Here is a 144,179-nt window from a genome sequence, read left to right as displayed (position 1 = left end):
TTGAAAGTTGTCAAACCAAAGATATGCAGTGAACTAGAACACTGGCTCCTCTTGTACCAATGGCTTCTTATGCAAAGATATGGACACCAGTTGGTAGAACAATTTACTGTTTCACAAACACTTGGAACAGGCTGTTTCATACTTAATGAAAAATGACACCCCTGTACTGAAATGAAAATGAACACTGAAAGCTTTCCAGTGGACATGCAATCAAACAGCAGGTAGCAGAGAAAAAGAAATGCTGTCCTTGCAAAGTAAATTCAATTCAGATGAAAATAGCATTTCCTCCAGAATTCAAAATATTTAAAGGTGTAAAAGTTTCTTTGCAGGCTTGAAACCTGATACTTGCCTTTACTGACATTCACAGTACTGTATTATGTCTTTTTTCTCCTGATGGTTAGCCTTTTACCTAAAAGCAGAACATACATATATATATATATATATTTCTCTGAATTTTAGTCCAAGGGAACTTATGCTTCAAACAAGGGATCTATTGCAGCTGGAAGAGGAAATCCTACTCTATTATTTTCAGTCCCCTGAAGTACTAGAAATCTGACCCCAACATGGAGCAGACCTTCCTAGGCTCTGCATGGGGAGTGAAGCTGGAAGGGAGTTCCCTTGAGTGTTAAACTTCCTTCAGTGTCCAGTTGAATAAAGAGCAAAAGAAACTACATGTACAATTATTTTCTAACTAATGTTGATATTGTTATCTCTACACATACTGGCAGGAATAACACCTATATTCCAACACACAAGCTTTGCTCTAGTTATAGTGGCAATTAGTGACCTTCTAGCATGTTGTATACCTCAGCATGGACCAGGCATACCTGCAATAGTATGGATTCAGCTAGTTAGACTGAAGCCTGAAAGGAGGCTGTAAAATTAGTTCTGCTATAGCAAACAAGGTGTTATAAAATATAAACTTACATGTACAACACTCTGTGCTTCCCATATCTCACTCTGAAAATGAAACTTGGATGTTGCTGGCATATCTGTCAAATAGAGAAGCTCCAACTAAATGAGCTTTACTTCCCCTTCCCACTTGGAGTGATATAGTGATGCAAGCAGCCAGAGGTGTGACCTGGTTAAAAGGGGGAAATTACCAAACAGCAGACACCTGCTGGATTGCCAACAGAGAAAATGCCTGCCAGCCTAGGAGCTCAGAGCCTGGGAATTGGACCCATGAACCAGTAGAATCCTTGAGTATCGAGGGTGGCATATTTGAAGTGCATCTCGGTATCTAGAAACTGATTATATCCTCAGATACCATCAATAAGTGAGAAAACAACAAACTATCATTGCAACTTATCACCCAAAAGATGAAAAATAGTCTGGAAAAAAGGGAAAACACCCTAAGAATGTAAGATTTCATAACTGCCATGGGCAGCTATAACTGCAAGGAGAGAGAAAAAGCCTGGAAAATAAAAATTTCTTGAGGAAATAAAATAAATAATAAATAAAATAAAATAAAATAAAATAAAATAAAATAAAAAGTTCTTGAGGAATGGAAAGAATCATTCTTTGACTCTTGTGAAAAGTAAAAATCAACAGCACCTACTGGCTAATCAAAATGGTGGTGTCCTACATTCTCTCGTATTTCTATCACATATAAATGATTTGATTTTTATTAAAAATGGAGCTTCTCTCATTCAGAACTTCCTACAGTGCATGTACATTCCCAAACTCTCCACAGGAACTTCCTGTGATATCTTGGTTCCTCACCAGGGACAGTTCTGGCTGACCCTAGACTTCATGCCAGGGATCATCTTTGAAATGAGGCTCTGTTACTCTGTTGGAGCCCCCGGGCCCAGTTCTGGCATCATCCCAGTCTGTCCTCCCATTTCTGGGATCAGTTTGATCTCCTCTCTAGGATAGTCTGGCCCTTTTTGAAGTCTGTCTAATGCACTTGAAACCAATATTATTATGAACTTATATATATATGCATACACATAATTTATCATAAATACTTCAGTGATTATATTATCATTTTTGGCTTCACTCATCATCAGATGCCTCTTAGGGTATGACATAAGCTTTGTTTCACAGACCATGAAATGCTAATTCATGGTATCACTATTACAACAAAGAATAGAATGTTAATTACAAAATATGAAATTTTATACTACAATTAATAAGTTTAAGAGGAGAACTGAAGATGAAATGGTGCTATTTTCCTAATAGTTACTCAAGTCACTTTTCTAATATTTAGTCAAGACTAGTGACTATTTCAATTCAGTGAGTCTTAAAACCAGCAGAGAGAATATTATCTGTAAGTATTGGCTAAACCCTCTGAAAAAAATGCCACCATGCAATACATAATGTTTAATTTTTTGTATCTGTGAGATCCCGTAATCTAATTTTTTGCTAACTCCTAGCAGACCACATGAGGAAAAGCATGAGATCAACTGAGATTTCTGGTAGGGGAATTTTTATTTTTTTGAATTTATTTTATTCAGAATATTCAAACAATTTCTTTCCCAAAAGGTGAGAATTTTAAGGCTATTTTTGTATCTTAACTACCTAATTAAACAGGATTTAGATAGCTAAGTATTTTCTGCAGTCTGGTTATTCCCTTCAATTGCAATGTTAACTTATTTTTTCTACTTTTAATGTTCTCTTTCATACAAACACTAGTTAATTATTATTTTGGAGAGACAGGAAGTCAAGATCGGGAAAATTATGGCTAAACAATAAGTTATTCTGGTCACTTGATAACAATTTTAATGTAATAGAATGTTTATTCTCTCATTCAGAGCAGATTGCACAACATCATGTATAATGAATAGCTATAAATTGCCTTTGAATCTAAGAAAAGTTGGAGAGTATCATTGTTTTCCAGTTGGTAATAAAACATTAATTTTGGTTCATTTACAGTTGTTCCAAGGAAGAAAAATTACTACAATCTTATGGCCACATTCTTCATTTTCCCCACACTTGGCACAAATTTTGCTGACATTTTAGCAATAATGAGTGCTTGGCAACATATCTTCAGAAGGATCAAACAATATCTTACAACCAGAGAAGCTCTCGTGACAGATGTCCAACTGAAAGCTTTGTCCTGGCTGACAACATAAGCATTTATTGTCCAGTTAAATCTAGGCTAATCTACTTAAATCTAAATATTTAAATTGAGAATTTTTGGAGGTCAGTCAGGATTTTAAATATTGAATGCTTCTCTGCAGTGCTATGTTTTACAAGAAATCTCTCCCCAGGTCTTCATATTGTTTCTGTTGCTAGAAGGAAAGATTTATTTTGGAAATGGAGGGCAGTTTCCTAAATCTTCATGTCTGTTTTGGCTCCTCATCTGAATGAACAGATAGATATTGCTGTACAACTTAGTATGTCATCAGTTATGCAAATCACATTGTTGTAAATATTCATAGAATATGTACCACATAGGTTAAGGGTGCAATATATCTTTCCCTCAAATAGTGTCCTAGTAGCATTTGTGCTAGGGAAAAAATGCCATAATGAGGGGTTTCCTGAAGTTCTTACTTACAGAAGTAATTAAAACCCCCACAGACCTCTACTTTCTGAATTGGAATGGATGTTGTTAATTTTAAATATTCTAAAAAGAAGAACATAGGAAAAACCTCATAGGAATTTGTTTGAAGACATCTGGTGTCCCTGGAGCCATGTTGCAGGAACCAAATTCTATGCTAGGGACACTGAAAGCCCTGAGATATCCTTTTCTGGCCTTTTAGCACTATGCATGAGGTCCAGTGGTCCCAGCAGGTCCCAGTAACTAACCTGAAAGGAATTCTGGCAGAGAACAGATGCAGATGAAGTATTTAGATATTTACACAGAAACTAATCACCATTCTCCTTGTCCCAGTGAATATTTAAACATTTTCTGTGAAGTAGAAGATGTAGAAGATAAGTAAGAAAATCAGGGCTTATCCGAGAATACTTCCATTTTATTGAATCATATAGTCCTTGTATATTTTCAACTGGACACAGTATCCTAGATCCAAATACTAATAGCCTAATTCTAGATAGCACTTAATGATCCCTATCAACAGACTTGTGGAGAGAAGGAAAAGGAAAGGCAGAGGCGTACATCTGCTGTATTAGTTTGGGCCTTTTCCACAAAGCACTGTTTGGCTGAATGTATTCAGAAAACTCCATTCAAATTTATGGATATTTTTGAGTTGCTTAAATCCACATTTTTTAGTGAACAAAATATAACATAAATAAGTTCCAGCTCACTCTTTAGCCTGTCACTAGAAGTATCTGACTCTTCAATATTTCCCTAAATAGATACAAGGAGTAAGTATCCAGCAGGGAGGACAGAAACAAAGAAGGGAATTGGTGAGAAATCAGAAAGAAGATCAAAGTTGGTTTTAGATCTTGTTTTTTTTGTACAAAAGCTGTCCCATGAATAGGAAATTGAAACCAAGTGATTCAATAGCACTCATTTCAGAGGTTGTTGTGTACACTTATCTAAAAACTTCAGCATTGTGGAGTCATTCTGGGCAACACCACTTCCACTGTTTTCCAGGATTTCATTATAACTGTAGGCATTTGTATAGTGGATTCAAGGATAATACACTAGGAGATCAAGGAGAAAGATAAACTTAAAGAAATACACTTTTGAGGCATTTGTAATACACAAAGGGATTAAGTATCTTAGTGCTGGTCAAAGTCTGGATAGCATTTTCTCATAACCTGTTTGAAACTCTGTTCTGTTGTTTTGCTGGAGTCACAGACTTACCACATTGCTCAGTATTTCTGTTTATATCAAAGAATCTTTCTGGATCACAAACTCAGACCTGGTGGCACCCAGTGGTTAAAAGGAACAGGAATATATATCTTGCCTTACAAGAAAAAAAAATTATAGAAGCAGGTGCTGGTATTAAAATGCTTGATATGGTCTGAGTAGAGCTCCCTGCAATGAGAAATGCCACAACTAAACCAGCACTGCCACACATATTCAGTCAAGTTCCACATCTGGGAAGAAATTAAGTAAATCTCAAGTTCAGTTTTTCTTGATCAGGGCTCTTTAATAAGCAGAAAAATTTAAATATCAAGGAAAAAATATTTTTCATATGTGAACTTTGCTTTTGCATCTCTGTATAATATTTCCAGATTTTTCTGTTAAAAAATGAAAGGAGTCAATAACAACAAAAGTAATTTACTGATTGTTTCATTTAAACTGGGTATATTTCTGGAAAGAAATAAAGATTACAACCTAGGTAAAATATCAGGTTTTAATAATCAAGAAGGAAAAAAATGAATAGGCAAAACTCAGAGCATATAATATGAGTACCAGAAGCCAGTGCTATGAGAAGTATTGGAAGGCAGCTGAACATCATATGCTGATGAATAAGGGTAAAGATCTAAATCAATTTCAAACTTATGTGAAAGATGCCACAAAGGTTAATTTACTACAGAGATGTTGCAAGAACATCTGTTCTACCAGTGAGTCAGGAGCATGGAAAGAAATACAGCAGCAGCCAAAGGAGCATAACTATTCTCCAGTGCAAAGAAGAGATGGGGGAAAACTAGGAAAAGGAGGAGGAACGGGAGGTAGAAATTATTAGCAGCTCAACAGCTCTTATAGCTCTCGACTTGAACTCCCTTATACAAAGAATAACACAAGTTCTTAGGTCTTGAAGAAGGGTACATTGCCATTTCACTTTCATTCATGCCATTTAATCTGCCTACAGACATTTTTACATTCAAATCACTTCATTCATCCTGCTACAAATAGTGCTTGTTTGGCAGTTTATTTATTCTACAACATTACCTTGAAAAAAAAAAGTTTTTTAGGGCATGCTGTCTTAGGTAAACTCCTCTATAAGGGAGAATTACAGACAATTCCTGACTGTAATGAATTACATGCTTGTGCAAAAGAGAGCTCATTCTTGGAGTATCCAGTAGACTTTCAAAATGTTTTGCACCTCATTTGCTCCAAGGGATAGTAAACATTTTGCCATGCTGCTCTACAAAAATTCAGAATTGTGATATATAGTAGCTTATCCTGATTAAGGTGATCCATGTTTGTCAGTAAGTAGAAGAGAGCAATATCAGCAGCTGAAGGATTCTTTGGCCAGGGTAAGGGACAAAGCTAATTTTGAAAGCAGGCACAACACAGAGAATAAGTTTTGGAGAGGAGAGATTATGGTGTCTAATTGTTTGGATATGAATATGATCTGAGTATCTGATCTTAGATATTGTCAATGGTGATCTACAGCTCAGTAGAGTTGCCCTTTAGTTTCAACTTCATAAAGAAATATCAAGGGTTTTCAGAAACCTGGGGCACTTTAGGCTACCATCTCACCTCCTGACAATATGAACTTGCCTAAGAATCAGGCTGCCTGAATGTTCTCAGTGAGTTAATGTACTCTACAATAGGCTTCTCAGAGTAGAGAAGACTTCATTAAGGACAGAACAATCTCAGAATTTCCTGAATACATTTGGAGTCTGATGAATAGATGGTGTAGAAGTAATATGTAACTGAATTGCAGACCTATGCTTTGATTTTTCTTTCATGTAAAATATTGCCTTAAGTGAATTAATTGTTTAAAACAGAGTTTAAATTGTGTCAAAACAGAGAATTTAAAATTATGGACATTGCCCAACATGAAAATAATATTTCTTTATTATGCTATTACTTTCAAAAGAAGACACTTCCACATAACATAAGAAATAGCTGGAAGAGAGACCAGAGGACAGTCACTTCCCACAACATATATCTCAGCCAAACCTGAGCAATACTTATTGCTTATTAACTTACTGTGATCTATATTTAGTTGAAAACAAACGTTAAAAGGCAGAGGAGAGAGTTATGCCAGCCCTGAGATATTATCAAAACCTCATAATGGACTAATTTGCTATTAAAAACAAATGTGGTTATAGATTTCACCTGCATTAATAAATGTAACTCCTATTTTTTGTATAAAATAATAAACATGAAGCCTTAATATAGTCTGTGTATTCAGTAAGAAGCCGTGAGTTATGTCTCAGAGACACAATTCTCATACAACAATTTTATATTTTGGTTATATATTTTGACAGATGTTTGTAATTTCTAAGCTGTATGCCTTGGAGAGCTGTCCAAATCATTGTATTTTTCATGGTTCTTTTCCGAGAGCCTAAAACACCAATTTGCATCTTTCCATCCAGTACTGTGGAACTGGCAGCATGCTTGTCTGTCATTCCCTGATGGAGAAGAACAGAGAAAATGCAACAAAATTGTGTCATTCTGTGTCAAGGCAATGTCTGCACCTCCCTATGAACACACAGCCCTAGACAGAGGTGCTTGGAAACAGCGCTGACCTAAAGATTTGCAGTCCTGAAAATCCCAGCTCAGCTTCCCACTAACCCTTAAAGCACAGCAGCCTGCAGGGACTGCTGGCCTTGGCTTTATGTTGTTCACCACTCAGCAGTTCTTCAGGCTTTGTAGCCCTGAGCTGGGATGACATCTCTCTCCAGCTTTCAAGTACGGACACCATTTGACAGGACTGCCATCCAAAGTACACTCTTCTATCCATAGCCAGGCTATTCCTGGACAGAACAGTGTGCCAGTGGATGAGTCTTTTCAAAGAATATGTGGGAAGGAGGGCACCCTGTTTCCGTGCTGCCAGGTTCAGGCTGCAGCCCAAGGCCCCGCTATCCTTCCCAGCTCCTAGAGCACAGGCTGTCCCTGCTCCAGCGCTGCTGAGCCTGGCTGGACAACCCAGGCTCACACCGCTGGGAAAGCCCTGGGACAGGAAGAGAGGGGAGCTCCCCTGGGGCAACTTCACAGCTCCCATTTTCTTGGGAACTGCACCTGTGACCAGATCCTCAGCCTAGGTCTTTGCCTGAGGTACACCACAGTCTGTGACCAGCCTTGTATCTGCTGTCCATCACCTACTGCCCCGCTGGACTTCACGCCTGACTGTCTCATCACTGTGGTCTTGTCAGGCATTTGCAGGGCTCTGGGCTGGGCATGGTCACAGTCTCTGCTTTGAAGATCACTGGAGCACTTGGTGTTAAGCAGTTAATGGACAAGGAGATAGACCTGGATACCTCCCAAGAAGGGACTTCTGCCCAGGGTGAAGTTTTCCAGGCTCCTCTGCGGACTGTGTACAGTGTGGTAGTGGAGAGACGGTGTAAGTACCTCCTAAGGTCAAGGAAGACCTTATATCTGTTCTGTTATACTGAAAAAACTTCTAGAATTAGTTGGTTATGAAAGAGAGAAGACCTATGAGCCCCAGAGAAGACCAGAGCTGAAGGAATCTTTGCCTAAGGATTTCCTCCTCACCAGAGGCAGGTGAGAGTGCTGCTTTTGGGTAAATCTCCCTACAGCATTCAAATTGTTTCAAAACACAGTGTGAGACAACCCTTTCTACATGTATTTGTCCTGTACAGAGCTTGTGTATCTGGTAACATGATTTTCTCTTCCTACTTAGGATCTAGATATTGCAATACCTTCTGCTGCAGTCAGTACCTAAGTCTCGTTTTGGTTTCATACCCTTATTTCTGTGTTAATAACATAGCATTTGAATGAGAACATGGCCACAAACCCTAAATGTGATATCTTTATCCTCTCTTACTCACACAGATGAGGATTCTAAGATGAGAATTTGGAGTTCTTACTGCAGCAATGAATGACATAAGGCTGTTTCTATTTCCCTGCTCAGGGAGGTGCCTGCTGCCTGGGGCTGTGGCTCGCTGGTGCCCCAGGCTGCAGTTCCTGGCTGAGGGTGGGATGGCCCTGAGTGCCAGACTCTGCCCTGCTGTCCTGGGGGCTCCCACAGCACTCAGGGACTTCCCAGCCCCTTTGGGGCCCTGGCAGCCATTGGCTAATGTGATGTCAAACATCTGCAATAGTTTCTTCCCCCACTGGAAAAATATATTTTTTAAAAAAAAAAAAAATTATACTAGAATCAAGGTTATAATTAATTCTGTTCAAACCTGAAACAGACAGACCCCTTGGAATTCTATACAGAAACTATACCCTGCATGTAGAAACAATTGAGAAATTTCTTGGGTGTCTGAAATTTTGCTGCACTAGATTTCTGCTCTTTTTAGAACTGCAGATGGTTATTTGAGTCGATTGCACTTTAGAGCTCAAAATTAGGAGAACCAAAATAAACGTGTGCATTAGGCCATTACATCCCTCTCTTCTCAGTTCCCAGGCTGTGATGGCCCAAGTATAAGGAAATTAATCAAATTTTCAATACTGCAGACAATGTCAATGCAAAGCATAAGCAGGGAAATGAGCTGTGCGATTACCTAGTCTGCCTCCCTGCCACTGCAACATCATTAATGTGAACATGTTTTATTCATACTGCCTCCAGACTCAGACAATATCCTATATCCTGATTTCCTAGTATTTTAAACAATGGGAGTTTTGCCCCTCTGGGGAATAATTGAGCTTAAGTGGCCTTCATTACAATTTTTTAACTATTAAATTAAATTTTATTTTACTTGCACTACTATTAAATTGAAAAAGGGCATTTTGCATGAAAAATTATATCTTAAATGAACAATAGAGTTGCTTGGATTTTACTTCTGCAAATTTGGGGAAAATCTCTGAAGAGAAAAAACTGAAGAATTCAACATGAATAAGAGCTTAGGCTGGATTTTATAATAAATCTGGTTCATCAGAAATTCAATATGTGACCACAGTGTACCATTTTTCAGATATGTTTTTTGAACCTTTTTAATAAACTTTTAATTCAATGTTCAGAAACTGCAGCATGTTTTGGCGTTCTGAGAAGTAAAATGTGTACTTTTGCAAAGGTATCTGTGAGATAAAGCTGAGTATGGATAAACTCTACTCTTGAAATATATTAGAAGAAAAGAAAAATTGATTTTAAATGTTTACATGGAGTTTACTAACATGTCTATTAGAAAAAGAAAATGGTTTTTACTTGTAAGCTGAGCAAATGTATTATAGTATCACTGAAATGCAATAAAAAACCACAATGCATTTTATAGTCACATTTTAGAGCAGAACCACATGTTAAGTATTTACATGAGAGTCTGCCACAGTTCCTGGGCTGGGAGTGTTTATTAGGTACCACTGGCTTGATTCTGCTTTCCTTGCATCTTGTGTAGTCATTTACACCTGTGCAGTGATGCATTCCACTTCACATTATGGGATCTTTATGAGGTTTTGTCAGCACCAAGGGGTCATAAAGTCAGTTAATATAATCAATGAAGAATACTTTCAGACTCTGTATGGTGTGCAATCAACTTAAAGGTCTTTTATCGCTCCTCTTCATAAGCTTGTAAATACAAACCATAATGCTATAATTATAGAAAAGGGTGGTTGACTACAATATTGAAATATGTGAGGCAAGTGAAAACTAGACCCACTGAAGGAACAAGTCTAGTCCTGATCTTCTGATTGCATTTTCCTGCTGCTTCCATGTCCTGAAAGATTCCAAGTTTCTGTTTGGTTTGGGGAAGATAAAGTGGTAGGAGAGGCTGCACATAGTCTTTACTCCTAAACGCTAGCTGAGCCAGATCATTCCCAAATGGAAGAATTTAATACATAGCCTCCATATTAATCCAGTAACGTCTTATCCCTTTAAAGACTCTGGCTCAGTTTTCCTTCAAACTCATTCCAGAGTTTTTGTCTGTTTGCCTCTCTTGCCAACTTTAGAAATTCTATGTATTATTTCCAATGGTGTCTTAAAGTAATTTGCAATCCCAGAGTAATAAAAGATAAATATTTTTTATATCTTGTCTTCAAAACTTTTTATGCCATCAAAATTTCCTGAGAAAATTTTGTTTTAATGTTCATATTTATATAGAAGAGACCATCAAAGGTACCTGGTAGCCAATGACAGAGACAACAGAGACAAGAAGGGTGAATTTGTCTGCAAGGAACAGATGATTGGTCTGGCTTTCATGACTGCACCTTGCTTCTGAACTGCCTAATGCTTCACTAATGACTGATTTAAATTCAAGAACTTCTATTATAGCTGGACTGAGCATCTCATTTGACTTTGCTAAATTAAACTAACATTAAAACATACCAAGGGAGTATACTTGGACTCAAGTGAATGAGACAGCCATTTTTAGGCCCCTATTCCTTCTATAAGCCAGCTGTGGCTGGAAAGGACTTCACACAGCTGCTCCTGAATGTTTTTCCTTTTGCATATAGACCAGAAGACTCAACAGTGGAAAGAAGGAACAAACCCAAGATTTTTGCAGCAGTAAGTTCTGCAAGCAGGAGTTACTAATTTGAACTAGATGGTAAAACATTTTCTTTTGTGGTGAAAGCTTTGAGGAGTTGAAAATATCCCCATTGTTGACATTTCAATGAGCCCAAGGATCTGTGAGATTTTTGCATGAAAACCCTTTGAAGTCCTTCTCAGAACAGCAAATAGCTCAGGGAAAGAGACAAACATCTGAGGTGCAGGAGGTCCATTCTGTCATTCTTGAATTTGAAGCAGAGACAGAAGCATCAGTTATATGTATGTCACATGGTATCTTGACCACCACATTTTAGTTATTTGGGTTCCTTACCTCCTCACCAGAGGCCAGAATATCATTCTCTCAGTAGGAAGATTGAGCATTTTAAGAAATATTGAGAAGCATTATAAGAAAAAGAATATGGAAATTGTGTCAAAAAAACAACATATGGGAGGTCCATACTGATCTAATTTCTGCTTTATAACCAAAGCAAATGGAAAAGGAATATTAATATGAGAAATGAGTGAAAGCTGTTGGTATAATGTCAAATTTCTAAGAAATGTAAACAAAAGTTAGGCTGTGGTCACAGAAGAATGTCAAACACCAATACATCATAGAAATCCATCCTGATAGCTCTCAGACCTGTCTGTGCAGCTCTCCCATCAATGCTGTAAAAAAAATGAGACAAATCAGGGTCCTATGTAAGGGCTTTGAGACAAGGAAAAGGAGCTCTGGCTTCAGAAGAAGACAAAGGAGTAGATCCTCGCCAGTTCTGATATCTAATATGCAATCTGCTCTAGAGACTCACATGATGGCCAGCCCTGGTTCTGGAAGGATTTTGGCAATGCTGCCCTCAGAGTAACACCTCAAGGGTGGCCAATCTCTACTGCTCTCATGAGATCCACTCTTTTGACAAGCAGTAGATTAAGGAGAGCATCTTTCCGAGTCTGTTCCCTTACATCTGTTCTGTAAAATTGTCATCGAGATTTTGGGGAATCTTCTGGCCTGGGTTGTGTTGGTATATCTTTGCAGAGACTAAATCCTCTCAGCTGTTTTATTTAAACTTAAAACTAACAAGTTTTCTTGTGTGGATCACCTCCTTACTGCTTAAGCACAATTTCATTACATTTTTTGGCCTTTTAGAGTCCGTGAGATTTTTGAATCAAAGTAATTGCAACCCCTTCAGCTGTAGAATCACTCTTGAAGATGTAGAGTCCCAGGTGCTCCTGAAAACCAGTCAAACATTTGCATTTTTTGCAACAGGATACAGGCCAATTAGGGTGCAAAACAGTCCCTGATGATATCCAGAGGTTTGTTCTTTATACTGCTTTCCCAGTCCGTGTGGGTTTCCACAGCACTTTCTGGTTTCAGTGTTTTTCACTGCTCTCTGTTGAAGTAACTTTTGTCATTTGTATATGCAGCTAATAAATAGAAACCCAAATTGTACTTTCCCTATCATGTTAACTACTGAGGTGATTAGGGTTTTATTTCATTTTATTTCATTCTAGGTGCTTTGTAACAGATAAGTAATATAACATCAGCATGGACCATGTTTTGTTTCCTTTTTATTTTATCTAGATGAAACAGCATGGTTTATCAATAATTAAATTTTACTTCTTTTCGCTTCAAAGCACACTGATGATCCCTTTGATTTTAAGTGCTCGTAGTCTGGCTCACATACAACCTGTTTTTCTGTGCAGACAGAAGTTTAATCCAGAAATTTTCTTAACACCTTAAGTATTTATTTAATGTAGCTAAACAGGACCAACTAATGGACTGTCAAATTCAAAGAATAAACAATAATAAGAAAAAAGAACTATGCATTGACACAGCCAGATACTGATCATCATACAAGATTTACTGCCATAGAGAAAATTACATCAAAAAATTTACATTCAGACTCTTATAAATACTTCAGAAGTGTGCCTGTTTTTGATGTCTTTTCAGAGAAAGAAAGCCTCATTATTTTTAAAATATATTTGCAGGCTAGTTTGCCAAATAATAAGCTTTCTTACAACAAAAGAAAATGGAACAATGTATAAAATACTATAAAATTACCTAGATCTTTTTTATTTTAAATTTTCTTATAGTTTCCCAGAGTCATTTTGGGAGGGTTTGTATCATGCTGTGGCACAATACTCTGTATGAAAAATTCCTGTTTCAAGTAGAAAACAATTTTTCTTGACTGATCACAGCCACCTACCTGCATACTCATAGCATTTGTGCACGCTGTGTTCCACAGTTTCTAAATGTCATAGTGTGTCTTTCTTACAGAACTTGATGCAAATTTTTTTAATTTTTTCTGAATAATGAAAATATAAATAATGTATTGTGATTAATAAGGATGAGTATTTATCAGAAAAGAACGTGCATATTTTATGTTAGGGAACAAGTTGTCAAATTAATTGTGACTAATTGTTGAAAATCATCTTAGGTAAAAGGTGAGACTTTGACATAACTATTTGTTATCCTGTAAGATTTATCCACCTGAAACTTGACCACATTTACAGAAACAATCATTGCTTCACAGAGAGCTAGCAAGAAGCCTAGTCATTCAGCAAGGGATGACCGAAACAAAAGGAACTGTTTCATGATGCATGAAATATCCTGTCTGTGTTAACTTCAAGAAAAATAAAAAACCTGCATTGTAAATTATTTTTCTGCTATTTTCTGATGAAGCTGACTTATATCATTATCAGGTCTACAAAGAGACATGTCTTGAGTATTTTCTGCTGGCTGTGGAAAACAAACACTAGAAATTAAAAGGGACTTTGAAGCTACTAATAGCATTTCATTTTGCAGTTGCACAACACATGTTTTTCGTTCGTGTTGTACATGCTCAATGACTGCTGACAGGTTATTCACTGCTTCACCTTCTGTTGCATTTTGATGACGTGAGAGGTCCTGCAGTCTTTGGAGCTTACATACATAGAAGAAATATTGTCAACCAAACTCTTAATGCCCTCAGAATAGATGGAAATCCCCTATTTTTACAGAAATGAGACAGGATGTTGTAGGCATCCTAGCTAGCATAAGAAATCAGCATGCTGAAAAGGAAACAAAGACTTATTAAATCTGCATGGATTGCAAGTTCTCTGAGTGGAATTATTTTCACTATTCAAATAAAGATCCCTCTAAATACTTTCTGAAACTAATGAAATTTACTTGAGAAAAGGCAAAAGTGTTTAATTTTGCCACTGGGAATTCAGACATAAAGAAAAATATTTGCCACATTTTAAATAGGTTCCTATAAACTAACCGTGAACTGTCATCTTAGACACAAAAGATTTCATTCTTCTGTGTGTGAAGTCTCATAGTAACAGATTTGCTTACAAAATGTATTCAAAACTTAGTACAATAGAGATTTGAATAGAAAGAATGTGAATGGTTTAGGAGCTGACTGAAAGACATCATGGGTAGCAACATTTTCAAGTTATGTCTCTGCAGACATGATAGGCACCAGTTTGTGAAGGTGTGACAGCAGAAAACAATGAAATATGTAGGAAGTTTCTTCTCCTTGTGCATGTAGGCATGCATGAATCATATCCCTACTGTCCCTACTCCTCCCATAATACTGAGCTTTGAAGGAAAATTCAAGATATACAGAGATGGTGAAGAGAAAGGTCTTGATATGCTTTCTAATTACTGACAGTCCTCCTGGTATGAGGTACTTTTAAAATCTCCCCACACACTGACAATCTTGAGAGTCAAGGAAGAAAACTTCATTTGAACCTAATATGTCTTACAAAGAAAGCAAATACTTGTAAAGGAAGCTGGGAAATGTGGGCAATGTTTTTTTTCATGCAGAAGAAACCTCATGGGACATTTATGTTTCTTACCAGATTGTTTTGCTTCTGTGCTATTGTTGCTTGTGATGAGCTTGGTATGGTTCTGGAAATGAGAACTCCAAGCAGATTGTTATTGCTGTGTTATCTATGCAGATCATAGTAATATGAGTGACTATAGATTTCTAATGATGCTGATTGTCTTACACACTGTTAACCAGAGGTTAGGAACAGTAGTGAACTCTGGAATTCATCTACCAAGGCTTTGGCTTCAATAGGAGATCATATTTGTGTCTGTAATTCACTGCAGTTGTAGCCTTTGAGCATAAGTCAGAAGTTCAAGAATGGTTTTAACATGCATGTATAAATCAGCATCAAATAAAAAGAAAAGGAAAAATTTGAATGTTTCTGAAAGAGTAACTTAGGAGGCAAATATTGAAAGTGAAGATGGAGGAAATGCAGAAAATGGATTATTTAATATAAATCAGGTAGAGGAATAAAATCACATTTTGATGAAATCTAATCATTAAGACAAGAGTTGTGATAGGAGTAAATTTAGCTCAAAAAGACATATGGGAAAGTAATATATTTTCCACAAATAGGTAATAAGCACAATTGATTTGTTTGATGTCTCGGCTGGTAAAAGTACACTGTGCAAAAGTATTATTTGCAGTACAAAAGTACAGAAGTACTGCATCATTTTAAAAATGAAGTAGCAACTTGGTGTAATCCCATTTTGGAATATCATAAAAAAGTTAAAAGAATTTGACATTTAGTTATTTGCTCTGGAATTTCAAATTTAAAAACTAACCATCACAACAACAGCAACAACTTTCTGTTATAAAACTGGGTTTATTTGACTTAATGAATTATTTTGGAAAATGATGGTGAATAATTATCAAGTAATACAAGCTGTGGTTTTAATGAAGTTATTCTGTCCACAAGCCTCACAGTGAATACAAACTAGCTGCCCAGTGCGTGCCACAGAAATAAATTGCAACTGGCACAGGGAAAATGGAATCATCTCCTGATGCTTTCAGTGTTTATGGTGGTACATAGTTCAGTGCTAATCTCACCCAAAACACAGGTTGAGTGCTGGAGCAGAAGCTCATGAAATCTCCTGGAGTGCCAACAGTGCTCACACCAGATACTTGAGACACCTTATGTGACAATAAGTCTCTATTTGTGCTTAAATCTGACCCACCAACAAAATGCTCAAAAAGCCTATTAGCTTTTCTTGCTTTCTCTCAGATATGACTAATGCCCAGCAGAATAATCATTATTTAGAGAATTCTGTTAGCAAAATTTTAAAATCTGAAAAAGTTAGAAATGTGCAACGCATCAGTGTCTGTCAGCCTTGGTGCACTCATAAAGGTTCGTGTAACCATAACAAGGCTGATATCAAATATATGACTACAGCTGCAGAAACTAGAGCAATGTTTCAGCTGTGTTTTATGATATGTGTGTACTGCCCCAATTTTATTTTTTTTTTTAATCCTGAATTTATTATCATGGAAACACACCCATATTTACAGAAATTTAGTTCTAATATTTTTAAATTTTGTGGATTGTGCATACATATTATATAAAGGATGCTTCAAGTATATAAGATCAGAGGAGTGAAGTTCACTACAAACTTTTCTAATTTTTATCTCCCTAAACCAGATGTTCACTATTTGAACTTTTGGAGAAAAAATAATGTCTTTATGTTCCAATGTTTTGGATTCTTTCTTTCCAAAGTTCATGTCTGTATGTGTTTAGGAAAGAAGCCACCTTTTATATGATTTACCTAAATTACTCTGCAGACAAAATTTTAATAAAAGGTGCATTTTGAAATACACAAACCACTTTTTGAAGAAAATGTTTAGAATAGACTCCTATTTTGTAAATTCAACATAGTGTTTTCAATAATTCAGTCAAAACAGAATTCTGAACAACACAGTTTTCAAGCAAGCTTTAAGGGTGTTTCTGAAAGTGTCTTAAGAAGAAATACTGGCAATTCAAAAGCATGTCATTGAGCTTTAAAACATGGTATCCCTAGACTGAGTTAGTTGTTGTGTTGCTGAAAAAATTAAATTTTGTTGAAATAACATTCTCAATCAAAAAGTTATTTAGAGAAAAATTTAGAGAAAAAAGTTGAATTATGTGTATAGATATATGCTTTAGGGAAATCAATACTTAATATATTTGATTTTAGGGAGAAGTGTGAAAAATGCAGTGTGAAGATTAAGTGCTGTGCATTTTAAATATTAATGTAAAAAAGGCATTCAAACAAAAATGCTCCTTCATAGATGAAAAATTCAATAAAATAAAACTGTCTCTCAGGTACACTCTTTTGCTACCCCTTCAAGCCTAATATTTGTGGTGTAAAATACATACAGACATACTGTACTGTAATGCTGCAGCTGAGACCTATCAAGAAGCTCTGAGATGATTTTATCTAGACTATCCTGCTTTATTCTCCTATTGCATGTCTAGTAAACTCTCACTGATTTCTTTTGAAATCCACACTCTTTCAAATGCATTCACCATAAAAATGGAGTTACCTTATATAATTCTTGGCCTAGCCTCTAATGTACTGAAAACAAAATACATCATCTTTTCTTGGCAGAATTAGTGGTTATCTAGGCACAGACCCAATACTGCTCTTTTCTAGGCTTGGTTTTTCCTGTTTCCATTTTTAAACAATGTAAATTCAGTAGCTAGAATTATTTGGATTACTTACAGATGAACATAGAAATAATTTTTTTCTAATAATAGTAATAACAGTAATAATAACAATTAATCTTATGTTAGAAAACTTAGGGCATCATAGTTTTCTAACATAATAGGTATGGTAGAAGAAACTATATAGAATAAGAGAAGATTTTTGACAATGAGGGTGGTGAAGCGCTGACATGGGTTGCCTGGAGAGATGGATGTCCCATTCCTGGAAACATTGAAGGTTGGGGTGGATGGTGCTCTGAGCAACCTGATCCAGTTGAAGATGTCCCTGCTCATTGTAGAGGGCTTGGATTTAATGTTCCCTATCAATCCGAGCTACCCAATCATCCTAAGTCTACAAAACCAGCTAATTGACAAATCAACAAAAGTACATTAGTTCACTCAAAAACTGAATATTAAAGATTATCTATTTCATATATTGCACATTAAAAGCAGACAAAAAAAATCAGATTTTCAGAGCAATATGTAAAGAGATATGCTTTTTAACTAAATAGAATTATTATTGTTTATCATCCTGTCGTGCCGGCTTGCTTTTGGCTAATGCAACCAATAACATTAATAATGGAAATTAGAAAGGATTATCTTTGAATTATATTTGGTGAATAATTACAAATAATTAATAATTAATATGAAAATGAAGGAAACTCCACACATTTCATCAACAGAAAGAACTAAATGCACTTATATTTTTTAATGTATCCTTTACCTTCTAGCTACCATCAGATATGTGTGGAGAGGTGAGTAGAAATATCTTCATATGGCCTGCAAATAAAAATGTATAAGCTGTTAATTTCAATTCCCTCTGTCATAAAATCAAGCTATTGAAAACAGTCAAAAATTCAGTGTTTAATATCTTAAACCATGCAGAAACAGAATTCACGTGGTAACATTAAAAATAAATAAATAATTCAAATATTCATTAAGAAAAAGAAAGCAAACTTAAAAATTACAACAAAGGCATAGGTCAAATCTAAAAAAATCAGGTCTGACTCATCCTGCTGCACACTGAAAATGCATCTGATGACAACATGGAAATCAGAAAATTTAGTAAGCTTTCAAATTGTGTATGTATCCAAAAATTATAAACAAATCACTGCTGCAGTGTGTGCCTCAAGGCTGTTAGTTTCTTCACACACACCTGAAAGATTCTGCTGATGAATACTTCAACTCAAGTAGATAAATTAGTTTTCAAATTACCTATTTTTCCTAAAAGTTGAAGTTATATTATTTAGTATTGAATTTCTATTATTTTCTTCAAAAAGGACTACAAGATATCTGTGTCACAAAGTGCTAGCAGTAGGAGACATTCACGTGTCAAAAGCGCATGTGTCATTTCAGAAAGATGTATTATTCATGCCTTATGTCTTTTTTGAGGAGATGACCATGATTCTATTCCACAAGCTCAGTTTTTGGTTTTGCTTAAAATAGCTTCTAAATAAAAAAGTTCATCTTTCCTATCCATTTTTACTCTCTTCATTTTCTCTTCTCTCAATCAAAAGAGCAAGGAGCAGAAGGATGGAATCTGTCAGTAGAACCCAATTTAATACAAATCCCTTGCCATACCAGGTTCAATATCTGCAGAACTTCCACATGGCTACAAAAAACTAATCTAGTCTGGATAGATTCACAGGAAGCTGTATTTTCCATTGAGTAAAAGCCTTGGTGGCTTTTACTGGCATTTTCCACCAGACTGAAACCATTAAGGGGAATATATGAACACCTGAAAAACAAAGTGATTCTGAGACTTCCAGCTGTGAGTTGCGTAAGGACTTTTTACAATTATCCATTTTCTAGTTGCCAATTTCAAATAATCTGGTTATTACATTTTTTTCTCAAAATAATGATCAAGTTCCTTTAAGATTTAGAAAATGTTGTGGTAATGAAGAGACCACCCTGTTGGGTCTGTTGCACTGTGCTTTCTGCATTGAAATTTTCATCCACGCTGGAAATTTCTGTGTTGAGTCGTCACTGAATAACTACTCAGCCTTCATGAGAAGTCCATGAACCTTCATGGGGAGTCCATGGCAAGAGGTAAACTGAGCTGGGGACACTAGGTCTGTTGGGTGGAAAAATTAGAGCAGAGGGAAGGGAGAGTAAAAGAGCTCCAGGATGACTTTGCTTGAGGAGAAAGAACCCAGAATTAGAAGTCAAAAATTGAAAGGTGTAGAGAATATGCTAAACAGAATATGCTAATCTGTTTCAAAATAGCAGATGTTTTTCTATTTGATCACCAGTTTTGATTACAAATTCAAATTAGTACACCTAAATTGACCATTAAGTAATGTTAATGCAAATGTAAAACTAGTGGGACACTCATTCTGTAATTTAATTCAGAATGCTTATAAGAGACAATTATTTTCTTTTAAACTTTTAAAAGAAATGAAGGTTAGAAACAGGGATGAAAATAATACTCCTCATGTTTTCCTACCTGACATGGACACAAAATATTTATTAAGAACAGAAGAAAGCACTGTCCAATGTCTGTAATTTTTCTGCAGTATGATTTTATTGTGTTACTGACTCTGCATGTAACCAGTGTCAGAATACTGAAAACTGGTGTGACATTTCTATTAATAACACTGAAGATAAACTTTACCAGAAGCTATATTTTCTACTTCTGTCAAGACCAACTCTTCCAGATGAATACAGAATATTTATTGACTCATCCCACAGGGAAGCCTGCTGCCTCCTTTGGGGCCCAGGTACAGGATATTACTGGCTTGATTCAGCCCTCTGATTATTACCCACTGCTGATACTCCAAGCTGGCAGTGTTGAAAGAGGAGCATCAGGGCAATAAAAAGGGACTTTAGGGCATTGAGTCAAGTGGTTGACAGGACAGGAGCACAGGTGGTGCTCTGCTCAGTCCCTTTGGTGGCAGAGAGAAAAGATGAAAGGAACAGGAGAGCTTAACAAGTGCTCAACATTATCAACAAGTGGCTCAAAGGTTGGTGTCATCAGCAGAATTTTGGGTTCTTTGATTATGGGGCAACTTTTCTGGCATCTGGCCTGCTGGAACTGGATGGGCTCCATCTCTCTCTTAAGGGCAGAAGAATTTTAGTTTATGAACTGGTGAAACTGATTGAGAGGGCCTTAAACTAGGTTTGAAGGGGGAAGGGAATGCAGCTGGGATGTCTGGAAGCAGGGCCAAGGGTGGTAGGCCTGAGTATAGGGGTGAAATCAGAAGCCCAGTTGAGTTTCCTTTTTCCCTTTCCTTTTCCTTTTCCTTTTCCCTTTCCTTTCCCCTTTTCCCTTTCCTTTCTCCTTTCTCCTTTCCTTTCCTTTCCTTTCCTTTCCTTTCCTTTCCTTTCCTTTCCTTTCCTTTCCTTTCCTTTCCTTTCCTTTCCTTTCCTTTCCTTTCCTTTCCTTTCCTTTCCTTTCCTTTCCTCTCCTCTCCTCTCCTCTCCTCTCCTCTCCTCTCCTCTCCTCTCCTCTCCTCTCCTCTCCTCTCCTCTCCTCTCCTCTCCTCTCCTCTCCTCTCCTCTCCTCTCCTCTCCTCTCCTCTCCTCTCCTCTCCTCTCCTCTCCTCTCCTCTCCTCTCCTCTCCTCTCCTCTCCTCTCCTCTCCTCTCCTCTCCTCTCCTCTCCTCTCCTCTCCTCTCCTCTCCTTCCACCTTTCTCTCTCTATCTACCTATTTACCTTCTTATATTCAAGAAGTATAATTTAGTTTCTCCTTTTGCTATACAGATAAGGAAAAGATTTATTCACCTCACTATGATACAAGGGGAGCACAAGTCAAAGGAAGAAGGTAACAGCCAAAAAAAGAGTTTGAAAAAGAGACTGTAAATTACACTGGAAAAGTGAAGGACTTCCTTTGAGTTTATTAATTTGTGAGCTACTGATAAAGGCAAAGCTAAGAAAAGAAATGCTGGATCTGAGCATGTTCTGTGGAGAAGGGTGGGAATATGTACTTCAAAAGTTGTCATCTGGGAAAGTAATTTACCCTCACATCAGCTGTTTTCCTAAATGTAAACTGATGAAGCTTGTGGGAAACAGTTTTGAAAGTCCTCTCTTGCTCAGGTACAAGGTGCTTACAGATGAGTGACAGTTGTTATCATGGTGCATGCCAAAGGGATAAGGAAGTTACACAGTGCCAGAATCCACTGGGATTCTGTGTGTGGGATCTTTCTTTGTGTTTGCAAGGTCATCCCATATGTAGAAGACTCTATCTCAATCCAACACATTAGCTTTAGTAACCTCATTGCCACTGCTGCTTTACAGAGGCTTAGATGGGATTTTTTATACTAAAGAGGAGCATATGGAAGAGTCTGTGTCAGAGATGAAGCCATCTCAGCGGCTAAATCAACTCTGTTGCTGCTTGCTGCTCTCTCAGCATGTTTTAAGGTGCTTGTATCAATAAGATCAAAGATCATGGGAGAAAATGTGTCTAACATCTTGTGAAACAAAAGAAAATAGAAAGATCTGAGGAAGATTTTTTCTACCACCCAAACACAGATCCACACAAAGACAGGAGGAAATACTGAAGCATTCATAAAAGCATCTCTTCTGTCCTACAATCCAAACATCTGGAACAGCTGCCTTTGGCAATTCTCGATACTGACGTAGTTTCTTTGTTAAAAGTTACTCAAGATTCTCAAGTTTATCTTATGATATTTGAAATCATTAGGCACTGTAGGTTTTAGAAAAACACAAAGTATGACTATATGGCTAGGCAAGAATTTATAAGTTACTTGATTCATAGATTTTGATTGTGTCTTATTTTTTATGTTTAATTATTGTAACATTTATGTTATGTTTAATCATCCCTATTCCAAACTCTATCAGAATGAAGTTTGACTTTTGCTAAGATCTTGTTCTAAAGGAGTGATTTCGCTAAGAATGCTGGAGCCTAAAACAGGACTTCAGGTACTTTAGTCAGAATTTTTCTTCTGATCAATAAACAAATGGCTCTAAGCATTTTAGCACCCATATTCAACCTAAAATGTGACAGAATTCAGAAAATCAGTTGCTACAGTGTGATGAAAATTGAGGCCTGAGTCTTTACCTATGTTTTGTCTAGGGGGATTTTTTCTGGGAGTTGGAAAATTGAGTTTGGAATGGATTAAGCAAAAGCAAGACATGACGATAACAAAGTGTCTTGCAGACTCATTTAGCACATCCATTTGCTACTGCAACAGTTGTGATAAGGATGTCAGCCTCATTTAATTATTCAGGCATAGCAGATGAAAGTGTCCACTCCCAGTAGGTTTTTCCAGCCTGAACCACATCAGAAGAGTTGCCTGCATAAGTGAAGTTCATGACATTTCAGCATTCAACAGCCTCTCCCAACCAGCCCTGAGCAGGAATAAAGCTCTTCAGCTTGCCCTAAACACATCTTGACTTTAATTCATGGAATCTAAATACTTAAATAATTTTCAGCTACAATTCCATGACCAAACATTTAAAACGTTAGACATGAAACTGCACAACTCTTAGGAGCTAAAGTTGTTTTCCTTTGGTGTTAGTCCTTCTCTGCTGCAAGACAGGAAGACTGAGTTTTCTGCATCAGATTAAAGTTTGAGAAGATACCTACTGTGCTGAAAAGGCACAGTCAAAAGTGAGAGCATCTGCAATGATGTGATAGTGTACACATGGTGGATGAGAGATGTAGCTTCTGCCAATTATAAACATCAGTTCCTTAGCGGGAGATCCCACTGACAATATTAGTAGTTTTTACTAAGGAACAATTACATCTTCCAAGTTCTGTCTAGTGTGAAAAGATTTACATAAGAGAAGGTGAAAAGCTAAAGGTGGAACTTCATCATTGCTTTTTCATGGCTCTTGCCTATATCACAGAGCTGTATGCAAAAATATAACAGGAAATCTGGAGCACCAACATGAAATTTCCATTAAAAAACAGATCAAGATCACATAGATGCTTTTGTCAGAAGTAGTTTATACCACATTTAAACAACACTTTTATTTTTATACACCAAGGATGCTTATTTAGATTTGATGATGCTGAAAATGCTGTTCTTTTAAGTGACATTAGCAGAAAGACCATGCATGAATCAACTTCAAAATTAAGGCAAAGAAAAAGTAGAAGCAAGCAAACAGCAGCTAAATAAAATAAAAGCTGAGCCAGTGTTGTAGCTGATGAACTAAGTACTTTTAGCACATGACCAAACTGGAAAACTCTGATGAACTAACTATATCATAACTCTGTCATTTGCTAGATATAAACCCAAAGTAGATTATACATTGTAATTACATTCTGATGAAGACTAGACTCCTTCAGTGTAAACACATTACTTCATTTTCACTTTAAATCAGTGTCTTTTTGTTCTCCTTTCTATTTATTCCTTTGGAGTTCTGAAGCATCAAATCATCTATCTGAGCAGTTTCCAACATGAATCCCAGAGCTGGGGAATGATTTATACCAGAACCTCATGTATCAGCGTGAGTGCTGTACTTTTTCTCCAGAATTTTGTCATATCCTGTTTTGCATATCTTGAGTATAAATGTATTTTCCACAGGGGCAGGATATGGGTTGTTTTGATCCCCATCTGAAAGACACTCAAAAGCCAAATGAAGAAAAACAGACTCAAACTTCTTTCTGCACTGAGCTTGATAAATTATTCTAATATGCAGAAATCATAAGGGAAAGGTACGATGGTTCCGAGCTGAAGCAGTACCACCTCTCTCTATGTGGAAAAAAATAGATCTGAGCTTATAGAATGCTTCTATTTCTGTTTAAATTAATGATTTGGAAATGCCTATATGCATGAGATGATAGATAGATAGATAGATAGATAGATAGATAGATAGATAGATAGATAGATAGATAGATAGATAGATAGATATAGATGGAATTTCTTCTTACTGCTTTGGAAAGAATTACTCATTACATGTCTGTCCCTCATGAAAAAAAAAGAAATTGAGCATCTCCCCTCACCAATAGGATAGACTATATCTCCAGTTTTAAATTCAATTTCCTTATCTCAGTAGTTCAGACACATCTGGCAAATTGCAGACTGTGCAGAGCAAAGCTGCCCATTCCCAGAGGATTTGTCTGCACAGCCCTGTCCTCTGCAGCCATGGGCACCTAGAGGAGGCTGTCAGGAGCACAGTGTCTTTCTGCAGAACTAGGTTTGTATCAATGAACCAGGAGAACGCAGAGGCAGTGCCCACCTCAGTCACCTCCTGGCACGAGGGCCAGCATGTGCTCAGAGTCTGCACAGAGGAGCTGGGAACACAGCCCCTCACTGCACCAGCATGGCTTCTGCACCCTGCTAGCCTCCTGCTAGCCACTCTTCCAAAGCCAAGGTGAAGGGGACAGTCTAATTAATACCACCACTGGGTCTACAACCAGAGCTAAGCTCAGTTCTTTTTGTACCACAACTGCACCACTGCAGTCTGGTTCTGCAAGGGACTGACAGAAGCTCCACAAAGCTCAGCAGATTTGTTTCAGTGCTGCTCTGATTCTGTTGTCTGGAGGCAATGAAGGCACATGAAAAAGCCATTAGGCCTGATATGATCAGTCTAGATAGACTGTGGTTAGGCAGCAGGGACACAAAGCAGAGATTATCTGGAGCCAAAATACGTTGCCCACAGACAGTGGAGGTATTCAGGTTCCATGATCTCTCATTTACTTCAGATGACTGCATAAATACCAATTAGATTTCAAGTCACTTCTGTGAATAAAGCCACAAGTACTGTTCTCTCTTTCTCATTCTACTCCTGCCATTCACTTGTCCATGAGTGGCAGTGTCCCAGTGTGCAGAACAGGAAAGGCTGGTTTGCATCCTGGGACACTGGCCAATTCAAATACAGACTTAAGAGATCAGGATTTTTTAATTAGGTGCAATCACACAGTGTAAGGGTATATAAGGATCTCAAAATCCGTCTTTGATCATAATCTGTATAAAAATTAAGGTAAAAAATTTGCACAAAGTTGTTTTTTTTTAAATTTTACCTGCATATTGATTGGCAGCCTTAAACCTGGAAAGGGGGAAAATTGAAATTTGAGTCATTTATTAAATGGTAATTTTTTTCCTTACCTGTGTCAACTGTCAACAACTAAACTGTGACTAGAACAACCTGTTGTGTCTATTTATTCTTCAGGCTTTCATAACACACTATGCAAGTTGCATGTCTGTTCCCAGTGTCCTACTTTAAATTTGAGATCCTGCTCTTAGGCAGTTCAGCTGCCAGGTTTAAATAAACTCTATCAGTCCTGGCCTGGAATTTAAGTTTTTTCTCTCCTAATTACAGTTGGCTTACAGCATCTTCTAGATTATAACTGGGAGGCATTGTCTGGAAAAGCTGTGGTTGCTCCATCCTTGGAAGAGTTCAAGGCCAGGCTGGGTGGGGCTCTGAGCATCCTGGTCTGGTGGAAGGTGTCCCTGCTCATGGCAGAGGAGTTGGAATTCAATGAACTTTAAAGTCCCTTCCAACCCAAATTATGTTATGATTTTATGATCCAGTGCACTTTCAACAAAGATAATTTTGTCCCTTCATATTTTTTATCGCCACTAGTGGAAGACGAGGGAATTGTGAGGGGAGATGAGGGAAAAATGAGGGAAGAATGAAGAAAGAATGATTTTTTTTTTTTTCATTACTCCATGTCCTCAGCAAAGTATGGCAAGACTTACTGTTTAATAGTTCCCAGGCTGTATTATTTGGCCATATAAGGTTTTGAGGATTGAGATATGAGTCAATCCACAGTAACCAAGTCAACATTGAAACACAGTGCCTGCAAATTGCCAAACAGTGGTGGAATTGCTTTGACACAAATCTGTGGCACAATAAACACGTACCAAGCTGTGTCTCAGCTGGCTATGCAGATTTCAGGGTGATGAGCTTCAGGAAAAAGCCTCAAAGATGATGTCTAAGAAGATAAATACCTAGATTAACTCATGACTTGTTGTAAAACCTGAAGAAGTGAATGGCAAAAATATTACACTGAATATCAACTGCCTATGAATAAGTACATAAATAAAATCAGACAAATCAGGAATGTGTATAAATAGTAACCATATTTTTTGCTTTTCTTGTTTTATCCTCCAAAAAACTATTTAAACAAAACTACATGCTTTAATATCTGATTTTTCTGTGAAACACTTGATATTTTCATCATTAAACATAATTCTGTGATATTCTTTGATTCTAAAGGATTCATTTTATTTTCAATAACGCAAGCATCATATTTAATGAACATAAACAGTGCATTTTAGCCCTGAACAAATGGGAATCGTAGAACCCTGAATTCCTTCCTGAGAAGCTGCCATGGGTTTTTGCTCTTTACTGAACATTTCACAAGATAAAAAGTTTTGCAATAGGATCTAATCCAAAATGTCTTGCCATGAATGGAAATATATTCCTTAAAATATTTTCCCCTTTTGTGACATTTCTTATTACACTGTGAAGGTGAAGGAATAAAAACAGAACACAAGTAAAAATTACTGTTTTAAGTCAAAATTATCTCTGACCATATTGCAATTGATGACTTTATCTTAGAAATTTTAAAGTTCAATTTCATTATTCTTTTCTGTAGTAATGATGAATTTGATATAGCAATGTAATAATTCAAATATGTGATGTAAAGAATTTAATTTTGCAGAATACTAAATATAGTTTTACTTGACTTGTGAAAAAAATAAGTCATTTCAATATTCATTATGAAATGAATGAGGTCATTTCTTCATCACTTAGCAGTGATTTAAGAGTAAGTAGAAGATAACAGGGGGAAAAAAAGGAAACACAGCACAGGCCTTTGGTTATTCTCAGTAGTGCCAATTAAGGTGAGGTCCTGAGCAATGCCACATGATATCTGTGATGCTCCTTTTACTGTGGAAAGTAAAGCTACTTGGGGAGGGATTAAGAGGCCAGCTTGTTGGGCAGAGGTGCTAGAAAAGCATTAACTGGCCATGAAGAGTAAATAAAAGACAAATTCATGGTATTAATTTCATGAAAAAAAAATAGCAAACACACGTTAATTCAGTGTCTTTTGACATCTCTTGGAAGCTTTTTTTTTGCAGTGTGCTTAACAGTCCACCGTTTTCCTTTATATTTATCTGAAAAAATATGTATCAAAACATCTTATTGTTTTTCTTTGCCCCTATTTACACATTTTTCATGTTTTCTTACACAGTCTATACATTTATTTTATAAATTTATTAATATATATTACTCAGTTTATATATTTTTATTATTCAGCTAACATATATATATAGATATATATACAGTTTATATTTGCTTCATGTCTAGCACAGATTTTATTTGATTTATATGGTCAATTTCACTGGAAGAAAAAACCCCAAGCACTCAGTATGCACTGATTGGGCCTCAGCTGCAGGTAAACTGGTTTTTAACAAGATTTGTTACAAGTTCAGCTCAGGGAATGTTAAGAGAAAGATCAGTACTAGTGATCTTCAGTCTGAAGCTGATGAACATCACATGAATGTTTTGGTTTTGATTTGATTTAGTACATGGGTAGACAAGGTCTGGTTAAATTTAAAGACAAATATATACCAGTCACCAATCTCAAAAAATGTAGGGTAGTGTATAAAAAAAATTAATATCTCTTCAGAATATTCATGATTGTTGACCTGTAGCCTTCTTGAAAAGTCTGGTCATTTCTGAGCTTCCAGACATGGGTGGGTTTGGTGAAACCCAAGAAACTCATATGGCCTGAGCATCAATGAACTTATACACATGTGAAAGATGCCTGGCCTGGGAATACGGCAGATATGCCAATTTTTTAGAAATCTGCAGAACAAATTTCAGATTCTGACTGAGAGACTGTATTTCTTTTCTACAGGACCCTGGTTAACAAGATTGTCTCAGAAAATAAATGGTGCAGCTGTTATTAAAAGCTGCAAGGAGAACAAGGTCTAACTGTCAATCCCTTGCCAACATCTTTTGGGCACAGGACAAATCTACTTTTTCAAGAGCAAGGCTTTGGTTTCTGTGTAGCTTTCACTGATTTAATAAAACCCAAGTGTGCAAGCTTAGCCTGAGATGTGTGAGGCCTTCCCCATATGGTTTCTGATGCTTCTGAGATAGCTGGGATGCCAGAATAGCTTGGGAGAACCCTGGAGAACCCTCTTCCACTTCATTTTACGGCTAGTGTGCCTATCCCATTTCCAATGTGTCATCTGGTAACCCCATAACTGATATTAGCAGTCAATTTCAAGGCACTGATGATTCAAATAAACTCTTCAGACTCCTATTTCATTGGGTGAAGGCTGCCAAAGAGAGAAAATAAATTCATATACACAAACACTTACAGGATGATGATGAGCCACAGTGAACTGGGATGATTTGCTAGTTTTATGATAGTCTTTGGATTACGTTGTTGCTTTGAGGAAAAGCAATAATATGCATAAAACAGCATCTGGAAGAGAGAGGTGAGTGGGAATTACCTCCAAGTCTGCTTTGAGGAAGCTGTGGATGGTGAAGTCGTCTCTCATTTCTATGAAGGCAAGCAAACAAAGTGTGTGCGGTCCTTAGATGAGCTCGTTCTCCCCCACATTAAAACTTTTACAGTGCTATTGTAGACTGGAACATTATCAAACTGGGCATTATTTCACAGGCTTTTTTCCTTGAGGAAGAGACTACTCCTCAGCCGATTGCAAGACACTCCTGTGCCACTCTGTGGCTGAGTGGCCTGAAAATCTTCAATAATAGATGTTTTTAATGGTTCAGAAGGATGAATTCTGAGTCCCCAGACAGCACACATGTGGCATAACTTGGGTATATAGCTATGTCAGAGTTAATTCAACTATCCTGATGCACTGATGATTTCTTTAATCATGAGGATGACAAACACTTATTATTGAAGACAAATACTAGGAAGAAAATGACTCATAACTCATAGAGTTAGTATTGTTGCCACCAGCTTAAACAGTGATAATTTGATGAAACACTTGAATTGGATTCAAATACTACAAGAAAGACCAGATGTTTTCTGAGAGAAATTACTGCAAACAGATCTCTATTTATAATGCAATCTTTTACCAGCAAGTTCTACAAAGTTTCAGTTGGTTTATTCCAATTTCTAAGGAAACAAATCTCTTGTCTTCAGCTGATTTTGTAGACTTTTTTTCTCTCCTTAGTGTTTCCCCTATTCAACCAAAATTAAGGTAGTCCTTTTAAAGTTAGTGGCACTTTCTGACAAAAGAGCTATTTCCATCAATTGAAACAAACTTTTGTAATGCCACACATCTTCAAAAAGAACTTGCATGTGCCTTGAAGTCCTGTAGATCCAGCAAAATATTATTTTTCTTATTTCCAGGACACCTTTTGTGACCTGATTATTCTTCTTGGTTATTTTCTTAAAAAGACTGTCTTTTTTGTCTGTGTATTACCCTGGAAAAGGAACACAGCAGTTACAAAACTGTGTAATTACTTAATCATTACTTTTCTATCCCAGTACTATGATCATACTGTACAAAAGTTGCCCAAGTGGAAGAATATTTTCCATTTCAGGCTCTAGTGTAAGATCACAAATGCACAACACATTTTGGAGGCCCTGTCCCAAAAAGAAAAAAACCACTTTTTTCCATCACAGCTGTGTGGAAGCTATAATAATCAAGATGAGTAAATTGTATGACACTTATTAATATTTAACACATGGTTGTCACTTAAAATTGTTGGTAAACATCTGATATCCAGTGAAATTAGGTACTAATGCTGTCATAGAACAGGAAATTACTCTGCTTTTGTTGACCACTGTTGTGATCCTGATCTGCAATGGTAGCCAAGATTGATAAAATAGCAACTTAGTGCCAAACTTAAGTCAGTAAACAGTACATTTTACTTTTTTCTATGCTTTTTATTTAGCTTGTGATTGTTTTGCAGAATATTAAGCTAATCTGGATATGTAAAAACAATAAAAACTGAGAATGTTCCACATATTCCTGTCGGATAATGGTTTTCAAATAAAAAATTAAATAGGTTTTGGTTAAGTGACCTGTGTCATTTCACAAACCTGATCATGCCTGATTCTCCCATATACTTATACAAGGATTTGTATCAGAGAACTGTGACACCCTTGAGCAATTGGCATTTTTTCACAATCACAACATATTTTTAGGCATAATTGATTTGAATCCATTTTGCACCCTTCATTCACTGCTAAGTCTTATACGATTTAACTTTCTACCATTATTTCTGTCACTCTCTCCAGCAGACTCCACAGTATCTCTTACTGAAAAAGTATTTTAAAAATACACAAAGTTAACTGCCTTTCGTTCTCCAGTACTAGAGTGTCTTGACTGTGTTTTGGTTGTTAAACCTCCAAATGCAAAACAGGAACCTTTTTAGACGGAACAACATTATTAAATTGCACTGACCCCCTGGTGTTGGCTCAACACCTCATTATTAAAAGTTTAATTCCAGACCACTTATATACATAAAACCTGTATGTATGAACTGCAATTGCTTTAAAGTCTTACATACTTCCATGTATGATTCAAAAAGTATTCATGCCTTTGCCTTTGTGAAGACACTCTGAGAACTCTACTGACTCTATCCACTGAGCAATGGAAAAATCTAAGGTTTCTTTGCTTCAGCCTGCCTACACTTCCTCTAGTAAGACATGGCAAGTAACAGACTGCCAGCTCCTTCCAAGTGAATTGCATTTTATTAGCCTAGTAGAATATCCCACTGATTTTCTTTTATTTATTTTGACTCATTTGGTGTTTTACAAAGGAAATCATCAGAATAATGCATTGGAACTGAACAAATATTCCTTTCTTTTAAAAATAAGCAGCCTAACTTCACCTACACAGAGGTAAATCCCTCCATGTATTATAAAAAAATGAGGTATGTTGGTATTAGGTGGAAAGGTAGCTCAAGCAGTGAAATTTGATAATATCAGTAACAATCTTTGTGGACCTAGAACTTTGCTGGCATTTTAGCTGACACTATAGAGTAATATTATACTAATACAGACATCACCCTTAGACAGAGATAAGGAGCTGGCAGGATAGTACTACTGGTCTGAGTAATCCTAGCTAGATCGAGGTGCCTGTCCAACTGAGCATTTACAGATGTGCCAACATAGAGAGTGTAGTTTGATCATGTAAATGGCCAATATCTAACTTGAGATAGTAAAAGAAGCAATTTTAAGCAAGGCTTCAAGTAAGAACAGCATTTTACAGGCATCACCTCTTGAGCTGATAGTTGCTCTGTATCCAATCACCTCTGTTTATCCACCCCCTGCCTGTGAGAGCATTAAGGGTTACATATATCCTATAACTTCCTTCATAACTGAAAAATATATTACAAATAGAAACTGGAATAAGCTCCTGGGAACTTGCCCACTCCTACTGATATCCCAAAACACTTGTAAGTTTATTTTATTTATTATTGTTCTCTACCGTCTCCAGCCAGCAGCACAATCTCGGTGGATTTGAACAAAGCTCCATCTTATACTGTAGGACATTTACAACTGGGATAACTCATGAATACTTCAAGCATGAACAAGTTTGCTGTGATATTCACTGTATGAATCTTGTCCTTCTGGCTTGCAGTTACCTCTTTTTTTGGGCTGTAGGCATGATTAAACAGCTATGACCATCATTTGCACCTTTCTTCTAGAAAATGTACAACATATTTATGATTTTTTTTTCTACTTCTGTTGCTCCTGAATTTAAATGTTGAAACCATTAATATTTCTCATCTCTCTTGGCACTGGTTTCCAAATTCTGACATTGACAACCACTAACAAGAATTGTTCTTGCTCTATATATGATTTTTCTGGGCTTCCACAGAGCCCTGTCCTGCACTTATACATCCCCGGTCTTCAGGGTTATATTATACCCATTTTTATGTGGACATATTTCTTACCATTGATTGCAGAGAGATTCTAGACATCTAGATTATAAAATACATTTCACTTTTTTGACAACTGAAGAAAGATGAGATTAACACCACTTAGGGTTTATATGCAGTTTTAATTAGTTTTGTTCTGCACTCACACATTCCACTCACCTTTTTATTTGTGTTTCGCTGCTTCTGCTCTTCTTGCTCTGTCTTGTGAATTTTTCTGAAGTTGTTAGATATCTCACTATTTTGGCAGCATTTCTAAATCTCAGACATAATTTTGTTGCCCTTTTTCCCAAGCCGGAAATGAAACTTGAGATAGTTTTAGTAAGGCAGTAATATAAAAGGGGATCTTTGTTTGGAGGTCTTCAGGGGCAGTTATGGAAAGATGTCCACAAAAGCCCACCCCTCTCAGGGGTGAGTACAGATTTATAGGTTTTAGGAAATTAGCATAATTGATAAAAGCACCAATGAGGAGGACAAGTGCTGATGCAATTCCCCCTCAGGCCAAGCCCCTTTTCTGGAGTCCCCCCTTTGGCACCAGCTGTGCTTTGCCCATTAGAACGAATCTCTTGGGGTTGTTCTTGGCCTTGGTTCCCAGGAAGAACCGAGATAGCGCTGGGGCCTTGCACCTCCCGGGGCTTGGAGCTCTGGAATTTGTTTTGTCTTTCTGCTTAGGGAAAGGCCATGGAAAAGCACTGGGAAACTTGTTACTAATACAATAGGTGACAGAGTTACAAGTATATGTGTGGAGAATAAAAAGAACATATAAAAGAAAAAAAAACAAAGGCAAAACCCAAAAGGCATCAATTTGACCTTGTGTGCACCCATCTCTTGAGCACTTTGCTTTTGGTACTTTCTGCTGTTTGATCTCAGCATTTCTACTTTATAGAATCTGTTTTCCAGCTGCCTGTCCTCCTTGATCTGCTGAGTGCACACACATAGCTCTTTCCTTGTTCTTCCAGCCTCTCTTAGGTGATTTCTGCATATTAATGCAGACTGACATAAGTTTTGCATTTGCTTAAGTCTTCACCTTTCAAAAGTCCTATCTGTAGTTTTGGATCTTAAATTCCAATTGCTATCTGATCTGTGATAATTAAATCTGGCAAAATGCCACAGTTAACATGGTTCCCATTAATTTAAGGTTAGACAGGAATGCCTCATTGAATTCTCCCTTGTTTCTGCAATTTCAAACGAAGTCTGACCTTCCAGATATTTCATTTTTTTTCTTGGGCATGCAATATGCTTTAAGGCACCTCACTTTTAGAGTTAAAGCTATCATTCTAGTTTCTAGTTTTATTACAACAAACATCAGTAACTTCAAGTCCAGTAAAATGGGAAAAACTGTTTCACTTCTGTATCTAGTCCTCTCTAATAATATTTCTTCTGATATCTAGATTATAGCAGTGAAAGACTTGTAAAATTTACAGACTTAAAGACAGTGTAGAATGACAAAAAAGCCCAGAAGACAGGATTAGGAATTGATTTTGACAGATTAGAAAAAGAGCCTGAAAAAATGTGGCACAATAAGAACAAAGATTTTACATTCATGAAGGAATAATCAACAGCAGAGACACACTGTAAAACAAACGTAGTCTTTCTTTGTGAAAGAATCTTGACATAAATATGAAGCCAACATGAGACAACTGTGACTATTGTAGGAGAGGCATAGAGCATATTGAGATACATATACAAAAAAAGAATTATAAGTAGTTCTTCAGTCAGCTCATCATTGTTACAGCCTTAGCTAGATAATGTGTCCAGTTTTAGACAGAGCACATGGGAAAAAATAAAAATAGATGAATCTGGAAGTTAAAAATCTGGTTATGGCAAGTCTTGTTTTGACTAAAAAAGAGAAAATTGAGGGAGGATATCATACAAGTCCCCAAGAAAGCAAAAACTGTTTCACATTACTCTGTCAAGAAGGAAGGAGAAAAATCTGTGTTTAGTGTTCATGGAGAAAAACAGGACAACACGAATTTCAGCTACAAAGACATTCCAGTTAGCTGCTAGGAAAAAAATCCTAGAAAAAAAAACAGATAAAAATAATAAAGTGTGCAAGGAAGTTTTGTTGCTTCAATCAATTGATATCTTTATAAACGGATTAGACAGATTATTTACAGATTCTTCTGAGAAAGAAGGTGGAAATATTAGAATTATCATCCAGCCTCAGCATATATTGTGAAACCCTATTTCTCTATAATGATGAAGTAAAAGTCAAGATCCAAGAGCCACTTTTTATGACTGTCTTTCACAAAATTAAATCTAACTGTTTATGTGAATATTTTATTTCTATTTTATTTCTTGCCAGTATCTTTTTTTCAAGGACAGCTTCAGTTCTCTGTGCTCCTTCTTACCTGAAAGTCACTCTGTCTCTCTGCCTTACCAGATCAGGCTCACCAACTGACCAACTTTTTCCTACATACTTAACATACATACAGACTTTAGGGCAGACTGCCTACCTTTTTCCTAGGTACTCTGGACTTAAGGTCTTACCAATTAGTGACACTGCCTTTTAGTTGGTTTGTTACCATTCTGAGCTGGCAACCTACAATTAAACCCTGAGGATTTTCAAGGGATGAGATTCACTGAACCAACGTCACAAAACAGAAGTAGGAAGAGGACTAACTAAACCACTTGAGAGAGATTCTGTGCTGAAGATGAGACTAGATTCATATCCTTTTCCAGTGTGTTTGTGTGTGATTTGGGGACTGGGAGAGGTTATACTGCCTAATCAGGATACAAATATTTCATAGGTGTAGACGCCCATAAAAAATTATTCAGAGAAGTCAGTGTTCTCTTTTCTAAGATACTGATGTTAAAGCAATAGGAAATTGTGCCCCTTACTCCTAAAAACTCTTGGTGAGAGGACTTTTTTTAGGAAATGGCAAGCCAGAATCCAATGCCCTCTTTATCTAAATTAGTAAAAACTGCAGATTTTGTTCTTCCAGGAAAAAAAGGCCTAACTTCTGGGATCTAAGTGTGGACATCAGAAAATGGAAAATATTTTTTTGTTTTATTCCAATGTCTATTCAATTAAAAAAAAAGTGTGAATGGTTCTGGGAACAGGGACAGAATACAGACATGAGTTGGAAACAGAAGAAAAGTAAACTAAATAGTACTGGAGTCAGGGATCAGGTCCCAAGGCTTCCTTTTCTTCTCTGTGTGCTTGAACTGCCAGACACTGCACAGGCACTGATCCCAGTATGGAATGGAGGGAAAGTAAGAACCTGTGTGCTCAGACTGGAACAGTTCTGAGTAGTTAGAGCACCAGAAATACAGCTATAAGCAAATTTTTAGGTCAAGAGGAAAGATTCTCAATGATTTCAAGTGACTTTGTGTTAGGTGGCTTTGGATCATGTTTTTTCTTGCATTACTGTCTCAGCCTTTAGTGACTAAAATTTAATTAGCTGGGACCAAAAAAAAGAAGTCCTGTTAAGAATCTGAATCCTCAGGTAAGGGCACAATCACATTACATGCTGGTTAGAATCTTCATTTCATCTCATCAAATAAATGGGGTTGCACAACTGCAATGAAAACAATATTTTACTTAGTTATGCAACTGATTTGTCATTGAGACTTCTTTCTGTCCATTCATATGTAGAACTGGAATGATTATTCCTTTCATGAAGTAAAATTGAAGACATGAGGACTTTGCATTATTGTTGCTATGAGAATAATTACAGAAGCTAAATAGTAAATTAGTAAGAAGTTGCATTAATATGGAGGAGTTCACCCATAAGATATTTATGCATCAAATGAAGAGCATTAAGTAGCTCATGCATCCAAAGTGCAGCCTGAAAACAGGAGCTCATACAGCATTCCTTTGCTTTTTATATCACCTTATATTCACAATGCTCTTTTTAAGCAGTGACTTCCACTGTTCAAGAAATTTTGAAAGTCAGCAAAGTTATATCAGCAACTGAAAAAGCAATAACCCTTGATATTTTAAATGCAAACCAATGCTCATGACATCTATTGAAGTGTTCCTTCTGTTGCAGTAAGCATTGCTATGCATACCAAGGGATCTTGTCATCTATGTGCCAGAAATCTGCTACATGTTAAAAAAAAACCAGGTAATTCTGGATATGCTATATTCTGTGAAACACTTTTTGCCACCCCAGACACATTTACTCCCAGCTTTCAATCTTATTAGTGGAAATTTTAACAGTTATAGGTTTGGGATTTTTTTCCTCCCCCTGCTTATCCCATACCCACAATTAGATATTTTCCAGTTGTGAAAAGTCCTCAAATGTCCTGGAAACAGATCAGGTTCTGGCAAACAAAAAGCAATCCCTAGAGACTGAATTTTCATGCTCAGTGGGCATAGTCCAATAAATTTGTTCATTGTCTGTGCAAAGAAGTCTGACAATGGCAGAATTGTTTCACGAAGAGCATACCACATGTTAAGTTCATAACCATGGAGTTGTCAGAACAAAGGCAACAAGTCTAAAATTACTGCAGTCCTTGCCAGTTATACACATGTATGATATTTTTTATACATGGACTGACTGAAGTGTCTCAGGGTCGAGTTCTTTCCCCAGGCACTACCTGTATTTTTCTGCTGCCAGACTGTTTAAGAGGGACCATGGTCCTATTTGAGTCTTTTGCATTCATATTGCAATCCTTAAATCATACAACTGCCCATCCCCTGCATAATGCTAATAACTGGTGCTGTTCAATCCACTAATAGAAAATGTACCATAACCCAGAGAAAATAAACACTGATTAGATACAACATACAGCATGTGAAATTTATTAGTGAAAAAATATCTCCAGATCTAACAAGAATTGGGAACACCTTTTTATTTAATCTCTAATCTGTTTAGCTCAACAACCAAACTTAATTGAGGAGGAAAGTTTCATGTCATGGTGTAATATTAAAACTAACCTGATACAAACAGTCTGATATAAATATATGTAATCCTTCGGCACTGATGAATGTACATAGCTTGACATAATTAATCCTGTCTGCCAACTTTAATGTGTAGGAATTACAGTTCACTCCCCAGCTAATAACAGGATCGTGCCATTTTAACAGCTTGTTATGAGCATGGTGTTCTACAGCAGAATTTCATTACTTCAGCGCTCTTCAAAGCTCCAAACTTTATTTTCAATTTCAGATGCCAAGAGCTAAGATGGGATGAGCAAATTTAGTATTTTTTGGTGTGTCATTTTTTTCTTTCTGTCCTTTGTGTTTTTATTTAGTCAGCGCTATCTAAATACATATTTTAGTGGTTCTTTCTGACATGAGCTAACATATCAGCATAGAGCAGATGCTGTAAGCAATCATCACAGCCACAATGACAATAACCTCTGCTGGTCACATGCAGGTGAAAAGCAGGTGGCTTTTTCTAGAAAAGAATTTTAAATCAAGAAAAAACCTGCAGATGAGCAGATAGGGAGAAGGGAAGGAGGGGAGGGGAGTAAAAAGAAAAGAAAGGAAAAGAAAAAAGAAGGGAAAAGAAAGGGAAAGGGGAATATTGAAAAAGGGGAAAAGGAAAAGAAATTTACTTTGTTACTTTCTTTCACTGTCTTACCTTCATGCCTTTTACATTAGGATATTTAATCTTTTTTCTTTTTCTATCTGATAGCTTCTTTCTAAGAGACCTGCAAACATTTGAAGTAGTACCATTATTTATAAATATATATACATATATATATATATATATAATATTATTATTTATTTTCAATGCAGAAAGAGCCAAAGCAATGCTGGCCTCCCGAATCAAGTAACACCACAGTACCTTTTCCCCCAGGGAGAGGTCCTGTTACGGGCTGCTGGGCCATGGCAGTGGTACCTGATGGGTCCCAGCTGCCTGCAGCAGCCGGGGCTGGATGCTGCTCTCTTTGCTGTGGGGGAGGTGAGGTAATACATGCTGCTCTGACAGCAATTGAATAAACCTGGCCCGAAGGCTGCCTGCAATGGTAGGTAACTGATAAATCAAATTTTGATCTATGCAGGGATGAATGGAAAAAAGGAGAAAAATGTTGAACTTTTTACCTCACCAGAGGGAAGGAAGGAGCTGATCTACATCTCAGATTCATCTGCTCTACAATATGTGAAGCAAAACTGTTACTGTGCAGGGCCTCATCACCATCTAAAATTGAGAAGTGATGCAAAGAGAATATGTGAACACAGCAGAGAAAAAACTGCATCTAACAGTAGGATATCTTGTTAGCCCCTACCTGTACCACACACAGCCTTGCTCCACTTTCTCCTGCTGTGAGCACTGTCAGTGTCTACTCACATGGGCCTAGAAAGAACCTTAGCAGCTGATTTTTGGGTCCCTGCGCTCATCAATGGAAAAATACAAAGATGCTGCAGACATGTTTGAGATATGGCCACAAGTGAAGGTCAGTGTGAGTTTTTTTCCAGTCCAAAGCACAAACTTAAATCCCTGAAAGAGTGTGGATTTTGATAACCAGCTTCTGAGTCCAGAGGACTAATGAGACAGAGCGTCTCTCATATCTGAACATACGGAAATAAAAAATTACATTTTTTACCCTCCTCCTGTTTTGACATCTCAGAATAGCACAGCATCCTTTCCTAATAATACAGTAACACCCCCCTCCTTCCAAACAAAATATCCAGAGGTGGAAACAACTGGCAGCTTCTCCCTTCCCTTCATTATTACAACTCATTCACTTCCTCTGGGAAACACGAAAGAGGAATGTTTTGCTAGGATTGCGTAAATGGGAGTTCCAGCTTGCTGCATGCGGGTCAGAGGGTCATCTCACCCTTCAGGAACAGCAGAGAGAGGATGGGGGAAGTTGGTGTGCAGTGAAACACTGAACTGAGGAGTTATTTAATAGGGGAAAAGATGCAAAATTTTTCACTGATCCTTACAGCAAACCTGTGCAAGTTGTTGGAATCAGAAAAAGTGGTAGAAACACATAATGCTGTACACAGACAGGTAAGCTAAGGGGTCAGTCTGGGAAAAAAGAGTGCAACAGGGAAGTAAATAAGTTGAGCAGCTTCTGGGAAACAGGGGGTAGAAAAAGAATAATAAAGTTCTGCTAAATAGCAGAGGTTATAGATTCATGTAAAGAAAAACTAAAAATTCACTGAAAAATTATATCTGGAGGAAAGGTCTCAAAAACAAAGGCTGCAGAAATTTGAGAATAAAGAGAAGGTGGCATTGGAAAATTAGTGAGTAATATTTCTGTTACTTTCTTTTCCCACAGCTATTCCCTCACATATATACCCTTTCCAATAGTCAAGTAACATTTGGTTCTTAAGGGAGTACAGTCCTCAAATCCTGCTGAGAACTTTCAAGAACTTGATGGTTAATATCCAGAGGATCCTTTGAAACTCCAAGGCACCATTTCTGTTAAGTGTACTATCCTACTGAAAAACAGCATTTACACTGTAATAGATGCATTTGCTAGCCCCACTTATGATTTATGTCTTGAGCAGTGTCTTATGCCAGAATTCACCAGTCTGTAACTCTCCTTGGGTAGCACTCTTGGCAACAGTTTAATACTTCTTACACTTAGGCTGTGATCTTACACTGAGGTTCTAACTTTTGAGACAATAAAGAACATGCAGAAACAGTAATTGATCTCTGTCCCTCTCATGAATCACCCACTCTTTTTAGGGGTAGTCTGTTTTCACTGTATTTGATTCCTTCAGTTTTACTTGTGAGAGCACAGATCATGAATGTGAGGATGCTGCATTGTAGAGGTCATCAGTGACTTAACAAAGCCTTAGTGACTAAAAGCTTCAGTACAAGTTTAGAATTGTCATTAATTTCATGCATTAAATTTTTCTTAAATCAGGAGAAACACAATAAATATTAAGGAAAATTCACTACCCTCTTTGACCATCTCACACTGTCAAAGGAGTAGCAGTTGAAAACTGATATGCTCTGCAAGTATGAATCATAGCATAACACCATATTTAGGGCCCTAAGTAAACTCTTTGTCTCCAGGATTCTCCAGAAAGGCAAAGGCACCGAAGGCTGTTCTGTTCAGCAAAGCAGTTAGTTGAACATAGAGATCAAGAAATAACCAAAGAAAGGTAGCTTTCAGTTAAAAAGCTATTTTTTTAATAGAAAAAAAATAAATTAAAAAATGCAAGATTCATCCTCATTTTAATAGGAGTCTCATTATGACTTCAGTGAATGCCACATGAACTTACCTGAGAAATATTAATGGATATAAACTGGCATTTTTAAAACTTCCACTGTGGATAAGATCTTGCTCAAAGTTTAAGAATTCTGAGAATGGAAAATCTGTGCAGGATATCCCTAAAGGAAAAGGAAAGGGGAAAAAGATTTTATCTGGTGTCTGAATTTTAGTAGCTTATATTAGAAATTTGCTATAATTTCTCACATGAAACCCATAAGGAAATGTAAAGGTACTCAGAAATCTTAATCCATACAGATAGCTTTTCTGGGTCCAATGGAATCATAATGTCAATACACATGAGGACTGAATATCTGCCCAAGTATGCAACTGTGTTTATATATACAGATATGTAGATATAATAATGCTAAATGATCTGCTGGTTAAAACAAATCTTTCCCACTCAGGATTTCAGGGATCTGCTGTTTTTAACACTAGCAGATGACTCAATCTTACAGGATGCTCTGTATTGTCAATTACTATTCAACTGGGATTATTGTGTGGGTAAAGAGAAGGGGTGGAGGTGGGAATTATGTATATGCAGCTTCTGCCAAAGAAACAAGATAACTTTTTAAGTCTTATTTTTGCTGTGATTCTTGAAGAAATTGTATCTATTATAAGTAGGCAGCAGAGTGATAGAACAAGACATTTGACTTGAAAATAAGTATTTACTTGATAAGGACCTCAAGTGAAGATCCAGCTCCAATGAAAGTATTTGCAATGCCTTGCAACTTCAATTACACCTTCAGCATAAATGATTCCCTGCTAAAATCATATGGCTTTCTCTCAAAATATACCTATTTGAAAACACAAAGCAGACTGCTTTGCTATTTTCATAACTTTAAAAACTAACACTGAACACAGTTCATTTTATCCAGAAGTAATTCACAGAGCAAGCACCTTTCATGGAGTTAGTTCATCACTTAGTGCTTCCCAGCCTTCTGTATTTTGTCATGCAAATCTATACAGCTCTGCCAATGGAAATGAATGAGATAGAAAGGGAAAAAAAATAACCTAATCGCCTTTATAAAAAACATTTTTTTGCAAATTTTAGCAAAATTTTTCAAATTAGTAAAAAAAGTAAAAAAGTAAATTTTTCAAATAAATTTAATGAGAAATGTAAAGTCAGTTATGTACAAGTGGAATATGTGTTAAGATTTTCCCCTGGGAAAAAAATCCAATTTTTCTGAGGTGTATGGTGGCCCCTAGTGGCCCCTACCTTCAGACCAAAATGTGACAGCTGTCATGTTTTAAAACATACTTGTTGGGATGACTTATTTCAAACATATTATGTTAGTGCAAATGACATAGTTATTAGCTTTTTTTATCTGCAACTGCATGCAAGTGCCCGATGCTTTTTATCTTCTGGAAAGAATGCCATAAATATATCTATATATATAGATAGATATATAGATATATATGTATGTATGTATGTATGTATGTATATTAAGATGCATTCAAATTAAAGAGGAGCTTGAATCCAATTCCTTCATTCAAACATCCTTGCAAAAGCATATTAGGTTCATTTTCAAAAGGTTTTAGCTCTAAACATCTTCCCTGCAAATAGATTTCTGATACTTCTTCGTCTGAGTTTATTGCAGTGTAGAGAATACATAGAAATATATGGATAGAAAAAAAACTCTGGTGTTTCCACGTCCAAAGCATAAATTCTCAAAATTTTTGGTTTTGTCTCATCTCCTAGAAGTGCATAAATCTTGGGGAAGCCTTAAATCCTTCGATATGATGCATTTTAAGGATTTTTACACCTCTGGTTTGAGGCAGCCCCAGAGTCACCCATGCTATGGTGTTGAGAAGCAGAAGAGTGTCACACAGCAAGCATGAGAACGTGCTTTGGTCTAGAGTTAACATTGCTCTGCAGAAAGCCACCTTCATTTCCTCTCATCCACTAATGCTGTATTCTTCACGTGTCAGAGATGCTCATAAGAAGAACAGATTACAGGTCTGTAACAACAGATCTTGCAGATTACATTACAGGATCTCTTCTGCTTTGGTTGGTTGCTTGTTTTATGATGACTGACAAGTACTTCTTAGTTAAAAATTCTTGAGAGGTGCCTAAGAAGATAATAAAGAACATAACTGTATGATCATTATAATATTGGACACTAAAACAGTGAAACAAATTGAGTTGGCTGAGCTGTGGGAACATTTGTGTTCAAAATGGATCTTCTTGTGAACACTATTATCTTCAAATAACAATGTGAAAATTCTTCCCAGGCTTTAAAAGACATTCTTTATTGCTTCCTGCAGCCTGATGAAGACCAATTAATGCTTTGAAAATAATGTGATATGTCCTGGACTGACTGTTACAGTGCTTTATAAGTAAGCATTTCATATATTCAGAAAATTCGTAATTTTTCTAAAAAACTGGTGGCTTCATAATTGGTGCTATATAAATCTGGCTTGTATATGCTGTGGTATTCTCAAAAAGCTTTCTTACTGAATATTTAGCAGATAAAATCATATTTGGTTATCTTGCTAGTTCAAATAAACATTACCTCAATTTCAGAGCTGTAGCACAGAAATAACTATAGCTTTAATTTCACAGTAGAATCATTTCCATGGCATTTAACATATAATGAATAATTGTGATACAATAAACTGGGAAATGAAATGTTTCTACAGGGAAACTCTCATCTGCAGAGACACTAATGGAATGTCACTCCCAGTGCATGCTGCATGGCAAATCATTTACTGCCATTTTACTGAGCTCTGATCTACCGGGAATTGACTGTGCCATATATTTCTGAAAGCTGTTGTTATCAGGAGACAGCTGCTAATGACAGTGGCATATAAATCCTAGAACACAGACAGAATAAATCCAGAAAGTTGCATGCTGACCCTCAGGAATTTCCCCTTCCAGTTTTCATGTCATTGTGGTCTGCAGACATCCCAGATCTGGGTTCATACTCTAAACCTTTTGGGTCCTTCATACTGAGACAGGCAGAGCTTTCTGTATTCCTTCTTTTCTTTACTCTCAGTCCTAATTGTTGGGTCTTCTATGTATGGAGTCCTGTCCTATTCATTTTGTGCCAAGCACTCCTCCAAGTTTTTCTTTTTAGAAAAGACCCTTCTGTTATGTAGTGTTACCTTCCTTTTCCACATATCTCTCCTAAAGTATTTTTGACCTTGCTATATCCCTATACACCGAAAACAGGAAATTTAAAAATCTAACAAAGAAGGTCAACAATTCACATATTTTCCCACTATAAATAAACCACATGATCTGACATTTTAATATAAAAAACCCGTCTGTGTGACCTCTAAAGCAAGACTTTAACTCATCAGGGCCCTTGTAGATTTGGATCCCCTTAAGGGATTGGAGAGCTTGATTGACTGGGATTGCTGAACTGGGATCTACAGTGCTGAGAAACTGAAGTTTTACCTTTAGAAACAAGAGATAAAACAAGTGGCGACTTGTTTGTGGCACCTTGGAACTTTATCAGCCCCTGCCAAGGTGGTGTAAATCAGCCCCTGGGAGGTGTGTGAGAGCTCCATCTTTCACAGTAGATTCATGTCTCTTGGAGCTTTTTACTTTGAGGCATGGGTACCCTATCTCTGGAAGCCCAGGGGTGGCCATGGCCACGTCCTGCCTGGCAGCTGCTGTGTTTGCTGCTGTTTGGGGGGTTTGGTCACCTGCAGAGCCCCACGCACAGGATGCTATCTGCTGCCATGTCTCTGCTGACATCCCCCACTCTCACACCACCCACTTGCAGAAATGGGTGAACATTTCTTGATTTTTTAATATTTTTTTTAAGGAACTTGAGAACTCTCAAGTTACATCACTTGTGAGATGAACTTTCTTCCTACCTGAGATTTGTTTTGTGTATATATACAATCAATTCTCTTTGTATATTAATCAGCTTTAGCATATGTCTGTATTGGCTATCGATTTCTTCATGAATACATCTTCCCAAGGAAACTCACTTTCAGACTCCAAAGCCCTGAGCACTGCAATGATCATCAATTGTCTGTTTCAACAGAGAAACTCTCCAACTATTATGAAATATAAGCCTTTTCTGGATATACACGTGTTTGAGATTCATTCATATATTCACTAACCCTTGTACCAAGTGAACACACACATTGTGTCACCCTGTACCACATTAGGAGGAAAGTCAGTAAATTATGTAACTTAAATTATGTAACTTGTAATTTAAAAAAGTACCGGTGCCAGAGCCCTGGTGTAGCCACCTTCAATTATTTACAAAAACAGACCCAGGGAGGGTCTCCAAACTTTTTTAAGGAACACAAAAAAAGCAGATTTTAGACACACCTTGAATGAAATTGAAACCACTTATTGCATTATAACATTGTATCTTCCAAATAAAAGATTGCAATCGACAGTCGGGAAAAGCTCAGATGCAGAAATTTACTGTTAAACTAGGTTTCTAGTGCATGCTGAACTATGTAACTCAAAACTGGTCTCTTACACTATTTAGGAAATGTGGAAAATGTTTTCTGGCATCCTTAAGTGGAAAATCAATCATTTTTAGTAAGCTTGCTCAGAAAAAAAATCTTGGTCTGAAGTGTCTGGGTGTGTCTGCTTATACATGAATTTTGTATTTGTAAATGTCCAAATTTAAGTGTCCAGTAACACAGGCACAGAAATACTAAAACACTGAAGACTTATATGAAAATCTAGCTTCCCCTCTTATTATTTTAAATATAAAATTTAGAAGTATTTACCAAAAAACCTTTGGGTCTTGACGAATTTACCCAGTTTCTGAGGGCAAATGCATGGCCAGGCTTTGTAACTTCCACAGCCTGCCATTTGCTATTATTTCTTATCAAACCTCTTAAAAATTCAAACTCAATTGTTTAAAAACAGGGTGGGGGAAAGATAAATATAACTTAAACATATACAACAAATTTTTGATGGCTTATATCTACTCTAGAGGAGGAATTTTGGGTTGTGACAATGCTTTGAGGTTTTCTATAGCACTACTGGTAAATAAATGCACAAAGCCTGTTTTTCTTCCCTGCTTTTCACCTGATGGTACTGTGACTTAAAATGAACAAGCAGAAAGTGTCAGACACCACTGAATCATGATGAGAGCACAGTGAACTTCCTGCTGAGTCAGGCAATGGCTATTCCAGGTGGGCATTAATATGGAATTAAATGACCATCAGTGCACCATGCCTATTTGAAATACCTCTCTATTAACTTTTGTTAATTTAACTATTTGTTGTTAAAAAAAAACTTGGTCACAAGTTGGAGTGCAAGGAAAATCCCTTGCAGCAAGTTCTTTGCTGGGCATATCACCTTCATAATTACTGCAGCAATAACATGAACTGCTGCTACACACCAGCAGCTTCACCCGTTCTGAAAGCCTTGTGCTGGCCAAGATCACGGTGACTGCTGCCACAGACAAGCAACCTCAATGGCAAAAGATGCCTGTGCATTGCCATACTTCCCAACTTAAAATCTCACTTCATATAAACAGTCAAGCCTCAAAAATTACATTTCATGGAAAATGATTTTGCAGTTACCAGTGTTGGCCTGGGAGGGTTGTGCGGATGAAAATTCAAATTCAGTGTCCTTAGAATGAAATTGGAAATTCAGAATTTACCTTAAGGAGAAACTCTGATTCATCATTGCTTAATTTAAGTACAGAAAAATCCAATTTGGGAAGAAGGGACTTATACTACATTTTTAGACAGGTATATATTATGCATGCATATGTAGTTATATATAATTTTTATATGTATAAAAAATTACCATAAATCAACATCTTCCTCTGCCATAACAAATGCATACAGTTGGGGGTTCATATATGCTGAAAGAAAAAACACATCTGTTTCTATATAAGACTTATACAGGGCTTCACTGCTCAAAATATATCTATGTCTTAACCCTTTTAAAATGTCTTCATTTTCATGCAAACAAACTAACTATATATTTCTTTTACATATTATATTTTGAGTATTAGTATTGATAAAACAGAAAAAATACGTTAATTTCTTCTCAAAAAAAGTTTCTGGCCTTTAGGAGTCATTTCTCATTCTCTCTCTCAGCTCTTAGAAGTGTGCAGTTTCTTAAAAATCAAAAGTGAAAACAAAACCTCTCATGAGATTAGAGTCTGAAAGCTGCAAATGATTTTATGAGCCTTGTACATTGATATTCCACAACTGCTGCCATACAACACCTCCACAGAGTTATAACAATTTCTTTCTGTCACTCTGTGGGAGGATGAAAGGAGAACAATGAAGATCACTTTTTTCTTCTCAAAAACACCACAAAATATTTATGAAATATTTACTATAAAAAATATAACTATTTAGCATTTACTTCTTTCAAAGGTAATCTCATAATTCCTGTTAAATCAATTTATTATTGCACAATCTGCTAAGGTCTAACGTGCCAAATATGTCAAAAGGTCCTACAACAACACAGAAGATGTTTGAGAACAGAAGCCAGTTCTGAAGAAGTGACACAACTGTCTAAGCTTTCTTCTAGGTTAAATCTCACCCAAGTGCTTTCTAGGCCCAATCTAACCTAAATCCTGAGCTTCTGCATTGTGTGACTCTGGCTTCTCTTGACAGAAACCTCATCTGTAGAGAACTGGAGTTCTAGGGTCTGCTTGCAGGGCTTTTGTTAAATTTAACCCAGGTTCTCCTACCAACAGACTACCATAAAAATGTGCTTTGTCCCTCTTGCAGAAGCCAGTCTCAAATAAATTTAGCATGCAGCCAGATGTATCAGGAAAGAATAATGGGCAGTTCTGGAGAGAGCTCTGGGTGATACTGAGATCAGTCCGCTTCCTCCAGCAGCTCCTACTTTACCATTACCTTATATCTTATCTGCTTAGCATCCCTCAGGACCTACTCCAGTGCTCCAAAACCTCACCATGTTGTCCATGTGGCATGCAGGGGCATGGGAGTGATCTGAAATAACCATGGGCAAACAAAAGCAGAAGGGGAGCTGAGATGCAGGGATGGCCAAATGCTCGGCAGTAGCACACACAAAAATTGGAAATGGCCTGTTCTCAGACCTGCTCCTTCCCCTTCCCATATGGACACAGTCAAAAAAGCCAGCTGGAACAGCCTGAGATTTTATGCAAAAGATCATCTTACAAAATACTGAGCTGTCATACCTCTGCCAGCAGGGCAGACCTCTACTGGGTCCCCCTGCTCCAAAACATCACCACGTAGCAGGCTTTTGAGAGAACTGTAGTTGGTAAGAAGCAAATTCACTTTACTTTGTTCTAGAAAGACACTGAGTAAAAAATAATAAAGCAATTAATTATAATTCACTTGTACATTCTGAGGCAAAATTAACTTAAGGGTCCTGAAACAGAAAATAAAAACAACCAAAAAAGTTCATAAATAAAGCAGGATGTGTTTGTGTGTGTGTTTTGAGTTAAGTGATATATTTGTTGCTTTGAAACAATTAACCCTGAACTTGGGGCTTCATCAGTGAGAGAAAGGGATAAGGCTGATCACAAATAAAAGGGAGGAACGAGAAAGAAAACATAATGAACAACTGCTGCTGCTGCAGCATTCCTCAGTCCAGACACTGAATCCAAACCTGAAACTGGATTGGAAAATAAATCAGCCAGCCAACACATGATTAAAACAGAAGGAAGAGACTGTAAATTCATGCTGCTCATTAGAAGTTTACTGTAATTGCCTTACATGCACAGTGGATAGAGTTTGAACCGGGAAGGTGACCCTGTTGGGTACAGGTGGGGTTCTACAGCAATCGGCACTTCAAAGGCTGTTTATTGAACAATTCAACAGGTTTGGGTGTGGTCCTGAGGCTGACACAGTACTGGAAAACACGGTGTGACTCCTGGCTTCTCATGTTTTCTTTTTCATCTATTTCTTTATTTTGCAAGACTTGGAAGAGTTTCTGAGTTTCTGTATTTCTCCTGTTTATACCTCTGCAGTTTCTACTCAGAAATGTAATAAAGGGACTGCTTTTGCCTGTAAGAAACTTCTCTGCTCTGAGGCTTTTTAGGTTTTTTTCCTTTTTTTTTTTAATAAAGAAATAAAAATGTTGTCTCTGTAGTTTACTGTAGAGAAAAAAAATTATTACTTCTATTTCTTTATTCCTAACTCCTTTCCCCCAACACCAGTAAAACCTGAAACACGTTTACGGTCCTAAAAACAAATATCTTCTATTTCTTCCTTGAATTCAGTTCATGCCATCACCTTGTCTTAGTAATGGGCCTGAGCTGTAAATGTAAATACAGACCCCAGATATCTTGGAGTGTTTTTATTTTTTTTCTGATTTTCTTGTTTTATCCTTTTTTTCATGTAGATGTCAAATCCATCTGGAAGACTTGCCAGACATTCCTCTTTAAATGCAAAGCTGTCTAAGTCATTCAGCTCCTTGATGTGTTTTAGATGTTTGTGTTGTCATTGTTTGCTACAGGAGAAACCAAAAATCTTAACCTCAAATCTAAGCCAAGTAAAAAGGCAACAGTATCACTTTAATATCTTAATTTTAGATCACCTTTTTGCATCTCTAGATTTAAAAACTTGTCCCATTTCTATATTATGCTTTTTAATAAAAATGAAAAGTCTCCTTACCACAATTTATTAGAAGAAGTAAGATTTTGTAGGGCAAATAAAAAGGAAAAAAAGTCAAAAAACTGATTATGAAATTCTAAAAATACCCCATGAAAGGCAGTGACAGAGAATCACCATCTTGGTCATTTAGAAGGTGTGGAGGAAAAGTGATGGAAATATGCATCTAATAAGACTTTGGCCACATCACTGGTGCTGTAATAGGGCTGTCAGTTTATGTCTTAGTATCCTTATCTTACTTCCCAGACAGTTCCCTTGAAGTGCAGACTCACACAAAGCACTGTTGAAACAGGCCAGGCTCACTAAGAAAAACGATCTGTGAGAATTCTCCCTATTTTCAAAAGAGAGTTTGATGTGAGCACATAATTTTCTTATATGAGCTGTGTCTACAGATAGGGGTTCCCATAGGTTTAAGGCTCTTGGCAAACCAAACCCACTTGGCAAAACTTAGAGCAATTGCCAAAATGGGTGTTGCCATTTCTTCATATTTAGTGAACCACTTAATATCAAAATATTCAAAACTGTAAAAAGAAAGACCAATGGTGATATCTTTTCCAGACAGATAATACATCAGTGAGCCTAAGTCTTCAGGGAATAATGATAGTGTCCAGTTTAAGATAAAACCAGCTGCCTTCAGTTTTTCCAGAAGTTCCAGGGTCTTTTTAAACACCTTTTCAAGAGACAGTACATCCTCTACTTTCACAGCACTGACCATGTCTGTCAAGAAACAATGTACAGTAGTCAGGCATTGACAGGATGCAGGAAAAAACACAAAAGACAATCCACATATTAGTCAGGAGAAGATAATGCCATATTAAAAAAAGATAGTACCAAAATTTGGCAATAAAATATTTATTTGTTCAAACACTAACACAAACAGCAAACCAAGTTGTTTGGAAACCAAAGTTAAGCTGTAGAAAGTTTGTTTCTACATTCTTAATACTTTTTTTTTGTCCAAATATCTTTTTAATCTAATACCTCCTTAAAAGATTTAAGGTGTCTTAAAGATTTTAGCTGATATGTACAAGACACTTCACATGGCTCTACCTAAAACAGATGGTAACAGAAAACTTTTAGATTGCTAAAATGTACAATAAAAGGTTATTACAAAAGAACAGTCTTTGTTTCTATATCCTCAATTTTTAGGAAAGGAAGACTAATGAAATCCAATTATATGCAGCTCAGTTCCTGGGATGAATGCCAACCATTTGAATTGCTCTGTCTCTTATCTTCTCCTTTGACTTTCAGGGCTTTGAGATTATGTCTGTGAAGAATTAGTGAGAAACTTGTATGCTTTAATTTAGCTTTCTATTTATTTTCTCTCCAAAGTGCTACCTCCAAACTATACCTGTTTTCTCACACTGCTATGGTGGTCTTGAACTGGTAAAAAAATATAGTAAATTCTGTTCTCATTTTATTATGGTCTACTTCCCTAATCATAGCAATAAGTTATACAAAAACTTCAACATCCATACAATTTATCTTTTCTTCCACATACTTTCTGAGACATTGATCCCTTTAAAAACAATTAGAGAGAAAAGAAAGCCCTCAGTTTAAAATTTTCAGAATCAGAGAACCACTTCTGTCTCTTGTAATAATAATCTGAATTCAAGAAACTTCTTTCTACTGAAGAAAGTCAGCACATAAACATCCTGAGAAACAGCCCATAAAACAAGGTATTATGTTCACTGAGCATCACTTTCTACAATTTTAAACAAAGGCAGTACCAAATGGCAAAACTGTCATTAAGTCTGTCTAGCCACACTTTCTTAACCTGGAATACAAACCTTTTTCCTCCAAAGAATAAAAATATCAGAACAATTTCATTTAATCCAGTATCACTAGAGGTTCTGTTGGTCCCTAACCACACACATAGTAAGGATATGTTAAAGTACAATGCAGCTTTGCAGAGAAAAGCACTAGTGTTCCTGTATTTATATGAACATCTACCCTGAGCCCTACCAAACTTAGTTTGAATAAGTTTAACTGGGAGCACTTCAGTGTCTTCAGTGAAGTTCAGCACATTTGCAAGAGCAGAGAACTTGGTCATGGAATGCAGATCAACAACTCTTGTGAAAATATTTTTAACAACTCATGAAGAGTGATTTTTATAGGGCAGCTAAGACAATTAGAAAATTAAGAGTCCCTTTCCATTAATAAGAGAGAATTACTGCATAATGACAGTTCAGGGATCCTGGGTGCCTTATAGAAACTACCTAGGGAACGCTCTCAGAAATCAACAAATGCACTGATCCTCAAAGGTAACTGTATGAAAATTGCTGGATTATGAAGATTGTAAATGTTCTCATTCCTTTTGTTATTCTTTTGGAGGCCTTGCTTTTTCTCTTTCCAATTTCCCAAGCTTCAATGAAGGAACATCAGAAGGTGAAGCAGTACTTTCTGCTAAAACACTGCTTTCTGGAAGGCTTCATATAAAACAGGCAAGAACTTATTGCTAGCAACAATATCCTAACAACAGACTGTGTTGTACTTTCATTCCCCCAGGTTTCCCCTTTATGTAGCCATGCTCATCTGCCAGCCTGCCATTCAAAAAGGAAAATTGATTAGAATATGATTTATAGTGCATCCACTGAGATCACATTCATTACTATTCTTGGGAGTTATTTCAGCAATATAAAGCAGGCATCATGCTGACTTACCCTACTCCATTATGCTTGGGGGTCTATTGTATTATTAAAGCAGTGGAATGTAGTAAAACCACACCTATTTTAATGTTCATATAAAATATTCATCTCTGTTGGATAAAGGTTTTCATTTTTAATGCATTATATAACATTCCTAACTTTAGTGGCAGAGGCTGCAACTCAGGCTGTTTGAATTTATTTATATTTTTTCAAATGAAAAGAGATTTTCTCTTTGGTTTCTGTAAAAACAAGCAAAACTATTGAGAAGTCTACAGCTTCTGTGCTCAATAAAGAGCAAAATGTTTGTTTAATGAAAAGGCAGTTTTCATTTAATAACTGGTATATTAAAAGTACATTTGTCAGTTCTCAGATATAGGGAAGTACCTTATTTCTACTCTGGAAAAGAATACAGATATGTATCATTTCCCAAGAGCCTGACTTCTGTAGGAAGGTAAATCAACATCTCCAAGAGATCTCCAGACCCAGAGGACCAAGGCCAAGCAGAATGCTAAGAGGTCATAGCCTCATCCCATCAGAGAGCACTGGACACTGCACAAGTACCCAGGTAAGAAGCCCTTCCCTCTCTGCTGAAGCCAAGGGCACCTGGGCTGCTTGCTTCTCTCACACAGCTTAAGGATGGAATGAGTTAAATAATCCCACTTGGCAACTGGACCACAGATGCAGAGAATCTAGAGAAGGCAATGATACAAATCCTCATATTGGGACAACTCATCCCCAAAATCCTGATCAGGATTTTGTAGCCTTTAAGCATTAAAGGCTTCCATTCAGCCAACATCTGACAAACATCAGGAATTAAACTATAATGATGTGAAAATTTATTACTTTCTTTTACCCTGTAATTGAGTCTATCAATTACAGATAATGACAAGCAAGGATTTAAAGCTAATGCTTGTGAAGAATTGGCCTCTTCTGTGTATCCTGTTTGTTTTCTCCATTGGTTTTTCCATATTTATGTGCCCCCTTTATGTGACTTTCTTATCTGTGCATGAGTGTAGGCTGTGGACTTTCTAGGGTGAGATTAGCTTTATATGAAACTTAGCAGAGTAGGGTCTAGCCAGAATTTGTAGCTGTACTGTAAGGAAAAGAAACATTATTAATAAAAGGATTTCATTTTATTGAATTTTCCAACTTAAGAAATTGATTTCATAGACTATTCTGTTTACCAAATGTAGTATAACTACAGAAAGATTTTTTTTTTTCACCTCTGACATGTATACTCCTGCATGTGCTGAGATTCCAGAAATATTATGATAAAGGACAGGTTGCTTTTGATTTTTTCAAGTTATTTAATGTGTTCAACCCAACAGGATAAAAGGAATTTTTAAATCCTGCAATGTATGTCTGGTTCTTTACATAAAACTCAACATCATACAACTGCATCTAAGGAATTTACAAGGTAAGGGGGAGTTTCAGAAACTTGTTCTGAGATAAAGCTGTCATGTTAGAAAAGAAAGATTGTTCAATACAAACACATGTGTTGGAAATGCAGCAGTATATCTGGAATATGTCCTCATAAATACCATTCTGTACTGACTGGGTGAAAAACTCTATAACATCAAAGGATGCTTTGGGAGAACATGATTTCTCGGAAAGAATAGATTACTGACTTTGGAGGTTAAGTCCCAGAAAAAAATGCCAAGATGAGGCAGGAAATTCTCGATACCTTTCAATGTACTCAGATCACCTAAACGTTCCTTCTATTTAAAAACAATCCCTTTTGAATAGGTTTGACTTGCCAATAGTGACTTTATACCTTTTTACTATGTATTCATCATAGTGGTCATTTCTATTTAAAAGGCAAATGACATGGAAGAGTCTGGTAACAATATGTCCAATTTGTATTTCATATTTTCTGCAGTATCCTTCTTGCAGAACATGATTTTGGAAAAGAGGTTGGTGGAGAGCAGGTCAAAAGCTCTGGGATGGGCCTGAGGAGCTGCAGCACAATGGGGTCTCCTCAGGGGCAATGGTAATATAAATAATAATAAAATTATAACAATTCTGCCTGCCAGGCTTCCTTCTTCAGGATATTACTGCAGCACATCTGAATGTGCTTTGACCTGCCTAGTGCTTTTTGATTCCCTATTCTGGGAACTATTTGTACCTTCATGCATATTTCTGAGTTTCCTTTAGGAGAGACATTAAATGATTGAACAGATTTAACTTAATTTTTGGTCAGCCGCAGTCAATGAATTGGTAAGTATTTCTTTTTACATCTTGGTTTCACAAAAGCTTCAGATCTGTCAAGATAAAATCCTATACAAAACTTTCCCTCTGAAATCTTAGGAAAGTCATACTTTTAGTCACTTACCTAAGTACCATCCGGATGCACTTGTTGTAATACTTATAACCAGAACCTACCTTTAATTAAAACCTCATTGTAACAACAGAGAAACAATGGGCTTTTCCACCCAGCCAAGTGAAACCTGCACATTTTGTTTTAAAATTCAATTTTCACAATGCCTTTTCCAGAGAAGACTCTTCTCTTTCCTATCCATCTTCCATTATTGCTGGGCTGGTGCCACTATCATGGTCTGTGCACCACAAGACCAAATCTGAGTTTTTGTAACACAAAAAAAGTGTTTCCAACTCCCCAGTCATTCCAGACTTGTATCTGACAGCACTCTGGAAGCACAGACCTTGCACAAACTACCAATAAAAGCTGACCTTCCCAACTACATTCCTTTAAAAGCCACTATTGTTCTCATTCATGATTGAACAGCTCAGCTTTCATTTCAAATGAAAAAAAAAAAAAAAGTCCAGGCTGCATTGAACAACTTCCAGACATTTCCTATACCCTCAGAGCATTTCAATACTATTGTAAGGCTTTTGAGTGTAGCACCCCTGAAATGGTGCTGGTTATTATTTTTTCCAATAGGACAAAATCTCTCTGATTAATGCCAGCGCAGCATTTCTAAAATCTTTTAAAAGAAATTTTCTGTATGTATTAACTTGCAGAACTGGAAAGGCAGAGCAGTAAATTCATGCAAGGCACAATTTTACTAGCAGACAAATAGATGATGGATTAAATCTGGTGTTACTTCAGCTTCTGCGGTAATGACCCATTTTCGTTGTGATCCCGAATTGTTTTTCTAAGTCACATTCTGGGCTTCAAGACAATACAAGTGGTTATAAATTATTTTCATTTTTCTCAGTGTTGTGCTAGAAAAACAATGAGCTCCAGGAAGATGTCATGAATGGAAGTGTTTTTAGCACAGACATCTTGGTAGCCTTTTTCACCTATTTCTTGGTTATGTTTCTTAATTTTTCCTTTTACTAGAATTACTACCTAAAAATAAACTACAAACTTCCAGTGTGCTAGACACCAAAAAGTGGGCATGGCCCCTACCCAGGAGACATTATGATGTAAAACACTAGGCAACTAGCCAGTTAAATTAGTGAGCTGTACAAAAACAAAACCAAAGATTTTTAATATTGATATATTTTTAGAAAAAATATAATTTGCCACAACTCCTTTCATACTCTGACATACGTATTTAAAAAAAAAAAAATAGGGATAGAGATTATTTATATTAAAAAGAATCACAGAAGGGGTAAGGTTGGAAGGACCACAGTGTGTTGTCTGGTCCAACCTCCTTGCTCAAGCAGAGTCATCCAAGAGCACATGGCCCAGGACTGTGTCCAAAAGGTTTTTAATCATCTCCAGTGAGGGAGGAGACTCCACAGCCTCTCTGGACAGCCTGTTCCAGGGCCTGGTCACTGCACATGAAAGAAGTTCTTCCTCATGATCTAGTGGAACTTCCCGTGCCTCAGTTGCTGCCCATTGCCTCTTGTCCCATTTCTCAGCACCACTGAGCAGAGCCTGGCTCCATCCTCTTGGCACCCTCCCTTCAGATATGACAGAGATTGATGAGGTCCCTCTCAGTTCTCTTCCTAAGGCTGAACAGGCCCAGCTCCCTCCGCCTTTCCTCATACCAGACACTCCAGTCTCTGAACCATCTCTGTAGCCCTCCACTGCACCAGCTCCAGGAGCTCCATGTCTCTCTTGCCCTGAGGAGCCCAGAACTCAACACAGAACTCCAGATGTGGCTTCACCAGGGCTGAGTAGAGGGGCAGGATCACCTCTCTTGACCAAATGCCTTTCCTGATGTGTTAGTTCATGAACACCTTGTTGCCTGACATTAATTTGAATTCTATTCATAATAAAAAACCTCAGCACACTGGTTTCTCTATAACACACTAGCAGAGGTGGAAATGCCCAGTATCTATGGGCAGGTCAGACAGACTTTGGTGCTTTGCTTCCTAGTGGAACAGGGAACAAAGTACTGATGCTTCCTTCCATAGTTCAAGGGAAAAAAATAGGTAGATTCAAATAAAATTATTTTAAAAATCCAACCCAGTGAGTAAGAAAGAATTTACATAACAATGTTAAGTAGGAAGGTATCTTCAGTCCTGCTCTCTGGTGTTTAAGTGCCTTTTTTTATAAAGAAAACCCTCTTAAAAAACAAAAGCCTCTGCTAAATGTGAGCCCAGGCACAGTTTTTCATTAAGAATGGTCCATGGAAGATACAAAGAAAGAGCACTTGGGCACGCTCCTGTACAGAATACAGTACCAATACTGGAGCAGTGAAAATCAACAACAACTTGGAGGGATTCAGACCCAAAACTCTCATGAAGCTGGGGTGGGAACTTGCCTCAGATACCCCAGTGAAGGGGTGCATGAAAGCTCACTCTGAGAGGAAGCAGAGAGATACAGTGAAGGTAGGAATCTATAGCACACTGACAGAGTACTCACCGGGAAGGCAGGAGTAGTGATTGATTCATTTTTTGTACCAGGTGCCAAAGCCCAATCCACATCCCCAGCAAAGATCACTCCTATCAGACACCCAAGGCTGAGATCCAAACAGCCCTGTGGTGAACTAATTTAGCTACTCAGAAATCAATCCCAGCACTCAGGAGCTGCCCCTTGTCATTGGAAGCACCTGTCCCAGCTATCTCTGAGACCCCACACTTTTTTTCCCTCTAATTAGCTGCTTGAAATAACACCTTTTTACACAAAATTAAAAAATTATCATCTCTGTTATCTAATGGTTTCCTTATTCAACATTTACATTTAAAGTCATAAAGAAGGTGTCCTTGTGAACCAGCTTTCTTCCAGAAAAGCAAATAAACTGGACTTAATTTCCCGTTTTCATTAATATTAAAGAATTCTAGACCAAGTTTAAATAGCATAAATATATGAGCAGGAAAGGACTTTCCTCAGTGGTACATCCACTGCAGAGGAGATAATATTTGTTCATATTTGAGAAGAAGAGAAAAAATTGAATGGATCCTGCACAAACTGGATAAATTTTCTCTCTACAGAAATACTAGGAAAGCCAGGACACACTGTTTTGGGCACAGTCTTATTTACTCTAGATACTTAGAATATATTTGTAAAATCAGTCCCTTGGACAACTCTAGCAAAACCATACTGATTGCAGTGTCTGCTGGGGCTGTGATGGACCAAATGAGCCTATTCTGTTTTAGTAGTGGAAATTGCATGTCTGAGATAAGGCAGCAGCTGAAGGAGAATTTTGTACAGCTCAAGAGCACATGATGCTGATGTAAGTTCTTCCATGGTAAGGAGGTGCAAGTTGGCTGGGGAAATCTGTACACACTGGAATGAGTAAGATCTGCTATCCTAATCATTCCAGACAAATAATATAGTAAAGCATTGTCTAGACCCATCTAAATTTAAAATGAGGTCTCCTTATTGTTTTTAATTTAGTGGATTAGCAGTGAGCTTATCCAAACATCCTTTTCCCTCTCACTGTTTCCTTCCCTATTGCCTGTTTCTCCTCTACAGCTGGGAGGAAGCACCTCTTAGCTCCACAGGACTGTCCTCTGGGTCACATTGCACTTGTCCAGGGAGCCTTTCCCCAACTGAAGTTGAACACACACATCTTAGAGGCGCTAAAAGACTAAAATATATAGACAACGGTAAATAAAGATTAGGCACCAGGAAGCAGGGAGAGATGAAGGAAGTATGTAATAAAATTCCTTTCCTGTCACCCACACCCAGCTCTCCTCTAGTGCTAGAAGGAAATGAAGACTCCCTTCCTTGTTCTATTTCTCTCTTTTCCCCTGCTTCCCTTCCTACCTGGACAGACATCCCCTGTTCACTCTGCCACTGGAGCAACCTTCAGCAGATCCTAGGACTTGTGCTCCCAGGTGAGTGGCACATGTGAAGGACTGGCCCCTTTCAGAAAATCCTGCTGATATTTGGCCAGCCATTCTAAACATAAAAGCCTGGAAGCCCCTAGTGTCTTCAGCATGTGCAAACAGATTCGCTTCTGAGTACAGGGAAACATAATTGTCTGCATACAGTAGGACATAGTAAGGAGAGGAGCTACTAAACATGGTATGAGGGAGTTAACTAGGAGTAATAGGATGGAACTGGGAAGGCAAACATTTGAATATATGGAAAAGCTGCCAAACAATGAGATCAACTCAGACTAGTGCAACGAGGTAGAGGAAACATTTAAAATTAGACTTAACGCTAGAAAATGTGCTGTGGGGAACAAGCCTGCCTGCAGAGATATGAAGAACCCTTTTGTCCCCACACCTAGCACAAATGGATCTGAAAACAGGCCCAATCACATCAGATTGAGAATCCAAAATCTGAGGCTTTATGGTCTTCAAGGATGAAAACAAATGCTTCATTTCAGGAAAGGGAATGAAATCTTGAAACTGGAGGACAGAGTTGAAGCAACACACTGAAAAGAAGATATGGTCAAGCAAAAATAAAATTGAAAAAAACCAGAAAATTTGGAGTCACTGCGACCAAATGCACTGAGATGAAATGAGGTGCAGTGAACAAGACCAAAACTTGCCAAAATTATTCCCACTGAAATCCCTAAAATCTGGGAAGAAAGCGAAACAAAGAGATGGAAGAGAAAGGGAAGAAGTGAAATTTCATTAAAAAAAAAGAAAAAAAAACCTTTTGAGGATGTGGAAACAAGAAAAGTGAATGGCATGACAGGAAGTGCAGAACTAGGGACGGAAGCTTGCCCATTTCATCCTCATTGATCATTAGATTTCATTCCCTTTCCTGAAAGGAAATATCAAAAGAAAAATATTTGTAACATATGTTATGAGCCACCGGAAACTGTAGCTGAGCTGATAGTGACGAAGATGGGAAAACCAAACAAGGGATATGAGGCCATCTTTGCACTGATAAAGGCCAGAGAGGACATGACAGGATTGTGATATTTATTTCCACACTCACCAACACCCAGGTCTTTGCCTAAAATATTTTTTATGCATCCAGCATTTTCTGGGTGGAAAGGGGGTGAAAGGAAAGTAAGATGTGTGAGATTAAAAAAGATTAAAAAAATTATGTCCAGGGTGTGGGAAGTTCAAGCAATATATTTTGCCTTTCAGTGCAAGGGAAGGAGAGATTTTGGGAAAGTCTGGCATGGTTATTTTTACAGCTCCATGACTGTTAAACACATGCTTTGTAGACACTGCTGTCTGGAAACACCCACCCACCAACTACGTATTTATTGTGAAACCAAGGCAATAGCAGAAGGCACCAGGGCTGCTGTTGTCAAGTCAGCTGGGAACACCAGCAATTCTCATGTCCTCTTAGCAGCCAGGTGATCCTGGAGCTCCAACTCAGCAGCAAAATCTCGGTTCTCAGCTGATACAACACTGCATATATGGGACTAAGAAGGCTTTAATTATCTGTCAGACATTGCTTCAGGACACAAAGATGCATAGATTTTTCCATTCTCCTTTTACTTGCAATCTCTCTGCTTAATCCCACACAGCAGTTTCAGTGAAACCCAATAGGTCACTGGTGGGTTGCTTCCCACAGCTCCTGTTTTCTTCCTCTGCAGACAGTCTCAAACAGAGCAGCTAAAACAGGTTTAAGTGTCTGACACGCAAATACCAGAAAAGAGTAGAGGTTTGTGTGGATATATTAATGGGCACATTGATTTGCATGAGTGAATAGTGCTTTTTAGGGGGTAAACAAGGAAATGGCCACAGCCATTGTTCCAATTTGGTATTTTTGAAGGGTATTCTGTTTTTAGAACTAGAGATTTTTATTTCTGAAAAAAAAAATATCTCTGTGTCTCTATTCTATACGATGTTGCAGTATTATTCCCTTATATATGGACTCTGGGGGGTGTCTTTATACTCTTGCACAATTTTAATGTACAAACCAAGAATACTTCAGTGTGTAAACACACACCCAAATGAGGCAAATTGAACTATTTCTGTTTCCAACCAGCTTCTCTGTCTTAGAGTCTTACAAAGCAATTACACAGCTGAATATAATGTCTTTGATGCTTTTTCATTACAAAGTCTTGGCTAAAATATTCTGAGTTTGTATTTATCTTCATTATTGTTATGGACTTTGGCAGCAATACATGAGGAAATTTAATAAGGTCATTTTCATTATTTCATCCAAATGATAAACATTTTCATCATGTGGCTTGGATAAAATGCTGTAAGTACAAAGCTGTGGGGAGCCTGATGAAATACTTATTAATCACAGCATTATAAAAAACAATGGTAGGTTGATATTAAAAAACCATTCAGGATTATGAAGCTGTGTAACTTCACAGTTATTGAAAAAAACCCCCAATAATATTTCCATTAATCTCAAACATTCTTTTTTCTCAATAATACTTTATAATCAAATGTATAGTTAAAAAAAGTCAAGGAACACTACAAGTTTGTATTTGTTTTTTCTGTAAGTAAGAAAAAAAAGCCAGTGTGTGTTCACCCCAATCTTTTTAGTTCTGTTTTTAGACAGCCTATAAATGCAATGAATTTGTCTTTATTTAAAAAAAAAACAACAACAAAATAATGTTACTGCTGCAGAGTACCTTTTTAGAAGGCTGCCCTAGGAGAGTTATCTCAGCTGTCCTCTTTATTAACTCAACTCCATCATATTTTTTGCTTTTTGTTTTAACATAGTTGGATGTGAGCACAAACTACATGGTGCCTGTTTTTTCTGCTGTTCTCCTGCATCATTGATAATACCAATGGATCAGTTAGAGACAAAAGAGGATTTGAAGGTCTGGAGGCTTGGATGGAAGGCTGAATTTGACCATTTAAGTGATCTTTGCCAAGTAATTTAATTTTGCACATCAGTTTTCCCTTACTACTGCCATTTGTAATATCCAGGGCACTGAGATTCCTGGGTAAAAAATACTTTTATTAATTATTTGCATGACTCACATCCAAGAGGTCTGGTCACACAGTAAACTCATCTGTATTGAACACAGTACAAAACTGATATGCACAGATATACAGAATGTAAAATTGTGTGTTAGGGGCAGAGTAACAATAATCCATAATGGCAAATAACATTAAGATTAGCTGTCTTTTATGACTCTAGCCCATGACTCATAGAAAATCCTGAAGGAAGCAGAGCTTTGAAAATTACCCAGATTGATGAAACATCCACTAAAAATTACTTAGTCACAACAAGTTCCCTGCTCACCAGCAGATTGTTTTGACAAGCTGCTATCTGGAATATCTGAGGCAAGGCAGCTGTTTCCAGTCATCCCCCTCCACAGTGAACTGTGCATGGAAAGTGTACGGCGAGAATTGTGAAGGCAGCGAGTGCCTACATGATATCTCCCTGAAGTGATCAATCATCTGACTTTTATTTCATAAGCTTTTTTTTCATTAATAAAGCTAAATGTCATATTCTATTATCCTAGTCCTTCCCATAAAAGGATTATAGCTGCCTAGTTTATCAGGGTTCATTTTTTGCTAACAGTGGGCAGATTTCCTTCTCTTTACAGTATAAGACATTAATCTTCATTTTTCTACTAATCAGTCCAAGGATTTTAACACTTAATACTTTATGCATGGAAAGCAAAAGAATTTGAGCATGATATAATTAAATTCTCTCTCAGTGGCCCTTGAAATATTTAACAGCACCACTTCCAGTGACATAATTACAGTAAATTGGAAGGAAAGCTTCCAGATTCCGTTGGATCTCCTGAATAGTAACATCATTCTTTATTCCTGAATCCACAGCTGTCAGCACTCTGGTTGAGATGTATTTAAAGAACCTTCAGTGAGTAACAATTACATACCCATAAAAATATTAGGTAGAAAATCCTACTTACATCATTGGTGATTTGTTGGATATCAAAGACTTCCTGCAAAATGTTTGAGTTTCCATTTAGAACACAGTATCCAGGATTTAATCAAAATAATTTACTAGATGTCTCTCTGCTCTACTTTCTCAATAACCAAAAGTACACAAACAGATATCAATTACAAACATTTCTGATTAGAGATACTTAGGGGACTATCCATGTCCCTGGCCACAGGCTTCGGAAAAATTAATACCATCTCAGGTCATTTAGAGGTAAGATTGAGGAACAGATATAGAAAAAAATTAATTATCAATGCAAGTTTTAAGCTGTCTGCCATTCACACAGATTGCCTTGGTCCTTGAAGAGTTCACCCTTCAAACTTGAGAGAGGGTCACCTGGTATGACTGTCAGAGATACTCTAAATGAAGATTTTTCTTTTTGCTATTTTCTAAAAGTAACTAATCCTCAGTTTTAATCCTTACACATACAGGATTGCACAGACAATTTCAAATTGAAAAAAAAAAACCCAAGAATTTGTTTAGTAGAATGTTCTCTTTCACAACACAAAACTTCCGTGCAGTGACAGCTGGAATCATTGCATACACCAAAAAAACCCTACCAATATCATCACTAAAAATAACTCTGAGAAGACACTGCTTTGCCATCTGCATCCTCTGCAAGTCCACTTCCTGACTATTGATTTATCAGAGTTTCCTTCCCTCCATGAGCAGCACTGACCATGCACAGCTTATTCACCAAGCAAGAGAAACAGATGACCTGCATTTCAAGGGACCTGACAGCCGAGCAAGAGCAGCCACCCTTCTGATTCACACCAGCAAATCCCTGTTCTCCACAGAGAACTGCCCTAGATTTTTCCTGCTGATCCAAGTATCGCCCAGGGATATTGTGGAGCAGAAATGGAAGTTTCTTGGCTGCTGTAGGCAAACATGATAGCACTCAAGGTTAACATATGTTTTTGCTCTATCAGCAAATGATCTCAGCTTCCACCCCCTAAATTTCTTGTTCTAGAGGAAAATCAGGCAAAATCAATGTAGCAGATATTTGAGGAGCAGGAGAAAAGCTATGTTTCCTTTAACTCAGGTACCATCAAGAGCTCCATCCAGCTCTGGCTCATCCTCTCCCCTTACTGCTGTGACATTTTTGGATAGGCAGGAGGCATTTTCCTCTCTGTCTTGCTCCACAGTGTGTTCAGGGCAGATTTCAAGGCTGTTATATGCTTCCCCAACTAGACCTAGGAGCTGGGCCTGGGGCCAGGAGACCAGCTCATTGTCCAGAAATGTGATTCTGATTTGGACTTTGTGATGGGTGAGGGAGCTGTGCTGAGTTTCCTTGGGGAAGAAAGGAGTTTGGCCAAAGCCTTTGTAACAAAATACAAGTGTAAACCCCTGAGCTGGAGAATGCCTTGTGATAAAAGGGGCTTTGGCCAACCTCATTTGTATCACTTGCAGCACTCCAAGACCTGCAGCTGTCCCAGAACTGTTGCATGTAAGTGCTAATCACCACTGTGTTCACGGCCATGAAAGGGCACAGCAGCTCTTCAACATATGACTGAGAGCAAATGATTCACACTCCTCTCACAGCTGCTTGCTCCTGCTTTGGGAGAGGATTAAAAATACATGGAGAGCAAGGAAATGGGATTTGTGCTGGTATCCTGCTTTTCCTTTCCTCTTGGAAGCTGTTAAGTGTGGAAGAGCAGAGAGGCAAGCAAGCCCCCTTTCCATGAGCATTGTCTGCAAACTCAGCTGGATGGAGACAGTCAAACTCGTTAAGACAGACTGCCAGGGCTCGGCAACACAGCTGTAATTATTTGAGCTGTTTGCATTTTGTTTATATACTTGATTGTTACATGATTACAAAACTAATCTGGTTTTCATTATTTATTCCTTATCCTTTCAATTTCCTCAGGAAAGAAAGGAACAAAAGAAATTCGATAAGCAAAGACAGGGACACACAGTATTTCCAAGGTCTTCTATCCTACAGGTTCAGGAATAGAAAGAGAGCAAGTTCCTTAGTGTTCAACTACAAATTATGTCTACAAGAAAGGTAGGTAGGATGTTGAGAAAGAAGGGATGTGTGCTTCCCAGTAAGACTGGTTTACCTTGCAATAATATCTGGCTCGAGGATGGAATGCTGCTGCTTACTAGCCTGCAAAACCCCCATCCATACTTGATCCTTGCCCCTATAGCATCACCAAGCTTCAAGAAAAAGCATGGCCAGGGATGGGAAAGTAAACAGTGGTCTTTGGGCTTCTGTTTTCTTTTTTATATTCTCGTTAAGTAACCACTATCTTACAAAAAATAAGTTGATTGGGAGATTGTGTTTTTCTGTGTTTTTGTAGTTGCCTGTGCCAATCTGTAAGAGAGGATTTGAGGTTTTCACTCATACTGAGGCATCTTGTGAGCGTGTCTGTCTGCCTACCTAAGCCCAAGAAGGAGAGTAAGTTCCTCCCCACTATTCCAGTTTAAAATCTATACTATTTCACCCAAAACTACAGTAATAGGTAAGTTTATTTAAGTAACCCACAATATAATAGAATAGTATTCACCAAAAGAAAAAAAAAATAGAAAAAAAAATTAAAAAAAGAGAAAGGACTGCAAAAGAGGACAAAAAACTTGTGTATTTACAGCCTCCAAAGCAAAAGTCAGGTCTTCCCAGCAGGGCAATGAGCTTTGCTGAAATGATGGCAGCAGCCACCAGGAGCAGAGCCCTGTGCAGTGAATAGGACTGCAGCTCTGCAAAGCTGCTTAAGGTGAGACAGGTCTGTTCTCACTCCACAGTCCTCTCGGGAGAAGGGGATTTTTCTGCTGACTGACCTAGGCTGCAAGAACGAGCCTGTTCCTAGAGAGCAACATGCTAAAAACCCTCAAATATTTTTAATTTTTAAAGAGGCTACTTTTTCATCCTAGTAAAGATGTAAGGCAAATGAAATCTCTCCATTCAGGTCCTTTCAGCCTCATTCCTTTTTTAATTAATTTTGGCTGTGTGACAGCTTTCCTTTCCTGCCTGTTACTCTTTCAGACCTCACCTCTTTCCCCCATGAGCTGTCAGAGCTCTGTTTTCACTCTCTGGCTGTCACTTAACTTCTTAGTGCAAACCCCAGACCACAGGCTCTACTCCACAAGCTCTTTTTCCTTTCTTCCCCTTGGACTGTACTTACAGACTCTCATCTTACTAAAACACAATGAAGAGTGGAAAAAGACCACTCCTCATTTTGACTCCCGTGTTTATGCTGTTGTTACAGAAGGGCTGTGGAGAGGCAGAAGAGATGTGCAGGTGTTTGGATCTTCTCGTTGCATGCCAGGATGCTTTCACACCTCCACCACACTCACAGAGATAAAAGTATCAAAGAATTTTAGGTACTCATTGTACTAATTTAAGGACTAATTTGACCCCAGAAGGTCAGTTACCGAGACTTTGCTGGATAACCACTTGGAAGGTACTAAGCCTCGCCTCAGGCTGAAATAGGTGACTCAGGGTGCCAGGGTCCCTTCACTGGTGTCTGGCAACAATCAAAAATCCCATGTACTGCAAGCCTTCAGAGTTTCTCCCACTATTTGGATGTGTCTATAGGACACTATGGAAAGATCATATTGTGACAGGTTTGCAGAAGTTTTTTCCTGGATTGTGGCACACCTGTTGTACGTGAAGATGACACATTTCCAGCCTCTTGAATCTCACCTTTTAAAGACTCCATATGGGAATTGGATCTGAAAATATTTTGGTGTATTAGTAAAAGTTTTTCTTGTCTGTGAAGTCATGTGTTGAAGCATTCTCATGAATCAAATCACTTGAATCACTTTGTCCTTGACTTCTCTCCCAGCTACTTCTCTGTGAGACTATTTGAAGCAAAAAAATAGATATTTTGATTTTGGTTTTGGTTTCTTTTCGTTCATCCTCTGCTGCTAGCCCATGCACCATGCTTTTTTCCCTCAAAATGCCTGACTTATACACTCAATTTAATAATCATGGTTACATTTAATTAAAACAGAAACATTATGATGTTAACCCCCTATGACTGGTTTAAGGGAAACAGACTTTCAGACATACGAAGAAACTGATGTTCTTTAAGTGTTTGGAAACTCCTAAACTATTACAGGAGAAATAATCTTTCCATCTTATGACCATGTTCAAGTATTAGCCAAAGTTATAGCCATTAATGTGATGACAAAACTATTTTTTGTTGAGTAAAGGCAACCTAAAAGGATAGCAGAGCACAGCAAAATCCCAGACTTCTTAAATTACAACAGAACTACTTTTCTGATCTTAACCTACCTGAATAGTATAGTAATAGTCTTTAATGTCTACTCAGTTAAACAGTTGAATAGGTTTTATCTGGATAAACCTAAAAGTGCTACTCTAGGCTAGAACTTCTTGGAAAATACCAGGGAAAAAAAAAAAAAAAAAAAGAGGAAAGAAGAAAGAAAACCCCCAAAGACCAAAGAAAAACAGAATTACCCTTGTTTTATAAGATAGTCCCATGAGATGCCTCCCAGTTAAATTAACTATGTTTTGTATTATTTCCCTCAATGACCCAGAGATGTTGTATTTGCAGGCATAAATATCATAAACTATATATTTGAATTCTGTGAAGATTTTCAGACTCACAAGAACAGAATAAAAAGTCTCAGGATTGAAGTCTCAAAACTCTTGAGAGTCCCTATATTCCAAGTCTACATTTAATGTCTTAAGTCTGTGATGCCCCAAGCAAGCAGACACAGCCCCTCCAGAGATCTGTGGACACTCCTTTTGCCAAAGGACATTTTGAAGCTCCCTGGCCATTTACTTAAATTCTTGGGACAGAGTTTCCGTCTCCTGACCCACTTATATCCCTACTTTTTGAATAAGGACCATTGGGAAGAACCAGAGCACTTGGTGTGTGTCAGTTGATGTTCCTGTTATCTTGCTGTGATTTTACTGTTTTGTATTACACTTCTAACAGTGTGATCAGCATTAGAGGGCAATGTATGACATATGCCACACATTGCAAGCTTGAAGTGGAATCGCTTCTGTATCCAGTAGTACAAAACCACTGAAATGTTTTTAATGGTTCTGTTTTTAATGGGCTCATTTTTAAAGAAAAAAAAATGTACACACTGGATTATAAATTCATGCTTTGCTTGTGGGAAGAGGACATTCTGTGATCCTTGACTAGAACAGTTCATGGGAGAGAAAATGCATGCTAAATAAACCAAAGAAGAGCCTAAATTCCCACCAATTCAAACAGGAAATGAAAGAGGAAGCAAGTTTTGTTTTCCTGCACATCCTTTTAAGATCAATTCTTTCAGCTCCAAATTTAGAACTGCTTGGAACTAAGCCTAGTTGAAACAATTAAATGATTTACTATTGTTTAAAAATAAATATGACTCCAGAGTATATTTTAAAAGTACTTCTGTGGTTATTTTATTACTTTTTAATTTTTTTTTTATTTAGAGGGAGAACAATTCTTCCTCTATACTTCTGTCACCAAAAGGACAAAGAACAACTCAGGCTCTGTTAAGTAACAGTGGAAAACTATTTCTTGACTTTGAAACAATTTATTAATCTATTTTATGTATTTAAAAAGAGGGGGATTTAAAAATATATGGTGTTACTAATGTATGCACATAAAATGATGCTTAAGTAAATGAGGAGTATATCACAAAAAAAGGCATGACTTGGACATGGCATCAGTTTCCCCTCTGTTTTCAATTACACAGGCCAATTCCCATGGCACAGTTTTCAGAGGAGAAAAGAAGATGTACTCTGTGCACTAGCAAAAGCCAGATTATTAAAGGGAATTCTTTGTCCACATGAGGCCCCCTGCATGAGCAATATGGAAGTTATACATTTGGGGTGCTTGAATAAAACCAGGTGGGAGCAGGCAAGTGTGCGTCTTTAGACCTATGGCACAACTCCGTCACCCAGCCCCAGGAACAGATGCGAGGCTGCTCCAAGCCTTTGTCCTGAACGCCTTCCCTGATCCAAACATCTTCTCCAAGAGGTCTTGCTGTGCTTTGTTCCCATCTGCCTGTGATAAATTTTGGCTGGCATGCCAAACGGGATCATGCTTGGGCTCGTGGTTCCTGCATGGGCTTTTTTGTGGAGACAGATTCCCTTCCCACACTCCAGCCAGCCACATAGGATCAGCATTTATTAATCAGACAACGTCTGGTAGAAATGCAAGCACAATGCCACAAGATGTGGTTCTGTCAGCTTGTCATATCCTGATAGAAAGGACTGGCTACAAGTTAAGTTTCTCGTGAAACTTCTCTATCTGATAGAGGTGTGTTTTACGCAGTGAGCATCACTCTTTGAATTCAGTACACACCCTGCAACTTGTGAGCACACTGGTTTTTCTCCCTCAGCCTGCAAAGAACTGAGTCCGGCATTAACTTCAACCTGCTTCTGCAATCCACAGAAAGGCCACACTAGCTTTCACACCTGAGAGGATAGAGGTTGAATGGCATGGACATTTATAACACCTCTGAGCTAAAAAGATTTATTAACTACTGGGAAATGTGGTTCTACACTCAGAAGTCACTGAGGTAACAATTTTTTACCATGAATTTGTTGACCAACAAAATAGGTTTTCTTCCAAATGAAAATTCAAAGCTGTCTATAGATAGCAAATCCAGCACCACCTTTAATGAGGACTTACTTGCCATGAGCAACCAGCATGCAGCAACTGACACCAACACATGGTCCTTTTCACAACTTCAGACCTCTAGTAAGTCCAGAGACATTAAATAGTTCTTCTGTAGCATTTGAGAAGACAAGGAACTGAACAAAATTCATAATTTTGTAATTTCAACTTCACTGAAGTTGTAAGAACAATGAATTCTATTACTAATAACTTGTTATTGGTGGCTTTTTAGAAAACTTTAAAATGGAAAAAAGATCTAAAAATAAATGTTTTATTTTTCAGTGAAATACAAAAAAAAAAAACCAAAAAAACAGCGTATATTTTATTTTTTCAGCTTTGAGGACAGTTCTAAGAATGTCACTTAAGATGAATACAAAACATTGTTTTGTTGTTTTGTCTCTAGATGGCTCTGCCTGAGCAGGGGCATTGGGCCAGCTGACCTCTGGAGATTATTTCCAACCTCAACCATCCTGTGCTTCTGTGCGATGGTTAAGTGAAAGTCAAAACTTTCCTAAGTATTTCCTTCCCCTGCTTCAAATTAATCCACCTAATTTGATCCTTGAAGTCCTGAGCTCCTCTGGTGTAACATAAGGTACGTGCAGGAGATTCTGACAGAAAACTTTCAAACCCAAGGATCTAACACTTCCTCTCCCATTCCTAAGACATTGCTGTTCTTTAGTTTCAATTACTCCCTCCACCCCTTGAAACTGCATCTGCCTTAAATCAACTACTTCATGGGTGGTGGAGTTTTTTTAGTTGGTTTTGGTTTTATTCTCACAGAAGGGGATACAGTACCAAAGAAAATAAGTACTAAAGATTTTTATTTCACATAGTCCTTTTTCCAATTAGAAAACATTGAACCAAGCAAAGAAAGAGACACTAAATGTGCTGTAGTGATACCAGGCAATAAATACAATGCAGATATATTTTTTCCTCCTTCTTGCTTCAGGTAAACATTTGTTCTGCAGTGTTGCATTTCTATTAGAGCATTTTGTAGAAGGTAAGGTTTTCACATTACCCAAACACCCTCCTTTTCCAGACACTTACATACAACCCTACTAACTTCCCACTGTTCAAAACATGCAAACTAATAAATTATAGAGATAGATTGGGGAAATGGAACTATTGACATTAATAAGAGAAATTTTATTTGTTCCTTAAGCTTTGTATCTTTTTAGGGCCTTGTTTGAAAACCATTTGATTTAATCATGTCAATGGAAATCCTTTTATAAATACTCTAATATGATGTGTTCTCTCTTTTGTTTGTCTCCTTCTCATTCATTGTCATTCATGGAAATTCAATGTTTCAATCTGTAATGCATTGTTGCTATTGCTCATGAGTTTTTTCGTGAGAAAAAACAGGATCAGGGATTTTTCAATAGAATAAATAGAAGCGACTCCACTGAATGTCACCCTTGGGGCAACAGGGAAACGAACATGAAACAAGCACTTGCAAAACATTACAGGAAAATACAGCTATTGATGCCTTCAAGGGGAAGTAGCTAAGAAAAGTAAATGCAAGAATTTTATTGGAAATCTATGAAACTAAACTGTAACTCAAAGCTGTGTCTCAGGGTGGCTTTTGTTTTAGTTTCCAATATATCATATGCTATATGGCCCTATGCAGAGAAAAGAAACCAAAACCCAACAAAACCCTCACACTTTTGAACAACATATGTTCTAAATGTCATTGAATGTTTCTATATTCTTCTTGCAGATTTTCTGCTTTTATTTGCTTGAAGTTACGCCAATCTCAGATCAACTAAAGAGATTTAGAGAGAGAGAAAACTTATGGAATTAATTATTTCAAGTAGGATGACATCTCAACTCAACGTACAGAATACACTAGAAGCTTAAGGACAACACAAGGTAAATGACCCCTCATTTGCATTTTTTATTGCTATTTCTATTGCTATAATTATTATTCTTTTTGACAGTTTGAAAACAGAAAATCTAGCACATAGACCATAACAAATTAAGTAACTTTCAGTACTGCTCATGACTTTGGCACTGTCATTGTAAGAAAGTCAATTAAGTTTTAATATTAAACTACATCAACAAAAATAACCATGTTTTTATCAATCTTCTTATTTTTATACTTGGAAATATAAAAAATCTTGCTTGTCACAAGCCCAATGGAAGTTTGTTTCCTAGACTGGTAAGTTATCTTAATGAGTCCCATCCTTTGGTAAACATGACCTACAAAAAGATTTTTACTCTGCAGCAAACTCAGAAGCTGATAACTGTCTTGTGTTGGCTACTTCCATATACTGATGTTGCGTAAGCAGAACAAAATCAGTAAAAAGCTCCATCTTTTAAAGCTGCAAAGCCTCCTTTGTTTAAGAAATGTGGCATCACATGTCAAATGTCATTCAATATTCCAAGAAGGTGCTGTAACAAAAAAGAAGATAGGGTTAATATCGTTAACTCAGCTGCTCCTTTTCTATGAAGGTGAACCTTGGTCTTGGGGCAATAAGCGAGATTTTATACTTCTATCAAAGACTTGCACTTCAAAGTGATACAAAAGGCATTTAGAGTGACAATAACCAACAATCTGTTCTCAGGAGGTGACTCCCAACATGAAAGCACCCCAATAAAACCTGATACAGAACAGACAACAAGCTGCTAGGCATCACCACAAACCAGACTGCAGTTTTGAGAAATGCCCTGTACATAACCCAGCTTCAGTCTTGAATACTGGTTACTGCCATAACTATACTTTTTAAACTACATCATTATTGACAGGTTGGAAGAGAGGAATTGAAGAAAACTTCCTCTTCTTATTCCTCATCCAACAGCTCTGTTAATCCCCAGCTGAAGAACTGAAATCAGACCACCTTCATACTCGTTTATTCAGACAGTATTACTCTACTTCCAACCTTAAAATATTTTGCATCCGAAGCTCTGATATGGTTAAATATCTTAAACTGAATGCACAGTCTATTCCTATTTTGTTGCCCATGTATTAATTAAAATTTTTAACAAATTAAACATAATTTCAAATGTACCATATTTTGCATATAAATAATCACCAGCCACATAGAAACAAAAATAAAATGGAAAATCACTAGCAGAATCTAGTCTCTACAGCAGACTCCAGATGTTTTCAAAATCCAAAACCAAGGGTAAGCAAAAAACCTGACTCAAAGGTAAGGTCACTCATGTTCTAACAGACTGCCTAGAAAATATTTTTTTAAATAATTATAATTATTTAAAATCTTTCTTTAATAGCCAGATGGTGATATTAAAGTAAGGATTCAGTCCTTAACAACATTTGCTTAAGTGATTCACCACCACACTTTCCTTTTTCCATCATCAAGATTCTGCTGAGGATTACGTGAATCACAGGAGTTTTATGTAAATATTTGAAAATAGGTTCAAAATGCACTGTTAGAATTTTGTTTTATTTTACAGAACATTGCAATAGTCTTGCTCCCTGGTGGCAAGTACCTGCAGAGAATAGAAAGATTTCAGTCACACTCAGCTTTTGAAAACTTTTCAGATAAAGTAGGTGGAGGTGGTGCTTTTGATTCAGAGTTCAGGTCCCAGCAGGGAAACATTTCTGACAAATCAGCTGGGTTAGCAGGCTCACTTACTGCTGCTACATGGATGATGGCAGAGTGGCAGGAGGAGCAAGTGCCACAGCACAGGGACTGCAGCACTGCTTTAACTCACAGGCCAGTAAGAAAAATAAAAAAAAAACCTAAATCTGAATTCATTCAAAGAAGGAATTTATTAATCTGAAGAGGTTGCTTTTCCTGGATAATGCATTTACTTAAGATTGCTGATCCTTGATAATGCATTTATATATCATCTCACAGCTCAGCTTTATTAACAGAAAAAAAACCAAAAAACCAACAACCTTCTTCTGTTTACTTACGTGCTTATTTTTTTTTGCAAAACCTGCTAGTAGAATAGGTAAAAGCTTGACCAAAACCTATGAACAGAATGTTAACCCATTTAGTTAACATGCATCAAAGAAAACTGGTTACCCGTACAAATGGAAGACATGCCACTTGTGAATGTTTTATTTGCTATATTAACACAACCTAGCAGCACTGCTTCACTTAAATGGTGCTTCACAAGCATCTTGATTAGAAAAGGGTCCTGAATTCAACTACAACTTTGTAACTGAGAAAATAAAACCAGGACAAAGAAGCTCCTAGATATTAAACAATTTGAAACACTTCACATTTTTGGCATTTGTTCACCAAATTTCAAAAGCATGTAAGAACACAGAATATTTTACTTTCGTGTTTCAAATCAAAAACTGAGCCCCCTAGTGTTTAACCTCTGAAGAGCTGCCATTGTAAAGCTCTGAGTTTTTCTACACCTCAGTCTTAATATTTACTAAGCTGCTCAGTTATACTTTCACAAAGCTACTCCAAGAAGAGCCTTGGTCCTTCAGTGTGAAAAGATTGAAGGTGAGGCTCTGCAGGTTTGCGCAAGCTGCTGTTTTCTTCATGTGAATTGCAACAGCATTTGCACTGAAAGCACAACCACCTCCTCTGCACAGACTACACTTGGGTGGAAAATTAAGAGCCTGATTGTAAAGCACTGTCCTCCAAACAAGGGATTTTAGTATCAAAGATTCTCTAAACTAGACCGATTATCAACTACAGTTGAAATAAACTCTGACTCTCGAAACTACAATTTTTTGGAAAAAATATTGAGAAAAACAGAAATTTTAGCCTAAAAGCCAGCATAGACCTAAACAGGCACCATTTTTTCTACAACATTTAGTGACAGAACACCTGCATTTGCAAGTATGTACTGGTCAGGCATATCAAGTTACATCTTGGATTAAAGTCCAATTCAAGCTTGTTTTCCCAAAATATTTTTCTCCTATTCATTTGCCTGCTTTATTACAATAGTCCAGAATTGGGACAATATGCTGGAGAAAAGAATGAAAAAAATAAAAAACCAACGAACTACTAAAAAAAGTCTGAGGTTGGTGAGTTGTGTAACCTGACACCCGACTACACTTTTTAAGGTATCTATCAGTACTCCAATTATGTAAAAACCAGTACAGCAGAGACACCACCTGCATGGCACCTTAGAGTTCTGCATACTAGAAGTAAGACAGGCCTGCATGTTTCGTGTTAAAGTTTGCGTATCAGTTTTGGTAAGTTCCTCAGAGACTTCAGTGGCCTCAACTACAGATGCAGTAAGAGATGTTAGGATCTCAACTGCCCCAGCAACTCACTGGCATTGAAAGAAATGCAGTGAATCAGATAAACCTACCTTAAGTCCAAGTTGATACAGTAGCTCCACTGACTGCTGCACTCTTCACAGAATAATAGTTTAAAATACGATTGCACAAAACTGGATTAAGAATTTTGATACATAGAAAGAAAATTGTACATCTTGCTAAGATTTTACAGTGTTTTTGATTTCAAGGATAAATACAAAGCTTGACATACACTCATATGTGGAGATTTTTTGAAGGGTAGATAGACAGAGGTCATGGAAGACAGAATGGAGTCATCTACTGAGTGCAGCAGAAGAGTCTTTTACTGTGAAAAGCTGCTTGAATTCTGAAGCTGAGATTGAAGCACCTAGCAGGAGTCTGCACACGGAAGGGCTCAACTGGTGAATTATATAAGAATTCACAAAGTACTGGGCAGGATCCAGATGTACTAGTGCCAGTTCCTTTCTATCATTCCTTATAGTATCACACCTTTACTGGTTAGCAGTGAGTCACAGAACACTGGGCTATTGTCAAATGTTCTTTTAGGAGTGTTTTGTCCTAAAAAAAAAGGACTAATAAAGCATGAAGTGAGAGATTTGAGGGTAGTGAGTGTGGTCCAACAAAACCTACCTGCCCTGAATGAGTGAAGAAGTGTATTTTAAATGGCCTCTATTGGAAAAGATAAAGAGTTACATGTGCATTCAAAAAATATCTAGCACTCGGGACAAATGAGCAAAAACTCTGCCATATGGCTGGGGCATGAACAAGATGCCAAGCAAAATTCTTCCTTGTTACCATTTAAAAATTTCCTGTGTTTTAACTGAAAATCCTTTTGATTCATGTCAAAGACATGACTAAAAGCTTGCCAGGACTCATTGCAGTGTTCCTTCACTTTCCATTAGCAGTCTCTTGAAGCACATGATACAGCAGTTTACAAGAGAAAAACATCAATGCACAGAATTTAGAATGAAGACAGTCAGAAAAAAATAAATATTCTGTCTTAAAAAAGCGAGCCCTTAACTAGTCCAAACTGTATTCAGTAAGTTCTATGACTATGTAATTATCGCCAGATTATGGTATCTAGAGGGTAAGAAATAAAATACACTTGACCCAAGAGAAGGAATTTAACATGAACAGCTAAACAAATTTTGATAAAAATGAACTTTTCAAGTTTTGATGGAAGGTGAAATAAAGGGTGAGGTGTGCCTGACACTGTAAGAATATTTTTCGTGATTTTTGTAAGAGTATTTTAGTGCTTAAAGAAACTGATTGAACTGAGTGTTCTGGACAGTGTTCAGGTCATTAAGTTGTGAAAATGCCAAAGCAATTAGGGTAATATAATCAAAGTTTAACGAGAAGTCCAAATTAACACTTTTGATTATTGGTGCACTATCTGAAATGGTTTTGAAAATGTACTTTTTGGTGCTTTTTTGACACCATCTGAAATCTGTTCCAACACTTGTGTCTTGCTCAGAAAAGGCTTAAAACAAGAAAAGAAGGAAAAATTTGTTTTCTATTCCTCTTGTCTCCCCTTCACCATTTTCTTGGATGAAGAACCCCAATCTCCTCCCAGCATAAATGGAAGCAAACTAGGTTTAAACATTTGGAAAGATATAAAGGTTTATTATTAAATGAATCCAGATTTGACAGATATTACATTAAATAAAACAGCAATAAAGTTTTATTAGGGTTTATGTACAGATCACAGTGATTTTTCATTGTGCAATGAGGGCTGACTTTGTAACTTTGAACAGTACTTACACGCGAGCTACAACAAGCAACCAGCAACACACATTAGCCTAAGTGAACCTCACAAGTCGAGCAGTCCAAACTGATATGCAGCATACAAATGCCTGCTACTACTATCACTACTTGCTACACAACAGAGTATTTATAAAGCAGTCAAAGTTTGCCATAGAAAAGTGCAAAACATGGGAAGTCTGTACACAGTACAGTACGAAAAGGAATCATGCTACAGTCATTGAAAGCTGAAAAATATTTCTATAGCATAGGAAGCACTGCATCACAACTCTTCTGAATGGCAAGCAGATGGGCTGAGGAACAGCCGTATCTTCATTGCTTTCAAAACTGTAAAATCCCTGTTAATCCATTTAAACATAGTTTAGTACCTATATTTGATCCATAACAATGACTTTCTACAGTGGAAGATCACATTAGTTAAAGCTCAGTAGCACACATATTCATTGATCAAGCTAATTTACAGGAAAATCTACAGCAAGTTCTTCATTGAAATCATGAAGCAATTGTATCATTTGGTTACAAGGCAATTGAGTTTACAATTCATGTTTATCACTTAAAACCTCAGATTGGGCAATTAAAAATATATATATATATATATATATATATCTAAAACTCAAAAATAAAGGTTGGTTTTTTAATGTTTAACATTCTTGTTTACTGATGTAGAATACCAAGGGCCTATGGCTCTCTTGCAAGACAACAGTCCTTATGCAACAGTCTATAGGCAGAAGTACACACTAACAGAAAGAATCAAAAGAAAATGAACCTCAGAGAACACCCTACTTGAATAGGAGCTAAAAAAAAAAAAAGTCTTCTAGTCTTCTTAAAAAATCCACAAATCCAGAATTCCTAGTGCAGTGTTTACCTGCATGAGCACTCAGACAGAACTACATTACTGGGCCAGGAAGTCCCAGTAAAGACTTAAAGCAGACTCACTTGTGCAAATAAATAAAACAGCCAGGTAATGACACCACAGTAAGTCCAGGACTGTAGAGAAAATAACTGATCACTTAAAATAATGCTTCAAAAATGTTTTGGTTTTATTTTTTAGTTCGGTATTTTAATTAAAAAAAATTTGAAAGCAGTTCTGTACTAGAAAGCATGCTGACGAGGTCAGTAGTTAGGTGTATGTACACATGGCTCGGAAACAATGTAAAGGCAATGGATTATCATTATTAATAATGTTGTATTCAGTTCCTTAGTCTCCATCATAATGAGTGTCAGTGCATCCACTGCCAGCAATGGATAAAATTCATAAAAAGAAAATCCACTATCTCCAGTTGTTCAAGCACTCAAAACTTCTAACCGCCACTGCGGCAAATTACTCAAATTCATTTTCTCAGATCTGAAGACTTCAACACAGAACAGCTTTGAAATTTGAAGAAAAATCCTATATTTAGCATACTTTCTTGTTGCAGTATGTAAATTTTTAAATAAGAAACTGATGTTGTAGTATTCAGAGTCCACAAAATACCCTAAGCTTGCACATTACGAAGACTCCCAAACTGTTTGCTCCCCCTTACACAAAGTAAGTCGTGTTTTATCAGTTTTTCCAACTGATTTAGAACAACTAATTTCACAGATACAAATATAGTGGGCTAGAGTAATTTTTCCACGAGAACAAGGAACTTAAAGTATGTTAAAAGTAATTTCCTATGGATTGCCCTGTATTTCATTATACATTCCTACACAGTATTTACTGAGTGGCAGCTGGGGCCATCAAACTGCATAACATCAAGACAGCTTTGTGGTATTCCAGATTATCATTTTGAAATATCCTGATTCTGTTACACATTGTCCATCTTTGCCACGAGTTACACAGATAAGTAAGACTTGCTTTATATAAAGAAATAATATAATACCCCAGAAGATACAGGTTCTCAACAGCACTTATGTACTGCCTAAACAAAACAAATTGAGATAACTTTTTCACAAGGAGACTCCAGTAATGGATATGCCATAAAATCAGAAATCTGGTAATTTCAGTAACAATTACTATAATGCCTACTTTTTAGGCATTCAGGGTTTAGTTTAGAAAAACAAATCTCCAGCCTACATTTCTTATTGCTTTCAGATGAAAAATGTGGAGAGTAATTTTTGGGAAAAACTGTCTGTATGACCTAATTAAAGAGTATTATGTAGAGCTGTAAGCCATAGTAGTAGAACACCAGAGAGCCGATGTGCTCTGAGAAAAAACAAATTTGGTCTAAATACTATAGCTTCACTGGAAGATATCTAAACCCACAATAGCCTAAAGAATGTAACTGCTTTTTGTAACCGAAGCACTTCAAAATCAAATGCCTTATATTAACATAAGTATCACAATATGTAACAGGAAAAAAAAAAAACCCTAAAAAAAGAGATTCTGCCTAGTATTCAATCTACCTTCATGTTTCTGTGCATTAATATACAAAGATCCATACATGTGCACATACTGATATTTAGTGCCATTTAAAATGAAGCAATATTGCAAATACTTCCACAACACAGTGTGCTCAAGCTGCTAGAAAGGTGTTAGCACAGGATGAAAATAGAGACTCTGTCCATATAAGGTCTGAACTGCACATATGAAATTGCTGGCAGCAGCGACTAGGAAATTTTCAAAAAAGGAGGAGCATCAAAATAAGGCTGTACTATATATTCAGTCTTCCCTCTGATATTCTGAAGTGCTCAGCATTCAACAGCAATTATTTCACTAATGAAAAAGGTCTGTTACGGCTCATGCTTTATATTTGGAGAAGACAACTTGCGAGGGAACAACTTGTCAGAGCCAGTTAAAGCCCTTTTATCAGGATGGACTGACTTGCAAGTTTACAGTGAGTTTTCATGTGAGGAATCTCATTTCATACAGTGTATAACCACTCAAAATTTTGGTTTTCAAAGAGACATAATTGTAACAGAATTTAATAAATTAGCCATTAAGATGCATCTTAAACAACAATAAAACATACCCTTGTCTTTCTGCTTTCAAGTACTATGGTTGTAAGTGTGAGGCATTGGAAATTTTAGGTACAAATCTTTCTTAAAACGTAATTATTTTTGTTTTTTACAAAGAATTATAAAATGTATATAAGATGATGAAAAACTCATTTATCCTTTTTTAAGACTTTTATTCCTAAAGAACTTCTTGTAAAACATTATTTGAAAAATAAAAATCATAGACTCTGCAAAGTACAAAAATTTACATCTTTGCACAATTCCTGTGCTTTAGTTGTACTGTATTCATTATATACATATATACTAATTTGTGCTTTTAATTACACAAGTTTAGTATAAACTTATAAAATTAAGTCTATGAGTTAACTATGCAAAAAGGATCTGGGAATAGCAGGAAACTTAATTCAACCATAAGTTAAAAAAAATAATCCTAAAAATATCATTTTAGTTAGTCTACTTCAGAGCAGACTATCATTATTACAATTTACTAAACTAAAGTCAAATGTTTACAGCAAAAAATTATTCCTGCCTGCCTCCATCTTTTTTGACATTTATTACAGACTAATACACATATCTGAATGCAGTATCATACTTAGCCACAAAAAAAAAAATCTTCCTTTATATCTGAACTCCAACGTTCTTCAGACTTGCTCTTAGCGCTTCAGTGTCCTTCCAGTTTCTAAGACAAAAAAAGAACACAAAACTCAAGGTGGACTATCTGAACTCAGTAACAAGTACCAACCTATCACATTTATAAGAGAGAATATCCATGGTACAGAATTAATCTGACAATCTTACTCCTCTAGAGTCTGCATTCTTGGTAGTAAAACCTTACAGTTAAAAACTATCACATTTTCTTATCTGTCAAATCAATCTAGGTATTCCTTTTTAACATACTATTTAAAAAATAGACTTAAATATCTGTACGCAAATAAACCTTCATCACTGTAGAAAACCAAATCCTGTGAGGTAAGTGATTTTTGTCACTTCAACCCATTATGAACCAGAAAATGTAATTTCTGCTTATGGCTCTCACTCACAGATCTGCAATGTTTTCAACAGCTCTTTTGACATTGGGACATACCTTGTCCAGTGTAGGTGTTACACTCAGAAGTTCTTGAAAATCTCTAGATCTTTAGGAGGTACTGGAGGTGTCTTGTTCCAGTCATCTTCAGGATAAGCTTCAAAATTGGAAGTATCCCCATCATTGGATACTTTGGGCACTATGGGAGGCTAGTCAGAAGAAGCACAACAAAAATATTAGTAGGTTTCCCAGTGAGATCCTCTCCATCATACTGTTCTGTAAAAGATCTATTAAACAAATGGAGTACAGACTTGCAGTTCACCTTTTCCCTAATAATAAATGGCATGAGAAAGAGAAGCTTGCAGCAACACATACACATTCCCACACTTTGTAAATTTTACACTTAAATATTATGTGCTTGAAAGACACTTAGATAATTAATACACTTAATACAGATACCTACTTCATTGAGCACTAGCTTCTTTTCAACAAGAATTTCCACAGCAGCACTGGAAACTGCTACCATATTGAAGGAAAAAAGCCTTCTCTCCACTGTTTTCAAATAAACTGATTGCTTTTAAAGAGGTTGAAATTACTAATTTCTGTCTACCAACTGTGGTTTTCCCTAACCTAGTAATAAATTCAAGCAGGTAAAGAAATTCACCATAACTCATTTCACAAGGATGGCTTTAAAAACAACTTAATTCAAATGGATTGTTTTCATGAAACTTGAAGGTGCCAAGAATTTATGATTCTTCTTATGATCTTATGATCTTCTCTTTCACTTTCCCTATTCCTCCTACTCCTACGTGTTTTACGTTTCATTAAAACATTTACCTGAATTGAACTTGGCACAAAAACTTAAAGCCCATAGTAAAATACTTCCTTATATGTAAGGACAAGGAAAAAAAAACAAAACAAGAACAAACAAAAAACCACATAAACAAAACCAAAAAAACTCACACCAACAAATTATCAATCTCCTTCACCTCCCCAAATAAAAAAACACAACAAGGAATCACTTGCAAAACCCTAAACTACATTTTCTCATTAACTATGAACTAATCAGCTTCAGCAAACTAAAGCAGGGATTTTTTTTTTAGACAATTCATTTATAGACAAAAATGAAAACAGACATTCATACAATTAACTCTGCATTGCAAAAAGGCAAATATGCTTTTAATTACTAAGTGTGCATATAGACATGTGGTTATACACACACAAACACACAGATGCAACAGCCAACAAACCTTCAACAGATCTTAAATGAACAATGATTTCTCCTTGTGATGTCCTATACAGTATTTGCAGAATGTACCTTTAGCCTCCTTTGAGGTACAGCATCCCAGTCTATAGACCTGAACCATCGATGTCTCTTCACATCATCTGCTCCATTCTTTAAGAAAAGAAATCAAAATTACTATTTTTTAAGCTACATGTATGCCAAACCATGTATTTCATTGCAAGGACTGTGATATCAAAGCAGACTAACAGTCTATCCTTTTTTCTTTTTTTCAGGCGATAACAATTAAAAGATTCTTGCGGATAAAGTAATTAATTTTCATTTAATTTTCATTTCATTCATTAGTTATTTCCCTAGCAGGTCCTGAGTTCCAGCAATAAAACCCAACTATTTTTGATTTGAGATTTGTTTGGGCTTCTTTTAGCATTCTTCTGACACAATGCAGATCAAAAACAGGCTTTAAAGTACCCACAAAACCATTCAGTACTGTCCTATTTACTTTTGTTTTCTCCAGCATTTTAGACAATGTCTTTTATTCAGATAGACTTTTTAATTCTTTCCCTATAAAAAAAAAATAATGAGGGTTGATGGTGTTTTAAATAAAAATGATGTCTAGGAAGCAGAGAGTTTTTTTCAAATATTACAGACATTTTATGCTGACAGCAAGAGGTTCTCAGTACTGTTACAAAAGTAAATATATTAAAATTTGTTTTCATTTTAGATATGCAGCTAAAGGTGTATTTGCCTTGTAGAGATTATTCTCTCTGGGGTGCCTGTTTCATTTATGTACGTAAGAAATAAAAATGTCTTTTTCACGATTAAGCTTGTTTAAAGCACTGATTTGTTTTGAAGGCATTAAGCACTGGGGAAAACCAGCTGGTTCTCTGTCTCAAGCCTGATCACAGCACAGCACTCAAAATTATACCAGGTACAGCTCTACAAAACAAAGCATTATCAAATATTTAGATTTTTTCAGATTTATGTGGAGTGAGACTATCCATGCTCATATCCAATGAGGCATCAAGGATAACAGTATCTAGTGCCCTCAAAAGCAGATTTGAGTGAATGCTTCACCCAGAAAATGTTCAGTGGGATTTGCATCTTTTTAAAGATGATCATGGAAAAGGATCAGACATAAGTCTGACCTAATGCTCCCACCCCAGAATCTTCTCTCAATTAGAATGGTTTTTGATTTAAGCATTTTAGTCAATTGTAGAGAAAACCCCAAAACAAACCTAAGCAACCACGGACTAAAAAAATCCCCCAAAACAACACAAAGCACAGCCAAACACATTTACCAAAGCTCATGTTTGAATAAGTCAGTATTTTCTTTTGTTCTTGTTTTCCTTCATAACTGTCCAAAGATATAAAAGTTTTCACTAGTAAATGAGTTTAAAAATTTTCAGCTTAAGAAATCCCCGTAAAAAAACACTACAAAGGATGCTGAAGGATAAGAAAAACATTATTTCCTGTTTTCTCTTACTAGTCTCAGTTTGTGCCATAAAAATGCTCCAAAAGAAAACATTGCACAGCTGCTTAAATCATTTATATCAATATGTTAAGAAAATCCTGGATGATTGTACATCTTTTACCTTCTTCACCTATGCTTACCATTCGATGTGCTTTGGGCCAAAGAGCAAACCTCTAACACCCCTTGGCCAGAGAAATAGAAACTTTAGGTGTCTCTAAAGTATTGAAAGATTATACGAACTAATTTCAGTATTTATAGTCTTCATAAATCTCTTCCTATTAGAGTAAGTAATTCTTCTTGGTGGAAGAGTTTTGACTGTGTTTAATCAGCCCCTCCAAGACAATGACCAGGTATCACAGTACTACAACAATCCTTATACTCCTAAAAATAATTTTTAAACTTCCAATTTCATTATTGCTCCTTCTGGGATTAACACCTCCCCAAAAAAAAGAATCAAATGAGCTGGCACCCTGTACTACAGGACCATGTTTCTGGTCTAATCTAGGTTTTCACATTAATGAACAGGGTAGTGGTGGGGGTGGTGGTGAGGAGAGAGGGAAATCATAATGAAGGATAGCATTAATCCAAATAGGAGAATGATTTTCAGAAAAACAGAAATACACAGCTTAAACTCTGCATTTAGGACCGCTTAACCACAGTAATATGTGGGAAAATGTATGTGCTTCATACTTATAAAAACAAAAACTCTATGAAGAGTTGGTATGTATATATATATATATATATATATCTTTCCTATAGAATTCTTTCAATCTTGTTCTGTGTTACAGCAAAGATTTTACCTTCATATTTCCTAGTCGTCTTGTTCTGTCAACCACAAGCAACTTCTTAATAAGGTCTCTGAAGTAAAGAAAACATGTTCTCTGTTAAACAGAAGTAATTTATATTTGTCAAGTGTTATGGAAGATAGACATGCTTCCCTTTGACCCATTTGTTCCCCCATATTTTAGGATAATGAAGATTAAACAATTTAACAGAATTCTTGAAGATTTCTTTCAGACTCTTACAGGAAACAAAGGAAAAAAAAACTCTCTCCTCCCCTGCCCCTTGCCAGATAGCACCATTTAGGTCTTTGTATTTTTGCATTTCGCTGGGCATTCCAAATCTCAAAATGAATCTCTAATCTGTTTGTCAGAACTCAACACTAACATATATTAAAAAAGGAGATAAAACAGCACCCTCATCTTTATGCTAAGTATCAAGGGAAACCATGGAAGAGCTAGTCAGATGCTTAAAACCAGTAACATTTATAATTTCATTGAAAACAAAAAGCCTGACCAAGAAACTGGTTCATTGAACAGTTCTACATAAAGCGAAATCAAAATTATAAAAGATTAAAGAAAGTTTAGAGACATAAAACTCTTCCATTTTAATAGCAAAATACTTCAAATATTAAGCCCCAAACAACTATGACATAAACCAAAACTATCATAATTAATGTAATTAGCTTGATTACTTATGAGCTGGAAGAAATCTGTTTTTTTATTTCTATAAACAGTTATATTTTATCTCAAAGATTATTTTGCAATTTGATTTTAGAAAAATAGCATTCTGGACTAATTGAATAAAGTGCCAATGACAAGAAAGAACAAAAGTTTAACCATCCTTATTCCTATAATCTCAAGTAGTCCTGACAGATGACAGCACATAGTGCTGGAGAATAAAGAGCATGGCTAGTTGCAATTTTGAACAATATGAAAAGTTACAAACAAGTCAGCAGTTTTCTTTACAGGACAGAACACAAACATAACAATGACACACCTGTCTCTCTCCATTCCTACATGTAATGTCTACTATCCCTCCCAAAAATAGCATTGTGTCACCTATCCTTGAAATCACGAAAGTGCGTGCAGAAAAAAACATATGAACTGAATGTGCTAGACTTTGGCTAATTTAAAAAGCTGCTGCATTTTACATTTGCAATTCTAAAATTCAACTGGAAAAAAAATTCAACTATCAGATAAATAAAAATGACCTCATAGAAAGCAATTTTTAAAACTCTCATGATTATTCCAGACAATCAATATTTGAATTAGATTAAATCATGAGACCAACTCCTTTTACAGTCACCTTCACAGAAATATCCCTTTCTACTTCACAAAGATGACCATTCCTTATGGAAGAGGCTACAAGGATGACTATAAACACACTTAAAACAGAAAAAAGAAATACAGAAATCCAGAAAGAGATTCACAGAGTTCATGGTCAAAGATACTTTCCTATTCCCATAAAACCAGACAACATTTCATGGATCACTCTTGGTTTGCTTCAAAAATTCATCACAAAACAGTTAAGGGATGAGCTTATTTGGTGATACAGTGTTGTCACAAAGGTGATAATTCTACATTGGACCACGTAACTGAAATATCCATTGAATTGAAACAAATAATAGGTGGTTTAGAACATCTTTATTACATTGGTTCTAAAAAAGTATTAAAAAATTATGTTAAAATCAATTCAGTAGATATGCAGGTGTATGTATTTGAAGAATCAAATTCTACATGAAGGTCTCTTCAGACCAACAATCAGTAAAATGCTGTAACATTGACATTTCTTTTGGAGTTTTCCAAAACTGGCTTTGCAAGGAAAAGTTTAAAGAAGCAGTAAGAAAGAATGACATTCATGCAGCAGGAGGGAAAGCAGAAGTGGTACGAATTCAGTAAGTAAAAATATGGGAGGGTGATAGGGAGTAGGTGAGTAAAAATCCCGATATGCCTAGGGAGAGAAGTGTTCTCAGAGGTCAGAAGGGAAAATAGTTTTGCTGCCTCAGAACAGAGAATTGAAACACTGCATAGCACTGATACATCACACAAAGTCTGAATTTAGGACCCAGGATAGCCTTCTTTCTGGCTGAAATACTGACTTACTGGAAGGAGAGAGAGAAAACAGATGGGATAGATGGTAAGAAGCAGGCTGCCTTCCTTGGGCAAAATAATCTTGGCACTTGCTTTAAGCTAATGATGCAGAGATGTTAGAAGACTACCCAGTTCTGCATATTGTGGTTTAAGAGAAGGAAGAGGGGCTGACAGCCAAGACATTGTGCTCACAACTCACTGCAGAAAGCAAGTGAAGCCACAAAAGTAGTGTGGCCAGCAGGACAGAACAGTGATTGTGGCCCCTCTACTTGCCAGTGGTGAGGCCACACCTAGCCTGCTCCTGTGTCCAGCTCTGGGCCACTCACTTTAAAAAAGAGATGTTCTGAGCCACTCACTTTAAGATGCTGGAGCGTGTTCCTCCGTGGAGGAGGGCAGTGGAGCTGGTGAAGGGTCTGGAGGGAAAACCCTACAAGGAGTAGCTGAGGAAGCTGGAATTGTTTAGCCTGAATAAAAGGAGGCTCAAGGGTGACCATAGAAGTCTATGTAAATACTTTCACTACACTGGATGGGTTGTTAGGATGATAATCTAATTTGAGGTGTTATGCTTCTGATCATAACATTATACTTCAGTACACAGAACACTACAAGAGATAATCAGTTTTCTTTCCAAGACCAACTGGATTAGGAAGACCAGACAATGAGAATACACTGAACTGGAAACAGTCTGGAGCTCCTAGGAGAAAACTGTTACAAAGAGATTAAATATGACACACTTGTCTCCCCATAGTGAGCATAAGGGGATGAAGACATGCTTCATTCACTGCACCCAATGATTGAGTGGAAGCTTGAATGAAAAAGCAAAACAAACAAACAAGCAGTCTTTCTCAAATGATTAGTTTTGCTTTTAATTCTTCACCCAGCAGTGACAGTAAGCAAGTACCTCTCAAGGTCACTACCACAACATCATGAATGATTAAGATAGGAATAAATTCCTGTCTTCACTCATCCACTCAGTTATCTCAGGTTCTTAGGAGAAGCTTCACATTTATATTTGCATTTCCTCTGTTTCAATGTTTACTAAAAATAATTTCAGTTATGGAATTTTTAAATAGGAAAAAAATCTATTTCATCTGCAATATACCTTTAACAACTGCTAAATACTGAGAAATAAACCCACATATCATGCATATGCAATACTGCATATTAAACTGGGCCCCTGCCAATAAATATAAGTTGATTTTACGCTAGAACTTCTGAACTACCAGAGTTCTCTCAAGTAATTACAATGAGAGATATTTAAGTGGCATGTATCTATAGATAGAAACAGTTTAGTGTTCTCTTCCTGCTCTCCTAATTTTTACTCAGACTATCATCTCATATTTCTCCTCTTGACCTTCTTACAGTACAAGTCGATGGGGCTTGCACAAGGTAGAAAACCATTTAATATCCCCTAATAAACAGAAAAGAGAGTCAGAGATTATCTTGTAACTGCATCACCACTTTTAAGACTACCAAATATATAGGTTTATTTGGACTAAAAGTGTAAATGTAATATAAAATATTTTCTAACATGATGTTTCAGAAAATCAGAATCTGAAAACAGGTCTAAAAAGATTTTTTAGAAACAGTGCTCAGAAGGTGTTTAGAATAGAAAAGAGGGATTCATGGACTTACTTTACATATAAATCCAAATGCCTCGGGAAATCTATTTTGCCAGCAAGAATCTTCTGATATATACCAAATGGATTGTCATCAAAAAATGGAGGAAACCTATTTTAATACAGAAGAATTTCAGATGTCAGAAAAAGATGTTCTAAAAATCTTATAAGCGGTATTATGTTATAGTAATTCTCCTCAGAAATAATTGATTATATTGTTCATTTTGACAGGACACTACCAATCAAATAGTATCCTGAAGAACAATTTAAGGCTGCCACTGTAATACAGAAAACATTTTTGTATGCCACACACTGAATGCAGAATTAAAATTTAAATATATGAATAGAAAAATATAAAATTGTTACATAGTTGCAGTAAAAATGTAATTTATGAAACAAATTTTCAGTGTTAAAAGTAAAAAATACCTTGCCTTTATCTCTAAAGCCCAGGGATATACTCTCCAAAAGACCATTACCATTTTTGATCTTGTCCTGTAACTGCAGGCACACCCTTATTTACCAGTTTCTGTCTGAAGTATTAAAGGACCTTCACATAAATACACTATCCAGTTCAGTTATTTCTTGTACTTCTTGAATATATGTTTTGCTAGATAAGGTTTTTGAAACAGTCAGACTGCTCACAATTCTCCAAGTGCAGCTGGCTTTCTGTGTGGGACAGATAAAGTTTTCATTTCACAATCTTCCCCATGATGAATAGTAAAATAACAAGTAATTAAAATTCTACATTTATATTTTCTATAAAGCTCTTTTTGAATTTATGAGCTAACAGAGACATTGTTTTGTACAGCTAGAGTAAGAACTCTAGAGTAAGAGTTTTCTGCTGTACTTCCTTTTCTAGTATAGTACATCCCCAATTGTTGCAAGAGGTGCATCAGTACAGCCAGCACAGGCAGCTGAGCCCAAGGGCCGACCGACAGTTTTCTGAGTGTCAGTCATGTTCAGTCCTGCTTTGCCCTCCATAACATGACCAAAGCAACCCTCTTACTATGATTCTGCCTCCAAACCCCTACAGAATTAAAAACACCCACAGGTTTTGAGTGCTGACCATATTAATAACATCCAACCACTATTACAGTTTATTTAAAATATTTTCACATCTAACATTTTGTAATTACTTTCTTGGAGAACTTAACTGCATGCATACACACACAAATACAGTGCTTGAGGCTTTGGAAATCACTGGTAGCATAAAAACAAGGATGAAAACAATACTTCTTCACTTCAGGCTCTTTTTTTCATTTTATGGTACTCAAACTAGCTTATTTCTCAACAAGTACTATACATTATTTCAATTACGTTTTCATAAGTATTTATTTCTTCATTATTCAGCTGATGATCAAGTGGATGAGCATACCCTTTGAAATACTGTAAAATTCAGCTCCCCCAAAAAATCAAATTCCATCAGAATTATTAAGTAAAAGTGTCTGTAGGCTTATAGTAAAAAAAAATAATAATTCAAAGCACTGAAAAGCATGACTAAACTATCTGGTTAGGGAAAGACTAAAGGACATTTCTTGTTGGTGTTCAGAAAGCCAGAGTAAGTACTTTATGAAAAACTACTTTCAAGCTAACTAGAAAGTAGAAGAATCTCAGGAATAATAATTGTGTTATTAAAAATTCCTGCTTTGACACTAAAGAACAAGGAAAACATGATTGCTATTTAACATGTACAGGTTTTTCACACGTAAGAAAGACTATCATGTAAATTCATTCTTTAGCCACGCAATATAAGTATCATTCACATTCTCCAAAGCAAGTCAACAAACTCAATTTTCTATTTTTATTAGGTATTAGAATCTATAAATGCATAAACAATTAGAATTATATTTTGCAACTGTGTATTACAAAGCTGCCAGCTGCAGTAAGCCTATTATTGTATATCACTGAGGTGTGAAATCAAGAAGAATAGAAGTACATATAATTTTTTTTTCATATTTACATGTTTAAATTGCTCTTTGTTTTCCCATTTTGAAAATCCAAAATTACTATGTTTAGAGGTCTTGAGAAAAATTTAAATCACACATGGCTATATGGTAATTTTATGGCAATTCTACTTAAAGTGTATTTGAACTGTATGTAAAATGAGAACAGCTTTGAAAGATTACAGTTTTCTAATGGACAAACCAAGTAACTTGATTTTGATGCTTTCTGTAAATGTCAACCTTCAACACAGCACAGATTTTAGACAAAATAATGCAAGTATTGTGCTGAAAGCTACCTAATAAATCAACAAAAATCCCCTTGAGTTTCAGACTTTCTTTACAACACAACACAAATATAAACAGCTGCCTTTTCACCAACTGCAAAGAAGCTACAAAAAATATCATCTCTGTAAATGGGAGAACAGCTGCAAACCATTCCTTTTGCTAACTGAAGCATAACAATGGCATGGACGCAAAGTCTCAAAGACAGTCTGAAGAACAGAAGTTGTAAGACCTCAAGGGAAAACACACACGTCTGAGAATATGAAACTGCAGACAGGAACCATTAACCTACCTAAAATGGCAGAACAGCACATCACATATGACCACCAAAGCAAAAACAAAAAAAGTGAAGCCCACATTAATACACAAAATTCGTATTAGCCGCGTATCTGATAACAGTAAAATTATGACATATCTAATGTTAAGTAACAAGCATATTTTTCTCTGCCTCAAATTGTAACAGAACTCATTTACTCAAAACGAACAGATGTTCTAACTCTTGTATTGACAATTTGTTTAGCTTGTTTAGATTAACTCTATGAACTTGGTGTTGTTCATCTGTTAAGATTTCTTTTCACCCTTGCTTCTCCCTGTTCCTTCCCCTTTCTGTATCTTGATATGTTAAATCTAAACAGGACCTTGCCTTAAACCTAGCTTGTGCAGAAGAATTCCATGGGCCTCTGGAGATTAAGTTAGGGAAATAAGACACTGTAGAACAGGAAGGTGTGGGTTTGTTTGTTTGTTTTTAGAGAGGCCATTTCCTTACACACACCTACCAATTATTTTCAATTGCTTTTGGGCTTCAGAGAGACTAACTTCAGGAAATAACTATCAAATGTCTTACATTAATTTACTTGCAGACAATAACTTAGTCTTGAACTCAGGTTTTGTTCACCTTCAAAATATTTTCAGATTTCTTAAATCTTCTTCGAATTTCAATGAAAAAGTTAACTAGGACTGTTTCTGTAATAAAAGCCTTGATAGTAAATATCTAGCCAGATCTTGAGCTGGTGAGGAAAAGTGCTTCAAAACACAATTGCCAAGAACAGTAAAAAGCTGTTAAAATGCTAAAAGCATACATTCATTGTGACAACCTTCCCATCTAAAGGAAACACATACAAACTATAATCTCTGCCTTCCTTTCATCTCCTAAAAAAAAAAAATCCTAAGAAAGTACTATCTACCTATATCCCCATTTAAAAAAACCCCAAACAAACAAATCCCTCCCCCCACCAAAACAAACCTCAAAATGCAAACATCCCAAACAAACAAGCTTATAAGGAGTTCCTATTCCAGCTTTGGAAAATGACTGAATGCTTCTGTGGTTTATTTTTTAGTACTGGATGGAGTCCCTGTCCAAAGCAGCATTCAGTCATTATGAAGAGCATGTCTATACAAGTACTGTAGTAAAAAAAACCTTAGAAAATCACACACAGCAGACAGCTGCTCTGTCAGTCAGCCTATATACAGCCTCACTTGACTTTCAAAAAAGTGTAAGCTATGTATTGGTTACAAGTCTCTAAAAGCCAATGTGCTTGTATTAGGCCACCTCCCTGCCATCCCACCATCCTGAAATCCAGGTCTCACCCCTTGAGGCAGATAGTGTCATGATGCAGAAGTTCTTATATAGGAGCACAGCTGCTCCCTTTTTTATGAACAATATATACCAGTCATATTTCAGTAGAATACACAGCAGTCATACTCCAGCACCCTGCAGTCTTGAGGTCTCAATGACTCCAAATATCTTGCTTGATTGCCACCTGTATTCAGTATGTTAACTTTGTAACCCATGTTTCCATTAGGCTAATGGAGAGAATCCTATCAACATCTCTATATGGCATTCAAGTAAAAAAGGCCAAATATTCAGTTACACTGAGACCACACAGACCTAACAGAGAGTGGTCCCACTGAAACCCATGGCAGGAAGGTAAATCACAGCTGGGTAACTGCAGCGCCTGCGCTCATATTACAGCCCAGACACTTTTACCTACAGTCTTCCTGCTGTCTAGGATCAAGAGTAGTGGCAACAAGCTTGCTGGGAATCTCGTTTTTTCTCTCTGAGATTCTTTCATCTCTCTGAGAAGTACTCTTTTGACCAGCTTGGGCCTCTCACCTTACAGGAAGCAATGGAAGAAAGGTGAAGCCTGTTCTCTATACAGATCAGCCTACATAAATAGCAACTTCATATTAGACCAGCCAGCCTGTATCAGCCAGCAACTATTATATATTTTTGCTGCTTTTCTGTCCACAAACTGCCATGTGATCCAAAGTCAATGTATATGCAAGCCTTCAGGACACTAAGAAAGCAAGCAGTGCGTAGCAATGCTGTACTGGGTAAAGTTGTGTTGCTATTAGGTGAACTTCACAGCAGTACATGCAGTGGATTAGAGCTCTGAAGAGACCACCCATCCATCAGGGGAACTACTTGCTCAGGCAAACTTACAAACTTGTCCAAACACTGGAAGAGTCACCAGTCACTTTGAAACTACAGTAACACACAGAGAAAAGGATGAATAAATCCAAGCAAGGACACTTTGCTCTGATCATTCTACAAGGCTGCATGTTTATAAGGAAAAGCCACAGACAACACCTGATACACCTGGAGACCAAGAAGGTGTAGAGCACACTGAGTCAGGTACCAGGCAGAAGCTCTAAGAACTATGAAATCAAACTGATGAAATATACTGTTTCTTCAGAAGCTATGAAAGCCTTGCACTTGTCCTATAGCACTAAACACTGCAAAGCCAATTGCTTTCAAAAATCCAAATCTTTTTTTTCAAGTATCCTCAAATAACAAAGCCAAGACAAAAAAAAGGAAAGCCATAAACCATGCAGATGCCTTGTTTAGCACTTAAGTACAATTTCACATTCTACCTAAATCAATTATTTATTTTACTGAAAAAATTATTTTTTGAAATCAGAGCAAATTGAGACAATGATTTTTATCTAACAAGTCATGAACAGTTAATTACATTAATGCCAGAAACTGTTTCTTCAGTTTGAATTTTCTGAAAACATTGCTTATCAAACAAATTCCAAAATACCAGAAGTAGCATTTGAGCAAACTGATTTCAAACAGACCTATAAAGCTTTTCCCTGTTCTTCTTCCTCTGGTTTAAAGGAAACTAGTGGTCAGTCATAATACAAACTGTATTAATAAAAAGTCTTCCATTGTGCATTTTTACAGACTAAAGATCCCATTGTAACTAGGATTTCCCTACACTGGAAATTAATCACAGAAGTAGTCCTGTTCTTTACCCATTAAATATAAAGGATCTTGTGAATAAAAATCTAAACTTCGGCAAAACCTGAATTTCCAAAACATATAAGGAAAAGAGAAGCTGTTAAAGTCTTAAGTAAAAAACAAACAAACAAACCCAAACCAAACAGCAAACCCAAACCAAGAAACAAAGCAAATTAACCCAAAACCCTTAAAACATGCCTATAACAGTGTTATATGTTCTTTTGTAAAGCTTCCCAATTCCTTTCTTCAAAGCCAGAAATTAAAGTAGTATATCAATAATAAATTTAGTGCAAATTTGGTAATCCAAATATTGTAAACGTAACTAGCAAATAATTCTGAATTACATAATATTGCGGTGATACAGTAATTATCACTTACCCTGACAACATCTCAAATATAAGAATTCCTAGGGCCCACCAATCCACAGCTCTTCCATGGCCTTTACTTTGTATAACTTCTGGCGCAAGGTACTCAGGAGTGCCACAAAGAGTCCACGTTCTGGTTGTAAAAGGAGGAAAAAAAACCAAACACAAAACAAACAATCAAAGTAGATCAAAGTGAAACTGAAATAGCAGTATTAGGAAAAACCAAACACATGTGTAACAAGTACCCAACATACACCTACATATTTACTGTACAAAGAAACAGAACTAAGAAACAAGATCTAAACAGACTGCTTTGATGATGTTTTCCAATTCTCCTGGAATAGAGATATATGCTAAGTAAGAAACTTCCTGTCTCAGAAAATATCTGTGCACTGAGTTTCCCAGTTGGTGCTGTGGTACTCTACCCGTTAGACTATACACTGTTTTGAATTATTAACAGTGTTTTTCACTCTGTAAGCTGCAGACCCTGGGAATTCATGGACTACTTCTGACAGGCCCAGCAGAAGAGAAGCATAATGGTCTTTTCTGCAAAACAAAGTTTAATTTAGGAAAAAAAAAAAGGGAAGGAGGGAGTTTTTAAGGAAGTAGTAGTTTAAATCAGTAAACAGTTGGACATACATAAAGACTTGTTTTACAATCTAAGTAAAGTTTTCCAAATAGTATTGAAATCTAACTTGTCATCACTTCCACAGCATTCATTACAAGGGAAAGATTTTTTATTTTTAGTTATTTAAGATGTTTACAGGATGTAGTTCAGCAAGTGTGAGGTAAGCAGGCAGTACTTTTTGTGATATATTTTAAAGACATTTTTAGTCATAGTTTTCTGTGGTAAGGTGAGGATAAAACCATTATATTTCTAACTAATTTTAGCTCAAATTCTATAGACGTGAAAATAATGAAGCTGAAATGTTTACTAAGACCAAATTACATTTGAAAAGAAGAATATTCTGAAATAATTTCTCCCAGAAATGTGAACTCTTCTTTGTAAAAACGCCCATGTAGAATTTGCCTGGCTTCACTCCCTTGACTTAGGTTTAAATGTACACTTGAGAAAATAATGTGCTCTTATTTTGAATATATTACCCTTCCCCAGCAGCAAGTCAGAAGATGAAACTTTGAAAATGTGCTCACCAATTCAAGAGAAATTGAAATCACAGCACAGAATAAGAAAGAATACCGTATCACATTTAAAAAGAAATTGTAGTAAAATATGACAAAAAATACAGTCACAAATGGCCACCGCACATGATTTCTAACTTGCACCAAAACCAACTCTGAGTGTTTGTGAGAGGAAGAATTTTCTCCAATCGAAATGGTAACATCCTCCTGAACAAATGCATTAAGATGAACAGCAGTCACCTTTAGCAGTAATACTAACTCAAGTTCTTTTTTCTGAGAATGCAGGGAAGATTATTGTTCCACCCTACTCTGTGCTGATGCAGCCTTGCCTTGAGCCCTGTGCAATTTTCGGCACCACAATGTAAAAAAGACACCAAGCTACTAGAGTGTTTCAAGCAGGGCAATGAAGATAGTGAAGATTTTGGAGGGGAAGCCGTATGAGGAGGGGCTGAGGGCACTTGGTCTGTTCAGACTGGAGGAGGCTGAGGGGAGACTTCATTGTGTTGAAGAACACCTTCACAAGGGGAAGCACAGGGACAGGCACTGATCTCTTCTCTCTTGTGACCAGTGAGAGGACTCAAAGAAACATCATGAAGTTGAGTCAGGGAATGTTTAGGTTGGATATCAGTAAAAGGTTTTACATCCAGAGGGTGGCTGAGCACTGGAAGAGGCTTCCAAGGGAAGCCATCACTGCACCAAGCCTGAGAAAGCTCAAAAAGCGCTTAGAAAATGCTCTCAGGTACATGGTGTGACTTCTGGGGATGTCCTGGGCCAGGCCAGGAGTTGGATTTGATGATTCTAACGGGTCCCTTCCAACTCAGCATATTCTGTGATTCTTTGAAATATTTTAAAGGTAACTTTTGGGATTTTTTTTTTTCTGGTTGGTTGTTTTTTTAAGCCTTAGCCTTGATTTATAAAAATAGTTAAGATAAAGGAAGAGGAACTATACAGTCAGTTAAGGCCTCAAATGAAGAATTATGACTTGAATGTCTTTAAGCTTCAGTTTACTATGGCAAAAGCTAAATTACTCCAACAAAACTGTCAGAAGAGTTAGGCAAATTGCATCCAGTGTGCTTCAAGGTCCTTGAAACTACTTTCCTAAAGTTCAAAGACTACGTCACTAATTTTTATCATGAATTTATCTAAAAAATATAAACTATTATTTTCCAAATCAAGCATGCTGAATTTTGACACACAGTGCTGCTTTACACTACTGCCATCTAGCAGCTACCTAGATCGGGATTATGAAATTATGAATAATAGCAAAGCTCTGTCATCTTTTAAAACAAGGTATTTCTCCCTCTCCCAAATGAAAAAAAAAATGTATTCATCGTTTGACTTAATCATACTCATTTAAGTAGCTATGCAAATGAAGCAGCTGACTGTTTTACTGTGGTTTTATTCAAGCAAGAGGGAAACTGTGAATTAAGGTCAATGTAACTTGAAGACCCTAGTTGCACTAGAAAATAAAATTTATTACCACCATATTAACTACTTCCTTAATTTCAATCAAGAAATATATGTCTTCTAACTACACAAAAACTTGGAAGAAGCTCATGTTCTTTTTGAAGATGTTTGTTTGTGCCATAAGATCATAACCTGTGTTTCCTCTTACTACAGACTATTTAGTATTTCAGACATACTAAATATTTCTGAAGTACTATTTATTTCTGAATACTAAATATTTATATATTAATATAGCAGATGCTACAAAATGTTAATATCTTAATTTTTATCATTACTTTTTTATGACTATCAGATATTCATCTGAAATTCTAGATAACTTCTTTGAAGATAAATTGCAATGCAAAAAAATAAGAATAGACTGTTCCCCTTCAAACTGCTACAAAATATTCGCTGTTCTGAATTTTCAAGATAAAAGCTGAAATAGAGGTAAGTGCTAATTGATAAGGTTGCATGTAATTTTAAAACATGAAATAAAGAATCTACTCTGGTTACAAAGATAAGATACAAGATAATTTTGTGAAACTTCTGAAGAGTACTCAGTAGTTATTGTGCTTTAGCATTCTACATCATTCAGCATCCATCTCTGTCGTACCTGACAAGCTTTTTTCATATAAGCCAGATTAACAATGTTTGTTTTGGTATTCTGGCGGTTTCTCTATAGTTATATTTAACAAAGATTGCTTTGAATCCAGCTGACAAAAATTTGTTCTGCAAGACATTCTTGCTTGATTCTACAGTGACAAAGGATACACTTTGCAAACTAGACTTACTGTGTCTTACTTAGTCTTTCTCTCTTCAATCCACTGTGTAGAACAGCCATGAGGCACATCCAGCTTAAGCAACAGTGCAGAACTATCCCCAATATGTTTAAGAATAATCACTTCTCAAGTTTCTAGAAAGACTCACAGGTAAATTTCTTTTTTAGGAATGTAAACTGAATAAACTAAAATTAACAGTAAATAACATTCCAGAAAAAAAAAAAAAAAAGAGATCACCGAAGTCATTAATTTTACCTAAAATGTTTATAACTTTGAGTGAATTATGTCCATAAAAAATCCATAAAATTCCATGCAGATTACTTTTGTGCTTCCCTGAAAGGACATGGGAATTAAACCCCATCCCCCCAAAAAATCCCAAACACCCAAACCAAAACAAAAAAAAAAACAACCAAAAACCACACAAAATAAAGAAATCAGACCAGAAAAAAATTTTCGATAAAAATACTATACCCAAAAAGTGGTATATGCTTTTCAGAAAGAGAAAGGTCTACAAATGTAACAGCTGTAAAGTTCAAAGGAAATCCTTTTTACAGCCTTCAGGCTGTAAAATTCTTAATTCTTATAAATTAAAACCCCCTCCCCAACTTTCTTCTTGACACTGCCCTTTTTTAAAAGTAGTGGCGTATCTATTTTATATGAGTGTACTTACAAGAAACTGAAAAGGTTATTAAGTCTTCAGTTAAGCAACATCAAGGTGGAAAAGAGAAGAAATAAACAGCAGCTGAGGCAAAGACACACTGTTTCGGAGAAAAATTTAGAATTTTTAAACGTACACTATGAGTGAAAAGGGAGGAACAAGGATAAACAGAAGGACATACCAACAAGGAACAGAAGGAGCAAAGAAAACCTCCTCTCTTTTCAGTCTCTAAAAAGAAAATATTAAAGAGTCTAGCTCTTCAGAAATTCTACTAATAAGAAGGTACAAGTGCAGCCTGCTTTCTCCAGTGGGAATACAAGCTATGAGGCAGACACTCTTTCTGAAGAGTAGCTTAACTGCAGAGGGACAAGCTGAGTATTTCATCCCTTCACACAAAGTCATGGGAAGAAAGGGAAAATGTCTGCAGAAAAACCTCAATAAGGCAGCTATAGAATCATTCACGTGAAGTATTATGTATCTGGAATATGTGAGCGTATCCAAAGTCTTCTGCAGACCATGCTTTCCTTTATGTATTATGTGTTCTTTCTAGGAATGTCTTTGCTGATCCTGAGAGCAGGTTACCTCACAATGCTCAAAAAACTTAAATACTTCATGTCTTCTTTTCGCTATTTGTGTATGCTGTGCATATGCACACATCTATACACTCACTGACACCCATACATACATGTAAGATTCATGTGTACAGATATTTTCCTTGCATAGAAATGACAAAATATCTCCTGTAATTTTGATCAAATAGGTTATATCATAAACAAAAGCACCTACTGGGATGCACTAGTGGATAAAGGGCTGATAACTGCATTTTTACAGTGAGAAAACAAACATTTTGAAGATGACTTCAGCTAGTGGGGAGAATACTATGTAGTTTAAAAAAACCAGTACGACAAAAAACAAAACCAGATTTTTATAGGTAACTACCTGTGCTCTAACTGATAATGTCCTTGCTCATTCCAATTTTATGTTCTGTATTTATGTTACCTGTTGTACATTTGAAGGTAAATCAGCTATGAATATACAACTACTACCATCTTCTACGACTCAACACACTGATCAACTTCACTGGCCCCCAAGCAATGCGGGAAATACAAACCCAATTAAAAAGAGTAGTGATAACTAAGTTTGATATCCTAAAATATATTTGAACAAATTTACTCTTAGAGATTCATCTTCCAGGTTGAAAAATATATTCTGATGTTAACTATCACCTTATTTAATGAAGGGTTATTTCTCTTGTGCTTTAAACCCCCAGATACACAAAACAAGAATTACCACTAAGTGGCAGTATTTACATGTAAAGAGCAAGTCATAAGTATTTGTATGACAATGTCTTATAAAGAGATTGTACTACTTTCTCACATGGAAGTACATTACACCTTCCTGCAAAAAGTTATTTTGCTTTAAAAACTAAGTATTAAAATGAAAGGCCAACATTCGTATGCCTTTTTGGTTGCCCAGTGAAAACTGAATTCGGACACTCATAATAAAATTCTATGGTTTTAAAACAGATGTTCAGACCTTAAAGGTGAATAGAACTTTTGTGACTTGATTTGTCTCATCTGACTTTTACTTCATAAGGGATCTACTAAGCAGCTTCCTGAGATCCACTCTTGTTTCCAATAAGTAAAAGTTTACAAAAGGAAGGCCTTGTTAAAACATGGCTTGGGCCAGCTACTTTGGCTAAGCAGAAAAGGACTGTGGGAAAGAGACTCAGCTAAATTAGAGGCAGAAAATCAAGTTATATAACCATTGTGTGTTCACATCGTGGTGTATGGTGGTTGGTTGAATTGTTATGATTTAAAACTGATTTAAAACTATGTAACTGATAATGGACCAACTGCTTAACAAGGCCTGGTTTTTGCAACAAAGTGTCTCTCCTTTGCACCTGCCTGGGGACTCTGCATTACTGCGGACCCTCACCCACACACTCTCCTTTCAAATTGACCTTGTAGAACTCTCCTCATACACAAAGCTGTTCGTTGCAAAAGCAGCATCCAACAGGTTGATGACAAAAGAGGATGAGCACCTACGTAACACCAAACTCACCACTGTGCTGCTTTAATCAGAACAATCAAATACATTCTCCCTCAAGACATGACTCAAAGGCGTAACATCAAGCCTTGTCACACCACTCTTCTGATACAACAGGCTGGCTTTTACCTCCCTTTTCTTGAATCCCAATGCACTTGCTTACCCTTAAAAATATCTATTATGGTCTTGGAAGAGCAGCCCGAACAGAGGAATCACTGAGGGAGAGCCTCTGCATTATTAAGAAGTTTACATATGTAATTAAAGCTGACAGTAATACAGAAGCTACATTTAAATTAATCAATTCTGCTGAAGCTGGCCTTATGGATTCTGTCTAGATTTTCACAGTTTCATTTTAGCCACAGGCAAGTGAAAACGTGGTATCCAGTTTTAAAATGTTATTCTCACACTTCAAAATCTCTAAAAGGAAAATAGAAGGAAACATAAGTTACAAAAGATAGCAATTCAGTATACATGGAGGATTAATTTATATATCTTAGCATTTGCTCATATTACTTCCCTGAACTCCCTTTATACAACATGACTGCTGAAAACTTTAAAACCAGCTATACAAAAATATTTTTCGGTTGCTGCTGTGTGATACTGCTCCTGGTTATGTCTATCTGGTATACATCTATATCTGAGGAGTAATACTGCTTTCCATACAGCCATTTTAAAATGATTGTTTCCTTCTTATTAAGGGATTTTACATGTGTGAACCACATGCAATGTTAAATGCCGAGCACCTAAAATCAAACATTTTTTTTCTAATTGTTTAGCATGCAAAATCTGATTATCAGAACAAAACCCCACTTACCTGTCCACCAGTTTTTTTGCAAATCCAAAGTCAGTAAGCTTGATATGTCCTTCTTTGTCTAGTAATATATTTTCAGGTTTTAAGTCTCTGTAAACTATTTCTTTGGAGTGCAGGTATTCTATTGCACAAATAATTTCCGTCGAGTAAAACAGTCCTGTGCTGTTGTTGAAACGCCCCATGTTGCGCAGGTAACTAAAAAGTTCTCCTCCTGGCACATATTCCATTAACATATATAAAAAACGTTCATCGTGGTTGGTCCAAAATCTGTAACAAAAGTACTGTTTTACTGAATAAAGAAATTACGTCTCTGATTCACTTCACAAGTAAATGTCTGTAAAATGGCCTCTGCCGCCCCAACCGTGCGCATAACTAATTTCTGATTCCTTGTCTGCAGTTATTAAACCCCCATGAATCCAGGATTATGTAAGACATTCAAGTAGCTGCCTTAACCTGTAATGCAAACCAGATAGTTGAGGATAAGTACAGCACAGGCCAAGAAAAAAAAAAAATCATAGATTCTGTTTCATTGTATGTAAAAAACAGGCCTCTTCTAAGCACCAAATAACTGATCTGATATAAAGACTAAACATTTTTTACACACCTTACATTTTATATTATCAAGCATTATCAAGTGATTTGCTTTTGGCGTTTGCTTTTGTAAAGACTTTCAAGACAATGCATTCAAAGTCATTAACACCAAAGTGCTGTCCTTCTCTCCTATGCTTTCTTCCCTGGAGATACACAATCCCAACTAAAGCATCAGACGACAACTCTTGCTTCTCTACAGCATCTTTCACAAAAAACAACAGAAAAGCAAAAATGACAGCAAAACAAGGTTTATTTATGTACCTCAGAATTAATCTAAGGACAGGTACCTTCCATTCCTCAGACTGCCACCTTTAATTTAATTTCTGTGGTAGTCAGCGTAACAGAAAGAACAGGTAAGGAAGAAAGAAAATTATATGTGGCTTTAAAATGCTTCATTACAGAATAGAGGAACATTCTCTTCCATACTCCCCTAAATTATGCCATATTTCATTCTATCTACATTAAACAGCTCACCACACCCCTAAATGTAGCTCAGCAGCTAAAAAGAAAACAAGTATTTGGAAGCATCTTGAGGAACGCTATCATTTTAAAAAAGAACTATCCCTAATTCCATAATAAAAGGTAGAGAACACTGTCACCTTCCTTATTGCTACAGTGATACAAGAACAGAAGCTATTTCAGCCTCTACCCAGCACTTTGCCAGTATCACAAGTACCTTGAGCTTAATCAGGGCAGAGAGCCTCAGGAAAGATAAGCAGAAACTGAGCTCCTGAACACATGAATGACTTTTACTCAGGAAGATTTTATTTTTGACAATGGTACTGAGGCAACCAAGGAAATAAGAGAATAACAGACATCAGCTACAGCTCTTCCATTCCCTCAGTGATGGCGAAAGCAGAGCCCAGGCTTGTCTTCTGCTTTTATGGAACTTCTTCCCTACCACAGTCATCAGCATCATTAACTGGCTGCTGATGATGTTCATACCATCTTTACTGACTATGCAAAAACACTCTGAAAATGTATTTTAGGTAATTAGGTAAAGCTGTACCTACAATAAGCAATGAAAGAAGAGCAGGAGTGGATGAAACAAAGCAAGCCACATATTTATGGGAGAGGAAGAGCAAAATCTAACAATACAAAGGGGAAAAAATGTAACATCTACATCATTACGCACAGGATTTTTACTAGAATTAATTTCTTTGAAAATCGACTTTTAAAGGTTTGTCTATCCACTGAAAAATGGATCCATTGTTTGGTATACATGAAAAAGAGCAAAATGAACTTCTGTACTTGCAATCCAGATTATTTTAAATGATAATTTAATACAAAAAGAAAAGAAAAAAAACATCACAGAAGCTATGATTAGAATCATGCGTGGAATCATTAACTCTACAATTCCGGATTACTACATAAACTTCAGATGCTATTGTGAACGCCTACAGACAAACAACCTGTTTTAGCTTATACAACTACAAGACATAACTGATTTTTATTAATTCTTCATCTCTTCAAAAACATCTCACTATGAAGAGCTGCACCACAGTGAGTATGACACATTACTCAAACACATCAGTAAAGACTGCCAAGGAATTTCCAGAGATCAGCTGTTACAAAAGCACCAAAGAAGTATTTAGAAAAAATTGTTTAAAACAATATGTAGATTAGTAACTCCAGTGTCTACAGAAAAACTGTACATCCCTGTGTTTATAGTAGGTATTTCTCAAAAGTAAAAGGAAAAAAAAACCCAAACTCTTTACATGTAGGAAGATACCTGGAATTTCTGAACACCAGAAATCAATTATGTGCAGCATTACTTTATATAATTTTCCATCATATAATCCTGAAATATTATGCTGCAATGAGACCTGTTCTGTGTTTTGCAGCCAAAGGAGAATACTATCAGTGCTAAAGACAGTTAAACTAACTGAAAACCTAAAAAACAGACCATATAGATAAAACACATTAAAGGTATTAAAGCTGAACTATATAATTTTTCCCTGTTTTTGTTTAACACTTACAGTAGAACAATTAATAGAAAAAAACCCCACACATATATTATTCGGCAGAAGGTGGCTGAAAAAAACATTTAGTCACACAAAAAGCTGCAGGAAGTGTTATTTGTCATGCAGTCTAGTGATAATCATCCACAAAGGCTTGTTTAACCTAAAGCACATAAATATTGTTGTGACCTGAATTTTAACTACTTTTAACTACCTCACTTCAACTACGTTGCTTGGCGTCTCCTCTGCCAAGGGAAAAAGGCATCACATAGACAATTACATGAGCATAGCTGATGCAACATCTCACTGGACATTTCAACAGAAAAGGCAGAGCTCTAGAAGACATGAAGAATATGTGTGTGCCTTGCATACAAAGTGAACTATGAATTGTGTCCTTTGGCAACCTGAAAAATCTGGTCTCTTATAATAAGGTGTGAATGAAACCCAGGAAAACTCCCGTTTGGATTTTTGATCACTTCTGTATGAACATGAATCCTCCCATCCCTGTCTCTGATATCTCACCCACATTCCTCTACTCCTGCTGTTTCTGACACACAGACCTACTGATATGGGGCTTGTCTGGGAGTTTGCTTGTCGGTTTTCGTAAGGTTTTCTTGTAAACAATTTCCAGATGTACACACATATATATACAAAATCCCGTTTCTCCCGTTCCATCCATACTTCAAACAGTCTTACCAGATGTATTCAGCCTCTCCATCCTGCTTTTTTCCATGAATCTTAATCTCTACATATTCTAGAACTTGTCTAACTGATACTATGCCACACACAGGATTTCTGAACACTAGCTGGAAACTAATAGCATCATGATGCTGGAAAAAGCCAACATCACACCAGGGAAAAAGCTTCCTTCTGCATGGCTCATTCCATCTTCTGAATGACTACCATGCTGTTGCTTTCTTCTTTTCCCTCTGATACTTGCTTAACCCTGGCAGGAAGCTGCACTCTCTGCAGCTAGACTAACTAAGGCTAATATTGTCTAGTTTTATGTAAAACTGATTAAAGCATGTAAATGGAAAGAAATCTTGGTTAATAGCCAGCCATGCATCCATGCAGGAGAAAATATAAATGGAAATTAACCTGCCATTACCAGAAGTTTAGTTACCCCATTAATAGATATTGACTCAGATACTCAAGAAGTGCTGTGGTGCTGTGAACAGAAAAGCATGATACCTTATCTCTTTAACAATGGGACTATAGGGATCATTAGAGTTACCTCAATTCCACTAAAAAAAAAAAGCATTCTTTATGAACTGTGTTTAAATCATGCTTCTCAATAGGTTCCATCACTTGACAACCTCAAATACAGGAATACCCAAGTTCGGGAAGTGTGGCAGTTATTTAAACTCTAAAAATAAAGTTTGCAAAAGTATAGTTCACTTAAGTTTTTAAATTAGATATTTAAGTCTAGGAATGTCTTTACCTATTTTCCAATAGCTACAGCACATACATGTAGGAATACTTTCATTGCCATTCTAACATCAAGGATAGTTCTAGAAGTCATTTTGATGAGCCAATCCTAACAATTCTCAGCATTTTTCCCTCACTTCAGAAAATGTCTCTTCTGTAGTGTGAAAATAAGAGAGAAAATACCTTATAATATATTATTTCCTGAGTGTTTAAATTATGCCTCTTTATTTTAAATTCTTGATTCTTCTAAAATACTAGTCTATTTTAATCTAAAATAATTAAAATAATAATAAAATAAAATAAAATACTAAGAAGTCTATTTTAATCTAGATTACATACAAGAAATCAAATGCTCAATGTTGGTTAAATACATAAGAACTTGCAATGAGACTCTGGACTACTTTAACTGCATTTTCTGTAGGAGTGAAATGAATTAAAAAAATACAACTTACAATCTGATCAAAAAAGGGTGGTTGACTTCTTTCAAGACAGACTTTTCATTGTGCACATGCTGCTCTTGCTTCAGTCTAATGACATCAGGAATGCTCATTACTTTCAGTGCAAAGTAACGCTTGCCCATTTTTTCCTTCACCAGATGAACACGTCCAAAGGTACCTGTGCCTGAAAAGTTGGAGCAGAAACATCAACTTACCATTAAAAGGGAAAAAGAACAATGATAATTTGTTAAATTAAAACTTACTCAAATTATTCAGGTCAGGAGACTATCAACTTAAATGTGCACAGAGAGGTGAAGCGATTCAGTAGGATAAGGAAGCAATGGGAAAACATATATAAAATTTGCTGATCGTTGTAAAAATTAGTAATTTTTCAAAAATCTGCTTATAGTGCTCAGTGTTACATCACTTGGAAACAGCAGCTGCCTGACCTTTCTTAAAGCTACTGTATTCCTTTTCCATTTCACTCTAAAAAACAAAGAGGGAAAATAAAAACATACTGACTTTTAAATAATGCATTAGGCATTTCTCTATTCAATAGTCATTAAAGTTCCTTTTAAGTGCATTGCACTCAAGACAATCATATATAACTGAACTATCTCTATTAGTCTGAAATCAAAGTTAAAACTGGCACATTTATCCAGACTGCTATTTGTTGTGCAGCACAGCACAGTGTTACACATTTGAAGACAAACACATATTTCAGCTTATTAAGAGGTTGCTTATTGCTTTTCTGCTCATTAAACAATGCCATGTAAGTTCCATTGCAACAGTACACCAGATATTTTTAATCCCATTCTCAGACAGAAATATGTGCCAATATAAAGCACACCTGGCATTCAAAACAAGTACCTAACTTGCAATAGGTTACTCTCCAGAAATGTCAAAAGCTTATACTTCAGCTTGAAATTGTCCTCTTCTTTGCACATACCCTAGGAAAGGCAGCATGCAGACCTGTTACACTATTATTAACTGGTCTGTTACTTGACTTCAGACTGTGTCGATCAGTTACGATCAATTTATAGTACAGACAATTTCCTAAAATGTGCAACAGGTACAGAAAAGGGAGTATGTATATGAAAGGAAATACATTTTTGAGAGATAGGTAGGAGCAAGAAACTAACAACATGAACTTCTAAAATTGCATTACTGGGGAGATGAGAAAAGAACAAGGGAATTTTTGCCTCTGGTAGCTTCAATTTACATTTAAAATACTTTTCTGTATGTGTATTCTCAGCTGAAAAAAATTATGTTATTTAACAATTTTTCTTTCCAATCACTTAAAATGTTGCTAAGACATAGCATTTACTAAAAAACAAAATACTCACAAACTAAAAACTACTAACTCCAGCAATCCAGTTTTATGGAATTTGCAGCTCCACTAACAATACAGCTTCCAAAGCCAGTTTTCAAGACAGAAGCTCTCACTACACAAACACATCAAGGATTACCACTGCCCAAGCACAAAAGATTCTATCAAATACATTCCCACCTGTCCTGGGTTACAGTTCTTCAACTATGAAAACTCTATACAGGTGTCAGAAAGAGCCTGCTGTTATGGCAAAGTAAACCATCAGGTTACTCTGGAAAATTTATCATGCAATGAAATCCTTTAACAATGTAGTCGTATTACATGACTATACCTGCAAACAGTTATTTGCTCAGGGATGGGCTTCTGCAGTAAAAAAAACCTCAAACAAGTAATATTAAAAAACACCAACAAACAAACAAACATCAAAAAAAAGGCCCAAGTGCTTCCAGGCAGAGATATGTTCAAGCTGCTTTAAATACTGATTATTTACATCTACACTGCATGCACAGATTTAAAATAAAAAAAAAAATTAACTTGGGTTGTTTGTGAATTAGGAGCTGAAATTTAAACTTGAGTAAAAACACTATGAAGAACAATGATAGTCATATGGCACACTGAAATTAGAAACCATCTTTCATTTTTGAGACTTCCAAATGTGGACTCAGCAAATGTGGTTTTAAATGCATTTTCATACTTGTATGAACAAAGTGCTTCCACAGACATATCCAACAGGAAAGTCAAAAGTCAACATATATCTAATTGTTCCTAGATCTCTAGTGATGACATGTTTCAGGACTTGTTCTACTTGTTTAAGAAAGTTTTATTTCAGAATGCTTTACTTTTCCTGATGCCATTAGTTTATCTTTACAAACCACTGGTTAGAAACAACAGCGATAATAAAAGAAATCACAAGTCCCGTCTATTTTCAAAAAAGAACCTATCTGGGACTTATTTAGCAATAGTTCTAACTTTGGAAATATTTCTTCCTTAAAAACATCTCTGCCAGGAACAGCAAAGCCTGGCAGGCTATTCCAGAATAGTGGCAAGGCCCTAATCTACAAAGCCTCTGGGAAAACCAGAGGACCACACAGACAGGCGAGAACAGAGAACCTCCCTAACCAGTTTTATTGTTGAACTGATCCCAGGCAGTCTATTTTCAAACATCTTTAGCACAGTTGCAAGCAACTATGAAAATCAAGATAATACACAGCAAGAAGCCATGTAACACTTGTTTACAGACATCTCCTCTTATAATATGTATTTTTTTCCCCATCAAGTCTTCTCATAAAATCCATTAGGCCTGCATTATAGCTGGCAGCACCCACACACCCACCATTCTTCCATGGGACTAATTGCTATGCTTTTTTTTGTTCTGTTTTATGCCTAGACAGTCTTCAAATAACCAGATAAAGTTTACATACATAAACTACCATAATTAAAAATATCACTTCAAACCTGCTCATACTTTTAGCCATTAAAATGTTCTTCCCTGCAATTGAGAGGGAGGAGGGATAAAGAGGATGACAGTCAAGGTGGTAAGCTGCAACAAGATGTTATCATGGCTGTTTAGCAGAGTCAAGAAAATCTGTTTTATAAGAACAGGTTGTTGTGTTGTGACTAGATGGAAATTCTGCCTATCAGATTCATAAAAAGAAAACGAAAAACCTGAAGCATTAAGTGGCATTGTGCAAGATGAAGGTCCAGCTCAATAAATTTGAGGGAAGGTTTTTGGAAGCAAAAAAGGCAGTGTTACTTGTCTTCCATAAAAGCACCACTCCAGGTGAGGAGACAACTAACTGATGGAACAATTTCTGTTAATCCCTGTGAAAGAACTGTTCAACTTTTTCCCCTGATCACCTCAGAGCAGAGCTGCGTGAACCAACTAAAGCTGACCTTTTGTGACAGATAAGTAATCATTCCTTATGATTACCTTAAAATGGAAATATTCTATACCTGTCTGTAATGAAGCAAAACAGTGTTTACAGATTTGCACTTTAGTCTACTCACGTTTATTTCGTATTTGGTTCAAGCCAAGAGAACCCAAGGCACATCATACCATTCTGGATTAGTCCTGGGATCTACCAAGTACTACCCTGCTGGAGGAAGAGCAATGGCTTCACACACTCCCTACATATATATCCCTATCTGTCTGTTTATTATAGTACATGTTACCAGAGTTTCAGAGCAAAACAGTGTCTACATGAGAAGATCATACCTCAAGAAAGCAGCTGTTCTTAAAAAGTCTGAAGGTATATTTCTAGTTTATTTGCACAGGCCCCTTCTCTCTGCTAAAACATATAGTAAGTGAAGGTCTCTGTCCACTAGTAATAACGGCAAGAAGAGGGCCTGTGATGTTTGCAAAACAATTCAGGATTTTTAGGACTAAATGGGCAAACAGAATAAAATATGCAAAATGCTAACCACTAATCCAGTATAATCTGTTTACAAGAGAAACAATAAAATTCTTGGATCCCACTGCAAATTTTATGTGGTTGTAGAGCTTGAAGGAATGCCAGTCATCTTCACCATTAGGTAACCTCATGTTAAACACAGAGATGAGGCCAAAATCTGCAGAGGACCAATTTGGTCTACATCAAACACAAGTAGGGTATTTTCATTCTTATAAAACAAGCAGGATTCCCTAACACCATGCAAAAACACCATAGCCAGTTTTCAGGACTTTGTTCTCTTTGAAGCCTCGTAGAAAAGAATAAAGAATGTGGGAACATTTCTGATGCAATTTCAGATACTTTTGATGCTAAGTAAACCAATCCTGCAACTTTTGAACAGCTAAAACAATTGAGTGAGTAGTCATGTAGTGAATATTTTGCTATTGCTGTAGAAGACTAATGTAATGCTTAGATTGTCTTTTTATTTGCTCCCATTAATTAGACCCAGCTGTTTCAGCTTCCCATCCTTTTAATCCCCAGCTCTTTCTTAAAACCAAGTTTGCCTTGCTCAGATAGATACCATCTGTTTTAATGAAGAATAAACTAGGTCATGTGAGCTCTATGACCCCAAGGGCTGCTTTTTGAGTCCCAGAAGGGATGCAGGATGATGCCTACAAAAATCATCAGATGCATTCACTTTTATTTACAGTTAGAAGAAATATTTCCTACTGTGACACATATTAGTCTTTTTTGATAGCCACAAGCACAAAAGACTTTATTATGTAAAATATCAGAGATTAACTAAATTAATTGTATCAGATTGCAAACCACTGAATGTCAAATTTTGTCTGCCATTTAATCGTCTTATTTTCGGACGTAACTTCAACAGCCTAGACTAGGAAATGGGGGTTGTCAGTAATTCTTGACAGAGAAGTGGGAAAGTGTCACTGCAAAGGAAAACCAGCCTGCCCAAACAGACTGATAATCAGGAGATTAACCCTTGGGTGAAAGATTTAGGAAAACCATAAGGCACAAGCAACTGCAGGCTTCTAACACAAAAGATGTGTTTGGCACATGATTATGGCAACTCAAAATGAGGATGATGATTTTAGACATCACAGTAGCAAAGTTTAGACTTTTATTAATTTGTCAACACATACACCAATATCTCTGAAAATGCCGAATTCAGTGTCTTCACTGTTCTGAAAGTGGATTGTTCACTGTTAATCTTAGATCACTGCTTTTATAGATCTGCATTACTCTAGAGGGCTCAGTTCTAACACTGAAAAACATGTCACAGAAATAATGAAAGTTAGAGAAGGTTTTATAGGATGCCTTTCTTTCCCTCTAGAATTGCACATCTCATACAGCTGAATAAATGAAAGAAATACCTGATCACTCTTTCTGCAGAGCTTTTTTGTATCTTTCAATGATATGCACTGAAATCAGAGAGTCTGATTAAGACCTTAAGAGCACAGAAAACAGAAATACATGTGCAGTGTTCACCATGGGAAGCCCTGCCAAAGGAGCTTGCTTCTATGATGCTTCTTATTCATCCATTGAAAGCTCAATATCATGAATTCTTTATCCCAGGTCAGTTAAATTTTTAAAAAAGTACCAATGCACATTCAAATACAGCCCAGCTTTTGATTCAAAGGGGATGTTGTAAACTTTCAGAGACCCCAAAGATCTGGTAATTCTTAGGTTCCTTCTTACTTGGTATACAAGGAGCCTATAACAATACACCACAAATACACTTAACCACCTGGAATACAGTTTAGTCTCTTTTCAATTTCACACAAGATTCAATATGCCAGAGAATACCAAGAAGTTGTGTCAACAACTCTTGTTGTTGACCCACCCGTTTAAATCTTACAAAACTACAATCCTTAAGAACTAATGACATCCAAATTACCAGGCTAATTAACACCCATCATTCAAGTTTCCTGTTTTCCACATAGCTCAGATACATGCTTCTGATTTCCAGAAAGTGCCAATGATACAAGTTCCTCTGTAATTTCAGGTTTTTGAAGTTTTTTTCGCTCACAAATTATTGTCTCTCTACAAAAATATTGTAAATATCAGGGTGTTCTTAAGCAAAACAAGCAGAATTCTTGAAAGTTTATTCTGTCTCTTTATTCTTTCTTTTTAAATTTACTTTTAAATACTAGGGACCAATAAATAAATGAAACCAGAAAGTAACTAGATTGCCGGTTATGATAGCCATAAATCCTCTCAGTTTCTTAACACCTCTTAGAAGACTGATTCTAAATGCATCTCCCTTCTCAAAACTTTAAATATCCACAATCTTCAGAGCAATTCTCATAAATGGGTATTTCCCTAATTTTTTTTTTAATGGTATTTTTCCAACTCTTTCGATGTCTTCCACAACCTGCAATTTGTGACTCATTTATGAAAAGAAGATGAACAGATGAGTGAATGATAAAGCTTTTCCTCCATATTGAAACTAGGACATTGCAAAATCATTACTCCTACTTTTATCTGTTTAAATTTTACAACTGAAGTACACTTATAACTTCAAAATTGGTTTTTTTTATAAAAACAGCTGAAATAGAAACCTTTAAAGATTAACTCCTTTTTCATCTAGAAACTAAGTTTTATACTACTTCCTGAACTAAGGTCTGTTGAAACAGTGTATTTTAAATTATACCAAACACCTGCTAGAAGTAAATCTTATCAATCTGTATTAATATGATTTTTAAAAAACTTGATCTCTTATATTTTAAAATACAAGTATGTTTATGCTAAGAATCAGGTACCAGTCTGGCTAGTAACACTTGCCAAGCAAAAACATTAGAAAGCATTAAATTCTCTCTTTCATCTGATGAGTATTTCAGGTAGTTAAAGCATTATCAGAAATTGTCACATTTTAATAGCTGAAGAAGAATCTGTAAAATGGAAATTATACAAGAAAGACAGACCTTTTTTTGAATTTAAAAAGTTTTAACATTCAAATCCTATTCACAGAACTCTTCACAGAATTCAGGAAGGGAGAGGTTAAAATAAGCACATAAACTACTTCTTGGAATGTAAATATTAAAGGGAAGAATTTTTAACCTATTGGCTTCTTTCCAAATAATTTCTCAAACAACGAAAGACACGCAAACCCCACACCTAGCTTTCTGTACATTAACCAATGCTTAAAATTCCCATCAACTTTTGAGTAATTCAGGACTCTTTCTAAATAAGTATGTGTTTCCAAGTGAATCTTTTCTAATGGCTTAATTATCTTTACGTGTTTAAACCCACTGTGAAACAGCTTCCTTAAAACGAAACCTAACACAAATGGACATTTAGGCCAAAAGTTATTATATTTAATTCAAGTGTATTATACTTCCAATTACCACAAACAAAATGGGATTCAAAGTAACCCACATTCCAGCAAAAAGAAGGAAAACCAACAAGATGAGTAAAGTACTATGCCAAGTATCATAAAACCCAAAATTTTAGTCTACAAGGTTTTTCTTGATTGTTTAAAAAAAGTAATAAAAAATGTTATGAGAGAAACATTTTCCAATAAAATCCAAAGTGATGAATCCTTATTTCTTTTCAGAGAATTCTTTGATTTTTGTGTCTGTGAATAGGTGTGAGTTGTGATTAATAGGTATGAGTTGTGAATATACAGTTCCTACTTCTTGAGCTGGGATTAGTACTACACTCAGTATTCTGAATTGGATGTCCCAAAAGCAGTCTAAACCAAAAGGCTTCTAATTTTCTATGAGGATGAATAATGAATGAATGATGAATGAAGGTAAACTTGCAGTTTACCTCTGGTAGTACATAAAGAATCAGTTCCAGTAAATCATTAACACACCATTTTCTATTTATTCTGTTCAGTTAATGGGAAGCATTTCTCAGTAATTTCCGCCCCCCCTTCCAAAAATGGTAAAGAGGGAAAAAAAGCCTAAGCAGCGACATCTCATATTGGAAAAAAAAAAGAAAGTATCTGTTTCTAAGTTTCATTTTCATAATCAAATTTTTACCAAAGAGGACAATAAACCTCTCTCTCATCATTTATCAGCACTTCTATCTTCACCTTCAGTTTCCCTGGTGACAGGAAGTATATACAGAACTGTTTTGGCTGGTTCCTTTACATAAATTCAGCATGAAGAAATTTAGTTGTTTTTTCTACAAAAAAAAAATAAAGCCCTTCAGAATAAAATAAAGCAACCAAAGCTAAACAAATTCCTACATCACAGCAACAACAAGTTTCGAACAGACTGAAATCCTTTTCAGGTAACTTCAACTAAAAAAACCAGCCATTAAGGTCTTCAAAGTTTCAAATCACACCTCTGTAGAACATACACAACTGGTCAGGTACTTGAAATATTGTCCCAGCCATCTTTTGCTCAGTCAGTCACTACAGGTGAACTTATGAGGTCACATATATCACCATCAAACAATTACAAATACAAAGCTTACAATTATACCCAAAGAAAAAAAAAAAAAATTGGCCAGCCAAACAACTACAAAACATAGCTCAAAACTCATGTTTTCCTCTCAGAAAAACAAAAATGAATTTTTGATGACTAAGAATCAAACACCAATGCAAGAATCCATAAAGGATTTAGAGGCACTTTATTCCAAAGAAGTTAATGCTACACAGTCTAATAATCAAATCCATGCAACAACTTTAACAGCAGCTCCCTCTGGACTAGGTATGTCTAAATAGGGGTACTTAGTAGGCATCTGATTAACAACCTTTCTTTTCAACCCAGAAATACGTGTCTCTCCATAACTGTATGATTTTACATTATCATCATCTTTTGGTCTGTCCTGAAACTCAGCTTTTCCAAAACAGTTTCTTGCTGTAAGTCAGTCCCATGTTAATACAAAGAAAGCATAAGGCTTAATACCCTTGATAGTATCCTTAAAAAAAGCAAACAAAAAAGTCTTGTGAAGTACAAAGGTTTATTATTGCTGACCCAATGTAATAAAAGCCACATTGTTTGTACTTGACCGATTTCCTCCTTCCCCAGTGCTGGACAGAGGCCTTTGAGGGACTAGTACCTCTTATAATACATTCTTTTCAATTACATTTCACTTCCATCTTCACTGAGAGCAGTGCTAAATCAGACACAAATAAAGAGGAGGTATTCAACACAGTGCACAAAAACTGTGCACAAATACTTTTCAAACAGATTGTCTATTTATTACTCAATATGTACTACAATGATTATAAAGTATAAAACTGAAATTACGTTGAAAGCTGCTGGCTGAAAACAGATAAGACTTACACTTAAGACTTAATTTAAATGCACTCAGGACATTTTCATTCTCTCATGAGTTTCAGGAAATGGGTAAATAGGCAACTAATAGAAAACTCTTCCACGATTACTCAATCCCTGTTATTTTCTGTGTTACCACACAATTAAACACAGAAGGCCCTAGTGCAGAAACACACGTGAGCACACACATACTGGCACAATTGAGAAAGCTGGAAAGGCCAGGTTGAAAACCTGATACACTAATATTCAGAAAGCAAAGTGAAATCAAAGTTCAGTGGTGGCCAACAGCTACTTTTCCTTTTTTTTTCCTCCAATCAAACTTTTCACTTCCATTTTACATTCTAAAGTGACCTAGAGCTAACTCAGGATATGAAAAAACAAAACAAACAAAATCTCTGTCTTCCCACTGAAGACAAACCCTGACCATTGAGTCAACAGTTAAAGATCTCAAAACATCAGAATGTTCAGTCTTCACATTTTATCTTAAAACCTTAGGACTGGTATTTTTGAAAACTGGAGTAAAACTTCCACTTTCAAAGACAGATGACCACAAAGCATCATATAGCTCATAACATCTTCTTCATGTATATTCATGGATATTAAAAGTATATGCTTTGAAAGAAATGCTATTATTCTCGGCCTGTTCCAATTTATGGTGGAAACTTACAAAATTCTTTGTACAATACAAAAAAATGGAAGTAGCAAAGTTGCAGGCTAAGAGTATGCAAGCTGTTATTGTAGCCCAAACACAAGGCGAGAGACAATTTCTCCCATCTTTTAGGCAAAGAATCAACAGTCTTCCCTGGGCCAGAATGTCTTCACTTATTACACAGCTTAACTTTGGACCAGCCAAGTGGAATCCCCTGCAACTCAACAGAGGAGAAGAAAGGCACTTCTGTATTCAATAGTGGTTTTACACATCCAATTTATGAACACAGAAGTTCCTATTTTGCTCTGTTGACTCTACATATACAGGTTCGAGAGTTGTTTACAGTGCATAGGTCTACACTCAGAACAGACCAACCTAAAAGCTATATGGCCTGATAAGTGCATGACACTGTGACACAGAAACTACTGAAACAGAATATGCTAACCTGTGTAAATATATAAATTTGTGAGGTTTGAAAAAGATTTGTTGGCAACTCACTAAATTCTTCATACTCCACGTCATGAAACCTACGCCAAATGACATCTATACTGCGTTATAATCTTCAGCACTGTTACTTAATGACCCAGTGTCACAAATGTGGTATTAAGAATGTAATTCATCTAGCATTTTTTTTCAAAATATTGATATAGTTTAACATTGCACAGAAGAAAGGATACAGTGGGTACAAATAATCACAGTTTAAACCACATCCAGTTAACAAGCTTTAATTTTTCTCTGTAATCTGTAATTTGACATGCTATTCAAGTTTATATAGCACAATAGTCTTAGAAGGTATTTAAAATATTCACTCACACTTCAGCTATTATGCTGACAGAGAAAAATATTTCTGATATAACTATAACCTTCTCTAAGAATTCTTTTTAGTTTGATCTTTGTTTTGAATGGACTGTAGTAAGTACTAGAGATTTCATTATAATATGCACAAATGACTCAGCACTGTAACCATAGCAAAAGGAATGCCTTTCCAAAAGACTCAATGCATTTTCATCTACAAGTTATGAGTGGTTGCTGTGCCACTACAACCCTGCATTCTATCTTCTGTAAGTGAAACAAAATCAAACTATAAGCCCACAAGAATTTTCCCCTAAAACACTACATCAATCTGGATCAAGCACTGCAAATATATTTGTATTTGGTTAAAGTTTAATGCACTGAGAATTCATGAGTGGAACAAAATATTCCTCAAAGGGAAGGCTTTGTTTATATTCAAGAGGCAGTATCAACTGATACTCCTAAGAGACTACAGAATAACAATGCCTTAGGTATCCAGAATTTACTTCATGTGTTCCATTACCTTTCCAAATTCTCACAGAGTATACCTTACAAAAATTAGTGGAACTCTGTATAAGGTAAGGTGATGAAATCACCATTGTTTGGCAGTAGAATGAGTATCACCATATTCTCCACATAAAGAGCTATTATCCAGGAAAGAGGAAGTAAGTCTAGAATATCCAAATAAAGTTATATTTGATATGGAACTGGAACAAAAGCCCTAACACAAATATTAAGTTTCAAAATCCTAGTCTCCAAACTCCATTCTCAAATATCACTTAAACATTTTGGAAAAAATCTTGATAGTGCTCAAGAATTACATTACTAATGGAATTAAAGATGGAAAATATCACTTGTATTAATACCTGATGTTACCGAAGACTTGACAATGGCAATTTAACATTTAAGTACTCTATGAGAAAAGGACCATGGTCTGAATACAACATACAACATGGCTGTATGGACCAGTCACTGTTTTTTTTCTCTACAACGCAAAACAATAAGGCTAAACTTAAATTCTGTTCTAACTTCTTATCAGCCAACTATGTGACTGAAACACATAATGGATATAGTAGTTTCTTCTATTTTTACTATGCAGTTCCTTAATAGGAAAGAAAAGCCACTCTACCAATCTCCCACAGTTTTACCTTCCCCTGAATTTTATGCACACGTTTTCCTTTTCTTCCTGTATCAAAACTAGGATCCAATCTTTCTCCCTTATTATACCTCTCATACATATATATATATAATATATATATCATGCCCGAGGAACCCATCCAAATCAACAGTAAGACTTTAAATAGAACACTGTACATAACTGACATTATTTAAATGGACCAGGATGAGAATATTTGAGAATTTATGAAGTACACCAAGACAACCTACAAGTCAATTCCTTCACAAAACAACCCTGATTTTCCAAACAACTCTTAAGAAACTAACTCTTCAAGAAAAGAGCAATCAAGTCAACACTAGAATAAGTTTCAAAGGCTATGGCATATATTAAAACAGTACCATTAATTTTGCAACAGTAAGGATAGATTTTTTGGCTGATAACCTGATGGCACTTCTGTGCTGGACATTGTTTCTGTAAAATCTTTCCTTTCATTTTTCTTTGAGCATAACATCATCGGAGGTCTGGTATTCTTTTTCAGAAAAACTGTATTAAACACAGTTTGCAAATTTCATATGTCTGAAGAGACAAGTGGAAAGATGTACTATGTCATGAACAGACAAGGACAGAAGTGAACTTCCTACACAATACCTTTTTTTTCCATGCAAAAGGAAGACTGACATACAGGATTATAGAATAAATCTGATTTGCAATGACAAGCTGCCCTGAACAAATATATTTAAAGAGTAAATATATGTGTATAATAAAGAATTTATCAGATTTGAAATTATTAACAAGAAATGCATGCTTGCAGCCCAGAAGGTCAACCACATCCTGGGCTGCTTCACAAACAGTGTGGGTGAGCAGGCCAACGGAGGGGATTCTGTCCCTCTGCTCTGGTAAGTAGTACAGTACTACTGGAGTAGTACACTCCAGGGTGGAGTTCTCAGCACAAGAAAGACACAGACCTGTTAGAACAGCTCCAAAGGAGCTGCACAAAGGTCATTAGAGGACTGGAGCACCTGTCTTGTGAAGACAGGCTGAGAGCTGGATTGCTCAGCCTGGAGAAGTAAGGATCACAGGAGATCTATATGGAGGCTTTCCCGCAGTTAAAGAGGGCTTAAAATTAACAAACAAAACTGCTACTTTTTACATGGACATAGTTACAGGACAAAAGGGAATGGCTCCAAACTGAAAGCGTTAAACAGATGTTAGATTACTCAGGCTGCCCAGAGAAGTTCTGGATGCCTCATCCCTGGAAGTGTCTGAGGCCAGCTTGGATGGCTTCCAGCAACCTGGTGGAAGGTGTTCCCTACCCACAGCAGAGGTTGTAACTAGATAGTCTTTAAGGTCCCTTTCAACTATTTCAAAGCATTATCTGATTTTATGACTACTCAAACCTTGAAAATAAAATCAAGTTCACTTTTTTTAAGAATCAACATTCTGTTATTTTACTCTGCTATCCTATGTATGTCTTCATCATACACCAAATTTCGTATGTTAGTAACACAGGTATTCACATGGGCCCATTTACCCCAACTCAGGTTAATTTATTCTGTTGTTTACAGCCATAATTGGTTCTTACTTTTACTTTCTACAATTCTCTCACCCCATGCAACCTCAGAATTACCTGAACTTAGTCTGATATACTTAAAAACAAGACCAAAGTCTGCAGTAAAGTAAGGAAAAGAAAATTCAACTCCACTTTGATAGGATAGATAACAGCTAATTGAATTCACGAGCTACAGTTCACATGCCAAGAGTACTTGATGTGCCCTTTAGACTGTTTCTCCAAACTTGAAACATCATTGTTGAGGGTCACCCACTATTATAGCTGACACAGCACACAGCTCAACAGAAATGTATTTTAATTTGTATTCAATTTAAAGAACAACAGTCCAATATAATTTATAATTCAGGACTTACATTTAAGGAAATAGTACACAAGCTCAAAGCTGCTAAAATTAGAAGGCAGGGACAGATTTAAGGATCAGAAATAAACAAAAAACCCACTTATCTGGGCCTGCTCATCAGCTCATATTTAACTTAAATCAGTTGTAAGTGAAAGCTACTGGCAATCTGATGATTGTTATATTATTATCCATTAACACTTTTTACAAAAGGTGAAGCATGTCAAGTTTTCAGTAGTAAAGTCCAAAGGCATATTTGTTCCCTGCAGACAGATGAAATAGCCAAACAAGAAAAAATATCAGGCATATTAGGTGTTTACTGTTACTGAAGCTTGTTTCACATGCTTGCAGATTTCTTAGGAACAAGTAACAGTCTCAGAAGACAGGACAGAGACTGATGAAATTATTGTTTCATATACATGAGATCCTCATACCTCACTGATGGAATAAACTAGCACTGCATTATATAAAATACATCTCATCACTAAGTACCAGTAGAAAGCTCTGCAAGTGACTAATAAAATTTCATACTTCTTTACATAAAAACTAAATGTTATCCTTTGTAGAACATGCCAGTACACAAGCTAAGTATAATCAATATTTAGAGAGTCTCTAAGCACCTGTTTTCACTACAGTGCCCTTTTCAGTCAAATTTCGTTTCAGTCCTTAAAATGAGGTCTGTGTACAACATGCAGAATTCCTTAGAGATGACTGTACTTTATGGTAATTTATCCAGTAGTTTCCACCCCTCCCCTCCCCCCCCCACAAAAAAACCCCAAAAACAACCAACAACTATTTTTCTTGTTTATAAAACTTAACCAGCTATGCTGAGGAAGGTTCTCCAAAGCAAAGGGATCAAACACAGTATGGCTTTTCTCCTCTTTGCTCCCCCTTCCCTCAAGTGATCTTGCATTTCTAGATGGTTTTTTTTTTTCCCCCCTCTACTATTACTGGAATCACTGTTTAATTCTATATCAAGAATCATATTTCAGGGAAGCAAAGGAGGCCAAGCAACAAAGTTGTGTTTGTTCTCAAACAATTCAGCTTTTAACATTTCTATCAAACATGAAAGCCAATTGGCCTAGAAATCTCAACTTATCATGGGAATACCTAGAGTTCTGAATCTCTCCATAGCTATTACACCCAACTGCCAACAGGAAATTTCCCCCTTGTACAAATATTTTAAATGCCAAAACATAATTTATCAATACCTTTTTACAGGGCATAAACCAGCCATATTTCATGCAGGGGTGCCTAACTTGAGCGTTATCAGAGAATAAAAAAAAAAAAAAAAAAAAGCACCACAGCTGACTTATTTCCACATGAATAGATGACACTGCACACTCAGTATTACCTAGCAGAAACTATGCACTCAGACACACTTACCAAATCAAGAACTAGTGACATCACTTTCTTCACTTATAACAAAGGAGTCCAAGAAAGGTGGGCATGCTTCAAAACAGAGATTTTGATTGAGCACACAGGAATAGACTGTCCGGTCCTGTGCGCTGAAAAATAAATTGACAAGGAAAACGTCCAGCCTGGATGGGCAACAAGGTTTTGGAGAAACTCAGAAACAAAAAGAGGATGTATCATCTTGGGAAGGAGGGACAGGTCTCTCAGAAGTATTTAAGGGGGTTGCTAGGGCAACCCAGGAAAAAAATTAGAGGCCAAAGCTTTGGTCAAACTTTATTTGGCGACTTTTGAAAAAGACAATAAAAAATGTTTCCACAAATATATTAATGGCAAAAGGAAGGGTAAGACCAACCTTCTTTCTCTACTGGATGCAGGAGAGAACTTCGTAACTATAGATGGGGAGAAGGAGGAAGTGCTTAACACCTTCTTTGCCTCAGCCCTTAGTGGGAAGACTGCTTGTCCTCAGGACAATTGTCCTGCTGGGTTGGTAGATGGCATCAGGGAGTAGAATGGTCCCCGTTATCCAGGCAGAGAGCTGCTGAGCTGCTTGGATGTTAATAAATCTACGGGATCAGGTGGGATCCATCCCAGGATGATGAGGGAGCTGGCAGATGAGCTTGTGAAACCACTCTCCATCATTACCAACAGTCCCGGCTCACTGGTGAGGTTCCAGATGACTGGAAGCTGGCCAAAGAGATATCCATTCACAAAAAGGGTGGGAAGGAGGATCCTGGTAATTATAGGGCAGTCAGCCCGGCCTCAGTACACAGTAAGGTAATGGAACAGTTTATGTTGAGTGTCATCACTTGCAGGATGGCCAGGGTATCAGACCCAGCCAGCATGGGTTTAGGAGGGGTAGCTCATGTCTGACCAACCTGGTCTCCTTTTATGGCCAGGTGACCCACCTGGTGGATGCAGAAAAGGCTGTGGATGTGTCTATTTGGACTTCAGCAAGGCCTTTGACACTGTCTCCCACAGCATTCCCTGGAAAAGCTGGCAGCCCATGGCTTGGACAGGAGCACTCTTTGCTGGGTTAGGAACTATCTGGATGGCCAGGCCCAGAGAGTGGTGGTGAACAGTGCTGCATCCAGCTGGGGGCCAGTGACCAGTGGTGTTCCTCAGGGGTCTGTGCTGGGACCAGTTCTGTTCAATGTTTGTACTGACGACATGGATGAGGATACTGAGTCTTTCAGTATCAAATTTGCAGATGACACTAGGCTGGGAGCGTGTGTCGGTCTGTTGGAAGGGAGGAGAGCCCTGCAGAGACACCTGGAACATTTGGATGGATGGGCAGAGTCCAGTAGGATGAAGTTTAATAAGTCCAAGTGCCGAGTCCAAATGCATTTTGGCCCTGCAGTGCTACAGGCTGGGGATGGTGTGGCTGGACAGTGCCCAGACAGAAAAGGACCTGGGGGTGCTGGTGACAGCAGCTGGACATGAGCCAGCCATGTGCCCTGGTGGCCAAGAAGGCCAATGGCCCCTGGCCTGGATCAGGAGTAGTGTGGCCAGCAGGAGCAGGGGGGTCATTCTCCCCCTGTACTCGGCACTGGTGAGGTCACACCTGGAGTTCTGTGTCCAGTTCTGGCCCCTCAGTTCAGGAAGGACATTGAGACACTTGAGCACGTCCAGAGGAGGCAACGAGGCTGGTGAGGGGCTTGGAACACAAACCCTGTGAGGAACAGCTGAGGGAGCTGGGGTTGTTTAGTCTGGAGAAACGGAAACTCAGAGGTGACATTATCACTCTACAATTCCTGAAAGGTAGGTGTTGTCAGGTGGGGTCAGTCTCTTTCTTGCAGCAGTAACTGACAGAACAAGAGGACACAGTCTTAAACTGCAGCAAGGGAAATACAGGCTGGATATTAGGAAAAAGTTTTTTATGGAAAGAGTGATCAAAGTACTGGAATTGTCTGCCTGGGGAGGTGGTGGAGTCACCATCCCTGGATGTGTTTAAAAAAAGACTGGATGTAGCACTCAGTGCCATGGTTTAGTTGAGGTGTTCAAGCATGGGTTGGACTTGATGTTCTTGAAGGTCTCTTCCAGCCTGGTGATTCTGTGTGATAAAGAATACCCAACTTTGCTCCTAGTTACACCTTCATTCAGTTCTACTCATTTTTCTCTGAAAAGAAGGAATTACCCAGGAAATATGAACCCATCTAAACAAAACAGAAGTGTCTCAAAACAGCATTAAGGCCCCTTATCCTTTCTTTTTCCAATACCACTTTTAGTAGGAACTCCAACATTCTGTACCAATGGGATAATGTCACATATGCATTCATCTCCACTGCACATCAGCCTTCTCTTATTATTCATTTTGCTAAATCCCCATTTCACCAAGAACCCGCTTTCTTAAAATATAAATAACAACCACACGAAGTCCGTAAAATTCTAAAAGAATAGTTAACACAGAGGTGCAAACCCTTGTCTTCAAATACTATGCCAAAGCATTTCACTTGCAGTTCAAAGACAAAATTATCTATATTGCAGGCTTTTATCACCAAGGTACACTCATGGGAAAATCTTAAGGCAATGTAAAACAGGCAGACACTAAGCCATGAAATCAGTAACAATGAAACCAACCCCTGCTTTAGCTTTAAGTTAGCTGGGTTTACCTGCAAACCTGTCAAGATAAAAAGACTGCTTGCTGAGACACTGGTTAATTAGGCACAAAACCAGTTGTCTTCCTCATCTTTCATTTCACAATGCTGCCTCTCTCCTTATGATTAGCATGTATTGCAAGCTCTTCTTGACAGATTAAGAATTCACTGGTAAGAAACATCACTTGCAGACAGCACAAATCATACATATTTCACATCCAAAAAGTATTTTTAACAAATTGTTTCCACAGAATTATGCCAAGTCAAACAAACCAGGCTGTACTCTGTCTAATCCACAATCAACAATAAGTAGTCTAGGAGCACTGAAAAATTTAGGTCTGCCTAAGAACCAAGGCAGCAAAAAAATATCACCACTGCCATCAAAATAATCTTTTACCTTACAGTAAGCAAAATGTTGCAGATAAGTTGAGATAAATCTAGAAACTCTTCATTTATTAGAAGAATATAATTAATTTTATTAAAATATTAAAATGGATAGATGTCATGAACTTTACACCATCAGGAGTGGACATGCCCAAATTACTATCTGCTTTTCAGCTGATGAATGTATAAAACTGAATGTGTAAAACTGAAATAATAAAAAAAATTATTTTAAAAAACTCATTTTTTCCCCAAGAAGAAATGTATTTTCATGTTTCTGAAAATATTTTGCATTAACTGTTAGAGGTTTTTTCAGATTCCAATTCTCTTCTCAGTTACTTTCATTCTTCCCTCTAATGGCTCGGTCTTGTAGGACACACTCTTTCTCACAGCTTCTTCGCAACTGGCATTTGAAGCAGAAAAAAAACAAAACAAAACAAACCCAACTTTAATCAAGAAAAATTTTCCATAAACAGATCCAAGGAACCATGGCTACTGACTGTAAAAATACTAGAAGAGATGTCAAAAAGCTCTCAATCAAAGTAGTTTGAATTAAGGTGCCATACTGGGAAAATTTTAGAAATGTTTTTTAAAATTTATTATAATCCAAATTCCATTATTTGCAAATATATAAAAGAATGAAAAATTTCCACAAATATGGGAATTAAACTGTGTCAGTTACTAAAAAAGAAGGAAGAAAAATATTGCCACTTCACCATAAATTCTAAATTCACTACTTCTCAGAGTGACAACTGGGTGGCTTAAATAAAGACAATACTACCAAAGTTTTTATAGGCCTTCGAAAGTCACGGAAATCAGGGAGAATTCAATGGTCTCAGAACACAAACTCAGCATACTGACATGCAACCTGAAAATTTTTCATAAAAAAATGGACAAGAATTCCAGTTTAGAAACAGACTGACCAGCATTGTCCTCATTGTTTGTTCAGGGACAGACAACAAGTTACCCACTCATCTTCCTAAAAACAAACAAAAATTTTACAGTGCATACTCTGAAGTTATTTTTGGCAGGCCACGCAAATTAAAACTGTACAGGCTATCATCTCCTGCGCCCAAGAGTTGTAAGAAGCTGCTCCAAGCTGGGAGGGAAGAGGTCTGAAGCTAGAAGTCTGTCATCAGTTTTGGGGCAGGTGGCACGAGAAGTCTGCTATTATAGCACCCAGAAGTTCAGTATGAACACAGTCAGCTACCAGACCCTTTATTTTTAGATTTGCCATCCATATAGCTATTACAGTGCATCCTCATTAGCAGACCAGCAAAGTAAAAATTTTACACCCAGTTTAGCCCGCTTCTGGAAGAGTCTGTAAAGGGATAGTTCCCTTAATATCTACCTAAAACATTGCAGAGTATTTAATTTACTGACTGGAGCAATACCTCACAGGCATAAAAAGCAGTACTAACTAGACATTTTGTTTCCATCCAGAGCGCACCCTGCACCTTCAACAGTAATGGCAGAGTCGTTACTATTAATATTTCAAATTGTTCTGAGTCACCATATTCCCCAATACAAACATAACAACACTTTAATAAATACCAAGAATGCTCTGTAAGAAGCTACATTTTAGCAAAGAACCATTCCAAAACTCATAAAAAACACAGCATAATGGACAACTTAAATTGTCGTTTTATAGGATTTTGGTAACCAGTCCCTACCTCCTTGGTATGAATCATATAAAGAAGAAACAAACAAGAAAACCAAGCAAACAAAACAGAACAAAACAATCCCACACCTTGGCACCTTCACCTGATTTCCTCTTATATTAGACAATGTCAGAGGTTCTATAATCACATTTTCCAGGAAAAACAATTTACTGCATTGTTAGCTTTAGTACTTTTAAAAAAATGCCTTAGACACTCTCAAGACTACATACAAAAAACAACACATCTCAGTCACAGGTTACAGCTGCTGCTAATTGTTTGTAATTTATAGCTCTTCTGCTTTGAGTTCCCTTTTTTCCAGTACTCCAATAAATACAAAATATAAATAAGTACACCCATAGATACAAATTGCGTATTATAATCAAATTAAAAAATAACAGATACATGATCTTTCATGAAAAATTAGCTCAGAACCAATCCTTTAAGGAATTAAAAAATATCCTAGATTAAAAATTAAATAAAGAACCTACTCCTGCATGCTGTAGGTATTATGAAGAGTTTGTAGAAAGAAAGACCTGGTGTGATAGCCAGTAAGAAGTCCAAATATGCTGACAGAAAATGAGCAGAAGAATTACATATTCTCACTCTTCCTCTATCATGTTGCAGAATAGCAAAACTTATGATTTACAATTTTGCATGAACTTAAATATATATGCATATTTAAACATATAATGTGTAATGCTATAGAGAAAGCTGTAGGTGATACTGAAACCAAATATCCAGAAAAGAAACAAGAACAAAGATTTCACATAAAAATTAGTCTCTTCATATATAGACAAGATAGCTTGTTGGCATAAGGGCTTGAAATACTCTCCCTAACAAATAGTCACAAGACTAGAAAATCAGATACTTCAGGAATGGTTCCACTGACAGATCAATCCAACAGACAAATCTCACATTCCATCACCATCAGCAGCATACAGGAAGAGGTTATACCATACAGCTCAGTCACACAAAAAGGATACTTCCTTCATTGAATTTAATGTGCCTCAGTTATCAATAAATAAATAGCACACACACATACACACACAATTTGTCTGATTTGAAACGTATTGAAGCAGACCAGTTGACTCCCTGGAGAAAAATGACAACACATTTACACAAAAGTTACTGTCAATCAATTAGCAGACCAGCTAATAACTGCTCCAAGCTGGGATGTGAGTGAAGAAACTGTCCAGAAGAAAAAGGGCAGCCAAGTGGAAAGTTTTCATAACCAAATTAAACAGATCACCATCTTTGATCCACTCCAGTATTAAAAAATAAGGATTAAAAAAATCCATATTTAATACAGAAAACCAAACCTGCGCTCCAATATGAAGTGCAAACAGTGCATTCACAAATTGAACACTCTCAGCAAAGAATGTTGTATCATGTATCTCTCCCTTCTTTATTTTTTAAAAAAAAGAAATCAACATTTGTTCAGTCACTTGAAAGACAGTCCTCCTATGGGAAAGCAGAAATAGTCTCATTTTGAAAACTGTTCTACCCTAAATATCCCAGTTGCTTACTAACACACAGTACTCAGCAAAATTTTACTTACCAATTTGATGCTTTAAAAAAAAAACTCTAAAATATTGCAGAGATGAAAGGCTGTTTTCCCAAGTAAAGATAACATGTTAAATTACTCCTGAGAAGTACAAGTTAATACTAAAAATGTTTTACACTGATAAGTGTCAACAGTAAGAGAATTAGACTGAGATAAATAATTTGGTTAAACACAGCTTATGCCCAGAAAAGACACTGGAAGTTAAACACAGGTTCCTATCTTTTCCTTCACAAAAATTCACACTTCGTTGATGTACACACCTCTATGTTTCTCATAATAAAGCAAAATAGTATATAAATTTCACCACACTTGTCTTTTTCTGTCTTTTTTTTTTTCTTTCTAGTTACACTGCCTATCACCCTTAAAAGTGGACCAAACAAGGATTAAATACACTTTAGGAAGGGATTTGATTCACTAAGTTTTCATCATATGAAAGCCAAAATATCAAGGCAGTCACCTCCAAAAGGCTGTTCTCCCTGTCAACTACAAACAGTCCAGACATACATACTCAGGAAGCTAAACATAGAAAAAACTGAGTCAAGCCCTAAAAGCCTAAATGCTTTCAACCCTAGTACTCTGAAGTTCTTGTTTCTTCCCACTGAAGAAGGAAAAAGAAAAAAAAAATAGTTAAAATCTCCATTTCTCTGCAGGTTCCTTATCTTCTTCAGTTTGGGCTGAGATACAACGATTAACAGAGGAATTTTTCCAAAGTATTTTCACCTGGTACATTAGGGGTTTTTTTAAGTGTAAACTTGGCAGGGGAAAGGTTAGGTGCTTTTGATTGTGTGGGTGAGTTTTGCATGCTTCTTATTTCTGAAATATTAGTACTAGATAGGTTCCAGATTATTTGATTATTTGCATTGCAAAAAGCAATTCCGGGCATCTCTGGGCTATTTATAGAACTTAACAAATTACTTATCTTCAAGAAGTGTATTTGAGTGTCAAACATACTGTCAAACCCACAACATCAGAAAAAGAATACTGAATTTCTTTCTGCAACCAACTGAATATCTAAACTAGATTCAGGCAAAAGAAATAGATGACAGGCAAACACTAACAATTTACCTCAAGACTGATTTTAAACACTGAAGATAAAAAAGCAGAAATGTGAACTTTCAATTTTCACATGTTCAGACTTCTTCCACACACTCACTTTTCTGACCTCTCTGAAAGATAAAAGAAAATACTTGTTTCAATCCATTTTTTTTCATCCTAAAGAGAACAAGAAACTTACGGGAAAGAAGTAGTTGCTGCCTAATCTACAATAAACATTATGGTATTGAAATTCACCTCAGCAGTGGATTAACAGGAAAAGCAAAGGAAGCCAGCTGAGTCACACCTGGTCATTTCTCTCTACAACAGCAGCTATAATAACAATGATTTATTTTGGGACAAGTGTCATTTTGTAGGAGGGAAAAATGAAGTAAGAAATACAGAGAGTGAAAACAAAATCCAAGTCATTTAGCTTTATGACTAAAGCCTCAAAGATGTACAAACGTAATGGTGAATTCAGGTCACCATTACAGTCACAACATTCAGACCATGTTTTCTTTCAAAACTTGTGGTATTTAAGAACATTGCCAAGTAAAATCATGGATTATTATTTATCATCTCAGTATCAAGAAAATGTGACAAAACAGGGAAAAAATGTTCATAGTTCCCTCAGAAAATTTAAAATAGGTGACAACCCTGGTAGCAAAACCAAAAATAACACTTGGTAAGAAACTGAACTAACTTAAGCCTCCAAGAAAAGGAAAAAATGCCACCAGCATTTCATTCATGTAAAGAACTTGGCTACTCTGGGGAACACAATTTCTTGCTTAGACAATTCTTTGGCATTAGACTACAGCTGTGTACCTACTGTTGTGCTGATACAATGCCACTTGAAATATATTTGGCTAGAATACTTTGTGTGTGAACATAGAAATAAAGTATTTGAAAATATGTAGCACCTCATTCTTCCTATGAACTTTTCTAAATTTTCCCTTGTGCATAAAAATGAAAATACTGGTATGCCCAATTCTTTATTCTGCATTTGTTTAGTGTAAAGCACTTCATGGGAACAATAGTTTGAAGGAATCTTTTTGCATAAAAATACTCTAATTAAAATATTTCAATCAACTGAACAAATTCACAACTCCAAATTTACACTGTCTGCTATGGAATTTATTCCACCTTGAAAAACAGACAAGAAACAGATCTCAAAGGAGAGAGAGAGAGAGGAAAAAAAAAAAAAAAAAAGCCATCTTTCTCCTCCTGGTCTTCTCTTCCTTCTCCCTTTGCCACTACCATGCATTTCTACCAGGAATATAACTTTTCCCACCTTTAACTACTCAAAAGTGGGAAAGTACCTTCTAGTTTTCCACTATTAGTTATTCTAGTTTACCTGAATTGCTTTTTCATTATGGCATAATTAAAAATTTAGCATCTCTATTTCAGGATATATATCAGGTATCCAACTGCAGGCACTCTGGCTTCTGGAACAGGAAGTCTGCCCATATTAAATGCTCATCACAACCAAGGATGATTCAGAAACTATGCCATTAGTATTCACAGCCTCCCTCTTTCACTGACCAGACCCACAAGAAGTTTGAAATAGGTTCAGATAAGCATGGGCCACAAACTTTCAATGAACATGGTGGTCATGGCATGTAAATTCTTGATTCTGTCCAGCACAGAACTAACTCAACTTTGTTGAGTATGTATGGTGCAGTTGAGTATGTAAATTCAATGAGATTCACTGAGTATTTCAGCCTGGCCTGAACAGCAGTTTCTGAGTGTGCTTAGCAAACATTTGTATTTTGACCTCCTTTGAAAAGAAAATTAATTTAAAACAAGATGAGGACAACCAGGTACCTTCAATGGCTCTAGAGCAAGAGAGTTCAACTTTCATAAAATAAGACTAGTTTAAAAACCCAGACACTTCAAAGGTTCAAAGCCACATCTTCAACCCCTCAGGAAGTACCCTTAAAGAAATACTTTACCTGTTTAACTTCTCTTAGTGCCAAAAACCAGTATGTGCTCCAGTCCTGTACCCTCCCCAAAGCCATAACTTCACTTTATCAACTAAATATTAAGGAACTTCCATCCAAAGAAAACCTGTACTCCAGACTCTGCTCCAACTGCCTTTTAACAAAGGGCTCACAAACATCCAAAAAAACGTTGAGTCCTGGGATGTTTGGAGGAGATAAACGTCCTCTGAATCATGCTAAACTGTAGTTCCCTTTTGCTTTTCCCACCTTTACACTAAGTTCTTTGCTAAACCAGGCACAGCATCCCAAAAGAAATTACAGAAAACACATGCAATCCAGCCTGCATTATGGTGGTCAGGTTAAGAGAGAGATCTTAATCCTCTGAGACTACAAAGGATACTTAAAACAGTAGCTGCTATATTCAAAGCAGATACCACGTTAAACTTTTTTTTTTTTTTTTAACGCGGCTTTTTTTCCATCCTCAGAGAGAAGTTGCATAAAGTCATGGATGTCTACAAACTCACAGACACCAACACAATCCTGTTGCCCTACATAGTAATCATAAACAGCTGCAAAAGAATGAAACTCACCTCCCTATTTTGACTTTCAACTTTCTCAAGTTGATAGTTTCCAAGGCCATAAGTATTTCTAAGTCTCGGTATATCTATAAGCAATGATTCTAGTAAAGAAGATATCAGAACTTCCTGTTATGTAATTTTGGGGTATTTCCCCTCCCATTCCCAAACATCTCCAATTATCTCAGAGCACACAGCTTTCAAGAACATCACCAGAAAGAAAATGGTTATCCATATCACAGCATTCAAACTGCAGATGATTCTATCTGCTTTAGTGAAACTGATGACATTAATCTCCTCTCTTTGTGGAGGGAGATCAAAATGGAGGGTAAGGTAATGCTGACTTAAACCACTGCTCAAGAGAACTGTAGATAAACTCTTTCAGGACATACAGTATAAACACACAGTGTACTTAACTAACTGAATTAAAAAAGATTTAAGCCAAGCAAAAAGGTTTCTCAAGCTAAACACAAATCTACTCGACTACCCTGCAGTATTTTGCACTGATTTAACTTGCAGCCCATTTAAATGAGGTCTCCAATACTTCACGTTAGCAGGTGCACACAGAGCAGCCCAACCCCACGCAGATTACTAACTCAGATCCGCAATGCACTACAGAAGCATTAGTGAGGCACTGCATCTTTTATAAACCTGGCCACTCAGAGCAAGTATTCACGTGTTCAGTTTCAGTATCACTTTGAGGCTGCAATATTGCTCCGTGGTCAGGAGCATGACCCTGTCCCTCTCAGAGACTTCTACTGAACCACATAGACATGTCATAAATTCCTTTTTCAATCAACTTAAAATAAGCCAGGTCAGTTTCTCTGACAAGGTAAGGCCTTATGTATTTATCTGTGCAGTGTTACGCCTTTCCAGTTTTGTTTTTTATCTTTATTTTCCCTATAAAATGACCAATGACACAGTTCAAAAGAGATGCAAAGAATGGACATCTTTTTAGACACAGAATTTGAGAAAAAAAGAAATGAAAAAAAAGACAGAGGGAAGACAGAGAATGAAGGGAGACTATGTAATCTGTCAGTACCTTGACAGGCACCTATCTGCTCCTTTTACTTCTTTCTCTCTATCTTCCTAACAGGCAGTGTCTCACTTTCTTTAAGACTCTCTTTAAATCCTGCGGAATCACAATTTGTCCTTTCCTTAGCCTCTGAAGAGCATCTTAAAGAATACTCTAATAACGGTATACTGTTTAAAGTTGACACCAGGATTATTTCCACATTTCTACATTGGTTGCAGGAATATTTCCATGAGTACTCTATATTCCTTAAAAATTACTATTTTTCTGCAATCTGTATTTCACCCAAAGTCTTCATCTACAGTGATGACTACTGTATCCACATGGTCATGATGTCATGAAGAAAAGGAACCACTTCTGGAGGGAAAAGACCATCACAAACCTTTGAAGAAGTCTCTTAATAATCTCAAATAATTTATCAATAAAATGTCTGTCCATATTTCAATTTGGAATATTATCTCAAAACACAGCGCACTTCAAGAGAAGATGTGTTCTTCCCTGACAAGAACACTCTTGGGCCTTTCCAATTCCTTCTTTAAAGCCAAACAACTTCACTAAGAAAGGGTTTATACCGCACATTTTTGGCCAAAGAGAGCTTAGGAGAAATTAAGATTTACATCCCATTATTTACTGCAATAAATTTAACCAAAGTAATTTCCAAGTCCTATAATGAAAAACTCAATAAAACTTCCACGTAGTTGAAGATAAAAGCTTTCAAAACAGGTTCAAAAACATATGTAACTGTTGGTATATATGTTCACACACAATGCATAGATACAGCACACATGAACACCATGAATATCATCAATGATGTCTGAAATGCCTGTTTATGAGGCACATGCATTTACTCTGCAACACCACTGATTACAGGCAGTTTTAGTAAGTGTGGTACTTGTGAAATGACACCTTACCTTCCACCAAAATTCTACACACGCAAAGCATCTTTGCATCAATATTCAGGGCAACAGCACGTCGGGGATTTGACGTACACTCAGCTGCATTTGGCTAACCTGTTTGATCTCTTCCCTGGCCCGACAACTAATTTAAATGATGAATTTTTATCATGATGCAGGTAAGTGAAGTTAAACCAGATAAACCAGGTTTTATACCAAAACGTCTTTCAGCTTCAACAGTGACAGTACCCATCTCACAGACAAGCCAAACCCGGGCCCGGGTACAGGCTCGCTCTGCTGCAGACCCCGCAGCCGGAACCGGTGACACGGCAGCACCGGGGCCGCACAACGCCCTCAGCGCGGCTCCCCAAGTGCGCGGAGGCTGCGGCGCGTCCTCGTCAGCCGCCCACAGCCACCTTACAGCCACCGCAGGCACCCCCAGCTGCCCTCACACCGGCCAGCGGTGGCGCGGCGGGAGAAACGGGAGCGGAGCGGGGCGGGAGAGAAAAAAAACACAAAAAAGAGGGCGCTGGGGAAAGGGGCAGCCAGCTGTTCTGGCACCTCCTCTCGCCAGGCACGGTCGCAGACAGGCACCTCGGCAGTTCCTTTGTTTCCCTCCTTCCCGCACTCACCCACGGTAGCCAGGGTCTCCAGGTCCTCCAGCTTGTAAGCAGCGGGCTCGAGCGCGGCGGGCGAGCCGGGACCGGCTGGGCTGGGGGCCGGCACGGCGGGCTGAGGCGCGGCCACTCCCGCCGCCGCCGCCTCGCCGCCGCTCTTCGCCCCCATCTTGGCCTTGGCAGCGCTGAAGGCGTCCATGGGGCCGAGCGGGCGCCCCGCGGCCGCTCAGCGCATGGAGAAGGGCGAGAGGAAGAGGGAGGAGACGGAGCGGCAGGGACGCAAAGTTTCAGTCTTCAGCAGGCGGGGTGGCTGCTCCCCAGGGCTGGAGCCCGCTGCCGCGTCTGTGGAGGCGCGCAGCCCTTCAGCATCGCGGCCACAGCCGCCGCGCCGCCCGCCGGTGCCCGCAGCAGGCAAGGACCGCCGCGCAGACAATGGCGAGGGAGCGCCCAGCCGCGCCACACGCGGGGCGGAGGGCGGGGTTTGCCGCTGCCGCTGCGGCACCGTCCCGCTGAGGGCTGGCGGGGCGGGGCGGTGCCGGGGGAAGCGCGGCCCCGCCGCACAGCGGGAGCGCGGCCCTCGCCCCTCGCCGCGGGCACGGCCCGGACCCTGTGGTAGTGCTGGAGTTCTCTGCTCGTCCTCCCCCACCCTGCGTCCCGCCCGGGGGGCAGCGCGGCGGGGAACAGGGTGGAGGGGAGCGCCGGCGGCTGCGGCGCCTGCCCCGCGCTCCCTCAGAGTTGCAGGGACGCCTGGGACGGTCCCGTCCGCTTTCCGCAGAAAGTTAAAAATGAGCAGTGGGGCCCTTGCGAAGCGGCAGCCGGAACCCTCCCTGGCTGCACAGTAACAGCCCTGGGAAGAGCTCGTCTGTCCCCGCGTGTTGGAGTATCTTCCTCCGCACGTCCCAAAGGGTTTGTCACGCCTTATTTTACTCCCCGTTTCCAAGCAGGTGTGGATTCCGCAGCGGTCACAGCCCGTCCGCGTCCCCTGCTCCAGCCTGCAGGGTGTCGGTGTGGCTGGGGGTAGTGCTGGGTTGCGCTCAGCCGCATACAAGCAGTGGAGTACCGACTGTAGCTCCTTCCAGAGCAGCCAGGAAGCTGTTCACGATTATGCTGGAAGACAGGAAAAATTGGTGTGTGAACCAAGTCGCTGTAAAGCGTGCACATCAAAATTGGGAAGGAAATCCTAGTATTTTTCCATGCTTTGGACTGGCCCAGTTTTACACTATTCACAGCTACTCCCCTATGCTCCCGTGAGCAGGATATCTGCAAAGCTGATGTGTAAGTTGTCACACGGGTGGCATTTGGCATCTCTTTTTTATTAAATGTGACACCATGAGAATTTAAGACCTATTCGTTTCTGTATGGAGTAGGCTCAAAAATAATGAGAAGTAATTGTGTGTATACAAAAAATGAGTACAAATATATAAATTATTATTACAAATTTGTGTACATTTATCCTGAATTGAAGGTATTCTTACAGTCCAATTTATAGATGTAATATCAGAGGATATTACCTATAAAAAGGATTTTATCTTTTAGCTTGTTGACATGCAGGCTTATGACTAATACGGAAAATCGTTAGGTCATCTCTGCTTCCTGTCAGCCTTTGAAAAGTCACCAGTCAAGGAGGATGACATCACTTTTCCTCCAAAATTTCAGACTTCATCTGTGAACTCTTTGGAATGCAAGGTTTGCACTTCTATTTTGCTTTAGTGCTTTACCCCCCTCTGTGCTTTTTTACTGAGAGGTTGATGGAGCACTAGAACGGGTTGCCCAGAGAGGTTGTGGAATCTTCCTCACTGGAGATGTTCAGAAGCCATTTGGATGAGATGCTGTGGGATGACCCTGCTTGAGCAGGGAGGTTGAACCAGGTGACCCACAGTGCTCCTTATCCACCTTACCCTTTCTGTACTATGATTTGTACATTGTATACCATATTTACCTTGATTTAGAAATCATTCACTGCTCACGTGTTCAAAAGGGTGTAAAGCGTTTTACATAAGGTATTGATCATCTTCAACTTGTATTTCCATTTATGCTATAAATTCTACCTAATGTTTAAATTACTTGCATTCAGGACCATAAAACTTTCTTTTAAAGAGCCTTCTACTGCCATACATCAACAGTTGGTGGACTGTATGACAGCATGCATTCTAAAGAGCTGTGATTCAGCAAGGTTCCTAAGCACAGGATTAGTGTCATTAGATGCAGTGTCTGTTCTTAAGATTAAAGTTTGCTTCCTTCCTTTGTGTCCAAGGCATTTGCTAGTTGTAGTTGTAGCAACATAATTGCAATGTTTATATTTAGACTGTCAACATACTATTAATGTGCTTTGCCACCTCTGTATAACCCACTCAGAATTTATCTTGCAGATACTGATTATTATCCACAATACTTCAGGGAAAGCAAATGTCATTCTTTCTACATACAACGAGGCTGAGAACCAAAACTCCTAACTTCATAAATTGCAATTGGAAATAGAGCTGGCCACTAGATTGCAATAATGCATATAAAACATTTTTTCTTGCCCAATTTGGACACAATTCATAGGCAAGCCTGCTGCCCTGTACTCCTCTTTTCTTTCTTCTTTGCCCTTATTTTAAGTTAAAATGTGACCTTTTGGTCACAGATACTTTTTGAATAATCTTGGCCTTTCCCTTGCTCTCAATAATTCATAGTTCTCAGCTTTTTCACTTTCCCCACACACACATTAAGTGCCTACAGCCAGGTTCCTTAAAACAATTTACCCCCTTTATGTTTCCAGTCCTTTTCCTTACAGGTACTTACATCAAGGGTTAGTTTTATTTTCATTTTCCCTTAAAGGTACCAGATGTTTGAGATTATTCTTTCCAAAGGCAGTGAAGATCTTTTTAGAAGAGATTTTATTTAGGAAAAAAAAACAACCAACCAAATAATCAGAAAAAAAGCAGAACAAAACAAAAAAAAAACCAACAAAAAACCCCTAAAAAAGCCCCCCAAAACCCCCAGAGAACAGTAGTTTAAATAGTTTTCTCAATTCATGATTTTACTGAGAGCTTATTCTTCCATTTAAGTTGTAGAAAATGTTCAATGTACTTATATTCCTATATAAGTTCAGAATTTTCAGAGACCAGAAGGGTTCCAGGTGTCAACTTGGTTATTTCTTGCAGCCTTTTATGTATGTGCATTTGCCAAACTTCAGCACATACAACCACACTGGTACTTAAATATTTCTTTGGTTCCTAAATTGCTGACTTTTCTTTCATTCCTTCCTTTTTGTAGGTTTTTTTTATTTTCCACCAGGAAGCCTTAGGTTAGCAATATTAAACCAATGGAAAGGACAACAAACTTTCTACTTATCAATGAGTTGATGTAACAGATCATTTTTCTGTCATTTTGTGGGGATATTATGGTACACATTCTGTGCAAAATGAATATGATTTAAGCACCTAACTCTCTGGGAAAGGAATCAGTCATTTAAATGTCTCCATGGCTGCAGACAAAAGAGTCTTTCCTGTGGGCTAAGCAGGTTTGCATTTGTCTACCTGAAAGCCTGCTCCTTTCTTCCCTGCAAATATATAATTTTCCTTACAAATCTTGTTAAAGCATATCTTTACCATCACCATCACAGTAAAGCTACTGCAACAAGTTTGCTGGAGAACCTGTTCAAACCTGTAGGGAGGAAATGGAGAAGTCCTTCAGTGGTGGTTATTACTAATAAATAGCTCCCTATCGTCCTTTAGTCACATTACATACAGTGCCTAAAAACGTGGGACTGCTCTGAGGAGGAAGAATTACTAGTAAAGATAATTAGTACTGGTATGTGTTTTTCATTTGTTTTGTTTTGCTAAAGACGTTCATGATCAGGCAAGTCCTATGATGTAAACCAGAACCCTTCCGTGCAAAAAATCCCGGCCTGTGACAAAGGAAGGGGGAAATTATTCCACCCATCTGAAGCAGTTCCTTCATAGTATGGAAATAAGCCCATCTGTATAATGAGCAATCACACATCATGCAAATGTATCGACACATTCATAAAGCAACTATCACGCTTTTATTTGAATATGTTTATATTTAACGTTTTTTTAAAAAAGCATTCAAATTATGATGAGTATAGTGGCTATCCAAATGAAAATTTAAACACAAAGAATGTAACATAGTGGCCTACATCCAAAGCCATGTTTCTGATGAGTCTTGCTGAGTTGATTCCTTACTTCGGAAATATATCGGTGTAGCCAGTTCAAACATGGAAATGCTGTTACTGGGGTGTCTAGACTTTCTGCCCAGTCTGAGCAAGTTTGTGTCTTGCTTCTGCCAAAACTAGATTGAGATCTGGAAACAAGATGTTGCTTTGCCTACGTTTGCTGAGGAACTTGTTCTATTAAGCATTCAGAAGGTATATCTCACATACATGCAAAACTGCTACCTTCACAAAAGTAAGTTGTGGCCAATTTTTTACACACACACACACACACACACACACACACACACACACACAAAAAAAAAAATGTCACAGGAGCACTGTGTTAGCTGATAGAAGACTAAAGCACCAGTGTGATGGGCAAGCTCTTTCAAGTCAGATGGTGATATTTCCTTCAGTTCAAAGATAGAATAAAGTAGTAATGCACTAGGACATCTTCTTGCTCTTTCTTTCCCCAAAAAACTAGTAATGTCCCTTGGCACCAGCATATCTCATTTTGAATACTCAGGACAGTATGCTGCTTACAGCAGTCACCCATCAAATGGGATATCCAAAATTTTTGATCTTAATTGTATGAGAAGAGCTCTCATTCTAGCCTCCCTTTGTTAAGCTACTGAATGCAACTCTAGGACCTATTCTTCCATACTGTGCATTCCTACTTCACAAACACTCCGTATTTTCTGTGCCAATAAAAAGATGTTTTCGCTACATTGGTCTGTGGAATTCCGCAAAAGTTGTATAAATTAAATATAATTAAATTCACATTCATTTATACAATTTATGGTATGTAGCTATAGTGTATTTTTACAAATTTTACCACATCTCTGCAAAAGAGTGTAAAATAATAAATTCTACAAACAAGTAAATTGGTTTGAGCCTTTTTTTTTTTTTTTCATAACAAGATGTGTAATGTGAACTTTTTAGCATTCAGGGTAGTCAGACAGAATAATAACCTCTATCTGTTACTACCAGCTTCAGGGAATTAAGCTATTTCAACAAGGAGTTCTCATTTAGATAAATGTAAAATTTCTGTTACGAAACATTTTCCCCCTGTTTTTAGAATAGTTAGAAGCCTTCTAAAGTGAAATTGCATATATTTGTTTTTTGGGTCATTTTAAGGCATGCACATCTAATACATGAACAGAATAAATATTTTAATTAAACCTTTATAAAAAATTTATTTGGTTTCATATTGGTGTCTTCATGTCCAAGACTAAGGACTTTGTGAGAAAAAAGAAACAGCTAAATTCTTCCTCTAGTCACAAGCATCAAAGTGAGAATGTTGCCAGGCCTCAGAGTCCATCGTATCTGCATTGATTTAACATCAATTTTTCTCCACGTCACAATTTATGTGGGCTTCAGGTGTGGTTTGTTTTAACCTGATCCAAATCCAGGCTGCCACAACTGTTTTTCTCCTCCCTCTCTCACATCTGCACCCACGCCCTTGCTTTTGCTTTTGACACTCAGGTAGGTTCCTGATGAGCCAGTTCAGGAATTAGTTCAGGGATTCATTTATTAAATAAAGTTATTAGGTTTCTAGCCAAATCACTTCCCCAAACCCTTGCTATGCACAAAGTTTTAGGGCATTTCTAAATCTTATAGCTCTGGGGAGCCAGACTGCATTTCTATCAAGCTGGTTTGGCTTTATCCAACACTTTCTATTGCTTATGCCGTTGTTGTTACACACTGACCCTTGAAAAAATAATCATCACTTTGAATACTTCATAGATGTACGTGGCTGCGGCTGAGGTTCTCATTAATAGTTTGTGAAGATACCTTCATTCATAAATCTTTTCCAACATAAATGATTTATGCTCTGCATGACTAAATCACTTCACAGTGATATTGCAACTGGCCATAAAATCAGAAGAAAGAGACGGGTTCCTCATTTAGATAGTCAGATGGTCTATGGTGTTCTGGATTCCTTTCTTTGACTGGCTCTATCAGGAAATAAGCAGTTAGATTTAACTCATGTTGGTTCCAGATGAGACTGTAATTCTCTCTTACCTCTGTAGCACTTAAAATCAGCTAAGCATAATCTGACCCTTATTTACTTCCAGCTTAGACAAATCTTTTCAAATCTTTGCAATTTATCTCTAAAACAAAGATGAAATCAGAGCCCCCAAAGTTCTACAAATAGTATACGAAGATGTTCTATAAATATTTATATTCATGGTTAAATACAAGCAATTCTTGTTTTGTTTTGTTTTGGTTTTCATTGAAGGTAAAACACTTGAATGCATGATAGCTACATCTTTAAAACTTTTCAAAAAATTGAATTACAAAAAGAAAGAGCATCATCTGTTGAATACAATAACATGAATTATGCATCTATTATTTGTAACTGGTATCATCTGCTGTGAAGTAATATATTCTTAATCTGCTCTTAATGTAATTAAAATACTACAAAGACTAAATTCATTCTGTAATTTCACACTTACCACTTTAACACTTCAAGCTTGCCTAATTTGTACTGTTATTGTCAATTAATATCATTACAGAAACATGGGTTAAAGCAGATACAGAAACCTTCAAAATATTTCTACTGATACTCTTACAATCTGATTACTACAAAAGCTGAAGAAATGGATTTTAGATTTCTTAGAATTCATTTTTGTACTATTACATATGAAATAAAGTATATGTAGTATAGTCAAGCTTTTTCTGCTAAACAAGTATGTTTTACTGAACAATTACAAAGTGATATTAACTGTGATTCATTCATCTGTTTACAGTTCAGTTCATGAACTGTCCCGTACATGAGAGTCATTGCAGGCTCATTAAGCAAAGTATTTAAGCACCTACTTAATTTCTGTTAGTTTTAAGCAAGTGCCTAGATTCTGTTAAAGCCAATGGAATTAGTCATAAGGTGCAGTGATTCAATAACTGCTCTTGAGTTTACATGCATGGCTAAGGTCATGCCTGCACTCACATGCTTTATGAACAGGAGCATAAACCAAAAGCATAAAACTGCTCAAGCACAAAACTGAGAAGGAATCATATTTCAAATATAAAATGAAAATAGAATAAAATTAAATTTCTTTGGCATCATGCTCATTTAACTATGAACTTCAGCCAAAAAAACCAAAACATTGTGGCAGAGTCAAGGAAGAGTCAAGGGTCAATTTAATACAGGATCATTGTAGTGTCCAAACTCTAGGTTGTGCCCAGGTATATATACTACATGGTTGATCACAATAACTCCTGAAGAAGGAGGACAATTTATCATCAATTTATATGTGAATTCATTTAATGCTCTCACATTTTTTGCTACTTTATGGTACATTTTATATTTTTCCATTGTGTATTACTTTGATGAATAAAATCTGTGAAATAGTCAACATAAAATATTAAGTGTTGTGAATGTTGGGCAATACAGAATGTGAATGTAGATGAGTTCAACAGCATATGAGCAGTCCAATTGTTCATTGATCTTGCAAAACAACTAATTACATAACTTTCATACTATACTTAGCAGCTGATCTCTGGCCTTTGAGTCAACTTTGTGTGTGTTGAAAGGAAATGGATCATTTCTTTAGATAGCTGGAGTAGATCACTCATTCATAGTTTTATTAAGGATGAGAACTTATAAAAGCACAATTTGGCACACATTCATTCTTCTATTCAGGTTTCAGATTTAAGTAATTTTACAAGTTTTATACAGATAAAATTAGGATTATTTAATTAAACGTAAAATCCAACAGTTCAAGATAATAGCATTTCAGGTGATAGGTTACTGCATCAGTTGATTCAGTGTCATTCAGTTCTCTGCATGTCTGAGGGGAATGAGGAAGGCAGTGTCTTGAATCAGAGGAAATACTCATTTAGGAAGAAAAGATGCTTTAAGTAATCTAAAAATAATTGCAAGCATTCCTTTCCAGCTTTGATTTTAATATATCTAGAAATCATTTCTCATTATTAATAAATTTACTTTATCCAAGTTTATACCCAGTGTTTTGCAAAATTTTCAATGTGTTTATCTAGTTTTCCAGAATTATTTTTCATTATCCATTCATCTATTTCTCATAGTCACAGAAATATTTCTGTGATGACAGAGGCTTTGCATCAGGTGTAATCTACATACACTTGGGATTGGTTTGTTTGTTCGTTTGCTATGATTAGTTAATAGTGACATCCTTGAAGTATTGGAAAAATGGTTGCTTAGATACTGATTCCAGCCTACCAGAAATTAACAGGGATCTTGCTTACTGATGTCCGAGATTAGTGGAGGATATATAAAAAATATGTATATAACACAATATATATATAAAATACATATATAATATATATGCATACATATTTGTGTATAAATATATATGTATATAAATATATATAGTTTTGTAAAAGAATATATAATTTTGGGGAGTCTCAGATTACAGGAAGAGGATCTTTGTTGGTATTTCCCTCCAGTTCTAGTTTCCTTCTTTCTTTCCCTGTATGTGAGAGTCAAATATATATATATATAAAATATATAAAATTTATTTTACTAAAAATAACTCTGACTATATATTTTTATTAAAAAGAAAAATAACTCTGTTTTTAACTTGGGCTGCATTTAACTACTTGATAGGTCCTGTAAAAGGGAGATAGGGTTCTGATCTTTATTTTGTTACTCCTTTTTTGTGACTGTTATTATTTAGATACTTGACTCCCTTAACCATTTTATCAGTGATGCTACTTTCAAGAGTAAGAATCATGTTTTCTTTCATAAGAATCATAGTTCATATATTGTGTGTTTCTTGTCTGTTTCTGTTTTTAGAAACTTTTTCATCAAGCAGCCAAGCAGGCTCATTTCTTTCAACAAGGTTCATATCTCCCAATGACACCTGTACAGTTGCAAAAGTTACTGCTTAAAAATGAACAGAAAACTCTGCCAGATGTCTTCACCTTTCTCATATAATCCATTAAAAATGATACTCAAATTCAGTATAAGAAAATGCAATATGTGAAAAATGAAAAATATAAATAATAAGTAATAGACATATAGTCCAAGGAGAAAGAATGTTTTCTGTTGGAAAAACAAGTGCCATGTGGGGTGGACAGGATAACGGGAGTCAGGGCACCACTTCTAGATGTCATGGCTAAGGAATAAGTCTGCTGATGTTTTCTGAGCCTTGGGGAAAGCCTTTTGAAGAACAGTGTTTATAGAGTTTCCTTTTTCAGCTTCCGTCTGAACTTCTAATGGGGGGCACAGCAGATTAACATTTCACAGGGGACCGAGAAATCCAGTCCATAGAAACTGCTGAAGACAGAAATTGGATTTGATCATACCATGGCTCATGCCAAAACTTTCCTGGACAGCTCTGTCCTTTTCTAATCCCTTAGGAGAAATGGGTAATAAATGCCCATGCGGTAGTGCATGACTGTACAAATTTGTTTCTAAATCTAATGGGGGAAATGTGAAGTTCTTTAGCAATGATTTAGTTAGGTTCATCAGATGTATTTGAACAGCTGGAACTTGGAAAAGTTCCTACTGAAAGGAAGAAAATTACTGTAATTCAGAAAGATATGTGGGTAAGATGATACAGAGATTTCACAAAAAAGTAGTGAAGAGATAAACGTGCTTCCCTAAAAATGCCAAGGTATAAGTTTTAGGGTACAAGTGACTGTAACACTGGTGAGGTGTTTCTGAATGAGCATATGCTCTTTAGTCTGAACAGCTGATCACCTAATTTTTCTATCACTACTAATATTTGGCTGCCCCAACCTATGGCCCCAGGGATTGTTACATAGGAAGAGTAAAGATTTTAATGAAGGGGCCAGGCATGAGGTTGTCAGAACTTTGGAAATTAAAAGCTGAAAATGTGAAAAACATATTGTGACTGTTAGAGATAGTAGAGTAACAACACTATGTTGGACGATGGAGACATCAAATATTTCTGCAGGTTTACTCAGTACTCTTCTACTTTTATATTTGTGACTAAGTAAAAGTTACATTACTGCTGGTACCTTTTTCATTCATAGTAATTCAACATCTTTACTAGTGTAGTGGGCTGTTCTATTAATCTCATTTCTGTTTTAGTGTTTGATGGTTAAAACAAAAGCCCAAAGATGATGCGCACATTTGAGAAGAAATGTGAAAATACTTGGTGATTTTATTTCTGAGAGTCAGTGAGAAGTGGTTTTCACTAGATGATTTGAAAAGCAGTGATAGCATTTATTTGGTAATATTACAAATAGTGTGTATCTTGATCTCATTACATTGAAGATTATTTTTATTTCTTAAAGTCAGTAGTTATTTGCTGAACATAACATGAAAACTTTGATACTTGTACTAAATTTTTTGAGAGAAAGGTTTAGATCAGGTTAAAAGGTAGACAATTTAATCTCCCCAGCCTTACCCAGGGACTTTGAGAAGGAAAAATCTGTAGTGAATTGTAATGGAATCAGATCACAGCTTTTTTTTGGATAAGTCCATTTCAAATGTATTTCTCAGTTTCATCTAGTTTTATGAAATCAATTATGTGTATTTTCTGTTTAAGGTTGTGTATGATGTGGAGCCAGTAGGAACAAAAGAAACATTAATGCGCTTTGTTGACTAACAAAAAGTTAAGTGTATACTTAACAGGAAGTGCTTTATTAAATTGAAACTTTTCTAATGTTTTCTCCAGTTGTGATGAAAGTAGAGTGAAAGAAGAGAAAAAATTACCTTTGATCCCACTGAACCATTTTAAAAAGAGGTATGGTTCTCTAGGAACCCACTGTACCAAATCAGGCCAATTCAGCAGAATGAAACTTCAACCTGCAGATTCTTGTTATATGTAACACTAATTTCACTGGGTGTGAAATTGTCTTTTGCTAATCCAAAAAGCATGAAATAAGCGTTGAGCAAGGAGTATCTCATAGAAATAAAGTGCCACACTGATAGTTTCTGACAGTAACTATTGATTAAGGAGAGGGTAAAGGTGTTCTCATGACACAGGATTGCTGCAAACTAAATAATTCCTTTTGCAGCACCCAAATTTATTTTTTTTTCCAATGGAGTACTAAATTTTGATTTTAGAAAGCAGTAAAATTGTCAAATGTCAGATTTTTAATGCAAAGCAAATATGATATTAGAAATTAATATTTTTGTGGTTTTATAGATTTGCTGAAAATAGGAATTAATTTCTTGCCAGATGAACCTTATAGTGCAGCACAGAAATAAAAGACTGGCAAATGATTCATCACTGGCACATGTAGATCTCTGTGCTAAGGCCTCCCAAATAATTAAAATATTTTCTATTGGTTCAGACATTTTAATATAATATAAAAGAACTGTGTTCCCTCTTATTACAGATATAACATAATTTGTCACTAGAAATGATTATGCATCAGGTATCTCAAAATAAAACAGCAGTGATGAAAATATCCTGAAAAAATTCTTTGCATTGGATGAAGGCCTGCCTCAACTCTGAGAAGTGTTTCTGCTGAAGCTTTGACAATCCGTCAATGCCGTGAGAATCCATACTCCGTGGTGAAGCCTCAAAAATCTTAAGTAGGGAATTATTTTCCTAGAAGATGGGGGAAACCATCACTTCTGGAGCCCTTCAAGACTTCTTCCTCTACACCACAGAAAGATTTCTGCTAATTTCGGTTTGTCTTTATTTAGCAAATCTTTATATCATTAAAGTGTTCATATCATAGCTTATATGAGAATCTTATACGTGCCTCCAAAAAAAAGCTCAAATTATTAACTCAAGATTTTATTCTTAGATTTTTGCTTTCATAAAATGTAAACACAAACATAAAATAGTATACCAATTATTTAATTCTAATTCAGTATTCCTGGTTTTATCTAGGTGTCTGCTAGTGAAAATGATACATTTTCTAAGTAGTTCATTTACCCAATCCAGACAACTTCAAAACTAGATTAGAATCACAGTTTATATTGCCATGTTGCAGTTTGAAACAAAATGTTTCAAATTTAAGCCAAACATTTATTAGGGTCTAATATTTTTCCTTCTGAAAACATACTAATTACTTGAATGCCTCTGAGTTATGCTTTCCACCTTTTAAAAGTATATAATTATGATTTAAAATGCCATGATATATCTATTTAATTTTTAGAAATCTCATGGAAAATAGAATTTTTTTCACTGGGTTTTGAAAACAGGCACATTTATTTCATATAGAAAACATTTTTCTTAATAAAAACCCAACATTGTGAGTGCAAGTGAATTATCTTTTTTCTGTTTTCCCTATGTAAAATTCTCTCTGTTTCTTCCTGAAGAACATGATTATTTCTGTGGCATAAAAAGAGTTAGCACTGCTAGTTACACTAACATAGTACTGAAACCAGAGTTGCAGACCCCAATGCACTGAGCAAGGAACTAGTAGTCATCCATGAGTGAGTGCAGGTCAGAGATGACAAGGGCAAGTGTGGACAAGGCTAAGATTTTACATTTGACAGGCAAATTATTAGAATAAAAAGTCAAGATGGAAATGCAGGTGCCTTGTCATCTCAGCCATTGTAGTAAAAAGACATTGATGCCAAGTTGAGCAGTCTTCAGCTAATTGTTTCTTTCTCCCTCAGCCCCTTCCACTTGGCCCCCTTGCTGTGCAAGCACACAGAGCAGTCCAGGAAAAGCCATCAGACTGAAAAGTGATGCCATAGAAAGGGAAAGCTTTTTCCAGCCTTACCAGTTCCTTGGTTTGGGACACCACACTTTTACAAATAGCTCTCTCAGAAAGATGGAAGAGGTGATCAGGAAAAGAGGAAGTAGGTGAGCCACTGGTGATGGTGCTGCAGCTGAAGAAACCCACATAAGATAATGACCTAACTGACCATTTTTGTCAAACTATGTCTTGGCACTGACTTGTTACAGGATATAGTGGAGTCAGAACATTTGTATTCTAAATCTTTAGATGTAATCTAAAGGTGTTTTTAAGATCCAGTGTTCTTAAAAACAGAACACCTTATGTTTGCTTATCTAAAGTGGTTATGAAATTGGTTGCTGTACCTAGGAAATAATCTGGCTCATCAAAATTAATAAGTGTAGTCAGAAAAGACACAAAAGTAGTAAAATCTGTTTTTAGTGATTTCTAGCATTCTTAGGACTGCATTCACAGTTGAATTGTAAACTGTAGTCTTTGACAAAACTCCATGGTCTCATTCCAAGTGATTTCTTTTGTGCTCCTATTTCTTTTGCA

The 144,179-nt window shown here is 36.8% G+C and overlaps 1 protein-coding gene and 2 long non-coding RNA genes across 6 annotated transcripts in view; all 3 read right to left on the bottom strand.

The window, feature by feature from the left end:
* Positions 1-1,062, bottom strand: part of LOC111922766 (uncharacterized) — a 3,472-nt gene extending 2,410 nt beyond the window's left edge. Inside the window, exons 1-2 of the long non-coding RNA XR_015284244.1 lie at positions 928-1,062; positions 346-409 (exon numbers count right to left, since the gene is read on the bottom strand). This is a non-coding gene — a long non-coding RNA (uncharacterized LOC111922766). The remainder of the gene's footprint in view (positions 1-345; positions 410-927) is intronic.
* A 39,504-nt stretch (positions 1,063-40,566) lies between these two features.
* On the bottom strand, positions 40,567-56,636 carry LOC111922767 (uncharacterized). 2 transcript variants are annotated; one of them, XR_015285399.1, is made up of 4 exons: positions 56,521-56,626; positions 47,661-47,782; positions 46,286-46,343; positions 42,110-42,618 (listed from the first exon to the last, which is right to left on the bottom strand). It is a non-coding gene; the product is annotated as an uncharacterized LOC111922767 (long non-coding RNA). The 2 variants fall into 2 exon arrangements; XR_002860715.2 differs by lacking the exon at positions 47,661-47,782 and having other exon boundaries at positions 40,567-42,618; positions 56,521-56,636.
* An 18,626-nt stretch (positions 56,637-75,262) lies between these two features.
* Positions 75,263-131,666, bottom strand: PRKX (protein kinase cAMP-dependent X-linked catalytic subunit). 3 transcript variants are annotated; one of them, XM_086880158.1, is made up of 9 exons: positions 130,886-131,666; positions 103,746-103,914; positions 99,317-99,580; positions 92,444-92,563; positions 86,613-86,708; positions 82,905-82,962; positions 80,709-80,786; positions 79,451-79,599; positions 75,263-79,045 (listed from the first exon to the last, which is right to left on the bottom strand). In XM_086880158.1, the coding sequence occupies exons 1-8, from the start codon at positions 131,067-131,069 to the stop codon at positions 79,474-79,476; spliced, it is 1,095 nt and encodes a 364-aa protein (XP_086736284.1). In that variant the 5' UTR covers positions 131,070-131,666; the 3' UTR covers positions 75,263-79,045; positions 79,451-79,473. The 3 variants fall into 3 exon arrangements, 2 of the variants coding, with proteins under 2 accessions (XP_086736284.1, XP_086736285.1); XR_015284243.1 differs by having other exon boundaries at positions 78,298-79,045; positions 80,641-80,786; positions 130,886-131,378; XM_086880159.1 differs by lacking the exon at positions 86,613-86,708 and having other exon boundaries at positions 130,886-131,378.
* Positions 131,667-144,179: the final 12,513 nt, after the last annotated feature.

The sequence above is a fragment of the Cyanistes caeruleus genome, chromosome 3 (assembly GCF_971803275.1).
Source record: "Cyanistes caeruleus chromosome 3, bCyaCae1.hap1.1, whole genome shotgun sequence".
NCBI lineage: Eukaryota > Metazoa > Chordata > Aves > Passeriformes > Paridae > Cyanistes > Cyanistes caeruleus.
Note: the sequence above shows the minus strand (reverse complement) of the source record. Positions and strands in the feature narration are given on the sequence as shown.

Bases quoted from the DNA above. Each gene is read 5' to 3' on its own strand.
- PRKX (XM_086880158.1), bottom strand. From the start codon at position 131,069: ATGGACGCCTTCAGCGCTGCCAAGGCCAAGATGGGGGCGAAGAGCGGC. The intron at 103,915-130,885 runs GTGAGTGCGGGA...CCAACTTTTCAG, and splicing joins GGAGACCCTGGCTACCGTGG to GCACAGGTACCTTTGGACGT. The intron at 99,581-103,745 runs GTAAGTTGTATT...CTTTTGTTACAG, and splicing joins CACCCTTTTTTGATCAGATT to ATTTTGGACCAACCACGATG.